Source organism: Haliotis cracherodii, unplaced genomic scaffold (assembly GCF_022045235.1).
Source record: "Haliotis cracherodii isolate W230 unplaced genomic scaffold, xgHalCrac1.p SCAF_11, whole genome shotgun sequence".
Taxonomy (NCBI): domain Eukaryota; kingdom Metazoa; phylum Mollusca; class Gastropoda; order Lepetellida; family Haliotidae; genus Haliotis; species Haliotis cracherodii.
The window spans coordinates 48,128,432-48,272,610 of NW_027266266.1; the positions used below are offsets into that span (position 1 = coordinate 48,128,432).

Below are 144,179 nucleotides of genomic sequence, written 5' to 3' on the forward strand. Positions count from 1 at the left end.
TTATATTAAAAACCGTAAAAAAACATCAAATACAATTTACGGTAAACTTAATAAAAAGTACTTTTAAGCGATCTGAGATATGTTGTGTTAAAAGAAAGACGTTTCTTAAAATTATTATTCCTAATAAAAAGACAAACAGTAAATAAAACTTATGACAGACGCCTTTATTTGTGGCACACACACAGACACACACACACACACACACACACACACACACACACACACACGTACCCCATTTCGCCCCACCTCACCTCACCTCACTATTTGCAGCCATCCGTCTGCTATATATATGTCTGGTATATTGCTAACTGGGGCCTAAATAACATTCTGTCACTCTCTCAAAGTAGTGTCCGCCGTTACTTGGCTGGACTACGCGAATCCATACCGTTTGCACATCGGTTTTTCGATTCATACCTCAATGAACCGAAAAAATACACAGTCAATCCTTAAATATTGGTTTTATCGCAGAGTTAATATAATGGCAGTTCCTCCTCCAGCACAGGTGGCACAGTCGTGTAAGGCGCCACAATTCACTGAGGACTGTTTGTAAGGCGTTCTTAAAACCTATGACCGTGGATTCGACCAACGTACACTGTCAAATCACAGTGTGAATTTGAACTGAAGGTGACAGCCGGCCATCTTCTCCTGGTAGAGCTGATCAAACCACTCATTCTGGGCCACAGTGAACCAGTTCTTCCAGTCGCCTACTCCGCCTGAAACAGACGCAAGTGCTCTTGTCATACTTACATGCAGACTTTTAAGCCATATGTTATAGCACTGTAATTACGTCTCGTGGTCGCTATCTAGAATGCTAGACAGGACAGGGGCCAGAAACCAATGAATCACCAATCACTCACTTGAAATATTCCCATTTCAGTCGCAAGTATTCCGATAATATCTTATTACAAAACCTTATGTCTTGCCTTGGAGAGTCCAACTTGTAGGCTAACAAAGAAAACTCATCAATACCTTTTCTAAAAACGCTGCTTCGATTATTTTCCCTATTCTTGTGGGTCCTCATGGCCGCCAGTGTTGTGTTGTCACAGACTTTAGACAGGAAGTCATCCGTTCTCTCTACACCCAGGAACTCACATATCCTCCTCATCTCCCGCATCTGATCCTGAAGTGACATCAAGTTCAATTCACTCCAACATCTTATCTTTAAACATACGACATTACAACAGGCTTACCACTTACCTCACCTCCTCTTGACTTGTTCATTAACTGTATCCATAACCTGCTAAAGGTATCTGCGTGTTGCTTCACCATACCTGCTTAATGTATCCACGTGTTCCCGCGCCATACCTGTTCAAAGTATCCACGTGTTGCCCGTCCATATGTGCTTAATGTATCCACGTGTTGCTCCACCATACCTGCTTAATGTATCCACGTGTTGCTCCACCATACCTGCTTAATGTATCCACGTGTTGCCCCACCATACCTGCTTAAGGTATCCATGTGTTGCCCCACCATACCTGCTTAATGTATCCACGTGTTGCCCCACCATACCTGCTTAAGGTATCCACGTGTTGCTCCACCATACCTGCTTAAGGTATCCACGTGTTGCCCCACCATACCTGCTTAATGTATCCACGTGTTGCCCCACCATACCTGCTTAAGGTATCCGCGTGTTGCTCCACCATACCTGCTTAATGTATCCACGTGTTGCCCCACCATACCTGCTTAAGGTATCCGCTTAGTGCCCCGCCATACCTGCTTAATGTATCCACGTGTTCCCGCGCCATACCTGTTCAAAGTATCCACGTGTTGCCCGTCCATATGTGCTTAATGTATCCACGTGTTGCCCCACCATACCTGCTTAAGGTATCCACGTGTTGCCCCACCATACCTGCTTAAGGTATCCACGTGTTGCCCCACCATACCTGCTTAAGGTATCCACGTGTTGCTCCACCATACCTGCTTAATGTATCCACGTGTTGCCCCACCATACCTGCTTAAGGTATCCACGTGTTGCTCCACCATACCTGCTTAAGGTATCCACGTGTTGCCCCACCATACCTGCTTAAGGTATCCACGTGTTGCCCCACCATACCTGCTTAAGGTATCCACGTGTTGCTCCACCATACCTGCTTAATGTATCCACGTGTTGCCCCACCATACCTGCTTAAGGTATCCACGTGTTGCCCCACCATACCTGCTTAATGTATCCACGTGTTGCTCCACCATACCTGCTTAATGTATCCACGTGTTGCTCCACCATACCTGCTTAATGTATCCACGTGTTGCCCCACCATACCTGCTTAATGTATCCACGTGTTGCCCCACCATACGTGCTTAATGTATCCACGTGCTGCCCCACCATACGTGCTTAATGTATCCACGTGCTGCCCCACCATACGTGCTTAATGTATCCACGTGTTGCCCCACCATACCTGCTTAAGGTATCCACGTGTTGCCCCACCATACCTGCTTAAGGTATCCACGTGTTGCCCCACCATACCTGCTTAAGGTATCCACGTGTTGCCCCACCATACCTGCTTAATGTATCCACGTGTTGCCCCACCATACCTGCTTAAGGTATCCACGTGTTGCTCCACCATACCTGCTTAAGGTATCCACGTGTTGCCCCACCATACCTGCTTAAGGTATCCACATGTTGCCCCACCATACCTGCTTAATGTATCCACGTGTTGCCCCACCATACCTTCTTAAGGTATCCACGTGTTGCTCCACCATACCTGCTTAATGTATCCACGTGTTGCCCCACCATACCTGCTTAAGGTATCCACGTGTTGCCCCACCATACCTGCTTAATGTATCCACGTGTTGCTCCACCATACCTGCTTAATGTATCCACGTGTTGCTCCACCATACCTGCTTAATGTATCCACGTGTTGCCCCACCATACCTGCTTAATGTATCCACGTGTTGCCCCACCATACCTGCTTAAGATATCCGCGTGTTGCTCCACCATACCTGCTTAATGTATCCACGTGTTGCCCCACCATACCTGCTTAAGGTATCCGCTTAGTGCCCCGCCATACCTGCTTAATGTATCCACGTGTTCCCGCGCCATACCTGTTCAAAGTATCCACGTGTTGCCCGTCCATATGTGCTTAATGTATCCACGTGCTGCCCCACCATACGTGCTTAATGTATCCACGTGCTGCCCCACCATACGTGCTTAATGTATCCACGTGCTGCCCCACCATACGTGCTTAATGTATCCACGTGTTGCCCCACCATACCTGCTTAATGTATCCACGTGTTGCCGCGCCATACGTGCTTAATGTATCCACGTGTTCCCGAGCCATACGTGCTTAATGTGTTCACTTGTTGCCCCGACATACCTGATTAATGTGTTCACTTGTTGCCCCGACATACCTACTTAATATGTTCACTTGTTGTCCCGACATACGTGCTTAATGTGTCCACTTGTTGTCCCGACATATGTGCTTAATGTGTCCATTCGTTGCCCCGACATATGTGCTTAATGTATCAACGGGATGACCCGCTGAACATTACACTCGCTACTCATGGTTAGAATCATTCCCCAGGAACATTTCCTTGTTGCAAGAGGCGACTAAATGGGTCGGACGGCCACGCTTGGTGGCTTGCGCGTCATCCACTCCAAAGGCTTTGTAAAACTGATTCGTATGGCGAAAACTCCATCATTTACAAGCCACCGTGTTATAGCTGGAATATTGCTGACTGCGGCGTTCAACAAGAACTGCAACAAAGTGTTGCCCCACCGCACCTGCTTCATGTCCTCGTAGAAGAGAGTCAACACGGGCAGATCAGGATTGGTCTTCTTCACTTGCTCCCAGTCAATAACATAGTCCATCCATGATCCATACAGAACTGTAACAGAAACAAACATTGAGGAAGAATGCTTAAAGAAGAATATAGGAAGAAGGATTATAGGAAGAATTGCCTTTGAATAGGACGAAATGTTATTACTCGAACGCCTTTGAGTGCGGCGTTAAACTGAACTGACTCATATCACTCTTCATGTTTATACCTACATATACGTACTCACAAAATGAAAGATTACAAGAATGATGATCACAGGAAGAAGGATTACAAGACCAAGCATTGAGATACTATGCTTGTTGTAAGAGGCGACTAACGGGATTGGGTGGTCAGGCTCGCTGACTTGGTTCATGCATGTCATCGTTTCTCAAATGCGTAGATTGATGCTCATGATGTCAATCACTGGGTTGTCTGGACAGACTCGATTATTTAGAGGCCGCCGTCATAAAGCTGGAATATTGCTCAGTGCGGGGTTAAGCAACAAACAAACAAACAAAGGATTACAGGAAAGAAGGATTATAAGAAGTATGATACTCACACTTTCCCTGAAACAAGGGTCGCAAAAAGTTTTTCCACTCCCCTTTGTATTTAGCAAATGGAACCGTTTTCAAGAAATTATAGAAGGAAACAGCTACGTCCTTTGGATTTCGTAGAACGGTAATGACTTTTATTTTCTTATTTAGAACATCTTCTGGCAGATGCTTCATCAGCAAATGGGAGTTGAGGATCCTGGGAGACTGTAGGTCGGCATACTTCTCCTCGTGCACATATTCCATGAAGGTCTGGGTCATCGTGACGTCATCTTCAATTATCTCCCCTGTGAGGAGTTCCCGTGTTATTTCAAACACCCAGTGGGTTCCTAGGAAGAAGGAGGAAGTAACGTGACAAACCTGCATAACCACGTACTGTTGGAATGGCGTGTGACAAGTGTCCTTTTTGAACCAACGGATTTGCATAATTTAAGAAATCAGCAAATTGTTTTGAATGAATGATGAATGATGCTATGAGTGAGAATTAGACTTTAATCATCACAACACTGCATGTTTTAGACTTCTAGATTTTTTTGGTTTTGTTATGGTTATTTTATTTCTTTTTGGAGTACACAAAGAATAGGTTCACAGAATATAGTTCACATTCAATCTTAACTACATACAAGTTACAAAGTATATCTTTGGATAATAAGAAACTATTCCAGTATCAGGATGGCAAGACATCGTTGTTGGAAATTTTGTAATGAGTCAGAATTTTGTTAATTTGAATATGTGCATTAACGTTTGTTTTTCTCGTTTACAAAAATTGCAAAGAGATGATTATCTATATCCCATTTTGAACAGCAACTCGTTTGTTGGTATAATTCTTTGAATAATACGGTATAGTAGGTGGGGGATTAACAGTAGAGGATCAACAGTAACAACAAATGCATACATGAGTGGGATAACATAGGTAGGTGTGACATCAACTAACTATGTTATCACTTAACTATGTTATCCCACTCATGTGTATATATATATATATATATATATATATATATATATATATATATATATATATATATATATATATACATATATATATATATATATATATATATATATATATATATATATATATATTGTACAATGTTCCTTATTCAGTCTTGCTTGACAACGGTATGAGGATCTATACCGAAACGCCGCTTGTTGCAGGATTAAAGAAGTTGTTATCCATAAAATTGTGTCTACCAGGGCAGATGTAACTTAGATGTTAGGGATATATTCTTACGTTCGAGATATTGTTTTATTGCTTGTATAAGATAATATTACAAAGAATGTCTTTTACAATCATATATCTGTTTCAGGTCTAAAAGATCTAGAAAATGCCCGCTCTCATCTATCATCGTTTATAAGATTAATACCTTTTCCCAAGTAATGTTTAAAACACACAGGTGCGTTCAGTATTCTTATATTCGTATTTTACCATAAACAATATAATTTTCCCTCCTTCATAGAATTTCCTTTTTTCCACATAGCTTCCTCATGCATACAGGACATATTTCCAGAATACATTGGTCCTATCATTAATAACCCTTTTTTCTGAAATGTAAAATTTGCAATTTTGCAGAAAATCAATTTGTGTTGGAGTGATATAATTAATCAAGAGTGGTAAGTGTGGATTTTGAATGAACAAACTTTAATATCAGGCACTCTTATACCCATAAGTTTGGGTGGGGAGTGCGGGATGGTCGTGGCGGGTTATATGTACCAAGAACAATGGGATAATTAACTATATCCTCTCTAACTTATATTCAATTTGAGATGTGAAATATGCTTACAAGAGCTACTTATTAAAAGATACACATCTTCCTACCAGATATACAGTGGTAGTGGGTTTCATGGTGTGTTATAATGTTACCTGATTTAGGAAACGCGCAGAACATGATGTCATCGTCGCGTATTTTTACAGAACGAACACCCTGGATGCCTGGTGCGTCGGGTAAGTTGGGCATAAGGAAGCCGTTGTCGTTTACCGAGGTGAGGGTGTCACCGCCGTCGTCTGGAGTATCCACTAAGTGTGTCTGAAGTGACAGAGAGGCTGCCGATGTGTAAAGCATACAATTGGAAATCTTAAGCACAGCTCCTTTCTTTTCATATATACCGAATTTAAGGGCGGACCATTTGATATTTAGGGGTGTAGGGTGTTGGGTGTGTGGGGCGGTGGCGGTTCCCAGGTTTGTTGGGTAGAGTCATGTAAAACATAATAACTGTGCAGATGTAGGTGTTTTTAAAACAGAACAATAAAAATAGCAGTATTATAAAGTTGGTTGGTTGGTTGGTTGGTGTGTTGTTTAACGCCGCACTCAGCAATATTCCATCTATATGACGGCGGTCTGTAAATAATCGAGTCTTGATCTGAAAATCCTGTGATTAATATCATGAGCATCGAGCCACGCAATTCGGATCGATGACATGCATCAACCAAGTCAGCGAGCCTGTCAACCCGATCCCGTTAGTCGCCTTTTACGACAAGCATGGGATGGTGAAGACCCATTCTAACCGGAATCTTCCCGGGTCCAGTATTATAAAACATTTTTATGTAAGAAAAGACCATGCGTAAGATCCGGCGGCGTATGGAGGAGTTAAAAGACATTTCGAGATAGCGCACGGGATTAAGGGTCCTCTCCGGAGGAGGTTTATGAATAGGGGGATACGCTGAATATTTGCTGTATACATTAAACAGAAAAAGGAGATAGAATTTCTGTGCACTTTGGAAACATATTGAAACAATTACGTTTTTTGGTTAAATGAAGTTTTATAGACACCTATTGAAAGTCGATGAGCTTTTGTTTTCAAAAGCGTTTTAAAAATAGTGACACTATTGAAAGTACAAGTATACGGTAAAATGCATTTCTCCTATCACAAAGATCAGTTTTTGCCTCAAGGTGGTCAGAATTAGGACACACTTACATCAGAAACACTTGAAGCCAGACCCATTAGGCTCCCTTTTTATAAGCAAAACACAGCCATTAGGAATGAATGTTTCAGACAGGTGCAAGAATTGTTGGAAGCCAATATCATTCAGCCACGTTCTTCTGAATAGCACTCTCCAGTTGTCATGGTTACAAAACGGGCTAGCTCTTACCGCTACCGTAGATTATAGACGCCTCAATACAGTTATCAACCTATAAATTTCCCTCTACCACGTTTGATGCTATATATAGTGAGTGAGTGAGTTTGGTTTTACGCCGCTTTTAGCAATATTCCAGCAATATCACGGCGGGGGACACCAGAAATGGGCTTCACACATTGTACCCATGTCAGGATTCGAACCCGGGTCCTCGGCGTGACGAGCGAACGCTTTAACCACTAGTCTACCCGACCGCCCCGATGCTATATATAGGCAGCCATGATCGCATTTGTAGTATCCTTGATTGTGCTAGTGGCTTTTGGCAAATACCACTCCATCCAGAAACAAAACACAAGTCGGCCTTCATTACACCTGACGGTGTTTTTTGAATTGGATAGCCTCCCTTTCGGCCTAAAAAAGGCTCCCATTGCATTTCAGTAAACCATTTCAGGCACTAAAGGAAATGAAATGGCGTTACATATTATAACATCATATATATTTTTCTAAAACGTTTTCAGAACATTTGTATCACCTCAAAGCAGTATTCCAAAAGATCAAAGAAGGACTCTAAAACGAAGCAAGTTCGCGACAAAACAAGTCACCTACTTAGGCCATATCTTCAGCAAAGATGGCATCCATGTTGATCCTTCAAAAGTAGATTCAGTCACACAGATTCCAACACCTCCCCCCCCCCCCCCCCCCACCCCCCACCCCCCTCCCCTCCTCCTTTTCAGGCATCGCATCAGCCTCTCTACAACCTCTCTGAAAAAAGATGCGTCTTTCGAATGGTCCAACAATTGCCAACAGGCAATCGAAAAGCTAAAGCAAGACCTTACAACCGCCCCCATCCTTGCATATCCCAACCAAAACAAACCCTTCATCCTCACAACTGATGCGTGACCGCCTCCGTGGTCTAGTGGTTGAGCGTCCGCCCGGAGAGTGGAAGGTCCGGAGTTCGATCCCCGGCCGCGTCATACCAAAAGACGTTAAAAGGTGGTACTTGTTGTTACCCTGTCTGGCGATCGGCATTAAGGGGCTAAAGCAAGGACTGGTCGGCTCGGAGTCAGAATACTGTGTCTGAGTCGGGTATTCATGTTAAACTGCGGCTTAGTATCTCAGTGGGCTAGCACTATAAATCGGCATCAGTCCGGACTAGTACAAGCAACCACACAAACACATCGCACATGCACGTCGCTTTATAAGTGCAATAATCTTGGACGCGACGTTAAACCAAATTTCACCTCACCTCACAACTGATGCATCTCAAACTGCTATAAGGTACATTTTAGGCCAACTTGATACTCATGGCATAATATGTAATGATGTTGTAATTTCATGTCTTTTGACAATACAAATATCTTCCTTGACATTGGCTGTTCTGTTTTTAGGAACAAACAATGTTGTTGGTAACGTTTCTTTTGCTCGTCAGTATAGGTTATTTCAATCAACTATTTTTATGTATATACATGTTTAAGTTGTTGTTGTTTTCCAAGTGAGGGTAAATGATGCTCAGTGGTCATTTGTCATCACAGTCAACAACCGTTTCAATCATATCAAAGTGGGACAAGCGGTGGCCATGACCTTGTCCGAGGATACAACACGGTGACCTGCATGATATGGCCTCTTGAAATGATCATTAATTAATAAAACATACATACATATTGTCTCTCATGGTGATGTCTTTATCTCAATGATAACGACTTTGTTCACGAAATACTCAGTATTAATGAAGATGGCCACATTGTGGTCGAGACTATTAATTGAGTCTGACTCATATTTTTTCAAGCACATGGAAGCCGAGTTTTTTATTTACATAAAAAATATGAGCTGTGTTTTCGTTAATCGAACCCGGGTCTTCGGCGTGACGAGCGAACCCTTTAACCACTAGGCTACCCCAACGATGCTATGGAAATATGGCGCAAGCGGTGCTGAACCTGTGAATGCGTCTGATGAGGAGAACTGCTTGTGCACGCCCATGATGTTTACCCGTATTTTGGCAGCAGATATGGTATCAAACAAGATGAATTTCCATTTAAGTCGCCTCCATCGACAAGCAACACTTGTAGCTATTGTTTTCTCATATTTCTCACATAAATGAAAACTGTGTGTGGCGTCAGCGTGTACATACAAATATGCTGATTCACCATCACCAAATTTGAGATCATACTGAAGAACTTACTTGAGACATGGTTGAATGCTTACACACAAATAGCTCTACAGCTTATCCACAAACAGAGGACAGTAGACAACGGTAGCCAGACATCCAGGTGACAAACACGGCCTTCGTTCAACAAAGCGACCTCAGCGCTACGATCGTAAGCCTATGTTATGGTATGGGCGTTACGATCACCTTTACGCTAAGGTTGTTTTGTTGACCTTGGCCCCGGTGGTGAGCGAGATAAGTTTTGAAGCGCCGCACAGATACCGGGGCAGCTTCAAGGCAGCAGTGAACCAGGTCACAGCAGTCGTGACAGGTAACACGCGACAGTGTCCACTTGGATTCGCATATAGGTTTGTTTGTTTTGTTGGCTGTTTTTTTACTGCATATTTCAGCGATATGACAGCAGCCTGCGTTTAATCGAGTGTCATATTAAGATGGAAACCATGCATGACCATGTATGGCGTCAGTCCACACGAAACTATGCTGATTCACGATAACACAGACGTATATTGAGGTCATGACGAACCTCCTTGAGACATGGTTTAATGTGTCAGTATATAGCTCTACAGCATATCCAGTAACACAGGCGAGTTGGCGATGGTATACATGCAGACACAGAGATCCGGTGGCCGTCAATAGTGGACGAAATAGACGTGGAAGTCCCCGAGGATCATGAATGTTTACTCGCTGTGCCAGGTTGACTTAGCTGTGTTATATTTGTGTGGTGTCCCAACGGTATACTGTTTCATAATTATGCATATTAAGGTCCAACTGAAGAACTTACTTGAGACATGGTTTAATGTGTCAGCATTTAGCTCTGCAGTATATTCAGTCACACAGGCGGGTGGCCAGATACAGGCCGGTGGCCAGACACAGACCGGTGGCTGTCAGCAGTGAATGAAGTGTGGGTGGAAGTCGCCCAGAATATGTATGTGATCCTCAGGTTTACCAAGCTGTGTTTAATCTGTGTGTGACCTTCACATTGCACAGCGGTTTCCAGCCGCGGAGGTTAAGGCCCCACCCTGACTATCAATATCCCCCAAGGTGGCGTTTTTTCAGTTTCGAACAATGACTGACAATGTAAAAACAACCGAGTGTCGGGAGAAGTTTTTTGCAAACCGTACGCAAAAAAGATCACCATTGACCGTCAAACTTCGTATCAACTTGAATGACAAACCCTGGATACCACAAATGGCTCCATATCTAGATATAAGTCGATACATTTTCTGTAATTTTATCATAAAAAAATCGAATCGATCGTGTTTGACGTCTGCATCAATCACAGTGGGCGGAGCTTATTTACCGTTGCGCTATAAATAGCAAAGCACATGGTCATGTGTACATGTGACACATTCAATGCATTTGTGGTCAAAGTGTATTGTTTTGTACAGTTTTAGAACAGCAGCAGATCAATAGTTTCGGTTACGATACATAACGATACACAAATACGAAATTGACAAGATTCTTTCAGTTCAATCAGAAATTTACAGATATGTGTTAAGTTTTGGTCATTTGGAGTCAACAGTTAGATTTATACCACATAATAATCAGATTAAATTTATAAAACTTAAATTATAGATTTTTCATCTTGTGTTTAGGAAGGGGCCTAATTTGAAGCACCAGAATTGCGCATATATTTCTTAGCTTGACTAGGCCTACAATATATGAATATGTCACGTGTATCAACATCACATTGCACATAAGTATAAATAAGTAAAGAAATATACTTGATGTTTTGACCTACATTAGGCCTATCTAGATAATATTGTACTTACGATAAAAGAAAACTCCAATACACATATTCCAAGACAACTTTAATTATGGATTTCCTTTCCTTTCACAGAATTTTCACACACAAAACTGAGTTTGATCATTAGATCCACACATGCCCCATGTTTTTTTTGTTTGGGGGATTTTGATACACTTCGCGCACATGTTTAAGATAAAATCTGTGATCCCTTTCCCGTTTTGTCCACACCAATCCTCCATCTGGTGCAACGTTTATTATCCGTTTCTTTAAGTCCGAGTATCTACGATCTCTCCCAACACATCGCCTATTTAGCTCAGTCCAGATGAATTGGAAGCACAGTTTTCGGGTTGATGAATTTCTGTAACATGGTGGCCGCACCATTCCCTGCGATTGCATAGTTGACAAAATTAGTGTGAACATACATATTCAGCTGATTCTATGTAGGGTTAATGCGAGGACAGCTGCTGAACCACCTTATAATCCTGACGATGATCCAAAATTTTGCCTGTTAATGAATCTAATATGATGAAGATTCATTTGACATGGAGTGTCTTGTGATACTGTGGTAAACACTTGTGGGAAACAGCTTCTTGCGTTGTACGGAGCCATGAGTATGTGATTATTCTTTATTACATATGGCTTATTTCGAAATGTTCCTGAGATTATCACCACGAACTGAATCTCATCATTTGCCCCTTGTATGAAGTTGGAAAACTATTGATTTTCGAAATTGGGATCCATAAGTATCGGGGAAAGAGCGACAAAGATATATCAATTCCGCGATACGAGATTCAAGTTTGACGTTTAATACCTACATTTCTAAAAACACTTTGAGTTTGATGATGGAAATATATTTGACCTCATTAAATGTTGATCTCCATGCTGCAGTGGTTCAAGTAACTGAATTGTTTAGACTTATTTGGTAACACATTGGTAATACGAGTTTATCTTGAGAGGAAGCCTGGACGTTTTGATGACGACTGTGATGCCATTCCGGATGTTTTGATGGTTAACAGCCACATCACCATCACATCCTACCGGGTACCCATTCATTGCTGGGTGAACAGAGACCCATTTCGAACAAAGTCACATTCCTAAGGGGACACCACATGTTCTACATGTGCCTCGGTGTGAGGCAAATATTCTCCATGGGAAACTTCTTGAAAGCCTTGTTGATGACGTGAATGGTGTTACCCTGTTCAAACAACTTTTGTGCAAGTGTCCAATGACTCTCCTTGAAATCTTAGTAAAATAGGATGCTCGACTGCATCTAAAAAATTGCGAAATGTAGATCAAAGTTTTGAGCTGCTGGACCATTGCTCGACACAAAGGGAAAGTCGACTATTGCAACGCTGACGTCATCCCTCCTGTCATGCAGACTTGGGAGGTTTTTTGGTTACTCTGAATTGTTATTCATATATGTAAATGTGAAACAGCCGTGGCTGAACATAAGTTAAACTTGCTGGTCAAAACGCCCTGTTTTTTGTTAGCCAATCTATTTCATTCCAATCCATCTGCAGAAAGAAATAGATCAGCAAGAAGGGGAGCCGACGGAATGTTCCCAAATTTCACATAGATGGTATCAATGAGGGAGTTCGGCATTTTACACATTGTTTTCTCAGTAAGCTTCAGATGAAATTTGACAATTTTCCTGAAGAAGGATACGACGAACTTAATGCTGACTGGTCTTTGAAAGGCATTTAGAAGTGATACATAAGGAAGAAATGTCAGCTTCTTTATTATGAGGAACACAACGTTTCGGAGTATATGCTGACTCATTCCTCCGGTGAATGCTCTGATGAAGGAGCAAGCATATACTCCGAAACGTTGCGTTCCTCATATATAAAGAAGTTGACATCCATATATTCTCTTCCTGACTATAATACTGATGTTATAATCATTAACCGTAGCATCTGCATGACCAAACAGAGACTATTGCCTGAAAATGTCCAATCTCATTAAAATCAGACCTTAGTTCTCGCTACCGCTAAACAAAGATCTGAAGACATCCCATTAGGGGTCACGTCAGAACGACCTTTCATCCGACCAATCAGAGCGTCGCTTACCAGATTATGAAAGTGACAGTCGGAATGTGATTTCTAATCATGCAATCTAGAAAACTTTAACATGGGGTATTCCAAACGATAGTTACGGGTTTAAAGACTGAATCCTCACAATCTAGACCATCTATTAGCCATTCCAGAATTTTTTTTGTTCAGGTTTCAAATTTGTAATCGAGAATTTTTCAAAATATGTTTCGAAGCGAAGTCGCCAATTGAAATTAATGCCGTAAAGCACGAAAAAGCTGCCTTCTGATTGGTCATTCCATTGGTCGGTCAAAGTTCGCGCAAGGTCGGTCTGACATGACCCGTAATGGGATGTCCTCAGACCTTTTTTTAGCGGTAGCCAGAACTAAGATCTGATTTTAATGAGATTGGAAAATGTCTGACCAACTGATTGTTTGTGGCGAACTAACGGCCTCTTGAATGACTAAGGAATGCAACACCCAGGGTAGCCTAAGTTATGGAGTCACTTTGGCAAACCCGTCCCCGATTGTATCCGTAAAGTCAGTAAAGAGACGAATGTATGGTGACGACCTATATGTGCGGAAATCCCATTTGGTGACAAATACCCCATAGATCAAGCAATGGCGTTTTTCCTTAAGGTTGTGGTATGTTGTGGTGTACGTTGCTGATAAAATCAAATGTTATGACATAATTGAATGTGGTTCTTTTCTGAGATTGCAAAAAATGAAGCAAATCTTTTGAGTTTTTTAGATTCCCCATATTATTTATTCCACTTGTCGCTGATACCTTCTTTGGCCGAAAACAGTGTTAGGGTTGATTGTTTAGGCTAGGTCGCTTTGAGCAATATTTCAGTTATATCACGGCGTGTCAGCCTCATGATGGCGGAAAGCCCGAAGTGATGCAGGTCTTAGAGTTGAATACTTTGATAAAAGCCACGAGATTGGTATATGCTGACAAACCCAGGAATATAATCAGGGCGAACCAGGATTCGAACCCACATCATAGGTGTCTGGAACTCATAAGAGACGCAGCTCTGCAATGCTAATTGTGGCGCCTTAGATCACTATGTCGGCCCAGCCAAGAGCATTCAACTAAACATTTTTTAAATGTAACTCGACCCTTATGAACTAATGTTAAATGTTTAAGGATGTTTATTGTGACAATATGATGTCACTTAAAGAATATATATACACGCACAAAAAAACTAACAAAAAACTGAAATGAGTCACAGTTGTTTTATGTGATAGGTGTATTTTCAGGGGACAGTTTTAGACACAGCTCTTGGTTTGTAGTAGGCCGTGACGGGGAGGTCACGATGGGACCCACAGTGTTGCCAGAAGTAGTCAGCTCGGGCCAGGCATTCGTTGCGCTCATGATCTGAAAAAATATACAAGATATTGCTGAACGCTGTTTGTGGGTAAACCATGTACAAGTAACAAGACCGCCTCCCTGGTCGACGTACGGTGTGTCTGTACGGAGAACGGAAGATCCGGGTTCGATCCTCGGCCGCGTCATACCAAAAGACGTGAAAAGATGGTACCTGTTGTTACCCTGCCTGGCGCTCGGCATTAAGGGGCTAAAACAAGAACTGGTCGGCTCGGAGTCAGTAAACTGTGTCTAAGTGTGATATTCAAGTTAACTGCTGCATGGTACCTCAGTGTGCTAGCACGATAAAATCGGCATTAGTCAAATTAGTAGTGTAACCAGCCCGACAATTCTTTTAGTAATGCTCGTCTGCGCATCCAATCGCCAAATGGCCACGATAGGGGTACGGGTCGCTATTAGGCTTGTTCGGGAATAACACGAGTTGGTCACGAATAAGCGTCACACGTGCTATACCTGTGCCAAGGTTGGTTGCTCCCCAGGCGTCGTAGAAGAAGCCAGTCAGTTTGTTGTCAGAGGGACAGGACGAGATCTTGATCCAACACCCGCCTCCAGCATGTCTTATACCTCCTATATGAAGTTGTATATGAATAAATTGCAAGTGATTGGCTAAAAAAGCAACCTGTTTTGCGTTGCCATGAAAAAAATAGGCCACGCCTGCTGACGGACTCTTGTTTCCTGATTGGCTGACAATATGATGGGAGGGGTTTGTCTTCCACTATTTGCTGAACGATGTCACTGGTTTCGTATTGTTGTCTACAGTGAGTCATTATTGTTATGGAAACTCGACATAAAACTCTCGAAAAAGACAATTAAATTGACCTTGCAAAGTTTTCTAAATAATTCTTTGATGGTCATCTAGATGTTGGGAGAACAGGGCGACATGACACGGTATGGACAACAACTTATTTACAGTTTTTAGGGCTCTTGTCGACACTTAATGAGTAAGTGTATGCGGGTTGATGATCTGTAAATAATATCAAAGCATTGTAAAAACTAGTTTGATCTGACCTGTGGGGCCATAGATACTTGTGTATGGGTGTGCAGGATCGGACCCACAGTACTCAAATTGTCCAGGGGCTCTGCCCAAACACTTTTCCTCCTCGGTCAGTGCCCCGTGGGTTTCCCCATAGCCGTCTACCTCCACCCTCCCTGGGCTGGGTGTCCCGTGTGTAGGACAGCCATAGTCAGCGAAGTAACAATGTTTTCCGGCCATGGTCATAGCGCCTAGTTATAAGATCAACAGAAACAGTGTTTTAAAGAATTTTTGACAACTATAGAGAAGTAGAAATGTTTCCCAGCCACGGTCATAGCAACTATATAAAAGATCAACAGAAAAGTGTCTTAAAGACTTTTTTACAACTATAGAGAAGTAGAAATGTTTCCCAGTCTTGGTCATAGCAACTATATAAAAGATCAACAGAAAAGTGTCTTAAAGACTTTTTACAAATATAGGGAAGTAGAAATGTTTCCCAGCCACGGTCATAGCAACTATATAAAAGATGAACAGAAAAGTGTCTTAAAGACTTGTTTACAACTATAGCGAAGTACCAATTTTTCCCAGCCACGGTCATAGGAACTATATAAAAGATCAACAGAAAAGTGTCTTAAAGACTTTTTTACAACTATAGCGAAGTACCAATGTTTCCCAGCCACGGTCATAGCAACTATATAAAAGATTAACAGAAAAGTGTCTTAAAGACTTTTTTACAACTAAAGCGAAGTACCAATGCTCTCCAGCCACGGTCATATCACCTAGATAAACAGAAACATTATCTTAGTGACTTAAATTATTTACAACTATCTTCCACTACATCTGCTTATTCATATCATGTGAAGTAAGAAGCGTATTTTCAATAAGAACTCAAACCTGTTGGTCCGAAGACTGCAGTGACAGTTTCCTTGTCGGGGGAGCCACAGTACCGCCACTCCTTTGCTGCCCGCTGCAGACAGTTCTCCTCCTTCACCCCAGCCTGCTCATGCTGCTCCCCCCACACGTCCCTCTGTGTGCCACTGATGGGGTGAAGTGGGCACCCGGAGATGATGAGCCAGCAACCTGTATCAGCATTAGAACAACAAAGCGCAGATTCAATAAACGAATTCAATGTCCCTCAATGATTCAAATAAAGTCAACCTTTTACCTTTTGATTGATTATCGAATGATAATGTTGACATTATCACTGAAAAGATTCACGGTATCAATTCGATGGCGATTTATCATTTGGTCTTTAGGAGTACCATGTTTTTGGATGTTTGGGTAGATGGTGTTAGGTCCGGAGCCATCTGAGAAGTATGGCGTCTGTGGTGTCTTCGTTGCTGGGGCGATGGTGCCTGCACATGCAGCAGGATGAGCTGGGGACTTGTGAGTTTGTCTGGCTGTGGTAAGATGACTAGATTTCAGATACCATTGTTACACCGCCACTCAAAATAATTGGTGCTTTTGCTAATACGTGTAAACTAGTTGCGGACAGACATACTTGTCTGTAAACTGTATGTGCATTTGGAACATTTTATTAGACTGCATGCCAAAGAATCAATTAGTTGTCGCTATGTGATTGAAGGAGTGAATTGGGTTTTGCAAAGAGGCAAATAACCACGCTCATTTCGTTTCGTGTAAACCCTGAGATAATAAGTGTGGTAATTTAAATAGACTGACGTTGCTGCATGTAGACAGGCCCAGTTGGACGACGTGGCCCCACGTGGTTCACGTCGATTGGCTGAGGGAAATTAATGGCGTTGGCCCACTCCTGCGCATGACATCTGACCCGGAAGTCATCATCATCAGGTGACCAGAAGTCCGTTGGTGATACAGACTGTGAAATGAGTTTTAAGAGCATTTCAGTTGGAAAGAACCATATTATTTGTATATAAATTTTATATGTTTAACGTATGTAACACACAAATATTTGTCGAGCAATGTGACAAAGAGACTTTAACAGTGTTTCGAAGAAAGTTGTAAATTTATTTTTTCAAATATTGTTTTAACACGACAGGCTGAAATAATCTGGATGCCACTACTTTAGGCTTGAGGTGGGACTTTCTATGAAGACCCTTGAAAAGGCAAAGACAAAAAAGACGAGTCTGGAATGAGTGGAAACACAGAAAGACCTCTGCTCAGTGAGTAACAGAGTTTAATGCCACTTTTAACAGCATTCCAGTAATATCACTGTGTGTCGAGGGACACTGGTGGCCCAGTCGTCTAAGGCGCCGCGATTCGCTTTGCAGAGTTGCGTCCCTTGGGCACGCCAGAAACCTATGATTGTGGGTTCGAATCCCGGTTCGCCCCGATTATGTTTCTAGGTTTGTCAGCACCATAACCGTGCTCGTGGGGTTTCACCGAAGTGGTAAACGTCTGAGACCTGCATCACTTCGGGCTTTCCTCCCACATTTAGTTGACACGCCGTGATATAACTGTAATACTGTTAAAAGCGACGTTAAACCTAACTCACTCACACACTGCGTGTCAGCTTAATGTGGGATAAACGCCGAAGTGATGCATGTCTCAGACGTTTACCACTGTGGTGGAAGCCACGATCACGGTATAGTGTTGACAAACCAAGAAACTTTATCGGGGCCAACAGGGATTCGAACCTACGATCACAGATAAGGTTTCTGGCGTGCCCAAGGGACGCAACTCTGCACACGAATTGTGGCGTCACAGACGACTCTGCCAACCGTGCCCCATTGTTACTTACTTCACTGACTAGATATTTATTTAGAATAACATGTGAGTGAGTCAGTCTGGTTTTACGCCGCTTTTAGCAATATTCCAGCAATATCACGGCGGGAGACACCAGAATGGGCTTCACACATTGTACCCATGCGGGGAATCGAACCCGGCGTGATGTACGAACGCTTAAACCACTAGGCTACCCCACCGCCCCAGATTAACATGTAGCTACCCTATGATTATTCGAAACATTGAAGTAGTCCTGTCTCTCCATGCTGCCACTGCTGTAGAATACACTGGGGATCCCGGGCAGGCTATAGAAGATGTTGCTGTAGATTTGGTTGCCTGGAAATACATACAGTACGATTAGCTAGCAGTTTCAATATGCATATCCTCTTGTACAGGTGACGGGTGTTTGGTCGTGCTGGAGTACCAAGGAACCACGTTTGTTTGTTTGTTGTTTAACGCCGCACTCAGCAATATGCCATCTATATGACGGCGGTCTGTAAATAATCGAATCTGGACCAGACAATCCAGTGATTGACATCATGAGCATCGATCCACGCAATTGGGATCAATGACATGCTTCAACCAAGTCAGCGAGCCTGACCAGCCGATCCCGTTAGTCGCCTCTTACGACAAGCATAGTCGCCTTTTACGGCAAGCATGGGTTGCTGAAGACCTATTCTACCCCGGATCTTCACGGGTCCGTATGTTTTTGAACACGTTGGAACGTTTGATGCGGAGCATACCTGCCGTCGTATACATTAATTGGTATTTACATTGGTTTCTTGTCTCACGCCGCACTCAGCAATATTTCAGATTTGTCCGACGTTTGACATCATGAGCATCGATCTACACAATTGGGATATATGTTGATGACATGCATCAACTAAGTGAACGAGCCTGACCACCCGATCCCTAATTAGTCGCCTCTTACGACAAGCATAGTCGCCTCTTACGACAAGCATGGGTTATTGAAGACTGATTCTAACCGGGATCTTCACGGGTCACATTAAAGATCGATTGTTTTTAGAAACAGATTTCATTGGTGCAAAAAGCAAATTATAAGGAGTCACGACACCAGGTGTTCGATGAAACACTTGCTAGAATAGAACTGTTCACTTTCATCCATAGACACCCTTCAAACTTTCTGTCCTCTTTGTACACCACACATTAAGATTAATGATCGCCACAAATATGACCAGCGAGTAGTACAAACATTTATGTGTTTGTTTTAAATTAAAAAAATGCTAAAATCTAAACCTTGAAAGCTCATGAGGCCCATCTTCATCAAAACTAAGTACCCGTGTACTCCCCTCATGGGAAAACATTATGCTTACTTGTTTATTGATTAACGCCACACTCAGCAATGTTCCAGCTGTACGAGGGCTGGTGAAAAAGTTCTAAGCCTAAAAAACAAAACCAACAATTGTGAAAGTATTTTTAATTCATTTTTCAACATAATCTCCCTGCTCTTCAATACACTTCTCATATCGATAGTGAAGCTTCTCAATTCCACAGGTTTTCTGAAGTTACCCTTAAAAACACATTCACGGCATCTTTGAGGTCATCGTTGTTGTCATAGCGCTGTGCACGAAGGTGTTCTATCAGTTTAGGAAGCAGGTGGAAATCACTTGGTGCCAGGTGTGGCGATTATGGAGTGTGAGGAAGCTCTTCGGACCCACATTGTCGCACAGCAGCCTTTGAAAATCGAGGGGTGTGGGAAGAGGCATTGTCATTAAGTAGTAGAACTCAAGCAGTCAGCATTCCTCAACGCTTTTCTTTGATATAATCTCTCAGGCGATGAGGCAAATCAGCATAGTAGGCATCGGTAATTTTGACTTTCCAAGTAATCAACAAGGATCACACCAGTTGCAGCCCATGGCCAGAACACAGTGGCTCTAACTTTCTTCACTGATCTTGAAGACTTGTATTTCTTTGGTGCCGGAGTAGTGGAATGGTGCCATTCCATGGATTGACGTTTTGACTCATGGTGGTTAACCCATCTTTCATCACCCATTACTTATATCTGTTTGAATTGACGAAATCCTCTTCGTTTTGCTCAAAATTGTCTCTGACAATGTCAGTTCTTTTTACCTTAAGATCAGAATGTAGAAACTTTGGCCGATATCTTATTCATCTGTAAATGTTCATGAATAATAGTTTCAATGGATCCATGTCTTAGATCTGTGTCATCCTCAAGTTCAGCAATGGTACTACATCTTTCTGACAGTATATTTTTTTCTATCTCCTTGATTGAATCTTCATTGACGGAGGTTGAAAACATAGAAATCATGGTTCAACCACTTGTTAAATGTTCATGTTGAATCTTCACGCATGGTGCTCATTTTATAAGAGATAATTGTAATGAAAATGGTATTCTAAATTTTGAAGATTTTTAAATATCAAAAGCTTTTAACCAATATTTGTAATGCTTGGAAAATTGTCATTACAAACAGATACTTATGTAAGTAAACATCAACAGAGTTTTTTCTGACATTCTCACAGATAAAAAGGGGTCCAGGATCTTTTATGACGAAATAACCAAGAGTGACATAAACATTAAAGTATCAGAATACTGGAATGGCATTTTCCACTTTCCTATTGATTGGAAATATGATTTTTTCATACTACAGAAAATGTACTAAGAACTGCAAGCTGCTGCTGGATTTTAAACATAGTTTTTTCAGAATAATCTACACAAAGAAAGAATTACTTGTGATGAACTTCGTTGATGATATTTGTACATTCTGTAAATGCTGTAGAGAAGATTATCACATATTTATTATGAATGTGAACACGTCAAGGACTTCCGGTCACAGGTTGAAATATATTTCAACACTAATCTTAATATTGAATTTACAAAATATACTGTCATGTTTGGTTGGTTGTATGGTTTGTTCTTTAACGCCGCACTCAGCAACATTCCAGCTATATGACGGCGGTCTGTAAAATAATATAGTCTGGACCAGACAATACAGTGATTGATATCATTTGCCCACACAATTGGGATCAATGACATGCATCAAACAAGTCAGGGAGCCTGACCACCCGATCCCGTTAGTCGCCTCTTACGACAAGAATAGTTGCCTTTTACGGCAAGCATGGGTTGCTGAAGACCTATTCTACCCCGGATCTTCACGGGTCACTTTCATGTTTGAATTATTACATATGATCATGTAGTTAACCACATTCTGGTATCAGCAAATCGATTCATTTATTTATCAAGTATTCATAAATAAATACCGTCCTTTGATGTATTCAAAGATCGAGTGATATTTGTTAAATTGAAAAATATATTACAAACAAAAACAATAGAATCCATGGTTATCATTATAGTGAGGGCGTGAGTTGGGTTTAACGCCGCTTTTAACAGTATTCCAGTTATATCACGGCGTGTCAGCTTAATGTGGGAGGAAAGCACGAAGTGATGCAGGTCTTGGACGTTTTCCAGTACGGTGAACCCCACGAGTACGGGTATGGTGCTGACAAAACTAGAAACATAATCGGGGCGAACCGGGATTCGAACCCACAAGCATAGGTTTCTGGCGTGCCAAAGGGACGCAACTCTGCACAGCGAATCGCGGTGCGTTAGACGACTGGGCCACCCGTGCCCTCTGTTATCGTTAGAAATGGAAGCAATTGACTTCTACTCTCTGTCCATAGTCATAAAGCGTTCATAAAATAATTTGTCCGTGTATAATCACTGTCTCCTTCAAACAGTGTAAAGAGGCCTTCCATTAATAGCTTTCTATTATGTCTTCTACCTCGACTGTAACTGAGTGAGTGAGTGAGTTTGGTTTTACGCCGCTTTTAGCAATATTCCAGCAATATCACGGCGGGGGACACCAGAAATGGGCTTCACACATTGTACCCATGTCGGGATACGAACCCGGGTCTTTGGCGTGACGAGCGAACGCTTTAACCACTGGGCTACCCGACCGCCCCTCGACTGTAAATGAACTTGGAAATGGAGTAAAATCTATTTAAAAAAACACATTTAAGAAAAAGCCTCACCAACCGATCTCGTTAGTTGCCTCTTACGACTAACATAGTCGCCAGTTACGGCAAGTCGGCTTATTATTTTAACGAGTACCGTATTCGACGTAATAAGCGCCCAGGGCGCTCTCCAAATTAGAAATAGGGGGCTCTTATTAGAATATTATTTTGGTGAAAAAAACAGAGTTGAAAGATAAATTTCGTGGTTTATGCTGACAGCCTGAAATGTTTATGTACGACAGATATATTTTTCCAGAATTTAATTGCCCATAATTAAGGGTGCATATAACACACGAGTGCGTATTATACGCGAGTTAATAAGTCTTGTGTACATTGATCAATCGGAAGGGGTGCTAATTGGGATTGTCCACTGACCAATATATTAGCAAATATCGCCGTGGGTGCTTATTACGTCGAATACGGTAATGATAATCCCACTTACCTGCTGGTTGGCCTGGGTTTGTCATATTCGCCAGTTTTGGATATCTACTCGTCCATAGTGGGTTGGTGTACGGCATTGCCTGGAATGTCGTGTCAATGTGAATAGTAAATAATCTAGGCTACATATCAATATAAATGTAATTATCTACGGGTAAACAGAAAAATGTGAAAACGAACTAAAATGATTCTTATTGCAACCAAACAAATTCTAAATTAAGAAATCCACCAGCTCTTCTTCAAAACATAGAATGGTGAAAGAGTGAATTATTGCACGTAATGCTCTATTATAAATGAACCGGAAATTATTGAATAAAGTTACTTCTGGTGTGTATTTTGCGATGGTGGGAATTGTAATGATGAGAATGTATACTATTAAACTTTTGATAGGAATAATCAGATGGTTCTATTTAATTATACACTTGATAACATTATAAGAGTTATTTTTGTGTATTATGGAAAGATGAAAATATCCTTATCAAAAGTGGAGTTGTATATTTTGTGAGCTGTAGATTATTTACTGTTAGTAGTGTTTACCTTCAGGTGCTGCATTATTTCGCCTCCGTTAGCATGATACAAGCCCCTACCGTCCACCTGTACACCGTCCCCTGTGGCATTGTAGAACACGTTGTAGCTGATAATGTTGTCACGGCCACCGCCGATGTTAGCATGGACCTCGTTCTGAGCATGTGTTTACTAATTGAAATCATTTACGGACAGTTATCAACAATTTGTGTACTGATGCTTCAGAAAAAATGAAATGTTATTTTTCTATTTATTTGTGAATTTCGTCAAATTTTAATAACCATGAACAAAACAACATGTTTGTATAGAAACCATCTCTTCCGTTTTTTATGAAAGTGTACCTTCACGAGTTCTAAGTGAACTTACTTCATAGAAGACGTTGTGCTCGATGGTGACGCTGGAGTATTGGTCGTCCAGCATGATGCCTCTGACCTGGGCACCGGGGACATTCCTCAATGTGTGGTGGATGTAGTTGTACCGGATGACGTTGCCTCTCTGATGATGGTTTGTGTTTATGAAAACAACATGCTTAGCATAATCATGGATGGTCTATAGCGAATTGCCTACCCTTTTCGCGAACACCAGGTGTCATCCCTGATTTTCCAGTGATAAATTCACAGAATTTTCATTACTATTTTGCTTTTGCTTCGCCGTTTCAGTATATAATCGAGACTGGTTATACTCTGGCGTTGGAGTTTACTCATGCTACAGCCGAAATCGAAAATAGACTCTGCCTATACTCACTGAGTGCCTAGTCCAACATGTTACCTTGTCAACCTCGAGTACCAGCCGTTCTGAGAGCCTAGTTCAACATGTTATCATATCAACCTTGAGTACAGTCATTCTGAGAGTATAGTCCAAAATGTTACCTTGTCAACCTTGAGTACAGTCATTCTGAGAGCCTTTTCCAACATGTTACCTTGTCAACCTTGAGTACCCGCCGTTCTGAGAGCCTAGTTCAACATGTTTTCATATCAACCTTGAGTACAGTCATTCTGAGAGCCTCATCCAACATGTTACCTTGTCAACCTTGAGTACAGTCAATCTGAGAGCCTAGTTCAACATGTTATCATATCAACCTCGAGTACAGTCATTCTGAGAGCCTAGTCCAATATGTTACCTTGTCAACCTTGAGTACAGTCATTATGAGAGCCTAGTCCAACATGTTACCTTGTCAACCTTGAGTACAGTCATTCTGAGTGCCTAGTCCAACATGTTACCTTGTCAACCTTGAGTACAGTCATTCTGAGTGCCTAGTCCAACATGTTACCTTGTCAACCTTGAGTACAGTCATTCTGAGTGCCTAGTCCAACATGTTACCTTGTCAACCTTGAGTACAGTCATTCTGAGAGCCTCATCCAACATGTTACCTTGTCAACCTTGAGTACAGTCATTCTGAGTGCCTAGTCCAACATGTTACCTTGTCAACCTTGAGTACAGTCATTCTGAGAGCCTCATCCAACATGTTACCTTGTCAACCTTGAGTACAGTCATTCTGAGTGCCTAGTCCAACATGTTACCTTGTCAACCTTGAGTACAGTCATTCTGAGAGCCTAGTCCAACATGTTACCTTGTCAACCTTGAGAACCAACCGTTCTGAGAGCCCAGTCCAACATGTTACCTTGTCAACCTTGAGAACCCGCCGTTCTGAGGGCCTAGTCCAACATGTTACCTTGTCAACCTTGAGAACCCGCCGTTCTGAGGGCCTAGTCCAAATGTTACCTTGTCAACCTTGAGAACAGTCATTCTGAGTGCCTAGACCAACAAGTGACATTGTCAACCCTAAGTACCACTCATTCTGAGAGCCAAGTTCAACATGTTACCTTGTCAACCATCGAATGCCAGCCATTCTGAGTGCCCAATTCGACTCTGTATAATATTACACAATCAAACATGCATTCTTCTATTTCTTTACATATTTTTATTGTTTTTTCCTTTTCAATACCTAATGTGTAATAAGGTTATTACGAATACCATGGTCCAGTCTCGCCCAGCGTGAAGAGCTCCACAGTCACTGGAGTTGGCACACAGGTGATGCACGTGGTTGTATTCCATCACGTGGTCGTTGCCCTGGAGACAGCAGAAATAGCTTTCTCATCAATTGACAGATTAATGATTCAATGGATCATATTGACCCGTTCAGTAATCCTGGGCATTATATACACATAGAAGCCCTGTCTTGGTCGTAGCTCAATGAATATAGGTCGTTTGAGACTTGTTTAGCCCGGTCGTTGTTTAATGACACACTCGGCAATATTCCAGCTATATGACATTGGTCTCTAAGTAAACATGTCTGGACCAGACAACCCGGTGATTGACATCATGAGCATCGATCTACACAATTGGCATAGGATGACACGCAACAACCATTTACGACAAGCATTGGTTGCTGAAGACAAATTCTTACACGGATCTTCACGTTTGTGCTTAATATGCCAAGGTGATAATTATTCTATTTGCAACGTCATTTATACTCCAACGAATGAATTGGCAAATACCCAGAAATATTTTGATGTAATTCTCTTTTGATATTTCTCGTAACAGAAATGAAACACGTGTTGCCCTTGTATTATCTCTAAACCAGTATTTGTTTTACCGCCCATTTGATGCCCGTGTACTGGCCGTCGTGGATGTGATTGTAGCGCATGGATATCCCCACCCCTCCAGGACTGATGGCGTTGTAACCAACGGCCCCTACACGTGCGTACTGCCAGATGTGGTTGTCTTCTATCAGGTTACCAGAAGGTGCCAGTGTTTTCCGGTCACCACCTGTTTGTTAAAACAGTACAGCCACAAGAACTACACAATTAATACCTCACTGTTGTTAGAGTATTAACCACATGATTATGCCCTATGCCGAAATGCCATATGTACTTGCATCTCTTAGGGTTCATTAAACCACAATAATAATGTATCATGAAAATTATGTAGATAAAAAAAGACATTTGAGAGAAAGCATTATCGTAACTTAACATATCAACGTTAACTTTGTTGAGATTAATCTTAACTAAGAATTTCAAAGTTTCTAAACTAATCTTAGTTATAAATATCAATCTTAACTTAGATCATTTTAAAACTGTATCCTATCGTAAACTTAAGATATTTTTTTTTTTAACAAAATTTGTTAGGATTAATTTCAGCTAGGATCGTTTTGAAGTTGTATCTCATCGGAATCCTGAGTCGTCTTATCTTTGAATGTATGTTGTTAAGAAAATATATTGATGTTATATCCTGGCCTCAAGATTTTTTCTCGCAGCACCCAAATGGTATTTCAGAGTCCATGGATATTAACCTACGGACTCTAAACATATAATATCTCCTTCAGTTTGTTTCACCATTGCTTTCCACAGTCCGGTTGCCACCTGCCTCACCTGCGATCGCGATTCCTCCACAGGTGTGATGTATCTCAGACATAGAGACCGTCACAGACCGACAGTCACCAGAGCAGTGGATTCCATAACCACCTGAAACACACGTCCTACTAGTGAGTGAGTGAGTGAGTGAGTATGGTTTTACGCCGCTTTTAGCAATATTCCAGCAATATCATGGCGGGGGACACCAGAAATGGGCTTCACACATTGTACCCATGTCGGGAATCGAACCCGGGTCTTCAGCGTGATGAGCGAACGCTTTAACCATTAGGCTACCCGACCGCCCCCACACGTCCTACTAAAGATATGTCATGTTTTTTGTGTGTTAGTTTTTACTTACAATTCAAATGTTTGAATTATTATCAAAGTCAATATATGTTTAACCTTCTCATCTGAGGTCAGACGCCAAACCTTCTGGTTGTCACGGTGATCGGGTGGTCAGGCCCACTGATTTGGTTGACGGCCGACGTATCTCAGTTGCGTTAATCGATGCTCATGATGTCAAGCAGTGGACTGTCTGAGCGTTAAACAACAAGCACACAAACAAACAAATACACTGCACATATGTGACTGCATATGTGATGCTGCTTAGATTTAGTTCTTGTATCGATTGATGATTTGTAAACATGGTAAATGTAAACGGATACCAGTGTTTTTAATCTCCATATTCTTCAAACCAATGTTGTGTCCGTTGTCCAGGTCAAATCCGTACCGCCGACAGGCTTCCAGCGAGAAACCTTCGAAGTGAAGATTGCTGACTCCATTATCTGTTCTGTAATAACATGATTGTTGGTTTGCAATACAACACATACAAATTCCTGAAAGATGTCGGAAGTTAATGCACATAAAAACAGAAAAGTACAATAAATTAGTTTAACATGATACAAGGTGTGTGCTGAAAGATGTAGATGTACGAGACAGGAAATTTGGATCAGATAGACCTTAACATTGCACATTTTAGATACCGAACACTACTTACGTGATGCAATCTGTCACCATTGAGGCATAAATGACATCCGAGTTTGACAGAGTACCGCTTGGAGTATTCGGCCAAACGTACAGAATAGCAGCTGATCTATCAATGTAGTATTCGCCCTAAAACAAGTTTTGAAGTAAACTGCTCAAAAGAAGTTTAGGACCACCCGATACATAAGTATTTCTTTTGTTATGCAATGATAGATTAACTATAGGGATATGGGAGAATCGACTGATCCGTTTATCCGTTTCAGTTTTCTCTCCCATACATGGACATAACAAATGCATTAGTGTGATATTATATCACATGTCTAAAATGTGGGGTGTCATGGTTTCTCGAGCTACGGATGCAAAGCAGTTATACATTAGTTTGATGCGACAGCACATAGCAAATACACCCGTGAAGTTGCGGTTTATAGTTGCTCTTCAGCAAACCATGTTTGTCGTAAGAGGCAACTAACGGGGTCTGGTGGTCAGGCTCGCTGACTTGGTTGATGCAAATCAAAGTATAACTCAATTGCGAAGATCGATGATGTCAATGATTGTCTGGTCCAGACTAGATTAGACTGTCGTCATGTGGCTGGAAATTTGGTGCGTTTGGTGTTAAACAACAAACAAATATAATGTATTTAATATGTGGGATGTTATGACTGCTCGAGCTATTCTACGCAATTATCCATGACCCGAATGCTTTGGTCATGGGATGACGTCCTCTTGTGAGATAGACTTGACACAGCTTTCTCGAAAATGGAAAGTAAAACTATTAATGGTATCGATAAAAAAAACAAAAAAAAACAAAACAATGTTTGCCAGGTATCCATCTGTTTTGCTCCAAAATACTTCTTATTTGAAGAGTAATTGATCTCCATTTATAAAACGTTACACATTTATATCAGACAAAAATCAGAGTTAAACCATTACAATGACGTCACGCTATTGTTCTTGCAGTTAACTCAGAGTCAGAAATTCACTAGCTATTCTGGACGTGCATTATAAACATATATAAGATAGCCACGCGATCAATCGCAAAGAACAATGAAGAACGAAGAGTGGTGTATTTCACGATAAAACATTGTTCTATCATGACGTCATTTCTGGAGATTTGAACATGCGCTCACAACTTGACGACGTTATATTTGAGAGGGTGCGTGTCTTGTAAGTTGTTCCCCATAGATGTAGCTGGACAGCGCAGATGAACGCAATGGCCGAACGATCGCACATAAAAAATGGTAGAGATATGAAAATCGGTATTGGGAGAAAAGGTACAGATAATTGACGTGAAACTTGTGAGAATATGCGGTAAAGACTAAATTTAATCCCCTGATCATAAATTGGACTTGTCCGACATTATCGTGGTCGGATTCTATTCAGGGTGTCATCATTATTTAAATACGGGTAAATATGTTTAAAGCGTGAACTTTTTATTAACATCCTTAAAGAGGTTCTACCTATTGTTGATATCTCATGTAAGAAATAAACCCCTGGTGGTCGTTGTTTATCTCACATTAAAACAGTGCAGGGAGAGAAAAACAAATACTTCCACTCGTCGTTTATTTCTTAAACAAAACTGACGCAAGTGTAGGTCATTATGCGAAATTCTTAAAAAATCCATTCATGATACAACAATAACATTGAAATCAGAGAAATCTCTCGATTCTGTTGTATGATATGATTTCTCCATTACGTACAGATCTGCTGACGTTGAGGTGTTAGACTTTGCCGTCATGTCGAATAATGCAATTAAATTAAGTTGTTGGTACAGGTTCTTATCAAGCCTTCTCAATGCTATCGAAATAGTTGAACCATTATTGCAATATTATCACCAATGCTTTTACAGTAGTTAAAAGACATCGGTAGTCACCCCCTAATATATACATTATTTGTCTGCCTGATGTATATGCCATTAGATGGAAATAAATAATATTGCGTGTCAGCGGAAAATGTTAATGGCATTCTCACCGGCTGATCCAGCTCTGACAGCATATTGAACACCCGGAAGTAGCCGCCCTGATGGGAGAAACCAGCAAGTGTGGCATCGTTGTAGTGCCCTGGAATTAGTATAGATACACATTCTTTTGTGAATCATCGCAGCTTGCTTTACATCGGTGACTGAGTTGGGTGTAACGGTGCATCGGGCAGTATTTCAGACATATTGTGATGTGGGAAGAACGACAGCAATGATACTGGTCTTAGGCGTTTATCTCTTTGCATAAACATACAACGTGTGGTGTTGGCCATCCAAGAATTAGGACTCATATGGGATTCTAAACCAGCCCACGATCGTAGCTTTCTGGAATGTATCAAAGATTTTAATTTGAACATAATTATGTAAATATTTATCGATAAGGTCACATGGCCATTTGCAGTGCATGCTAATTGCACGATGCGTAATTGTCAGCACCCACCAACTCGCAGCCCATATCGGTTCTTTGTTGCCAAGGTGATCTGATGTTTCTGTGCGTCAATATTAGCTATTTTGACTGCATCATCAGCCCAGCTAAAATACCTGAAAACAAACAGCGACATCAGACCCACCAACCATCAATATCTGGAGTCAAACATGTACATGTGTGTTGAGTGGAGTATTAGGACAATTGGAACACGCTGCAAAGGCTACGGTTTGTTGATGAACATGTTTACACGAGGGACGCTTTTGGCTTGCTTCCATGTTTGAGTGACATGTTGATATATTGATCCAAACGACACTGTACATAAAACAAATTACCTATTTCGCATGCCCAACCTACTGGTGATGGCAGCGCCTTTAGAATACAGTACCACAACGATCTGCGGACGATCTCTGCTGTCGGTCACATGTCTCAAAGACAAGAAAACAGTTTTTGTGAGAATCGGTCGGACGCGAACTCGTGACCTTTGGATTGTTTGCCCGACAGCTAACCGACTGAGCTACGTCTACATTGTATAACTTATACTATTTTTTTATTCTTTATTACTCTATGAGTCGTGACGCTTTAAAACATAATGTAGTTATTTTGCAGTAGAAGGCAAACGCAAAGACGTCTTACCCTTTACGCAAATTCCGACACCTGGCGTCATCTCTGATTTTCAGATCAGTTCATATAATTTTCACCGCTATTTTGGTTTGACGCCCAATGAAATCTGTTTGGGCAAAATGTAGAGATGGGTTATTCCCTTGCGTTGACCTTTCATATTTACAACTGTGTATACATTTAGTTTTTACACGACACGACACGTCATCACATCTACAACCTGGCTTCCATCGCCCCAGTTGTCCTGACACACTGACCAGTATCCAATGGCCCAAGGCTCCTTCTCATGTGTCCATCGCGCATCTTCAGTGGAGCCATGTGTGAAGGTGGTGCCGTGCTTTGCCTTCACAGACGTTATATCGATGTATCCCTGAAATAGCAACACGTTTAGCTACAAGACTACAACAATGCAATGAGTAAGTGGGTGAGTGAGTGAGTGAGTGAGTGAGTGAGTGAGTGAGTGAGTGAGTTGGACAAACGCCGCTTTGGACAACGCTCCATTTACAGCGAGTTCACGAGGACGGGGAACAACAGTGTAATTCACACATCGCACCTATGTGGGGAGTCGAACCCGGGTATTCGGCGTGACGAGCCAACGCTTCACCCACGGGGCTACTTCCGGCCCTGTTTGTACTCGAATATGCATCATTGCTTGGGTGTACATATTGATTGTAAAGATATGTGATAGCTTCTGTTACAACTCCCAGTATTAAGCAGTCATAGTACAATGAACCCTTCACAGACAGTTGATGTCCCCGATTATTCGAGTCTCAATGTTTGGTATTTCAACTCGGAAGTGTATTATTATTGATTCTGCTCAATAAAACGGAATAGTCAGATTAGTCATTTGTTTCTTTGTTGGTGAACGCCGCACTCAGTAATATTCCAGCTGTACGACGGTGGTCTGTAAATAATCGAGTCTGGACCAGACAATCCATTGATTGTCATCATGAGCAATCTACGCAATTGGGATACAATGACATGCATCAAACAAGTCAGCGAGCCTGACCACCTGATCCAGTAAGTCGCCTCTCACGACCCAATTTATCAGTTGCTATCTTCGCAATATATAGCTATGACACAAAATGTCATTTATAAAATATCATATCATCATAGAGTAACGCTTCAATCATTTTATAGCTACCTGTTTCTTTGGATCGCTTGTAATGGACACATAAGCAGCGAATACAGTTGATAGTATGTTGGCATTGGTTCAGTTGTTCATGTTAATTATTCAAAAGACAGCATGAGATTTCATAAACGTTCACGCTGGACCGAAGGATGACCACAGACATACCAATCCTCCAAGTCGTTCAGATGAAAGAAGAAAACGAAACCCTACCTCATTCGGGTACCTGGCCAGGTGTAACGGGTTTCCGTTGACAAACAGCTCCAGCCATGAAGTCTTGGTCGTGTAGAAGCCAAAGCGCGTGATGTTGCCATAGTCAGATATTCCAGCACTCGGGAGGTGAACTTGAACAACCTAGAAAAAGAATGATTTATCTATTAATGTCAATTAACACCCCCTCACGTCGCTTGATCATACGTATGTATATGCACGTGGATCACTGACATTGCACCACGTGGTGGAATTCCTCTACCTACAAAACCTGGCCGACAAGTCCAGTCAAGGAGACGGACCCAGATCGTCGACAGGGCCGGACGGATTGTACGGCTTGTCGTGGCGTCGTCTGACTTCCTGCTGGTATGTTAATGACAGAGCGGGTCTCCGCACCGGGAACATTGGCCAATCGGTCCCGGTTTCGTTCTGTCAGGTGATTATCAACCTGGACCGTTATTCGCCCATTTAAAAAACTTGACTACTGTCGTCTAAAACTTCACCATGAGTTTTGTCTTCCATCGCCCGACTGAGCTAACAACCGAGAGCAAATGCTTCCATTGGACACCTCTAAAGTTGCAGAGACGTGTAAAGTTTGACAGTTATTGAACAGTTGCGAAGCAATAGGGAATAATATGTCTTTTAAAATCAATTATATGTCCATTATCTACACATGGTCATTGCCTCTATGATATATGATGAAAACATAAATAATAAAAATTACAATAAGGAGTCCAGACATTGGTAGCCTAATAAGAGGTATCTAATATGCAGTGATAATTTCAAAACAGTAGGTTCTTACCTATTTACAAACCAAAACAGTAGGTTCTTACCTATTTACAAACCAACGCGTTCGCTACGACCCAAAGACAAAATGATAATCTCAACAACACAAGCTGTAACGACTTATAGAAAATACCAGCAGATCCTTCACACATGCAGTAGCCTCATTATGGAATGATCTACCCCTGGAAATAAAGCAATCCTCAAACGTTCACCTAAACTGTTTTTTGACTCTGAGTCTTCAAAAAAGCTTCCAGAACATACTTTACTGTATGAATGTTGGCACTATATAGGTGTGTATATTATAATGACTACCATTGGGTTTATCTTGTATAAGATTGGTTTTCCCTCTGCAGAATAACTTTTCGTTTCGTATTCACCAAACAATATATGTATTAAAGAAAAGTATACGACACACAGTTGTGTGTAGTGGTAAGCTTCTAGTCGTACCATGCCGCGGGCATTTTGTGGCAACATCTGAAGAACAGAGTTGTCCGTGACCTTGTGGAACATGGATGCTGGGATCCGCTGGCCTCCCGTCTGAAAGTTAAGGTCAAGTTCAAATTAGATGAAACTCAAACGAAAGGAAACTGACTCAATATTTCATTCATAGTTTCATTCGCGTCAAGAACTCTGATTTTATTGCTGTGTAGCCAGTCTCTTAGCATAACAACCATAATTTTCATAATTGGTGTCTCCCGTGAAGATTCCAGGTTAGAATAGGTCTTCAGAAACCCATGTTTATCTAAAGAGGCGATTAGCGGGATTGGATGGTCAGGCTCGCTGACATGGTTGATGCATGTCACCGTATCCCAATTGCGTAGATCGATGCTCATGATATCAATCACTGGATTGTGTGGTCCAGACTCGATTATATACAGACCGCCGCCATATAGTTGGAATATTGCTTAGTGCAGCGTTAAACAACAAACATAACTGATGTCAACATAACCATGTTCGCAATAATAACAGTATTCCAGTTATATCACGGCGTGTCATTCCAATGATACACAATGTGACCGTGTTTGAGTGAGTGAGTGAGTGAGTGAGTGAGTTTAATTTAACGTCACATGGGCAATATTTCAGCCATAATGTGACGAGAAGTTAATGTATTTTATCAATTAATAAAAGCCTGTCATCAATGGACAGTTAAATAACTAGAATATCACAGATAAATCGTTAAAACTAGTATGCAATCATAAAAAAAATATCACTATATGTCACAATACAATATAAAAATGAGCTATAGATCACCAGCAACCAAAGTTAGGCCACCCTACTAGGGATGACCGTGTTTGAACGATATCATGTAATCGATATATGTATGAGCTGAATTTAAACTTCATGACAAAAATCTCTCTAATTTCTAATTTTGCCAATCCGAACAGAAATTCCGATTCATATACATCAGGAAACAGATCAGCAAGAAGGGGAGCACAATTGGTGCGAATGGGAATGCCTATTTTTTGCATAAACGTATTGCCACCAAATTTCACATACAGTATTCGACGTAATAAGCGCCCAGGGCGCTCTCAAAATTAGAAATAGGGGGCTCTTATTAGAATATTATTTTGGTGGAAAAAAAGATAGTTGAAAGATAAATTTCGTGGTTAATGGTGACAGCCTGAAATGTTTATGTACGACAGATATGTTTTTCCAGAATTTAATTGCCCATAATTAAAGGTGCATATAACACACGAGTGTGCATATGCGCGAATAAATAAGTCTTGTGTACATTGATCAATCGGAAGGGGTGCTAATTAGGATTGTTTACTAGCCAATATATCAGCAAATATCGCCGTGGGTGCTTATTAGAGCGGGGCGCTTATTACGTCGAATACGGTATATGTAAACAATGGGAAAGACCAGCATTTCAAATATTGTTTTCTCAGTTAACTTCAGATGACGTTTGTATTCATGTTTGATATATTGTCCTGAAGAAGGATACGACCAACCCAACATAATGCCTATGCCTAAGTAATGCCTATCAAACAAGTAACCCAACATACTGACTATATATTAACATATTCTAATAATTAACCGTAAAATCCACATGACTAACATGAGACAGACTGTACATACAGGTGCTGTCGGAATACCAGACTGACTAACAGTAAAGATGAAAACATATATATACACTATAGGACAACAATAGACAGACAATGAAACAATGGCGTCGCCCTTGACATGGGGCTTATGGATGTGATTACAGACACGGCCAGGGGAAAATGGATTAAGGCTATAAATGTCATAATGTGAAATGCTGTGTTAGACAATGGTTCAACTGACCGCCGTTACGCATGGATTACATCATGTTAAAATAGTTCAGATTTCCTAAACGATACTGTACAAAAAGGGATGTTGTTCAGAAGCTACAATTCTTTAACATTGCGTTGTCCAGAGTGCAGTTAAGTCACTCTGTGACAATTGCCGCCCTCTCGAGAAAGACATGTCCTCATGTCGAGATAAGTCGCTATTCAAATGTTCAAATATAAACGTGAAATTGTCAGTTATCATAATATTAAAAATAATTATCCCGAATGCGAACGATCTGTTGCACTCTGGCCCGGTGTTCCTGCATGTAGGCCACGTGGGCATCATATGGGGATTCTTCATATGGTTTAGGCCCAGGTACACATTTTTCATTAGTGTCCAGGTATGCTATGGCGACACTGTCAAACTTAGCCACGGGGATCCACGTGTTTTTGTTGTTGGGTAGATTCTGCCATTTGATGAGAAATTCGGGTTTGTTGTTCTTGACTCGCCGCTTAAGAACTCTTTCTGTAATTCGGGTAGATCTGGGTTGGTTAGGTGGCGACTGTGTAGTTGTTTTAGTTTTCAGCACTGACGTTGCAGTTTCTATTTTAGTTGAGGTCTGAGAACCAACACTGGCAAACGAGACCGGGTTCGTCGTGGTCCCAGTGTTCACTGATGGGGACTTCTCAGATTGACATGACGCATCACTGTACGTAGGTGTTGCCTTCTTGTTGATACACTTGGCAACTGTACTGACACTATTTACGTTTTGGGTGCTCAGCGAGGGACATTCATCAGCATGGAGTTGGGCACACTTTCTCTTCATATAACTGTTATGGCGTTTCCTATATCTCGCTCCATTTTGGCCCGCGACTTCATGGTTGACGACTTTATTATGACATTACTCACTGTGGCTGCTGGCTGTTTCCTCCATTTTAGGTTCACTTGAAGGTTGTCGTTACTTTCTTGGATGGTCCATTCAAGATGAAGGTGCTGGAGATCCATGTTGATCAGGACGCAAGCGATTTCATGGGGTAGACACAGGACTTGGGTATTCATCCTCGATATATACACGTATGTAGATGGTAGGCAAGTGGAGAGGTTACGGGATCGGGAGTAAGCTCAAAAGTTACTCCAGCCGGATTCTAACACCAGTTGTCAACGCGCATGTGTTGACGGGGAAATAAGCTCAGATTGAAGACGAAGAATACGTTGAGTCCAAACTTTTTTTAGTCGGCAATAAAACAAAATACAATTAGAAATATGTCGAGATTCCAACTCAACAAGTACAAGTGAAGTCCAGCAAACAGGCGTATCCTACTCGCGGCTGTACATACAGGTGCTGTCGGAATACCAGACTGACTAACAGTAAAGATGAAAACATATATATACACTATAGGACAACAATAGACAGACAATGAAACAATGGCGTTGCCCTTGACATGGGGCTTATGGATGTGATTACAGACACGGCCAGGGGAAAATGGATTAAGGCTATAAATGTCATAATGTGAAATGCTGTGTTAGACAATGGTTCAACTGACCGCCGTTACGCATGGATTACATCATGTTAAAATAGTTCAGATTTCCTAAACGATACTGTACAAAAAGGGATGTTGTTCAGAAGCTACAATTCTTTAACATTGCGTTGTCCAGAGTGCAGTTAAGTCACTCTGTGACAATACAATGGAACAATTTCATCTGAACTCGTAGTGTCGTTTTAATGAGTCATGTTTAGACAATGATGTCAATCTTCCGGGACACTCTGAACCAAGGAAATAGTCATGTTTATATTAGACTGTCAGTCATGTTTAGACAATGGTGTCAATCTTCCGGGACACTCTGCACCAAGGAAATAGTCATGTTTATATTAGACTGTCAGTTATGTTTAGACAATGGTGTCAATCTTCCGGGACACTATCAACCAAAGAAATAGTCATGTTTTGATTTATCAAGTTTCTTTGTATTTGTCACCCCGATTTTCTTCTAGCACTGCCGATATCGAATCCAACACAGGATATGGCAGAACAGGTATTCTAGAAAGTGTTTAAAAGCTTAGCATTGTAAAACGTCATTTTAAATTATCTTAACCCCAAGTTGTCAATACGTTTGCAAGTCTCTATGGTTAAAATTTAGCAATTGGTAATTTCTGTATATTTTATCACCATTTCTACGTTACTAACGAAATAGTGATGACACAACATATTTATAGCAAGCGATGCGAACTTGAAGAAATAAACTAAAACACACTTGTATCATATGACCGATGTACACACAAACAAACATTAAATCATTACTTCATTCTAATAATGATAAACAATCAAACAATAGCTATAAGTACATGTTTTTCGAAATGTTTAAAAAGCAGTTATGATCGTGTTCAAAAGACATCCGAAGGCACCCCGCACTTAGGAAGCAGTCACTCAGAACACACACCAAGAGCTGAGCATGTGTGTGTTGATCAATTTCGCCCCTTAAATAGTGAGTGAGTGAGTCAAAATTTAACTTAACATGGGCGATGTTCCAACCATATCGTGACGAGAACAAGTTATGCATTTATAATATATACATTCAGATTAAATATCACAGATTATCACAGATTTTATTTGCCCTTAAAAAAAGTTGTAAGACTGACTTATAATTTTGCTTGAGTGAGTAAGTGAGGGATTATTTTATAACGCCGAATCAACAATCTTACAGCTATTCCCAGCGAAAACTGTTTACAGTCTCACCATATGTAAACAAAAGCAATATAATGAAATCACTAAAATCTCAGTTAATATTACATTCAAAGGCAAAAATCTGTTTAGATTAAGATATATTTTTTGTCGGCTTGAAACGTTTAGAAAAAGTATGAATATTTTGAATATAGCGTTGAATGATATGTTTAAAATCCACACTCAAGAAAACAGTAATTTGACTACTGCAGAGGAATCTATAATTTCACTTAAAGTATCACACCTCAACTGATGATTTTCATCTGTTAATTTCGCAAAGTGCTAAAAATGTGCATTCGTGGAACACAATCTTATGACCGATATGTATGACTTTGATAGCCCAGTTTTTGTATTGATATATCTGGCACCGCATCCGTTGTGTCCCTGGCGTTTAAGAGTAATATAATGAAATGAGTGTAACAGTTATAGGTCACGATGTCCTTGTGTTTATATGCACATCAATATATCCCTTGGCTGGTCACCGTACATCGAATCGAGTGAGCGAGGTAAGTTTAATTATGTTACGTTTTACAATATGGCACCATTGAATATTGTTAATCAAAATGTCACAACCATTCCCATAATCATAAGAATGCTTTATCATTTACGACAAAGTTCAAGAATCCATTATCTCTGTAGCATTCCAATTAATTATACCCTCGATTAACCTAACCCATCGCCATGTTAAAAATGTTCTCATCTCCTCTAATAAATGTCTTCTATCGTTATATTTTGAATTCCAAAACCCTCGACACACTCTTTTCCATTCTCTTAACAAATCTAAGTAGAGTCCATGGTAAGATTGAAATAATATATATTCATGTATTAATGAACCACTATCAAACAGTTATGATATCAGGTGTTCGCGAAAAGGTGAGTGTCCCACCGGTGGCACCCGTAACAAACACATGCAAAGGCAAGCCAATTATTCACATTACAAACACAAGTGAATATATGGAACAAGTCAGAATTGGCAATTGTATCAGACATATTTCTTGTCACTGATGCGTCATATTTGGTAATGTTCTTCACTTTCGAAAGCTTTACTAAGACCGTGTTTGTTATACCACTGATAAAACAAAGTTTGAGCAAGGGTTTGCATGACCCTCTTTGAAAATCTTCGTAGAAGGAGCATTTTCGATTGTACCTCAAAAGTCGTAAAATGTAGATACCAAAGCCTTCACATGACAACATAGTAGATCAGCGCACCTGTCAAGATGAGATGGATAGTGATGGAGGCAAAGAAACAAACTCTGTCTATTATATCACTGACGTCATGGAAGTAAGTAACATCAATCTCACTTAGGTTATCTTCGTGTTCTTTTGCTTCTCTCATGGTCTCCTGTCGGACCCTGTTTGCTCTGCTGGTACATTTGGCAAGGAATCTCGTCACTGTGTTAAAATCCTTCATTTGACTGACACGAATGATGACAATGCAGAAGATCACATAGAAGCCACTGAGATGGAGCTGGGCACACACATAAAGGGAGACAAGCGATGTGCTGGTGGAGGTCTGGGGTAGCATACCGCTAAGAAGTGATATAAACATTGTGAAGGAGAGGAACAGGGTGAGCGAGGTGGATAGCTTCTCTCCTGTTTCCGCCTTGACCAGGAACACGAGGGGGTTAAGTGTGGAGATGAGCAGCATAGGCAGTAGAAGATTCACCACGTAGTAGAGAGGTCGTCTCCTCACAATAATAGCAACGCTTTTATAATGTGCTTTGTAGATCTGAGTCAGTTCCGTTTCATTACGAGCAACAACCCCAGCCACATTCCATTCTCCATTTTCAGCCAAGACATTACCACGGGCAACAAACTGATACATATACAGTTCATCCACTTGATAGTTATCAGAGGAAAGAACCACCACGCATGTGTGTTGATCAAACGGGAAACGTGTTACATCCATGGCGCATGCCGTCTGTGGTTTCACTTGCACCTCAATATGTGCCATGCCTTGATTTGTTAATATGACTGGCTGAACATCGAATCCAAGATACGGAACATTCTCAAGGGAATCCTGGATGACAATATCTGGGGTCCATATCTTCGATCTCTCAAATCTTAAAGATGTTGGATTTCCTGAGGCATTCCATTGAATAATTTCATCTGTCCATTGAAATTTCAGAAATAAGTGTGTCTTGATAAGCCCTTGTATCACGTCAAGGGATAGTAATTGTATCAGATCAAATTCTACTGAAACACCCATAGTGTCAAACTGATTGCGGAGAGGCAGGATCCATGGGTTAGATTTCTTCAGAAGAGAAGTGTGCAGATCTAGAACATCGTCATAGATATCGGACGTCACTGATGGTAAATGTAACACCAACAAAGAAAAGGTATTTACCAAGTACATCTTTACAGGAAATCTGCCAACTTGATTGTGGCTAAATCAGATGGCTTTCCTCGGATAGTCCTTTCACGTAGCAGCATACATGCTCTTGTCACTCCTTTGCTCCTCTGAATTATATGACGCTCCTCTGAATTAACAGTCACGTGAGTTCCCAAGTGAACAAAGATACAGATGGCACTGCGTGCTACATTCTATAAGATATCCAGGGCCGTCAACACCATGTGTCCACAAATGCACATTATACAGTCAATATAGCAGACCAGCCAGCGTTTTGTCCTTTGTGGTTAATATTCAATATGCAAGGCTAGACGCTATCGGCAATGCTAACATGAGATTGTTTTCTTTAAGATCTCACTGCTCACTGTGTTGTCAGTTTGAAAATAATGTTAACAAAGCATTCACAGACAGTGCTAATGTGTGTCCACACCATCCCCTGTACATCAATGTGTTACTGTGACATAGCGTTGTTGCGAGGGTTCCGATTCGGACCCAGGCATATAAAACAAAACAAAATCGTATTGATGCTTGTAGTTCATCTTTCATGATCATATCTTTTAAGACGTAACACAAGCTTTCAGTAAAGACAAGATATCTTATGGATGACAACTTATTTATTCTATTATGATGAAACGTTTCGGTACAATGTGTGAAGCCTATTTTTGGTGTGAGTGAAGGAAACGTGAAGTAAGACAGCACAGTACAGACCTATACACATCTAATAAGGTAAACAAACACAAAACAAGGGTATGCATGAAAGTGATTAACAGCAACAGCAGATCCTTGTCAACTTCAAAACAACTTGAAATAAAGAAATAATTAAATTACTTTCACTTCCAGTTTGATTAAATCACGCACAGTTCCAAAAATACACATGCCCGGTTGGAAACGCTTGCTAATTTCTAATGCTTTAATATCTTTAATTTGAAATGAATGTATGCCTTTGAATGTAAGACAAAAAGACATGACATAGGCATGGTGACTCGATCATTACAAGGGAATTGCTTCGGACACCATTTTTGGCACAGATGCGTCAAACTTGAAAAATATCCACCACAAGTCTGCCATGAAACTTTGTAAAAGCCTTACTATGGCATTGTTGCAACACTGATAAAAAACCTTTGAGCATGAGTCGTATGATGTTAAAGTCATAGTGGAAAGAGCATGTTCGAACGTTGTGAAAGTTGTGAAATGTAGATACTATTTGAACCATTATGTTGAAATCGACCCGATTCATCATCAACAAAGCATTTTGGTTTTGATAACATGTATCATAGATATGATTGGGTATAGGACATGCAAAGGTAAAATGTCACTATCACTGTGGTTACATTGCCAATGGCAACATCGACGTGCATACATTCATCATGAATTCAGAGCTACATTCTATTACGTACACCTTGATAGGGAGTCTACGAAAAACATCATAGATAGACGATATGTTCACTATTGACACGGTATTGCCATCAAGCTTCAGTACAATGATATAACTTACAATTCGATTTACTGTTTTTCAGTCATGTATAATTGAAAAATACAATTATGTTCGTGTTCAAAAGACATGCAAACAAACATTTAAAAGCCAGTCTCCCAGAACACACATCATGACCACGAGCTGAGCACGTGTGCACTGATCAGTTTTGCCGCTTACATAGTGAGTGAGTGAGTTAAAATGTAAGGTCACATTGGCAATATTTCAGCCATATCGTGACGAGAAAAAGTTATACATTTCATAATAAATAGCATTAGGCTGAATATAAGTTTTATATGGACAGTACAATAACTGGATAAACATTTACAAGAATAAACAATCATTTAACAACTCAATATAAACATGGGCTATAGATCGTCAGCAACCAAAGTTAGGACACCAAATTGGGGACCGTGAGGACCTACAATACCTCTGCTATCTGCATGGCACCCCAGCAGGATTTACAAACCATCCCTTTAGTCGCTGACGATAGCTTGTACGTTTAGACAAATATGAAAACTATACTTCGTCTAAATGATACACTGAACGGCAAAAGAAACGTCGCCATGGATAGATGTATGAGAGACCATATTTGTCCAAACACTGTAAACATACTTTGAGACATATTAAAAATATGAAACTTCGCAAAACTGATCATCAAGGTTAAAATTAAAGTGTCAAATGTTCTTAAAGAGAAACACAACACTAGTCTCTGAGAAAATGGCATCACAAGTCAGTATCTCGTTTGTCCGCCATGTGCATTAATTACTGCTGTGCAACGTCGATATATGGAATGGATGAGGCGGTTGATGAAGGCCACAGGCACTTGAGCCCACACTCTGAGGAACGCCTGATGCAGTTCAGCTGCAGTTGTTGGTCTTGTTCGGACGTCATTCAGCCTTCTTTGAATTTCGTCCCATAGATGGGATTTAAATCGGGACTGAGGGCAGACCACTGCGTGGTTCTGACACCATTCTGCTGGAGGAAGTCTCTTGTTGCTCTCGCAGTGTGGGAACGGGCGTTATCATGCTGAAACTCGTGGTTGCGGCGACGTGCCAAATGAGGTATGGCGTGTTGTCTCAAGACTTGATCAGTGTACCGACCTGCAGTATTGCCTCTCCCTGGACCGATGTTCTGGAAGACCACAGAGCCGACCCTCTGTGCAAGACCAATTCCACCCCACATCATGATGCTCGGACCCCCCCCCCCCCCCCCCCCCACGACTCTGTCACAACACAAGCATCCGAGTATGGTTTACCCACGGCGTCGCCAGACTCTCTCTCGCTGCCATCTGCTGTTGAGATACAGTGACGTCTCTCGTCTGAGAAAAGGACTCTTCTCCACTGCTGGTGGCGTCAATGCTGGTGATGTGTTGCCCACTGAACGGTCCCGGCGATGACTTGGTGTCAGAATGACCCTTGGTCTTCCGCTACGTGGTCGGCCATCTGTAGTGTTGGTGGTCTGATACCGTTGCTGGAGCATGTATATGGTCGTTACATGGACTTGAAAGGCAATCTTGGCACATGGTAGCAATTCAATAACGAATGAATGTTATCCGAGCTGGGTGGATTTTTATAGGGCAAAAAATGGGGGAACGCATGTGCATTTCAATTTGCACGGAACTCACGTGCATCGGGTTACCATTGCCGTTGCCGAGATGTGTTTGGGCGATCGGTTTTATTGTCATCTTCTTTGTTTTTTTATCATCAAATTTCATTTTTCCGGACAAGGTAATGTTAAATTTTAGAAACTTTGACAAAAATTACCCAGATATTTAAATGACAACTTTTCATGCAATGTTACGTGGGGTGACGTTTCTTTTGCGGTTCAGTATATAAAGGAAATAACATTCAATGTAACGTTAACCCATCACTCAATCACTGACTCACTCATACACTCACTCTATATGATTAGCAATGTTATAAGTAATGTGCTCATCATTGTTTGAACCAATTGTATCTACCGATTGTGAAGTCATATTTGATATTCCGAATTCGTATGATATGAGTTCAAATGAAGCATGAGAAAATTTTAAACATCAACATAGTGATCATACAAAATTCAGAATACAAAAAACAAACAAAATTAAATTTAGCTATCTAAATTCAGAATATGGCTGAAGAAATAACTATAAAAATATCCCTAATACGTTATTACCTCAAGATGCAATCCAGTGTTGTATGACAATGCTTACTGTTTTCTCCTTGAATTCGTAAAATTATAATGAAGCCGGTCAAAGCACTGGTCAAGATGGTAAAGATGAGGGAGGAAATGAAGAAACAGATTCTGTCCATTTCCTCACTTAGACATTTCAAATAAGTACCAATATCTCTGTCAGCTACATCGTTCACTTCTTGTGCTTCCTCTTTTGTAAGGAGTTGGAATCTTTTTGTACCAACTGTACCTCCAATTTTCGCCATATAGCGTGTCACCGAGTTATGTCCTTTCATATGGCTGACACGTTGGTTGATAACACAGCAGATGACATATAGGCCACTCAGATGGAGCTGGACACATACGTAAAGGGAGATAAGCGAGGTGCTCGCGGAGGTTTGCGGAAGCATACCACTAATTAGTGTAACAAAAACTGTAAAGGACAAGAAAAGGGTGACTGATATGGACAGTTTCTCGCCTGATTCCGCCTTGACAAGGAACACGAATGGGTTGAGGGTGGAGATGATCAAGATGGGCAGGACAAGATTCACCACGTAATACAGCGACTGTCTCTTCAGACTGATAGAAACGCTGAACCAGTGAATATTAAAGAAACGAGTCAGCTCAGTTTCATTTTGCCCCTTTATTTGTACCACTTCCCACTCTGAACTTTCAAGAATTGAAAAGTCATTTGCGTGGAAATGGGATATAAATAACTCATTTAGCAAATAGTTATCCGAGCCAATTACAAGTCTGCATTCATGCTGATCAAATGGGAAGGCAGTAATTATCATCTTGCAAGTTGTCTGTGCTTTCACTTCAACGTCCAACCGCGCCATCCCATGGTTAGATATGACAACGGGCTGTTCATCAGAGCCGAGGTACGGAACATTGTCATGGGAGTCCTGGATTACAATATTTGGCGTCCATATCGTCTTCCGCTCAAATCTCAAATATGTAGTATTCCAGTACTCCATGGGATTCCATTGAATCATTTCATCAACCCAGACGAATGTCATCCAAAGTTTCGTTGTGAGAATTTCTTGCACCACATCCAACGTGTCTATATTGATCAATTGGAAACTGACATTAACATACGTGGGGCCAGATTGGTTGTGGAGTGGTAGTATCCAAGGGTTGTAGCGTCGTAGGAGAGACGCGTGAAGGTCTCCAACATCCCCATATATGTCAGGCTTCACTGATGGAGACAGCAACATCAGCAAGGTGAAGGTGGTCGGGAACAACACCATGGCTTGCTTGTAGGACTGTTCTGTGAGTTACTCGAGGACGCGAAGCAGTACATTATCTAGACATGATGAAGCAATTACCAAATCCATTGTGAAGGTTGACAATGCCATCAGCAGTACAGCACATCGTGGGTAGGGACGTTTATATGCCATTATCTGTAAATGTAGTTAATGGAACATGAGAAGTTATCTGTAAATGTAGTTAATGGAACGTGGAAGTTAGACGCCAAGGTAAATGAGACCACTGAATGTTTGTTAAGTAACGTGGTGATACATTTATTTATCCATTAAGGTGTCAAACCTCCAATGGACACCTGATTTTAGAATATCTAGGAATATCTAGTTTAAGGTCAAAGAGGTGATCTGTCATGTTTACGACCATGAAGACATTTCCCAATGGAAGATCTGATCATTTTGCTTGTACGTGTTAACCTTTGTTTCATCAATGTTCCTGCTGTTTAGGGTGCACGGGTGGCCCAGTCGTCTGAGACACCGCAATTTGTTATGCAGAGTTTCGTCCCTAGGGCATGCCAGAAACCTAATAGGGTAGGTTCGAATCCCGGTTCGCTCCTTTTATGTTTCTAGGTTTGTCAGCATCATACCCGTGCAAGCGGTAAATGTCTGAGACTTCTGGCTTTCCATCCACATTAAGCTGACATGCAGTGATATAACTGGAATACTGTTCAAAGCGGCGTTGAAGCCCAACTCACTTACACTTATCAATCGGTATCGTCTTTCAATACACCTGTGTTATGTGGCAGTATATATTGTAACTTTATTCTGATGATTGTTAGAAGCTGCAAATCAAAGTCACACTCTAAAAAATGTGTTTAGATCATAAACACAAACCTAAACACCTTCCTTGTCCCACAGTTCTGAGAGTGTTTCTGTGAGTGTGAGTGTGAGTGTGAGTGTGTGTGTGTGTGTTTCTGTGTCAGCTTCTTGAATGATAGAAATTTTATTGGTCATACAGCAACAACACACCACGTACACACACATCTTCGGTGGGATAGGAACCTGCAACCTACTTGATTTGTCAAATTTCCTAGTCACCATTAACCGAGCTTAGTTAAGTTGTACATGCTTATGTTAATATTGAACCAAGTTCGTTGTAAGTCAAATTAAGTGTAAGTAAACAATCGTACAATCTTTGAATATGAAAATATTATTTTCTTGTCGAGAATAAAGTCCCGAGATACCATTTATACGTTGACAACAGGAAACATCCCACTGCGATAAAAGGTTTACTCGTCTAACTTTTGTCTCTCTCGCCACAACACATTTTCGGTTGGCTTGGAAACACCATAAACATAGACATGATAAAACAATTCGCGATATTGATTATTTCCGTGTTTCTGTGTATCTACTACTGAGGTGATCGTGAACCTTTCAGTGACAGTGAAAGCAGAAATTCATACGTTAACAATTGAAACCTTCCGATAGATCAGTTTAAAAGCCCCGACTTGTGCATATTGATTTAGCAAAATCTGAGGAATTGTCTATATTTGTTGATGACACGGTTTTGACATATCGATTGATCTCAGCTATAAAACGTCAACATCAGAGAAGAACTAGTCTCGATTACTAATCGAAACAGATTACATTGGACGGGAAACAAACGAACACCTAACTTCAAGTTGTTAATACACTATATGTATATTGCGGGGACAGTAAGTCATTGTGTCACAAGCCTTGAACCCTAAAGTGAGTGAGTGAGTTGGGTTTAACGCCGCTTTTAACAGTATTACAATATCGCGACGTGTTACTTTAATGTGGGAGGAAAGCCCGAAGTGATGCAGGTCTCAGACGTTTACCACTTCGGTGAAACCCACGAGCACGGGTATGGTGCTGAAAAAAACTAGAAACATAATCGGGGTGAACCGGGATTCGAACCCACAATCATAGGTTTCAGGCGCGCCCAAGGGACGCAACTCTGCACAGCGAATCGCGGGTCCTTAGACGACTGGGCCACCCGTGCCCCCTGAAAAATGAGAATGACATGGTAGGAAAGTGAACAAGTGAGTGACTACAAGTACGTTCTGTCAATGAACGGGGAAGTGGAGTAGCCCTAGAAATATGCTGAAACATGTTTGGACCTTGGTGATCACACATGAGTTGTCAGTATTATGAGTTGCAACCTTTAATGGACTCTTAGTGACATTAAGTATCGGGAACAAAGGTAGCCACATGGTCTTCGGTGCCGCCAAAATAATGTTGTAGCATACACCAATTAAATCCCTAACCTGTTCACCCATGACCAGTTCAAAATGAAATCAAGACACATTCCATGGCCAGTCGTCACCCCTTGATTCTAGGATCAAAAGGTTAAAGGCATGCGGTATAAAAGAGGCAGGGTGTGTGTCCTCCCAGTATGGCACCAACTGTCTTAAAGCTAAGAGCAGAGCAACATTCAAATACATTTAATGAAATATTTCGAATACTGTCTAATATTTCAAGATGATAATTGTTAGGACCATGCACAAGGGTGATAGGAATACATACTGTGAAAAACATCGGTACAGGATAGTCAAATAAGTCTGCATTTAGAAAAGAAATATAAACTTTGTGATTCAAATTTGAATTTCCCTCCTGTCAGTCAGACAGCCAGAGGGCGGTGAGTATCCATAGCAAGTTGTCTGGATGGAAGGGAGAATCTCATTCATGGTTTCACGTGATTACATTCTCCCATCAGCTGGGAGTGAAACTGACCCCCCATGCACTGACCTCCCGCTCTGTGATGATAGCATGGCACACTTTGGGGGACCCTTCATTCTATATAGACAGTTGTGCAAGATATATTTGTTATTGGTATTAGGTCATCTTTCAGTAAATTTAATGTAAATATTTCCTTTAACCCCCACGTTCAACCACTGATGATTCTAGACACACTCTAATTACCATTTTTGGTTGTTTTGCCATGTATCTCCTCCCCTACCACTAAAAAGTGGACTCTGGCCAGGCCTTTGTCTTAGTCACTGACTTCATTATCAATTTGTTTTCAATTGACTACTGACTTTCGACAACAAATCTCTTGTTTCTGAATTATCTAAGTGATAAAAGTGATCTTCTACTATGGCGGGTCCAAGTGGGCGATCAGCGCGCTTCACTATTGAAGTACCTGGTAATGATGATGTGAAGAGAGGCATTCTTTAAAAGATTAAACAGGTGAAGATACATTTGCGGGCAGAAACTAACATACCTGCCAATAATGCTGCCGTCCTCGATCGTGTCTTGACGTACTACCTCCAAAACCATTGCCTGACTGTCCCAGAAGATCCACCCGTGACACACCTCAGAGCAGGAGCTGGGGACACTGATGACATCATATCCGAGTCATCCATGAAAATGTGCCTAGATGTAGCAGAGAAGTAAACTGTCTCTGAAGCAGACCAACTACAAAGGACATGCTGTAACGATGAAAGTGCGGTGTTCTAGGTCACACCAGTACCGTTTAGCATCGTCACCATATCTTCCCAACAACAAATTCCTAGTTAATGAGAAGCTTGGACATGCATTTTACAGCAGTGGTCTCATACCTGTCCAGTATAAAAGATTTTGTTCAGCTGCCGGTATTGGAAGTCTCTCACAAAGATATATATATAGGAAGGATCAACTGAATTCTTACAAGAACATTGTTCAATCTTAGTTTGAATATTCCTGTGACACAGCCTTATTGGAAGAAGTAGCTGGATATGAACATTTAGATGGTATTAACATTATGTCCGATGCCCGACATGGTTGGCGGAAGAATGCCAAGGATAGCAGCGTTGTTGCTATTGGAGATGCTAGTCACAAAGTATTAGTGTGTGAGCATGTCACCAAACAACATGATCCAGTATCTCAAAGACATGAACGCATTGGGACTGAAAGAATTTGCAACTTTTTGAAAGAAAAGGATGTCCCAATAAATGTGCACACCAATGACCGGAACTTGTCAATTAATAAACAAAACCAGAATGACTTATGGCATGGTGTGAAATCAGTTACCAAATTGTTGACTGCTGTATCCACTGGGCCTCGCTACAAACATGGGAGCACATGGCATGAACATCTGTCAGACAAAGTCAAACCAATTACCACTCATTTTCATTTTGCAATTCGGAATTGTAAATGGTGACAGTGCCAAACTGAGGTCTTCACTATCAAATATCGTGGAACATTACAAGAACAATCATTCCGATTGTGATGCATCTTCCAGATGTAAACTGGATCAAAATTATGAACCATCACGGATTGTCTTGACAAGCGAAAAAGCTGTGGCTTTATTGACGAGAGTTATTGAAAATTCGGTTGTCTACAAATATCCGGATGATTTCATTTTGGCAAAAGATACCTTTTATGTTGAAAGTTTTAATAATGTGATGAATGTCTTCCAAGACAAAAGATTATCATTTTCTGACACTATCTACAATATGCGCTCTCAGTTAGCTGTGTGTCATTGGAATGAAAATGTTGACTGGGACTTTACCTCACAATGGCATGCCAGTAACTCTGGGGCACCAAGATCTCGAACCAGGCAGAAGAAGAATTATAAATCTGTCACCTATCACTACCGAGGAAATATTTGGAGCCGTTATGTGGGAAATTTGTTCTAATTGTCAGACTTTAATTATTGCCGTCCTTATGGCAGCTGTCTATTGTAATTTATTGTCAGTTGGACTCTGTGGAGAATTGTTTTAAAATGCATTCATAGTTCTACAACTATTGACGATGGGAGAAGCATCGGAACACCAGTCCCTGACATTGATGGTAACCCCTTTACAGAGAGAGACTATTTACCATCTGTTTCACGACCATGACTGGGATATCATAGAGGTGCCCAGTGTCGTGGCTGTGCCATCAGCTACTGATATATCAACAACACCAGATGATGATCATGATGATGAGCAAGAATTCATTGTGCAGCACAGAGTGGAAGAGGAAGAGTGTCCACATTGTTTATGTAAACCTTGCATTACCAACCCATTGAACAAGCAAATGTGGTGGGAGGATGGCACAATGCCGGTACATGTCCAAATTTCATTTCTAAGGAAGGGGCATTCTAGACGATTTTGGACAATGTTGATGCATAGAGGTGTGTGGAAGGATACCCGTTACCTAGACAGAAAAAGACTGGCATTGGAGAGGCAAGCTAACCGCCAACATTATGTATGGAGTGGAACCAGACACAAGCGTGATTTGATGCCACATTGTGTAATAATGTTAGTTCGCACTTGGTTACCTAACCAACATGATCAACCATATATGGGACATTTGTGGGAATGATATCTTAACGCGCAGTGGTGTTTCCCAGAAAGTTTCAGACAGACATTTGAATATTTATGTTTAATGTGCATTTATTTTCTGATATGGAATACAAGCTAAATGATTCAATGATGTGAGGAATTATTTTTTTAATCCTCATTACATGAAAAGTCAAGATATTTAAATTTATCACATTTCTTTTGATAACAGAACAGAGGAAATGTATGTATAGTGTATATGGAAGAAGAGATATTTTGTATATTGACGTTAGATATTGAGTACATGTACATGAAATTAACTGACCTTTTCAACAGTTAAATTAATAAAATAGGATATTAAATATTTAAATGTTTCTTTGTATGGTACCATATACTATATCCATACATCCATTTGTTAGTGTTTTATGTATTATATGGTCTGAGGTATTTCACATTTTGTATTTCATGTAATAAGTGTATGTAGTCTCTAATGTGTTGTATTAAATATATAAAAGATGATATGTTGTAGAGATTTGTGTTAGCCTTATCATTTTTACTGAAAACATTAATGCTGTATTCTTTCAATGGGATTTTAGTCTCAAGTTCACATTTCAAAATTTACTATGAACCACTTGTGTTTACTTTTGTAGTAAATTCCATGCTTCACCTTTGCCCCTGTCTGTCTCCAATAACCGTTATAGTCCTGTCTGTCACAGGCAGATAAGATCTTCCCAGCAGAGAAGTAGCCAATCAGATGCTTATTGGAAACCCATGGGTTTTTTCCATATTTGGATCCCGGCCTTTAAACATTTAACTGAATGACGCAGTTGGATGTTGGGTAATTGGAGTTTTCAACGATCGTGGCTAAAGGGAAGCAACTCCGCATTGCAAATTGCGGCGCCTTAGACGACTAGGCCCCCGTTCCCCTCTGTGGGAACATGTTTTTTTTTTTTTTTATGATAGTTCTTTAAGTCTGGACAGCATGTTCAGACCATTGATATTCTGTTCCATAAATATTTTGTTCCAAAAAATGCTAGAAAAAAGTACTTTGTCATCAGGTTTTACAAAAAAAGTAAATCGTTCACTGGAGAAACTGACAAATACTTCGTAATATCTTGAGGGTCAATAAAAAGTGTTTGGTTCTTCCTTTTGAGAAAAGGGGCGAATTTTTGGAACATTGATTGAAACATTAATGTATGTCACACAAATATCCCAGGCCCAGACCAGAATATTGAATAGCCTGTCCCAAACATGTAGGTATCAGTAGTAAGCTAACATTGATGTATCCGCATGTTTCCCTTTAATGGTATTATTATAGGCTTGTCAGCACCTGGGTTTCTCCAAAGTTGTAAGCGCATTGGACCTGCATCACTTCTGGTTTTCCTCCCACACGCCTTGATATAACTGGAATACTGTTCACAGCGGCGTTAAACCAAACTTGCTCACTCACTAACACTATCCGCTCCATTTTATACCAACTGGGTTGTCATGTACGTAAATTACTGTTCGAGACGGGGTTTTCATATATCTCGATTACTCAAGACTGTGGTAATGTTAAAATATGTTTTAATATGTTTAGCAGAGATGTGAGGACGTAGAGTTTCTTAATTTGCATGATCATATTTCAAGACCTTCCTTTTTGAATTTGTGTAGTGGTTATAAGTCCTAGAAGTTGAAAATATGTAACTGAATTATTTAATTGTAAGGATTTATGCTATTATTTTGCATGTTTCGTTGGTCATCTCATAAGTTGAAAATACAACATAAACGATTGAAGTTGCAAGTTGATCCGAAAATGTTATTATGCACGCATTGTCATGAAAATTTCCTCCTTGTTTGTCCGCATCATAAAGCAAGCAGAGAAAATATCATCTTGTCTCAAGAAGAGTGTGTTCTATATCTAAAAAGGACTTCACACATATAAATATTGCGAAGTGTTTTTAGATGACATGTGTCCACAAATTTGTGTTTATGGCGTATTGCTGCGTATACAAGCGTACTGGAAATGCTTTGTATGTGCAGTACTTTGGGCCACGAGGCCTGTAATACAAATAAACTTGTCATTTGTTGTAAACAGATATGCCTGAAAGCATGAGGTGAAATTCAAACGTATTCATTCAATTGACGGAGTTTTGCATGAAATGAACTGTCCTTGGCACTGAGAACGTGCTGTCTCACGGTAATTTTTCCTTAAAATAGAATGGAAGAATTGAGAATAAATGATGACATCCACAGCAAAAAAAATGCAGTTTCCGGTATCCGGATACCTGCCGGATACCACCGGACACTTACCCAAAACGCGTCCGGGTATCCGGTGGCAGATACCAAGCCGGATACCAGATCCGTGGTATCCGGCATGGACACCTCACCTGAAAGTATGCCACCTGGAATCCGGGTATCCGGCAGCGGATACCTCAATCTGGGTGTCCAAGGATCCGGCACCGGATACCAAGGATCCGGCACCGGATACCTCATTCTGAGTTTCCAAAAACATGTCACAATTTGGGGGTGCATTTTGTTCAATTAAGTGTGAAACACCTAAATATATATTGGAAACTAGCCATGAAAATTGAACATTGCTGAAGGAATCCGGCAGGTATCCGGATGCAATCCTGGTAAATGATGTTAGCCTGGGCATATCAGATAGCTGTAGTAACATTCTGTGTCATTTTAGTTGTAAATATCCCCTTAAAGTTGAGATCTATGGGCATGTACTTTTGGAGAAGACAATTTTTTCAATCTTTTTAGATGTTAAGCTGTTTAATGAACAAACATCAGTTCTAATACGTGTATGATGATATCCTTAAATTTCATGTTCAGACTTCCAGATTGTTCTGAGTGAAAGTATAAACTCATCGACTGTGTGCTCACTTGGGCCTTTGGTCCCAGTGAGATGATAATGTGATTATTTGTAAAGGTACAAGTACTTGTTATGAGCATACCAGCTTCATTTAAGTTTGAAACACAATATGCCTCACTCTGAGGGTGACATGTACCAGATTTCATCACACTACAGAGAGCTGTTCCTCAGTTACTGTGAACATTTTTACTGAAAGACATTGAAAGCTAATCTGACCTTCAATATCAGTTGCGACTATTTCAAAAACAATTGTAAATTGCTTCATTCAGTATAACATTGACAAACATATGACAATGATATACAACTATATGAGTAAGAGTTATTTAGACTTCTGCAGGAAAAGGCACATTAGAGAACAAGAGTCATCAGAAAGATGACATAACCCCCCGGCAGATGTCTGTAAAGTAACCACTAGTAAGTGTATGACCTGTTGCCAACTTCTATCCCTGCCCTAAGGAAGAGTTTGGCCATTAACAATTTTTTTGTCTGGCTATGACATTGACCTTTGACATAGCAGATCAATGTGTTATTCCAAAGATGTCCAAGCAATGCATGGTTTCATCCGATAACTGTGGCTATCAAACTGAGGCAAAATATTGGAAAATCCCCATTTACACACCTGGCTAAAGAAACATAAACAACAAACAAATTATCAATTTCTTTTATTTATATGCCTATATCACACACTGAACATTGTTCACATGATGGTTCCTGATGCAGTATGCAATTTCCTCCTATTCTTCAATACTCATAACAGAGTGGGATAACTGTTCGCTTGAAAGCATAAGCAGACCATGCTCACCAGTTCAGAGTTACTTGCCCTCAAATATCCTTTCCCTTCTATATTGCCATGGAAAAACAGGAACCAGGATGAGGGGAGGCCAGATCGGCTCTATCCCTGTTGCATTGTGTTAGTAGAATTGTGAACATTCTAATTGGTGTTTGGGTCCACATTTATAGACAAGTAGTCGCAAACATCATTCCTTTCAAGTGATTACCACATGGCCAAAGACAATAATTTCTTCAACGTCCTTGAAGGGTCCCACTCCGACTTGGCATTGGTTGGTCTTCTCGCATTAGCCAGACCAGCCTTTGTGAGTGTGTCCCAGTGTCAACTGGGATATAACTTCTTGGTAGGCCCCCATTGAAATAACAGGATTCTCCTCATCACTGTCTGCCTATCACTTCTGATATCTGGAAGGGTCCTTCCAGACTGTCAACCAGTCATCCGGGTATCTCAAGCTGGACTTCAGTTTCTGCAAAATTATGTATAAAGATTGTAGCAATAGAAAAGAATTGTTGCAACATGTACTTACAGATAAAAGGCAGCAAATTCACTTAATTTATCATCTTTGAGTTTTGTTATATACCAAACATTTGAGATATATATTGTTCCATGCTGATGAGTTGAAACAATCATTAACTGACATCTCTTAAAAATGCTTCCCATACAAGCCAAAGTAATAGATGAGGTAGCAAGTGGGCTCATTGATCGCTCGTAATCGTACCCAATAACGTGGGATGTTGTCCATAACAGTCATCATCGGTGCGTCTGGATCGAGCTCATAACATTACTCACTGGTTTGCCTAGTTGAGATTTGAGATTTGATTATTTATAATCCTTGTCATTTAGCTGAACTATTGTTGGATGTGGTGTTAAATGAGTGAAATGGGAAGAGAGCCCGAAGTGATGCAGGTCTTACATGTTTACCACTTTGATGAAACCCACAAGCAAGTGTATGATGCTACCTTTGATTCAAACCCACGACCATTGGTTTCTGTCAAGCCCAAGAGATGCAACTATGCACAGCAAGTTGTGGTGCCTTTGATAATTAGGCCATCCATGCCAACAGGTGATAAAGAACAAGCAAACTGAAAAAATATTTGCAGAATAGCTACATGAACATGATGAACCAAACAGAATAATTTCAAATATTTACCACTCACTGCTACTCTTCTCTTGTTCCTCATTGCTTCCCTTTTTCCATTGATGCTGTGCAGATGACTGACTCATTCATTCATCCAGACATTCTGCAAAAATAAGTAGCATTCACATTACAGAAATATCCAAACTGTACATGCTGTACATTGAATTCAATTGAAAAGGCCCCAGTTGAGTTTCCAACTTAGAACTGTCCTTATTAAAATATTTCATCCCAAACATTCAGAGATAAAACATAATCCCATATTTAACAACTGTCAAACAATTATTGGGTCATTCAACATACACTTTACATAGGGAATCACTTGTTGCAAAAAAGATCCTCGCCAAGGTCAGAGTCATTCCATGAAATATTGAATTATTTAGTTATGAAGCTTATACAAAACAAGGACATAACAGTGTAATTATAAAAATATGTTAAGCGTAAAAAAAGTAAAGTCTTTGGTGGCCATTATTGTAAATTATAGTCTGTATTAGCATCCCACAAAAGTTTAGAGTTAATAATCGTTCCTAGATCTTTGTACATTTCTTCATTATCTATAAAAAGCGGATCTAATTTGGATCATCTTGTTTTGACCACAAATCCATTACGCCCCTTATGCAAATCCTTGTCGTCATAACAAACAGTTGACCATAATACTAAAAAAAGGACCCTTGGCGTTTACGGTAAAGTATGTAGAGCAGGAAAATATCAAAATCAATCCGTTCCATAAGATCTCTGCACGGAAATCATAAGGTCACGAAGCCCTGCTACGTACCTGGCATCCGCATTTGCTGCCAATCGCCTTTCCAAATACTGTTGACTTCCGCGTTGTGGATGGCTCAGAGGAACTTCGGCCGGCATTTCCGTGGTGGAGGTGAATGAGAACAATGTATCGATACACGAGGTAAGCTTATCGTAATCAAGCATGACTGTGTATATCGATACACGAGGTTTGTTTACGTCCATGTTCTAAAATGGCGCCCTGGACCGCAGGGGAATATGGGTAAATTGGCTTGTTCCGGGTTAACACAAAGCTGGGCCCCCGTCTCTAATATCACAATATTGTTTGGCGCAAGTTGGCGATGCGCATAGGGAGCCCAGAACCAGTTTAACACGACATAAGCTGGTTCCCGGCTCTCTATGCGCGTCGTCAACTTGCGCCAAGTTATATTAGAGACGAGGCCCAGCTTATACACTGAACACGATCGGTCATTTTGTCAAAATTGGCCAAATATTGAGATTGCAGCTGAGGTAATGCTGGCAGCTGAAGTGACACATTAAGGTAAGGAATATGTGAATATTACAATGATCACGTATTAAAGTAATTTACCACATGTAAGCCTGTCACATGTGACACATTAACTTTCATAGCCAACATGTAAGTAAATGTATCAGGATATAATTATATTTTTATATAACAAGTAGCCTGTCTATCATATGTTAGTATTTGCTTATGTATATAATGAAGAAATATGTTTACTTTAACTGGATAATTTGTATGCTAATGTGACTCACTGTCTTATTTCATATACTCCCTTTACTCTGTAAGATGATTAATAGCCTCAACATATTTTTCCAGATGTGAAGAATCAAGAACAGCTTTAATGACAGGGAAGTTTTGCATCAGAGATCATCGTGAAGTGGAAGATAAGACATTTTAAGGGTATGAACATTTTCACTTGAACTAGCTGAACAATAACCATGATGACAACTTTATCATGGGGGAATTTTGGGTGGTGGGGTAGCCTAGTGGTTGAAGCGTTCACTCTTCGTGCTGAAGACCCATGCAGGTTTGATTCCTGCCACATAGCTGCGATATTGCTGAGTGTGGCGTTAAACATCAAACAAAGCTAACAGCCGCATACATACTCACATTGGGATTCCAGGTTGAAGTTAGTCCCTATCAACATGATCAACCTATGCTAGTTGTAAGAGATAACTTAATGGATTGGCTGATCAGGCTCGCTGACTTGGTTGATCCATGTCATTGTATCCCAATTGTGTGGATGGATGCTCATGATGTCAATCACTGGATAGTCTGGTCCAGACTTGATTATTTACAGACCGCCGTCATTTAGCTGGAATATGGCTGAGTGCAGAGTTAAACAACAAACACCAACATGATTCTACAACCTGCTCTTGTGGATACCATTTTGAGGATCCTACACATAACTTCTTTTCGGGTCTTAACTATTGCAATATGTTCTACTACATGTGTTTTAAACATATATTTTTTTCATTGGCTTATCTAAATGATGCTCAAATACAAAATAATTAATAATATAATACTAATTCTATACTATTGCAAACTATCAGTTATTAGATAATGAAGGAGAAGTCCATATTGATTAAATCTACCAGATTCTGAGATAAATGCACGTATTGATTGATTTATTTCAATGTTTTCCTGTACATAATTTTCAACAATTCCATATAAAGCTTTCTTATATCCACGCTGTATAATAATAATACCTATTATTTCTAATAATAGCATAATTTGGACACACAAATAAGTAATGAATGGTATTTTTATAACAGGTGCCACACATGCGGGATAGGTCATTTCACATGAATCATTTTTATGTGAATCTAAATCACTAATATCCATGCTGTATAATAATACTACCTATTATTTCTAAAAATAGCATAATTTGTCATACACATATAAGTAATGAATGGTATTTTTATAACAGGTGCCACACATGTGGGATAGGTCATTTCACATGAATCATTTTTATGTGAATTTAAATCACTAATATCCATGCTGTATAATAATACTACCTATTATTTCTAATAATAGCATAATTTGTCATACACATATAAGTAATGAATGGTATTTTTATAACAGGTGCCACACATGTGGGATAGGTCATTTCACATGAATCATTTTTATGTGAATTTAAATCACTACAAGCTGATCTGAGTCCTGAAAGGATATGCCTTCGATTCTGTGAAAATGGAAATGCTTAAACATCTCCCAATATTAACCATGCTATTACAGAATCTGTTCACTTGTTTGTGTATGTAAAATATTTTTGAACCATTACATCCATCTAATGATTGTTTGTATGTGTGATGTGCCAGTAGAGGTATATATGTACAAGCATGTGCATACGCGTATAAAAAATATGTATGTTTGGCTAGGTACCAGTATATGAATTAGTTGTTTTGTGCGACTTGTATATTAGCATCATCATAGTTTCAACAGACAGTTTATGTATATCAAATGTTAAATGTCTTTGAAGGGAGAATTGCATATCAAAACTGACATTATTTTATTACTTATGAGTAGAACTTTTTAAGTATCTGGCAAGATACATTTCCTTGGTCCACAGAAACATGTTACTAGTAAACTGTAAACTGACTTGTCAGTATGGTTGGAAACTAACTAAGCTGTCACTACTCAATTAAGTAATTAACAGATAATTGCAGTGATAATACCCACCTGACACTAATTGCCCTGTTAATCCCTAATCCACCATGAGTTGACATTGAGTTCATCTTGCTAATGAGCTGTTGTGAGCGTAACAAGATGATAAACATCAAAGGTGGGGCAGGCTTTGATCAAGTGTTCTGTAGAAGAGATTATGTCATTTGTGTAATGTTTATTTAGGATTAGCTACATCCCTTGATCCTACCAAGACCATACTTGAGATTATCAGACAGTTTGTCTGGATACAACCTGATGTCTCAACTGTATTGGATTCTGCCTTGTAGCAAACTATGTGTGTGACAAGGACTTTGACCACTCTGTGCAGATGCATAACAATGCACTTGGGGTATGATTCAATTGGGGTATGATTCAATCATGTCACACAAGTCAAAGATGGGTTCCACTGTATTTAGAAACAGACGATAGATGCAATACTGTGTAACTTTATAACGATCAAACGAGTATTCAAATAGGAATACACATATTTTTACAATGACCCTTGAAAAGTTCCAAAACCAAATAGAACTACTGAAATAATGATCAGTTGTATAGTGACTTGATATTTGGTGAAAATATCTGTTTTATGAAATCCTAATGTTACTTACTTTTGTATTTGAGATGATATTTGTATTTGGTAGCCTAGTGGGTAATGCGTTCTCCGAAGCACTGGGTTCTGTTCCCCACATGGGTACTGTGTGAAAAGCCCATTTCTGGTGTCCCCGCAGATATATGGCTGGAATATTGCTAAAAGTTGTGTGGAACTATACTAATTTGCACACTCATTATATAATATTTTGAGATCACTTACATGACTTGTGTGATTGAAAGTTTTGATAATTATGAATACCGTATTCGACAGAATAAGCGCCCAGGGCGCTCTCAAAATTTTGTGCTTTATGCTGGCAGCCTGAAATGTTAATGTACGACAAATATATTTTTCCAGAATGAAATTCCCCATACTTAAGGGTGCATATCACACACGAATGTGTATGATATGCAAATAAATAAGCGTTGTATACATTGATCAATTGGAAAGGGTGCTAATTGGGATTGTTAACTAGCCAATATATTAGCAAATATTCCCGTGGGCGCTTATTAGAGCGAGGCACTTATTACATCAAATACGGTAGTTCTGTTTTTATGTATAAGAACCTATTTTATGCAATTTGCATTGCCTTGTTTACCCTTCCTTATGTTTTGATGTAATGCAAACATTTGAGAAAAATTCAGGTGAGCCTGCCTTATGGCACTACAGGAATTGTTTTCAGAAGATCAATTACAATTTTGTATTTTCTGTAAAATTTACTGTTTGCTATGGCTTTTTTACATTGGTTAACATGGTTTGGTTAACAGTTGCTTGATAAACTGTCATTACCTTACTCATTGAGAAACCAACTTTTTACCCTTGGTCAATATATGTGTGTTTCTTATATTTTTAATAACAAGATTTTAAAGATGTTATAAATTGTTTCAGGCACCTGGATTTCACAATGACACCAGATCAGACAAGTCATACAAAGGACTCTCAGGGTGATGAATAATCCTCCCCAGAACAACTAGCAGGTTCACCTCAGAAAGTGATGATTCTGAATGAATAATGCCACATCAGTGTGATTCTGTAGGTTGTTTTATTACGACATTAATCAAGTCTAAAGGAATTAATACCACAGCAGTGAGACTATGTTTATGTGGTGTACACTGACGCTGACTATACAAATCTGAATGACTTTTGTGGTTTACTGCACAAACATAATTGACTTCAGATATTCTTCTCCCTTGAAATTCTTCTGAGATTTGACCGATTTGTTTATTTAGAAAATGGCATTGAAGCATCTGTTTCTGTTTTTGAATGTTCTTGCAAACACCTTTGGTTACTGAACCAATGAAATGTCATAAAATCAATAAATATGATTTGTTATCTTAACAACTTTTTTTGTTTTGCTTCTTTAAAGAAATATGATATTGATCATTCATAACATAGGTGCTAACATATATCAAATATACTAATGCCCTGAATGTTTTCCTACAATTAATACAGCTCACTGAATGAAGTTTTTAGTTCCATGTCAGTAGAAAAATTACATTGATATTTTTATGTACCGGTACTTTATTAGGTGTTTTCTGTGGATGCACCCATTTGGGTTAATGATATTCTGTTTCAAACTTCAATGAAACTCGTCTGTCAAGATGTAACAAGTACTGATACAGTTCCAAAATAATCTTTTAATCTCACCAGGAACAAAGGCCCAAGTGAGCACATAGCCAATGACTTTCATTTGTTTTGTCAGAGTGAATATGGTGTTATGTCACTTTATGAGCAAAATTCCAACAATATAATGATGGGTGACACCAAGCAATGTACCGATGTGGTGAATCGAGCGCTTCAACCACGAGAAGCTAGAACAAACTGGGAATATGAAGATGAAATGTAAGGATACCATCATACCAGGACTGAATGCTTTTCATTTAATACGCTGAACATCTAAAATGAAATATATATGAATTTGAAAAATGTTTTCACCAAAAGTACCTGCCCATAGATCTCAACTTTAAGGGGATATTTACAACCAAAATAACACAGAATATTACTACAGCTGTCTGCTATGCCCAGGCTAACATTATTTACTAGGAGAAAGACATCTCGAAAAATTGCATCCGGATACCTGCCGGATACCTTCAGCATTGTTCAATTTTCATGGTTAGTTTCCAATATATTTTTAGGTGTTTCACACTTAATTGAACAAAATGCACCCCCCAAATTGTGACATGTTTTGGGAAACTCAGAATGAGGTATCCGGTGCCGGATCCCTGGACAACCAGATTGAGGTATCCGGTGAGGTATCCGGTGCCGGATACCCGGATTCCAGGTGACATACTTTCAGGTGAGGTGTCCATGCCGGATACCACGGATCTGGTATCCGGCAAGGTTTCTGCCACCGGATACCCGGACGCGTTTTGGGTAAGTGTCCGGTGGTATCCGGCAGGTATCCGGATACCGGAAACTGCATTTTTTTGCTGTGATCAGAGCTGCTAGCATTCCAAGATTTATTCAGGTGCAGTGTGTAATAAACATTTCAATTCAATTAATCACATAATCATATCTAATAATCATAAATTATATCATTACAAATAATTGTCATAACATCGTGGTTTCTTATGACATAACTACTCAGAATATAAATCAATAAGCATTTCGCTTCAATCTTATAACAGCTGAAATAATGCAACATTAATGGTAGACGTATTGTAAATGTATTACGGTAATGCAGTTTCGCGCATTACCGCAGTTCTTCTAATACAAGTGTTATTTAGCTACCTTATCCAGAGCTCGCATACGAGCATTGTGCATTCAACTATTAACATCAAGTTACAGGTATTTCATTTCCTATCAAGAATAAAGCTGACTGACTATTAACTAAGTCCAGCATTACTGCTAGCAGTGAATCAACACATATTGACGACATGACATATTTTTGTACTTGTACTAGATTTCTTATTTATCAAACAGTTATCAAGATGTTGATCAGGAATAATTAATTTCATATTTTATTGATCGAAATTACTACAACCTACATAAGTGATTACAACCTTTATAAGTGATACCTATAGTGGCATAGTGCGCATGGAAAACATTCCTAATCATCATTGAAGATTCAAAATACATTAAACAATAACTTAAGAATGAACCAACACATGTGGTTGAAAATATACTATGTTCAAGAAATCTAAGACAATAATCATGAAATACATTCAACATATTTGTAAACAACAATTAAAACAATCTGAGACAATAATCATAATACACATTCAACATGAATGAAAACAACCATTGAAACAACGCATGAAACGCATGTCTTACCTTAAAATAGAATGGAAGAATTGAGAATAAATGATGACATCAGAGTTGCTAGCGTTCCAAGATTTATTCAGGTGCAGTGTGACTTGGTACTTACTTACTTACTTATATTGGAGATTTAACGTGCGCTTTCCGACTGCAAGCGTATGTCGCACACGGGCCCGGCCAGGCCATTTAATGTGTTTCCAAAAAGGGGAAAAGTGAGTTTGTGCAACCCAGGAGGGGGCTTTAGGGGTTACTTATATAGTAATTTTGAAATTTTGAGATTTGGAAAGAATGCCAAGAGTGGGTGGGGGACGAACTAAGGGAGCTGTGTGTGTTGGGTGGTTATCAAATAAGGTAGTTTTGGTTTTAATATTTTATTTGGGGTTTAAATGCGACTAATTAGTCCTGTTTTTATTAGGTATATGCCTAAGGCTTTGAATTTTTCTAATTTATTTTGTGGATTTAGGATTGATTCTAGTGTAAGTCCGGTTTTAAGATTTAGGGTGGTCTGTAGTGTTGTTCGGTGTGTTTGGTAGTGTGTGCAGTGAATGAGTACGTGTTCTGGTGTTTCTTGTTGTTTGCAATGTGGGCAGTTTCCTGTTGTGTGTAGTTTAGCTATTTTACGGTGATTATTTAGTTTGGTGTGGCCTGTTTGTAGTTTGGTAATTATTCTGTCGATTTTTTTGGATGGGTGTAGTATTTTGGGTTTATTTAGGGTTTTTTTGAGTACTTTCCTGATTTGGCTATTTGAGTTTTGGTATATATTTTGCCATTTTTTTGTTAATTTATTGTTTAGTGACATTTTTGATTTCTGATTTTGAGCTGGGTAAGTTTAAGCTTATTTCTGGGAGTTTAAGGGATAATTTTGCTGCTTTATCTGCCTTTTCATTTCCAAAGATTCCTACGTGGGCGGGGATCCAAATGAACTCTATTTGTTTACCTACCTTAGTTAAGTTGTTTGAGCTATTGAGTATTTGATTTATTAGTTTGGGGCGGTTTTTAGTGTTTTTATTTTTGAGGGCTTGTAGTCCACTGAGAGAGTCGGTTAGGATGAGGATTTTTTGGTGTTTTTTAGATTGCTGATTGTGTAGTGCTGAGGCCATGCCCATTAGTTCGGCCGTGAATATGGATTGGTTGTTTGGGAGTCGATAAGATTGTGTGTCTTTGGTTGGTTGTGCGATGTGGACTCCGAAACCTGTGTGTTTTGAGATCGGATCTGAGGATCCGTCTGTGTATATGTGACACCAATTTGGCCAATTTTCATGTATGTATGCTAGTGTGGTGGTTTTAGCGATGTTAGGATCGGTCTGTTTATTTAGTGTATCGGCTAGTGTTGTGTCTATTTTTGGTATTTTAAGTTTTGGAGTGAAGATATTGGATGATTTATTGTTTTGTTTAAGATTATTTATTTTGTGTTCGTTTAGGTAATTGGTTATTCTTTGGGAAATTGGAGTAAGTAGTGGATGTTTCCGGGCTAGGGCTTGGTTTCTAGGGCTAATATTTTGTTTTATTAAGTTTTCGATTAGTGGGTTTGATTGGGACGCGGCCCAGAAGTTTAGGGTCAGTTGTTCCCTACGTAGTTTAAGTGGCATTTCTCCTGTTAAGGCCTGGAGTGAGGTGGAAGAGGTGCCATGTTGAGTTCGTGTGATTAGTTTTAGGGCCTGATACTGGATTGAGTCTAGTTTTTTAATGAGAGAGTTGTTTAAGGTGTCGTAAATGGCACTGCCATAGTCTAGTTTGGACCTAATTAGTGATATATAGAGTGAGAGGAGGGTGTTTTTAGAGGCCCTCCAGTTGGAGCCGGTTAGGCATCTTAACGTGTTTAGGTCTTTGCTGCATCTGGTTACAAGGTTTTTAATGTGAGCATCCCAGGTGAGATGTTCATCGAAGATTAATCCTAAGAATTTGGTTTGTTTTTGGAATTTGATTGGTTTGTTGTGTATTTGGAGGTTTAGGGTGGCGGGTTGCATATTTTTGTGTTTAAATACTATTCCTGTGGTTTTTTCTGAGTTTAGGGAGAAGCCCCATTTGTCAGCCCATTTTTGTATTTTATTTAGAGATTTTTGTAGTAAGTTTTGGGCCATTTTAATGCTTTTAGTGCGGATCCAGAGGGCTCCATCATCCGCGAATTTTGATGTGTTTACTTTGGGGGATAGTCCCTCGAATAAATCGTTAATCATAATATTGAAGAGTGTTGGGCTTAGGATGCTGCCCTGGGGAGTGCCATTTTCTAGGGGACATTGGTCCGATAGCGTTTGGTCTATGCCCACGGTGATTTTGCGGTTTGTTAGGAAACTTTGGATGTAGTTAATTATTTGACCTTTAAGTCCTATTTTTTGTAGTTTTTGTATTAGCCCGTTATGCCAAACCATGTCGAATGCTTTGGAGAAGTCTAGAAAGATGCCTGTAGTATATTGTTTGTTAAGTTGGCCTGTTTTAATGTCCTGCTCTAGTCGGACGAGGTTATCTAAGGTTGAGCGTCCAGGAGTGAAACCGCTTTGGTCTGGATTTATTATGTTGTTTTGTTCTAAGTAGTGTTGTAACCTGTTTTTGGCCATTGATTCCATTACTTTGCATAAGTTAGAAGTTAGGGAGATTGGTCTGTATGAATTAGCCTGGTCAGCTGGTTTATTGGGTTTGGGGATTGGTATGACCAGGGCTTGTTTCCAAGGTGATGGGACCTGTCCGTTTAGATATATGAGGTTATAGAGTTTCAGAAGAGTTTGGAGTAGTTTGGGTGGTAGTTGTTTAATTATCTGGTATGAAGTAAGGTCTAAGCCTGGGGCTGTGCCCTTTTTCCTATTTTGTAGGACGTGGAGTAGTTCTTCCATTGTGAAATGGAGATTAATTTCTAGGTTATTATCTTTTGGCTCTTTGGTAAATTTGCTTTCTGCTTTTAGTTGTTCCTGGAATTTTTGGTTGAAGTTGCTATTGCTACTGACGGCCGAGAAGTGATTTGCTAGGTTATTAGCTTTTTCAGTGGGGTTTGTTGAATTGTTTACGTTGGGAGTTCTTTTATGACGTTTAATGCCCCTAATGGCGTGGATTTTGCGCCAAACTGTTCTGGCGTCTGTATGATGGTTAATTTCTTCGCAAAAATGTTTCCAGTCTCTTGTTTTAGCTGTTTTAACTAAGCTTTGTACTTTGTGATTTAGTTCATGTGCTATCTTTAGGTGTTTGAAGTCACGTTTGGCTTTATTGAATGCGGATTTGCGTTTACGCCTAGTTTGTTCTATCTCCTCGTTCCACCAAGGAACCGAGGGTTTGCCTATGCTGGTTGTTTTGAAAGGAATGGAGTTTTTAGCTGCGTTTATTATATAGTCAGTGAGGTTTTTACAGTAGATTTCGGGGTCGTTACTTTCTAGGTCAGCTAGGTTAGCCTGGTTGCAAATGTCCTGAAATTTGTCCCAGTCGGCTTTGTTGTAGTGGAATTTAGGTTCCTGGTTTGGGGCTGGTGATGGGATGTTTACGTCTCCTATAGTTATATTTATGGGGAAGTGGTCACTACCTAGTGGTACCCCGTGTACTTCCCATTGAATACTTTGGGCTAAATCTGGGGTGCATATGGTTAAGTCGATAGCCGACATTTTGTGGTGTATTTTGTCGTATCTAGTAGGTTGGTTGTTATTTAGTAGTATTAGGTCATTTTGTTCTATCCATTCTGAGATGAGTTTTCCGTGTTTATCTATTTTATCTTCTATACCCCAGGTAGGGTGGTGGGCATTAAAGTCTCCTAGGAAGATTGTAGATTTATTGCCTATTTGGAGGAGGGTGTTTAAATCCTCAGGTTTGACCTGTTTTTCTACCCAGTGGTATATATTTATGATATTAATTTTTTGGTTGTTATTTGTTATTTGGATACCGTTTGCTTCTAGGTTCGGTGTGTTTATTTTTAGTTCTTTGTAGCTTAAATCTTCCCTGACGTATATGATTAGGCCGCCTCCGGCTCTACCTGGGTTTGTTTTGGCTCGGTCAGTTCTTATTGAGTTATAGTTTGGTAGGGTGAATTTAGATCTGGTAGAGAATTTAGTTTCCTGTATACAGACTATGTGTGGACCTTTGTCTCGTTTGAATTTAGCTTTTAATTCCTGGCCGTGGGAGGCTAATCCGTTGGCGTTCCACTGAAATATATTTAGTCCTTCCATTTTGGGGGATGAGAGGTTATTAGTTTGTTTTGAGTTTTAGGTTTTGTTTAATTGGTAGCTTCCCTAAGTTGGGAGAGAAATAACTCAAAGGAGAGAGTTGTGAGTTTTAGTTTTTGTGCTACTGAGTGAAAAGCTTTAGTACTAGCATTTGGTGAGTTTTGCTTATGCATGTAGGCTAGGAGTAGTGTGAGGTTATTAAGAGTTTTAGTGCTGGTTAATTGAGGATTTTTGCGCCTGAAGTTTCGGTTGGTTTTAGGGGCTGAGAAAGTGATTTCATTTATTTCCTCGGTGGAAGAATACTCGTCTTCGTCGGTTAGGTTGGTTTTTATTGTTTGAGTTTTCATTGGGGAGGCCTGTGGAGGTGTTTGTGGTGTGGGGTGTTGAGTTTGTGCTTGCGTGTTGGGTGTAGCTGTGGTTTCCTCAGTGTTTGAGGTTTTTTGTTGTGGTTGCTTGTGGGGAAGTGTTGTTGCCTTGTGGGCTGTAGAGTGTCTGGCTGAGGGTCGTTGTGTGTCTGTGGTTTTGCTGTTTGCTTTGCATGCGGGTGTTGATGTTATGGGGGAGTTGGTAGGTGGCTGTGTGAGGTGATGTGTGGAAGCGGTGGGTGCGGTTTCTATGTGGTTGCCCCAGATTGAATCCGAGAGTTTGTGTGTGGTGTTTGAGTGTGGTGTGAGGAGGAGAGGTTTGGATGTAGGTGGTGCATATTTTCTTGTTTGCATTTTGGCCGAATCTATGTTTATGTGTTTGTTGGCCTGTTGTGTTAGGGCATGTCTGTGTGGACACTGGTTTGAGAGTGATGTATGTTTTATGCATTTGCAATGGATGCACCAGGGAGAGCATGTACCTGGGCAATCGGTTTGGGCGCATTTTTTACATTTAGTTTTTTTGAATGTACATTGGGTGGCCGTGTGGTTATATCTGAGGCAGTTAGAACATTGTTTGACCTGTTTGATGTATGGTTTAACTTCTAGTTTAGTGTGGGCACCGAAAGAGATGTGATTAGGGGCTTCAGGAAATTTAGCAGTTTTTTTTAAGTTTACAATAACGATTGATGTAGGGACCGTTTTGCCGTTTCTGTTTGTTGTTATCCTGCGGGTGCTTGTTATTTGGGGTTGAGGGTATTGATTTGTGTTTGCTTCTTGGGTGTAGAGTTCTAGGTCTTCGGCTGTTTCTCTAGGGTTTACTCTTATTATCCCTCGGGTGAATTGCTGCCAATTTGGAATTTGTTTTGTTACGGTTACGTGAAAAATTTGTACTATTTTTTTAGCTGCATTGAATGAATCTTGATTTGGGAATATTATTTGGTAACCTTTATTTGCTTTTTTGATGTTGCTGTAATGGATTTTTTCGCGTTTAAACCATAAACCTATCCTGTCTGCTGAGAGTTGTTTAGTTAGGATTGATGCTGAGCCTGCGGCGAAGAAGTATAGTGCGAAGGTGGTGATGAATGAAGCCGGGGTGGGTGTGGGAGAAGGTGGTGGGGTGGGTGTGGGAGAAGGTGGTGGAGTGGATGAGTCGAACTTACGTTTTTTGGGGTTTGTGTATTGTGGAGGCGAGTTGGCTGGTTTGGTGGGGGTGGTATGTTCCATGTCTGAGCCATACTCGTCCGGAACAATGTTTTCGACTTGGTAGTCAACCTTCACCTACTTATACAGTGGAGGGACGCATAGCAAACTCTGATTGGTTTAGTTTTGAAAACATTGTTTTAATTTATTGCCACCATTACTTCCTTTGTTATTTCATGTGTTGTTTCGGGTTGATAAAATATTCTCATAGATTACCTAACTAATGTCTACCTATCGTGGATAAGGTAATACGAAAACAAAGGCTGGCGTTAAGTTGAGCCATCGGCATTTTAGACTGACCGCCGACTTGTCAAGGGGATTACCGTTATTGGTCAGCGTGTCAATCTGGAATTGACATGCAGCCGGTGACTGTAATGTGAACGGACATCTATTGTCTAAATTATGTCTCGCGGCATGCTTTTACAACCTAAGAGATGTCCGAGATTTGACTGCAAAGATACGTGAGTTAATTTTATAAATTTTGAATATTATTTTTATATTTTAATATGAATTATTAAGCAAGTTTGTGCACTATAACAGCACCACACCCTTTGTATGTACTTTGTTTCTCCCGAAGTCTATTTCTCTCTAGTAAATGTTTAAAATCAGATCTTTGTTTTGAAACCTAAACTAGATCCTTGCTGCTGATTGTTAAATGTATAATTCTTAATACATAGTTTCTCTCTGAATCTGAATGTATGAACAAATGCAAACAAACGACCAAATAGGTTGAAGATGTGTACGTGAACATGTTCTTAATTTCACATCAGGGTCTGGTTGTATGGGCTCTAAACTAAACAAACACACAGTAATTACAGATCTGGACCATTTTTTGTTGTCATCTATTCATGAAAAGATATGCTTTTAAGGGACTGACCTCAGTTGACGTTCAGTTTTAATATGTGCAAATCTGGAGACAGGTTAACGTTCCTTTGCTACGTGGTTACACGAGGAGAATGTGTCCCCAGCATTCCACTGCCAGTCATAAGAGGTGTCTAATTTTGGCAACATTGAGCTCCTGTGTCGGTGGAGGAAGGCATTCTGGTGTTTGAGGGCACTGGAGCTCAAACCGTGTTCCTTTACCCAACACACTACTTTCAGCCTGGCTTCACCGAGACAGCTGGTAGAATGGGCCCGGTTCTGTCAACTGACTAGTCATGTCAGGCCCACATCTATGAACTCCATCTTCCTGCGTCATTCATGAACATGACAAAAAGAATATTTCTCAATGCTTCAAGACATACACATTTGTTTACACAATTCCATTCCCATTATTTGCTAGAAGAAATGTTGTTTGTTAACTGCGAAGTGTTTAGGCACACTTTTTTTACTTATTGAACTGTATCGGTGGCCTAGTGGCAGATCGTCTGCCCAGAGAGTGGAAGGTCCTGGGTTCGATCACCTGGCCGCGTCATACCAATGTTTGAATAATATAGGAGAAAAAATCAGAATGGCACAGTATGAGAGTGAATAAGTGAGTGATTACAATGACGTATTGTCAAGGGGAAATTGAAGGGGGCACTGAAGTAACCTAGTAAACACACTGGAACTAGTTTGGACCTGGATATCCCTGTGGGAACACAGGGTGTCCCCAGGACCCCACTGCTGGTCGTATTTTATGAATTGGTAGTGCTAGATAGTAACATAGATAATAAGTGGCTGTACCCTCGAGGGGGGTTAACATATAATAAAATCATTGTTTTCCTAAGACGTTCCCTCCCACAGTCCCGAGTATGGTGGTCTTACTTTGGGTTTTTGGCGATCTATAGCCCATTTTGCTGTTTTGTTGTTGAATAAAAAATTCTTGTTTCAAATGTTCACAACTAGTGTTAAAATCAAATCTGTGATTATACTGTCCATCGATGACAGTTTTTTTTCAATCTATATATGTCTGTTATCAATTTAGAAGTTTTCGTCACGATATGGCTGAAATATTGCCAATGTTACGTTAAATATTAACTCATTCACTCACATGGATCTGGGTAAATCACACATGTGTTGTCAGTATGATGATTTACAACCTTCAATAGCCTTTTCGTAGTGTCTTTAGTGGACATTATACATCACATAAGGTGGCCAAATGGTCGAAGGTGTCGCCAGCTGCCACGATCATGGATTCGAATTTCAGATCCGGCCTTTATCTTTCAGTTACTTATATCATCTCCCTGGTTAGCACTGCAGTCGTTCTTCTCTCCAACAACTATGCTGACAAATCATAATAAAACGTATATACTATTCAAAGCAGTGTTGAACATATTGATTGAATATGTAATGGTTGATGTTAAACCGTTTATTAACGAAGAAAAAACATCCCAGAATTTTAATTATACATTATACATATACCCATGCAACAGAAATTAAAATGCTGCAGCACACACCACTGTAGACAGAAGTATATCCCTAAGCAGTTCACCAATGACCAGTACAAAATGAAATCACGACGATTTCCATGGCCGATCATCACATGCTTCAGGGAAATGGTTCATTTAATGGTATTGTATGATTGCCATATATATATAATATCACCATCCCCTAACGAGCCCTAGTCATCAGCCACCCTGGGGCGGTGGGGTAGTCTAGTGGTTAACGCGTTCGCTCGTCACGCCGAAGGCCCGGGTTCGATTCCCCACATGGTTATGATGTGTGAAGCTAATGTCTGGTGTCCACCGGCGTGATATTGCTAAAAGCGACATAAGACGATACTTACTGCTAACCCTAACAAAGAAATCAATCATCATTTATTCTCCAACAGCGTCCAACAGATAACATTGGAAACTGTGGGTGTGGGGTAGCACGTTGGTGCATTGTGGCGGGGTTCTTGTGGGCTACCTGTGTAACAAATCAACTTACTTCAAAACTCCGGGGTTGTTTGTCCTTTCAGTTGAAACCATGTCTTTCCCAAATTTTCAGAGGTGGAATAGTGAAAATAGCTCACGTTGAGCTTTCCTCATATTTATGTATACCAGTGCAGGGCATCTGTAGTTGCCATGGCATATCCTTTCGTATAATAAACTATCAGCTTTGTAGCCAACCTGCATACGTTGGCCAATCTCTTTTCTTGTTGTTTTTCAAGGCGCGGGCATCCTCTGTATGGTAGCCCATGCCCTACCTTTTACATATTGTCTAATGATATCATCCTCACCCAAAGAACCATAGCCAACTGCAACTTTGACAAAGAAACCAATAATCCAGTAAATCAATGTCCTATTACCTTCACTTGCCTTACAAAAGGTTCAACAGTTACTAGATCAGCAACCACCTCATGAAAACGGCCAACATAGATGTGACAGTTCACCGAAGAACATCCTACAGATCAAAGGAAAAGTTCGTCCGCTTGTCCGCCCCAAAACCTAAGGTACTGACAAACAACAGCGTCCACAATTTTTCATGACAATCAACAGTAATCACTGTGGAAGAAAGTAACTTCAAGGAACCATACAAATTCAAAGAAACAAGCCATCAACTAACAAGCTTGGGTTTACAGTTTTCTGGGAAAATAAATAGTTTTATTCAAATGCAATGCCACGTCTATACGTCTTCAGCCTTTCTCTTGCACTGACGTTAAATTGTAACCTTACTCGTTCAACCTTTCTCCGTAAGAGCATGTCATAGCTGTGTCATGCCTGTCCACACATGACACAACCGACTACAGTCTGTTTAGCTCAAAATGAAAAAGATGGATTGCAAAAATAAAAATCAACATCTATCATATGTGAATACTGTACACGGCAACGAATACGCTGTACCCAACAATATCTGGTTTATGTTAATTTTAATCCCACCACTGGAAAGAGTTGTTCAAGAAACTATCGTGTTGTTATGTGTACAAGCTGACATTTTTGGAGGAACAGCGCAAACACACACGTGCTACACAACGGACCAGGGAATGACAGCGGGGTCGTCTCATGATAATCACAATCTGACTCGCTCATGTCACAGCCCTCGTCGAATTGTTTGTGTTACTGTTGCTTGCTGAAGTCCATCACGTGAGCATTATCTTGACTATCGCGTTGAGGACTTCGGAAACGCAATGTTGCTATGTCTCCACTGTTATCCGACATAGGGATTCATTTACTAGCCTTTCAACATCCTGCAATTTAAACGTTGTTCAATCGTTCAACGTCTCCTTTGACGATACCCCATTTGAACTCTATTGTGTTCAGATCGCAGTGGTAAGGGGGAAGTAGTAGGACGCCGTGACTTTGATCTTTGTTGTAACTGTCAACAATATTGGGCTCAGGTTTGTTAGATAAGATGATTTCATATTTTATAGCCATGGAAGGAAAGGTTATTCATCCATTGCAGCCTCGTCACAATGTCTCCTTTAAGGCTATTAGACGCCGCCTTGCTGTCTAGATTTTGCATACTGTGACATGGTTTTTTAGTCCAAGATAATAAGGGACTTGGCCGGCAAAGCAGTGACCAAGTTATCGTTCACCCATTCCAGAAATACCTTGCCGTTCATTTCTGTGTATTAGTCCTCGAAAAGTAGTCCAGAGAAAACCCTGACTAGCACAGCCAGCATGGAGAACGATAAGTCTTTCCTATTTTCCCATTGGTAAAGTTCTCCAAGACTCCTTGTAGTTCCAACTGGCTACCCAATGACTGCTGGGTGTGCCATAGGCATTTACCCACGTCTCATCTAGGGAAACAGATGATATCCTATTCTTCACGTTTCTGTTTGATGGTTCGAAGATAATGATTTCGGAGACGAAAGATGTCAGAGCCCTATTTTCACCACTTATCCATTTGTATCTGTATTCAAATGTATGCAAAAGTTGCTCTTGCCTGTATTTTGTAACATTTAAATCATGTTCAGTCCCTCCGTTCAAGATGTCAAATTGTACACATAACAACATGATAGTCTCTCAAACAACTTTTTCAAGTATCATAAACACCGCTAAAATGTTGCTCCTCAGACGATTCGACCACCAGTGACTCTCATGGTCCTCAAGTTATCAAGAAGGTATTTTATAAAGCTGTAGATTGGCTGTACAATGGGCATCAGTTTTTATGATCTGATCACTGAAGGCTGTCTTCTTTTTATCCTGTCATATATTAGAGATAATTGTATCTGTAATTTACAGGTAAACTAATCATGTTACATAAAAACAATGCACACGCTGGGTCGACTGTTGACATTCTGGTGGAGCCTGGGATATTTAAAGACAATCTGTCCAGGAAATGCCTTGAAAGACATACTTTTTCCTCAGGTTTTACAAAACAAAGAAATTGCCCACTTGAAATGCTTGACGTTCTGAAAAGTAGTATATATCATGTTGTGGGTCCATGGAAAAAGTTTGTATTTCTTTCAAACAAGAATCCCAGGTCCGTACCAGAATAATAAAGATGGTCGGCCCCAAACCGATAGGTATTAAGCTACCATTGACCTAACCTTAAGTTTCTCGCAATTTGTATTATTTCTATCAGCTGCATTTGCTATTTACTTTATTATTCTCCAGTCGTCATAGTAAACATAGCGAAAAAGTTCCCCAACAGTCGTGTTCCAGGTTTTGATGTCTGTGGCGTTGTGCTTCTTCCTGTGGAATCTTATCCAAAGATGACAAGCATAGTTGTTGCTTCTCCAGTCATAGAGTTGTCCTTCCTTGTAAAGGAAGTCAAGTTCATTCCAACTAGGGTGGTGTAGTGATCTCGTCTCTGTATGAATGAGGTTAGGGTATTTGATTTCCAGTTTGCCCGGGACTACCACAGCATGGTGTCCCCATACGTTGTCTTTATATGTTGTAAATTCTCTGTGCCATAAGATCATAAACTCTGTCCATGGCTTTGCTACCAATACTCCATTACAAAGAAGATGTTTTCCCTCATTTCCCATCGTAATGTCATACTTAAGGAGAGGATCGAAGGACTTGACAACTATCACATCCAGATCAAGATATATTCCGCCATACTCCAATAAGATCTCTAACCTCATGACTGTACTCACATGCTCAATGATTTCTACTTTTCTGCCTCGAATGGTCGTCGGTTTGGGTCTGTAGATAAGATGCATACTTGGGATTTGGGCCCGAATGTCCTTCCAGTACTGATTTTCAGGTTCTTTGTCCATCCAGAAAAAGATCCTGTCTGGTTTGATAAATTTGTTAGCAGACATAACTGAAAGCATGTGATGAAACTCAAACTTATTCCTTCCATTGACGGAGTACTGAATGAAATGAACCGTCCTTGGCACCACGTCATGTGTATGTACTATGTTTCTCCCGAAGTCGATTTCTCTTTCTAGTAACTGGTTAAAATCAGATCTTTGTTTCGAAACGTAGAAAAGATCCGTGCTACTGACTTTACATATATTATTCTCAATACATAGTTTCTCTCTGAATTTGAATATGATAGGTAAGAATGAACAAATGCCATAAACGACTAATAAAATTGTAAATGTCCTCCTGTAAATGATCTTCATTTTCTTGGTTTTACGTCAGGAGCTGGTTGTGTGGGTTGTATGCTGAAACATGAAACGTAATTTTAGAACAGGACTGACAATTATAACAGCAAACATGTTTAGAACCCTTTCCTTATTCATAGGAAATCTCTGTCCAAAACAGAATCGATTTTACGATTTCGACTATATCATGAACATTTGTTTATGAATCACTATTAAATCATGATGATACCAGCTGTTCGCGAACAGGTGAGCGTATCCTGCCCCACTGGTGGCACCCGTTACTAACATATGCAAAGACAAGTCCATTGTTAACCTGAGAAAAACCACGGGAACATACGGTACAAGTCAAAACAGGCAATTGCATCAGACATCATGCAAGGCAAGTACATTGTTAACGTGAAAAAACAACAACATGGGAACATATGGTACAAGTCAAAACAGGCAATTGCATCAGACATCATGCAAGGCAAGTACATTGTTAACCTGAAAAAAAAACCACGGGAACATACGGTACAAGTCAAAACAGGCAATTGCATCAGACATCATTTTTGTCCCTGACGCCTCAAATTGGGAAATGCCTTCCACATGTCTACCATGAAACCTTTTGAAGCTTAACTTAGGCCTAGAATGTTACATACATAACTATAAACTGGTTAGTCATCGGTCTGTGGTACATTACTGATATATTGCCGTCCTTCGTCGACAGGTTTGTATAATATATACATTACTCTGATCACAATATGGCTGGAGTATTGCCAGTTCAATATTGACTCACTGTTCCTTCAGAGGCCGATGTGGCTGGGTGGTTGTTTGGTTCCTGACGGGGATGTAATGTTGTCACTGTGTTTGCTTGGGTTCCATATATAACTGATTTCATGTCTTGGTTAGCAACAGATACCGTATATGCATATGATCATTGCCTATGGTTGCTAAATGTACTTGTGTATTTCCATCATGGTTAACAGTTAACGTCTAGATAAATACTATTTCACATAAGCAATTCAAATACAATTCCAAATCAGTTTCTCTGCCTGATGTGTAATGTGCGACTGGTAAGCTGAATCTTATTTCAACAGGAGGTGGTGCATGTTCTTGTAGAACCACAAGCAGCTCCTCTAACTTGTGCAAGAAAGACCACCATAAAATGTCCTTCTCAAGATCCAACAATTGCAAAGTCTCATGATTGTACAAGTAAAGTTGCAATATTAACTGCTAATAAACGATACAACCATGTTTCATAACAACCTCAAAATGAATTTGATCTTTGTTAGACATAGAACCAACAGTACAATAGATGTTGAAGGAGTCGTAAAGATGCAAATATAAAGTTTAATAGCTGCAGATGTAACCATACCCCCACTAACCATGAAATAGCCAAAACGAACATATTTCTTTAACGTTTTGCTTTACCTATAGAATCTCTGCACTTGTACACAGCAGGCTTAATTCATGGACATTGTGTGAATGTCGGGTGATATCGGTAGGGCAGGCTCTACTTACCCTTTTCGCGAACACCTGGTGTCATCACTGATTTTCCATTCCATTCATATAATTGCCCCTGTGTTTTGGCCCTTTACACCAAATGGATAATCAAGAAAATCGCTGGATTCGACTGTTGTGCACAACGCCATATGGATGTCATGCATAACCTTGACTTTTTCTCGAATATCTCAAACTACCACATTCAATGTCTGACTGAGACTAAACCATGTGAGCTAGACAGTATTGATGTACCGGGAGTCTGTGTTCATCCGATCAACTGCAAGGACAGTGTAACTAGTTGATCATCATGGGGTATCATAATTGATGTTAAGAGACTATCCTCATCAACGATGTGACTGACTATTATTCCAAGGAATATTCTCGAATATCTCAAACTATCACATTCAATGTCTGACTGAGACTAAACCATGTGAGCTAGACAGTATTGATGTACCAGGAGTCTGTGTTCATCCGATCAACTGCAAGGACAGTGTAACTAGTTGATCATCATGGGGTATCATAATTGATTTTAAGAGACTATCCTCATCAACGATGTGACTGACTATTATTCCAAGGATGAATGACATCGAAGACAAGGCTGAAGTTACCTATGGATATATAATCGGAAGTGTCTAAAACCTCTCTGACGATATTGCTCCAGACGTCTTCTCCCGTGACAATGTCCTGATTGACGAAGCTTTCATCTACTCTGATGTTCAACATTGCTAGAAAAAGACTATCAACATTATCAGGCAATCTGTGGACGCATCTGCTTTCTGTTATAGACACAAACCGCATGACATATGTATATATGTAACAGAAGACATTGGAAGTGACAAAGGTATCGGCAAACAAGAATGCCAGTGTCGTAGATAATTGTTTAGAAACAGTCGACATGCTAACTTAGTTCGTGACTTTGGTGGAATAATGTCATATATCCAGTGTGCTCTGTCGTTCCAGTTAATATATGACGGACGCATGTGCTATACAGATGAAGATGACAACAACCATAACAAAAAAATTGTAGGTTTCCAAGAAACTACTATGTATTTCCCACATTACATAAATTCAATGTCTTGATGTCAAGTGATAAATGTAATAGCATAAGAAATTTGGCTATGTACATATATAAGTCTATGCAATTAAGGACAAAACTGCTGATGTAAATTTCAACTACAAGAATGGCTGCTTTACAACTGCTGTGACAGGGGCCGATGGCCTACGTGATCTTGTTGAATAAACATAATATAAGCCTACTTTGTAGGATCCGGTGATAAAATGGTTCTCATTCGTTCAACTGATCAGTCGTCTTGCCAATGAATAACAGAAACACGTCTTGGGGCTACGATGGAAGAATTCGTTATAGAATTACAAGAATTGAACTGTGGTTAGAAACAGGGTGCCTTCGTGCCTGCCATTTCATTATATTTGGTTATGAGTGCGTTTATCAAACTTACTTCCCGCTCTATTTGTATGAGAGATGTTCGGTATTATCCTACGTATCCGCCTTCCTTCATTTCACAAATGGCGAGTAAGCAATATCGCCATATCGCAATATTGCTACTTTGCCCAAACGCCATTTCGCTGTATCGGGTTACCATATCGCAATGTCTTCTCATGTTATCGCTATATCGTATCACGATATCGTATTGTCGTGTCGTGCTATCGCTTTGTCGTCACCATATAAATGGTCGTTCCTTTAGTCCCAAAGGGCAAAAACTCTCCTTTTGAAATGATAAAAGCGAAGGTCCATCCTGTCGCTTCCGGTCTGGTTCTCGGATCAAGCCGCGCTGTGACAACCAGTAATATGTAGAGACGGAGCCAAGCTAAAGCGTTGCACCTTCATGAAAAACGGTCGTTTACAACCGAATATTGTTAACTAGCACATATTTTTTAGTGATTATTAGTTGAGGATATTGACACTTATTGAATCTTCAGTTAAAAGTCGATTTGTCACGATGGAAGATAGCGGGGAAATCGCCATAAAAAGCAGTATATTGCCACGGTATTTTCTACGTCAGATCGATGAAAGAATGAAAACGTATTTTATTTATCAGCCTTTGTGTTATTTCCCATGATAATTCAAAGCATTCAACTATTCAAACCTTAACAAATAGTTTCATACTACCATGGACTTCAACAATATAATAAGATTGGCGATACGCCTTACATTTGCACACAAACCTCTTTGGCAGGTCTTTACCATTGAGTATGAATCCGTGCCTTTACAAATAATTGAAGAAGAAAAAACGTTCAGAATAAAACAACTGATTTCAAATGTTACCTTTATATCAAAACTTCCTCTTAAATCTGATTTATTATTTTTTATTCTTACATTATGTTTTAGAAATATGCTAAATGAAAATCTAACATGCACCTATCACGCAATCAGTTGCTCAGTTGATATATACATACCAGTCATCATACTTTTTCTGCCCCTTATAAAACGTGTCCCACCATTAAGTGCTTTGAGTCATGACAGGTGTTAACTTATTGAAGTATAATTTCTTACAGAATTATGATACTCATGCTCTAAAAGTAGTAGTAGTAGTATAACAGAGATTTGTCCTATCAAACAACAAAATGTGACCACCCCACAAGATATGTATGATACATAAATAGATGTAAATCATAGTTATATCTTCCTGTTTTAGTAACATAACTTTTCTAATTACACTCTTCAAAAACAGAAATGCACAGGTAGATTTTTAGTTAATTTCTTCTACCATATCAAGTCGATAAATATAATTTGATATCATAGATACAAATATGAAATTTTGCAGCTCGATAGTAACATGTTGTCGTTGTACAAAGGCATTGGGAACTGTTCATTGTCATGTCACATAAGGGCACAAGGTTGCGCTGTAATCAGTATCTCGTGTGGTCGCCCCGGGCAGCAATCACGGCTCTACATCTCTAAACTGACTGGATACGTATACGCATTCTGCGCCATTCTGCTTGTAACGCTTTGGCCAGTTGTGAGTGTGTCTGCGGCTTGTTCTGACGTTGACGTAAACGTCGATCGAGTTCATCCCAGAGGTGTTCGATTGGGTCGATTCATGTAACAGTAGCGATTTGCTGTCAAATTTCCTTGAACCACAACCAAGTCAGATCACGTGGTGTGGGCTAAGACCCTCACAATCAAATTCCAAGGCAAGAGTCGCCGTCGATGGATCTGTTGCAAAACAGGGACGATAACTGGTCTTCTGCCTCGCGAAGATCGTTCCACTCATATATCATTCCATGCATGTTTATGTTGCTACATCTTAATGCTAATGTTCCCAAGGGGGCGGTCGGGTAGCCTAGTGGTTAAAGCGTTCGCTCGTCACCCCGAAGACCCGGGTTCGATTCCCGACATGGGTACAATGTGTGAAGCCCATTTCTGGTGTCCCCCGCCGTGATATTGCTTCAATATTGCTAAAAGCGGCGTAAAACCATACTCACTCATGTTCCCAAGTATTATAAAACACTTTTATGTTCCTCCTTCCTAATCTAACGTTATAACATTTCAGGTCATTACCATCATCTAATACACAAGAGATGATACCAAGGCATATTTGATTCCGTTTTATGGTCTATGCAGTCTTAAAATTGATTCTAATTGTCTTTAAATCTTTTATCTAGTGCATATTTTCACAAACAGGGCCGTTAGTTGATATAAGGAATGTAATGTGCTGTTGCTGTATTTTCATTAAATAAGCGGACTGAAAACGACATGCGTTAGTCTGTTAACGAACTTTTTACACTTAATATTTTGAATATGCCGTTAATACGCCAGTTGTGACAGGGATGATGGTATGGTAACTGTAGCAGACAGATTGACAGACGTTGTTACGTGCGACACAAGATTATGAGTACGGCATTGGCCTTGTCGTTTGTTACTATACGTTGAGGATTTCTGTGGCCAGTGGCGGACGTAATTCAAACTCCTTCCACACTGACACCAACAACATCAAAGATATTTGTGTACCGATTACATAACTCTTACTGACAGGGTGGGATGGTAGTTCACGCGAGACGGACGATATCGCCTCAAAGCATATTTTTAATGAATGACCCATTAAACGATGATACACATCAGGATCGCGGAGAAAATACAAGATTCGTTCTCGTTCAATATATCAAGGCACCAATTCATCTTTCATAAACTTTTTGTGTCGTTGTGCTTGATATTTCCACATATTAACGAAAATACAATGTATGTAATACCTATCAAACAAATACATGTATCCACAAACCAAATATATATTATATTCAGGCTAGGTATTTGCCCACAGCAATAACTGTTTATTCACACGTACATGTAGGCTGTTTTTTTCTGAACTGTTCCCATTTTTCATACCAAAAGTGGCAATGCATTAAGAAGTTGCTTTTGTGTCAAAATATTCACTCAAGTTTTCCCCAATCGCCTTTAAACATAATTCCCATTGGCCGGTTCGACACCGCATATAATTAAACAATTATTTCGAGATTTCGTTAGAATGTGAGATATTCACCCAGACGTTATGTGATGAAATTAAAATACGCGTACGTGTACCTGTATGTTCAATGCCTAGTGTCGCTTAATTTTTCAGTGTGTTTCATTATGATCGTTACAACGAGACATAAAATGGGAAATGAAAAAGAAAATAACTAAACTTTAATGTTGTGGAAAATAACGCCAATGAATTGGAGTAGACGCGCATGAATTCATATGATAAACTATCCAAACGTTTTAAGAGTTTAGGCCGGGTTCATTAAAGATCGTTACAATATGTACAAAAGGTGAAATTTGTAAAACTTCTATAAAGGAAACATCCAACCAAAGGCCCTTTTTAAATAGTAATGTAATGATATATAAAGTATATTTCACATGATACAATATACTTTGCACACAATTAGTTAATGTTCTAAAGGGACTGACGAAAACATGGGCGAAATATTTTAATAACGCCCAAATGAGTTGAATAAAGTAAAAATGAGTCGAATCATGTGTCATGCTTGTAGATATGGGTTAAATTACATAACATGAAACTTCTAAGGACATATATTTGTGAAGCATAATCACGAGTTTTGAGCAAAGGAAGTACCCTCGGCTATGGGCGAAATATTTCAGTAACGCTATGAAATAGTTGAATTAAGTTAAAATGAGTTAAATTATATGACATGAAATTTGTAAGAACACCTTTAAGTATTTTCGACCCTAAAACACGAGTTTTGAGCAAAGGAAAATATTCTCCCCCATTGGCCAAACCTTTTTCTCGCCAATGGGCGAAATATTTCAATATCGCTCTAAAATCGTTGAATTAGGATGAAATGTGTTACATTTCGTGTTATGATACTTGAAAAAAGCACATTTATGTGTTTGCGAAACATAAACAAGAGTTTTGAGTAAATGAAAATATTCTCGCCCTACCCATGGGCAGGTACATGGGACACACTTCGCCAATGGGCAGGCCCATGGACGACATAGTGTAAATATTGAGTTTTTGAACAGTAGTTTTTTCATTTTTTCTTTCTTGGTATGTTCCCATGAAAACAGCATGATGATTTTTTTAAATACCCTTGACCGAGACCTGGCAAAGACTGTAGATTGAGTGAGTATGGTTTTACGCCGCTTTTAGCAATATTCCAGCAATATCACGGCGGGGGACACCAGAAATGGGCTTCACACATTGTACCCATGTCGGGAATCGAACCCGGGTCTTCGGCGTGACGAGCGAACGCTTTAACCACTAGGCTACCCGACCGCCCCAAAGACTGTAGAGTTTCTGGACTATTTGGTTTCCAGAATTAAAACAGGACGTGTTATATACATACATATTACAATACATATATACATTAATACAGAACAAAAACAAGTGGTCAACAGTTAGGTGCGGTTGATGTAAAGGTGTTCAATTATTAAGAAAAGCTATTTAACTATTTAATACTTAATACGTATCTTAAAATATGAATTAGTTCTTAAGTAATTATGTAAGAGCAAATCCACCACGTAGGATGTACATTTTAGTAATTTTAAATTACAGTTTTTTATTATACATTGTGTATTTGACATGAGAGGGATAGTGACACACATATATAAACATGCTGTATTTTATAATAATGATTTTACAATTTTGAAGGCTTTAAACCTGTTGCATTAAATATATATAGGATTTGATGTTGTCATATTGTGAATAAATTTATTTAATATTCACTTAATGGCTTTGTTGTGTACTAGTCTTGTAAGTAAATGTTATTTCTTCCAAATGTTCTATTTCGAACACATATAAAGTCAGTGCTCATGATTGCCATATCTATTGCACGAATGAATGAAAATATCATCATTAATAAATTTACCTGAGCTCACTGTGTGTTCAGAAGACAATCGCTGTAAAGCATTCTGCACGGCTTCGTTCACATTCGCCCTCAAATGTACGATAGAAACATCTGCGATTCTGTGTGTTATTAAAATTCCTCCAATTAATTAATCACATTGAGTTACTCGCCTTTTCTCCAGCTGCTCACACTCTCCACAGATGCCAGCTGCATTGGTTAACTGGGTTCTGGATACACTGACACTGAGGCGAGTGGACGTGTTGGTCGGAGCTCCGCATGTTACTCCGAACTCGTGACTATATTGTCAAATTAGTAACATAAAGTGGCCGTACCAACCAACCTACTGTTCCTGGTAAACACCTAATAGAATTAGCGCAGGAAAATATCTACATTTATTTTAATTTGTCTGAAGACCAAGTGACGACCAAGGTTAAAACGGACAAGCGTGACTGGACGTGGACCCCCTATCTCCCCACCTCAAACAAGAAAATGATACACAGTATGTACTGGTGATATCGCGAGTGCGTATTCACAGACTTTAACATTCCACCGTTAAAATAGTGAAGGTTTTGAGTTTATATTTGATATCGTCACACCACGTGCTTTGAAGTTTGCCTGATACGACGTGAAGCACGTGCAAGGCGGGGACATTTGTTGACAGTGCGGATTTGCCTCCTACGGTCGTTGACGCGTCATCTAAATGAGTGGTCGCAAGCATAAGAAACACCCCAAAAAGCGGAAATCATCAAATCAACAAGAGTACACTGCGACAAGACCACGTACTGGCAAACACCCAGACAGCCCTACAGATACAAGCGAATACAATACAAGCGTTAGTGATATAGACATGGCTTCTACTAAACCGAATACCCCCGCTAAAACGCCAAACGGACCTTATGCATCGGATTATTGCCTCATTCTTGTATCGCAACGACAATACCTTGTTAAAGACTCTGCAAAGGCTCTAAAAGGCCCAACATATGGCATCAATGACCAATACCCACCAGAAGTACTAGAGGTTCGTCGACAGCTTATGCCTCTCTACCGTAAGGCCAAAGAAGATAAAAACAATAGAGTGTATCTCGCTCGTGATAGATTGTTTGTCAACAATGAACGCGTGCTCCCATCCACCCAACCTCGTGAAGCACGGACCAGTCAGAAACCGGTATAGGGATGTCAATTGCAACCGGGCCTTGGAAAGTTGGGAAACTTACGTAATAACCATGTCGACATAACTGACACTGAAATACTGTGCTTTAGATGTTGGTGGCCTGTTACCAAAATTGAAGTACCCAGAATTCGTTCAAATGATCAATAGTAACCATATTATTGGTGTTTGTGAGACAGAACTTGACAATTATGACTTAATAGACTTACCTGGATATAGTGTGTATTACGATAATAGAAAACAGTCAACTAAAGCTAAATCTAAAGCGTTTATTATTAGTGATCTAATAAGAAAACATATACATGTATTACCTGCTACCTGCCTGCGAATATGTTTTTTGGTGTAGTGTATCAAAAGAACTTATGAAAACTGACAGTGTCTTTATTCTTGGCTGTGTCTATCTACCACCCGAGAACTCCCCATTCGCACAAGAAGATATGTGGGCTGAATTGACAAGAGAAGTTGTCTATCAACGATCATGTTCTGAACTGATAACTTTAACAGGCGACTTTAATGCTCGAACGGCCGAACTTGTTGACTATGTTGAAGTTGATGACTTCCTCAGCGAATATTTTGGTCTTGATGGTGTATATGAGAGAGATCTTAGTGTACTAGATGTTTTCAAAACTGGAAGCATAAGCCCTAAACGGGTTAATAAAGATAAACACACAAATAATTTTGGTTACAAATTAATTGAATTATGTAAAAGTTTTAATATGTTAATTTGCAATGGAAGATTTGGACAAAATAAGCATACTTGAAACGTTACCTGTAAAAAACGCAAGCACAGTGGATTATTTTATATGTTCAAAGGATGTGTTTAATGTTATTGACTTTGAAGTGATGGACTTTTGTAATTTATATTATATGTACACTGTGGTCTCTCTATATATTTTAACGTTGCCGTCACTGAAGACATGCCTTGCAGGAAGCCTAGTAAAAGAAAATGGAATCCTGAGAAGAAAATAGATTTTATAAATAATATTGATGTAACCCAAGTTGACACTATTTTATACGAGATGAACCATAGACGTGATTAGGAAAAACGTTCATCAACGATATTGTAGTAAGACTAGCAGAAGTGTTCCGTTTTTCGTCATTACATATATCAGGTAATCTTTACAGACCTATTAATTATATACCTAAAACTGGGGATAAACCATGGTTTGGAAGAATTTGTAAAACGGCTCGAAAGAATTATCATTTGGCAAGACGAATGCATGGTAGACATAAGTCGGAGCAAAATAGGAAATCGTTACTGATGGCCAGCAAAGAATATAAGAAGGTTATGAATAAGTATGTCAAACTGTACCGTTTTAATAAGCAGAAAACGATGCAAAATATGCGCACAAAGTCCAGTAAAGATTATTGGAAGTTACTGAATAAATTTAAGAAAAAAACGAAACCAGGGGGAATTGATCTTGACTCTTTCTTTACGTTTTTTAAAAACATTAGTACATCTCCAGAAATGGACTCTGATATAGAACTGCAAGTTGACGGAAACGATGACCATATCCTTAACCAGGAAATAACAATAGCAGAAATTACGAAGGCAGTTTCGAATCTTAAGAAAAATAAATCGCCGGGAAGAGATGAAATCCTAAATGAATATTTGAAATATACTATTGATTTGTTTATCCAAGTGTATAATAAATCATTTAATATTATATTTGATACAGGCATAGTACCAGAAGAATGGCTCCTTGGAGCAAATATACAACCTAGTCTTAGCCAAACAACTGTATTACGGCAATAAAAAGGAAGGTAGCTAGAACAACACTTTGACAAATAAGGACCCGGTTCGTCGACTGCCAACTACGTCGGCTGCGACCAATTAACACCTGCATCAATTAACTCCACACTCTCATGAAAGGGGAAATAAACACCGGGAGCTTATCCCTAAAATGAATCTAGATTAACTAGCAAAACTCAGTATTACAAACCCTAGTAACTACGGATTTAGTTCCGTACAACCAGACTAAGTCAGAATCTAGACCGACAAAGGCCCGAACCCACTCACTGACGAAACCTGAGTTTCGACCGTGACCACTCCAGTAGCGAGACAATCGTGAAGGATTTTACGAAGTGTGGAGGGTGAATATACGAGATCTAGAAAGTCTATACATATCCCGCGTGCGGACCTAGGAGAGAACATCCTCTCCTAGACCGTCGGGTAACACAACTGACGGGGGAAAAAAGCTAACCTGTGTTTGTAAACAGAAATACCGTTTGTCACAAACTGTAAAGAACTATACTGCAGTCACTGTACACTGTATACAAATGCTAAAGGCTACATCAATCAATTTTCACGGCCGAATTAATTGGGATGGCCACAGCTCTAACCCCCAATTATAAAACACCAAAACAACCCGATCCTTACTGACTCACCTAATGGATTCCAAGATATTAAAAACAAAAACACAAAACTCTACCTAAATTAAGTCAAATGAAACCCAAAAGCTCCAATAAACTCCGCAATCTAGGTAGAGAAATATAATCCGTATGGATCCCTGCCCACGTCGGAGTGTTTGGTGACGAACACGCCGACAATGTAGCCAAGGCATCACTAATCGATATCTCAAAACCGAGATTTAAAGTATCACAAAGAGTAAATCCTACCAAAGTGGCAAAACTAATATTAGAAAAATCAAACTGTAAACTAAAACAGGTTCTCTAAAAACCACTCAAAATACCATCAATCACCTACACAAAATCAGAAAACACCAAACAGGTAAATGTCCTCACTGTAACCTAATATATAGAAACACCTGAACACGCACTATTACACTGCACACACCAACATCAACACAAAACAACCCTCAAATCCAAAATAAACTGTAACAACCAAATCTCTTTGGCAACACTTCTAAACCCACTAAACGACCTGCAAAACTTCAAGGCATTGGGCATTTTCCTAATTAAAACAGGCCTACAAGGCCGATCTAATAAACTACAAAATCATCATATGACCATGCTAAAACCCTAAAACAGAATAATTTTTTTTTTGAATATATAAAAAATCCAAAGTAACACACAACCACACCAACTACCTTAGATCCCCGAACTATAGCACGGCATTCTTCCATATTCCAAACTGCCCCAAAATGAAATAAGCAGCCCTAATTCCCCCCAGGTTGCTCTTCCTTTTCGGACATACCCTCCTCGGCAAAACCACTAATTGGCCAACTCTCACCCTCTCTCACTGTACACTGCCATGGGACACTCGGCTAATTTATCTGTCAAAACATGTCTTCATTCATAACTTTTGCATCGCTCATTAGTTGATTAATATAAGCATGAACGCAAAATTGAAATGAAAAACATACAAACTAAACCCCATAGTTATCATCCAAAGTTTATTCAATACCCCCCACCTAATAAAGTGTAAGTACGTGTTAAGAACTTTGAGTGGCTCTACTGTCAAAACGTTTATATGTCCATGACGTCATTGTATAACTATGTTGCTACTCAATTTAGCGTCATAAATCAGCCTTGTCAGGCCCATGCCACATCACCAGGTTGCCAAGTAAATTCGACACCTTGAAATCACAGCAATGGAATAAATGAGATCGGAGTCAGAACGACTTCCCGGATCTAATCATGCCTTTAGCTTGACTGCAGTTACAAATGTAACACTTCTACTATCTTTTTTTCGTTATAAGGCGATACATAGGTGACACAATCATGTCACATGTTTTCTGAATGCACTAATCCAGGCCCTCCTATCTTTAAAAGTGATATTTCCTATCCTTTGGAAATTGAAATATATAAACATGCTAGACATATTAACGATGGCACTAACCAAATAAGCTGACCTCGCCTGATGAATAGTGGACGTGACGCCAGTACACGTCTCTCTGAATGTATCCGACACCCGGTGTCTGGTTGAGGAGGATCTGGCTTGGTATTAGTGATTACAGATCCGGATATAGTGACGTTGTCGCTGGCTGGGCTGGTGTCCCACACCAGGGTCGGACCTGTGTTGACACAAACATTTTGATGGAATATAATGATATGATTTTCATATATGCCTCAAAAGGTAAACGTTTGCTTCACATTTTAGCTCAACATGTATCTCACTAAAGTAATGACTTTACCTGTAAATGAGATAATCATTTGTAACTAACCAAATATACATTTACGCAAAAAGAAATGTATAGCCACTACGTAGAGTAAGTTACATAATTGGAGACGAGGCCTATAACCCAAGTAGCAGCCAATGCAACACATGGCAACAAGCAGTTCTTTAAGCACCCAGTTGGACACAGCAACAATCATCGACAGCATCAATTCTAAAATACAATAGCACTTTTTCTGAATATATTTAAGAATCTGATTTCTTTCACATATTCTTTAAGCCATGATCATCCTTTCTATATACATAGTCATAGGTATGATAGGTGTTCGCGAAAGATGCGAGTATCCTGTCCCACTGGTGTCAGGACACAAACATAAGGAAATGCAAGTCAATTGCATATTAACTGTTTAAGGCTCGAATTCGAGTTTTTAGATCTGTGACAAGCCAACGGTAGCTCATACACTGACATGACTGAAAACATTACTCATAATTCAGCACTCAGTGTGCGCATGCGTCCAATGGTGCATTGCGTTCTGTATGTGTACCGTTCTTAAACGACTCACTTGTAACCTGTTCTTCATTTCCAGAAATTCTCTTGTCCACGTCAGCCACTGAAAGTAAATAACACCCGTATATGTTACCACAAACAAATATTATAGCTAAGAAAATGGATTACATTATCATTAAACCGCCCGCATGTTATCATAAATCAGCGGGCCACTGTAACTTGATAATGCCCTCATATTGCTCGACGACGGGCCCGTTGTTAGGTGACGTCATCTGGTTTGCTCTATGACGTTTCAATATTTGTAAGTTGGTCAGTGACATTTGTGTTGATGGCAGTAAATGTTTCAAAACCGATATTGTTGTTTCGTTTAATTTGATACCAAATTCCATCCATTTTAGCTTTAATAACGGTAATGCTCTTTTTCAGGGCATTATCATTACAGACATCCTCGGTCTTTTCAACTGCCTTCCTTTGTCAGTTAAAATAGCATTACCCTTACAGTATCGACAGGCGACTAGATATCTGATCAACTACTATGAAACCAAACCTGATCACCTTCATCAAAAACGCATTAGAAAAGTTATGAAAAGACCTGTATACACAACATTTCAATCTCTGCATTTATCGACAGTTTCAGTGAGTGAGTATGGGTTTACGCCGCTTTAGCAATATTCCAGCAATATCACGATGGGGGACACCAGAAATGGGCTTAACACATTGTACCCATGTCGGGAATCGAACCCGGGTTTTCGGCGTGACGAGCGAACGCTTCAACCACTAGGCTACCCGACCGCCCCCAGTTTCAGTGAGAAATTATAGAGTAACATTCTCCCATTACATGTGTGATCTATGTACAGACGACTAAATAAACAATTTGTTTCTCATTAAGAAACAAAATTCTTTTAAAATGTCTTTTGTCATACAGGCATTATTTTTCACATTCAAGAAGTTTTTTCGTATGGCCATTTACAAAAGTGACCCAATAATGCATCTCAAACCAACCTTCAGGTACCTCTGCAGGATCCAGAGTGATGGTGTGAGATAGCTCGGTCTCTGTGTTGGGGAGAATGTGACAGACCTGACCAATCCTGTCGACTTGATGGAAGTTATTAGGTGGTTAAAGTTGGTAGGGACAAACCTGACACCTGCTCTGAAGAACCCAACTTCCTTTGGGGACTCCTCCAACAAGGTGTTCAAGGAGCCAGCAGAAGACAACATCAGTTGTAGATCCTCTATCTGGTCAGCTTTCTTCCTCATCTGTTTTGTATATTCAGTGGAAGACTTCAGTTCAGTCAGCAATGTCCGGGTTGACTCCTGGGCCTCTTCTGTTAGTTTACGTGATTTTGTGGATTTCTCCTCAACATCTGCCAACAGAATGGCTTTTCTTGCCTGTATGTTAACAAACAGGTTGCCAAAAGACTGATTGATTTCCTGCTTAGCAGCTTCTGTTGATACTATGATGGCTTTTAACGTTTTCGTCAGTTCCGTTTCTGTTTCTAGTTTATTTGTCTTCACTTCGAGCCTGGCCAAAGTGTCATCAGTAGACTGTGCCTTGTCCTGGTTTGCTTCAGCTACAGATACAACGTTGTGTCCCTCCCCTTTATCGTGATCTAGCACAGTGCAAGACACGCATATAATCTTGTCACAAGTCTTGCAGTAGAATTGCTGTGGTTGTTGATGCTGACTACACTGATGCAAACAGGTCTGACAGGTCGACCTTTCAGCTCCTCAAAGGTAACTGTCGTGTGATGTCTAGATAACCTGTGTCGGTCATGTGATGGTTTATACTCTGTGCACATGAACACACAGCAGTTATCACATCTGGCCACAGCCTGGTTGTTGTCCGGACAATCTCTACATAGCAAGCGGGGACCTTTGTGGATCTTCAGATCGTCAAGGGTTTTCAGAATGAGAGGCTCGCTTGGAAGGGACTCGACTCCATTAGGAAGTTGATGATTGTGGCGACTGATTGGACAAAGCAACGTCTTGTCTGTTTCCTTGTAGATCTTCTGGAGACAGTCATGACATACACACTGTAAACAGCAAGGGATTCGGCGGGGGAGATGGGAGGCCTCATCAAACTGTTCATTGCAGATAGGGTACTTGGTCAGGTAGTTCTTGATGGCTGACAAAGCGATTAATTCAAAAAATTGTTACCTGTGAATAACGGAATGAGGAATAAATCAGTTAGACAGTTTTACGTGTACAATTTTTAATAGTGTGGTTTCTCAAGTTGAAAGCTTTTTTACATGTCAATAAGCTTAACACGTTGCTGTACGTGTGCGATATGGAGAAGAGTTATTGCTTTTACCCCCAAGTCATGGGCTGTCACAAGAATGCAAATATGCTTGACATATGAGGTTAATGCCACTTTTAACATACTTGTATCTCAGTTCTATTTCACACCATGTTCGCTAAATGTTGGAGAAAAGTATGAAGGGGCGTATGCTGCAGATATTTACAACTTTGGAAAAACCAACATGGATCTAGTGTTCACAAACCAAGAAAAATAAGGGAGAATATGCGAGAAACAACAATCACATGCAGTGTACTGTAACATTTGAAGTTTGTTTTTTTTTTTTTTGTATGATGTTTTGACTATCGCAGACTAAGTAACATTTGGTTGACATAAAAATATATAAAGAGTGTGAGTATAAAATGAATAAATATAATGATCAAAAGAGTTGTACTTTTACTTGAATAAACAAAATGCATCACCCAAGGTCTGGTGTCGTTTGGTAACTTCCACTGATTCACCCATCTGAACTAGACATAAAAGAGACCAGTGAGACCGCCTCATTTGTTTTATAGATAAAGATTCAAAGTGACAAAACACTCTCTACAAGACTGTATGATAAGAGTTGTGACTTCAACTTTCCAATTGTCAACTTTCCCTTCCCTACAGCCTTTTGTACCTACATTTCACAACCTTTGTGGTACAAACGGGCATGCTCTTTCCACCATGATTTCAAAGAGCGTCATACGACACTTACTCAGTAGTTGTTTGATCAAGGTTATAACATTCAAGGCCTCAGTAAAGCCTTCAAAATGTTTTAATGTTGACATGTGGAGGACATTTCCAAAGTTGCAGCATCCGTGACAAAAATAATGTCTGATGAAATTCCATATTTTGACTTGTACCATGTGGGTTTTTTTTAGGTGAACAATGTAATTGCTATTGCATGTATTTGTGACATATGGAACCGGCGGGGCGTGATACGCTCATCACCTGGTATCCTCACTAGTTGATAATGATTCATAAACACAGGCTAAAAATAAAGTGAGAATCGAAAAATGGGTTATGTCTCTTTTGTTCACTTAATATTTTTTTAATCTGCCTCTAGTGGTTCTATCTTAAACTATATTTTACTTAAAACGCAGTTTCCTTTCCTTTGTGATAATATTCAAACGATGTAACTATTGCATTACTGAGGTTATTAGCTGAAGAGCAACCAGGTTACGAATAAAACGTTCAGAAATCTATACAGATAATTTGAGCGCGGGGAAAAAAAGGAATTTGAGCTAAAGGCAGAATATTAAGAAACTCGTGATACCTTCTGTTTATGGAAGATATTAATCTATTTGGCAACACGAATTTCAGGTCATGAAAACTGACAGTCACACACTGTAATTGTTTGATGTTTATGATATTATGCTGATCATGAGAAGGTTGTCAGAATAAGCAAACTAGTATTGTAACCTTTCATTTGACGTTAAAGGACAGTGAAGTTAACAATTATTTACAGTTAATTAATATCAATGAGATTCGGTTTTCACATGTAAGGGTTTTTGTTTATTTCATTGCCGCCACTTTTAACTATTAATAAATCAGTTGATGAATGTTTCTTGATAGAAGTGATTCTTATATCGAAGATCGATCCTGTCGGTAAACATAGCTGAGAGTTCGTCTCCTCCTATTCACAGCTAAGTGATGACGAGTTCACTCACTCTTTCTGTGCAATCTGCCACTAGCAAACTCTCCCAGCCAGAGCTATCCCATCTCGGTGGCCTTGTAAACGTGAGATAGCAGAGCTCTAACCTCATCCATATGTTTACATGTGTTAAAGTGGTGTTCTTTACAACGTATATCTGAATCATACTATATTGTATGACGTTACTTCCCATCGTAGTTCCATACCTTTGTGTGTGTTTGTGTTTCTCTCTCTCTGTGTGTATGTGTGTTTGTGTTTCTCTCTCTCTGTGTGTGTATGTGTGTTTGTGTTTCTGTGTGTGTTTCTTTGTGTATGTGTTTGTGTTTCTGTGTGCGTGTGTTTGTGTAACTGTGAGGGAGTTTGTGTTTCTGTATGTGTGTGTTTGTGTTACTGTGAGTGTGTTTGTGTTACTGTGTGTGTTTGTTTGTGTTTCTGTGTGTGTGTGTGTGTGTTTGTTTGTGTTTCTGTGTGTGTATATGTGTGTGTTTGTGTTTCTGTGTGTGTCTGTGCGTTTGTGTCTGTGTGTGTGTGTGTGAGAGAGAGAGAGAGAGAGAGAGAGAGAGAGAGAGAGAGAGAGAGAGAGAGAGAGAGAGTAAAGGGCATATCGTAGTACTCAGAAACTTTAATTGTCAGCTTCTTGAATGATAGAAATGTTATTGGTCATACAGCAACAACACATTACGTACACACACATCTTCTGCGGGATATAATTTGTCAAATTTCCTAGTCACCATTAACAGAGCTTAGTTAAGTTGTACATGCTTATGTTAATATTGAACCAAGTTCGTTGTAAGTCAAATTAAGTGTAAGTAAACAATCTACAATCTTTGAATATGAAAATATTATTTTCTTGTCGAGAATAAAGTCCCGAGATATCATTTATACGTCGACAACAGGAAACATCCCACTGCGATAAAAGGTTTACTCGTCTAACTTTTGTCTCTCTCACCACAACACATTTTCAGTTGACTTGGAAACATCATAAACATGGACATGACAAAGCAATTCGATATTGGTTGTTTCGTGTGTATCTACTAGTGAGGTGATCGCGAACCTTTCAGTGACAGTGAAAGCAGTAATTCATACGTTAACAGCTGAAACCTTCCGATAGATCAGTTTAAAAGCCCCGACTTGTGCATATTGATTTAGCAAAATCTGAGGAAATGTTTATATTTGTTGATGGCACGGTTTTGACATAGCGATTGATCTCACTTATAAAACATCAATATCAGAGAATACTAACCGAAACAGATTTCATTGGACTCGAAACAAACGAACACCCAACTTCAAGTTGTTAATACACTATCTGTGCATTGCGGGAACAGTGACAGTCATTGTGTCACAAGCCTTGAACCCCAAAGTGAGTGAGTGAGTTGGGTTTAACGCCGCTTTTAACAGTATAAAACAGTTATATCCCGGCGTGTCACCCTAATGTGGGAGGAAAGCCCGAAGAGATGCAGGTCTCAGACGTTTACCACTTCGGTGAAACCCACGAGCACAGGTATGGTGCTGAAAAAACCTAGAAACATAATCGGGGCGAACCGGGATTCGAACCCACAATCATAGGTTTCAGGCGCGCCCAAGGGACGCAACTCTGCACAGCGAATCGAGGCTCCTTAGACGACTGGGCCACCCGTGTCCCATGAAAAATCAGAATGACATACAATGTAGTAGGAAAGTGAACATGTGAGTGACTACAAGTACGTTCTGTCAATTGAACGGGGAAGTGGAGTTTCCCTATAAATATGCTGAAACATGTTTGGACCTTGGTAGATCACACATGGGGTGTCAGTATTATAATTTGCAATCTTTAAGGGACTCTTAGTGACATTAAATATCGGGAACAACGGTAGTCACATGGACTTCGGTGCCGCCATAATAATGTTGTAAGTAAGGATAAGAATTTATAGATGAACAACTTCTTTATTACAATTAAGAGCGACGTTTCGGTGTAGGTTCTAACACCGTTATCAAGCAAGTGATTTACAAAGTGTAGTAAGCAGGTATATATACAAGTAGGAGGCAATGTTTATACAGTAGAGTAGATATTGTTATAATGGAGTAGAGAAGCCTGTTATGTATACACAAGGGCAGTGATGACAATCATCGGTGAAGTCAGTGCCATAAACAAAGGATGAAGCCAGTAAAGTTAAACAACGGGATTATGGCCGATTGGCCGTCTTTGATGAGTTGATGGTACGCCGGGGGTATGTAATATCCTTGGTCACGGTTGATTGAGGGCTTCTTGAAGTCTTTGAGGTCGGTGGCGAGGGTTGTGACTCTCTCCCACTGGATGCTGTGGCTTGGGTTCTCACGGATGTGGTCTGATAGAGCTGATTTAGAGTCATCTTTGGAGACTGAGCTTTGATGTTCTTTAATTCGGGTTTTGAGGGGCCTAGATGTTTCTTCTATGTAAGCTTGTCCACAATTGCATGGAATGCCAAAAGCCAACAAAGGATACCAAATTATTTTCCCTAACCAAGAATCCTTGGCAGCCAATAAAATAACTCAAATATTCCACGTTACCATAATCAAACAAAAAACAAACTGGCAGCAATACACACAAGGCGTAAATTAGAGTCAATCCAAGAGAAAAAACTGAACTTTACTCCCTAGAAGCAAACATCAACCAAGACCTAAACCCTCAACCTCAAGTCACAAGTACCCGCAGAATCACCTCAACTAGAAATGGAAAAAACGGTCTCAACCTCAATTGTTATCATCAACTTAAAAAACCCGCTAGATTTCCCGAAGCCCCTAAAGACATATCTGTCGCAGCCCACACTAACTTAGAAGTCAAACCCTATATGAAAAGGTCAAACAATGTTCCAACTGCCTCAATTATGATCACACAGCCTCCCAATCCACATTTCAAAAAACTAAATGTAAAAAATGCGCACAAACAGACTGCACAGGCACATGCTCACCCTGGTGCATCTACTGCGAATCCATCAAACACACTTCACTTTCAAACCAATGCCCACACAGACACACCCTCACCCAGCAGGCCAACAAACACATTAACATAGAAACGGCCAAAATCCAAACACGAAAATTTGCATCACCCGCATCAAAACCACTTCTCCCTACACCGCACCCAAACACCATCCCTCAAACAAATACCACACCCATAACCGCAAGCTCTGTCTGGGGCGACGACATAGAAACCGCACCCACCTCACACACACATGCAGCCACACAACCATCCACCAACTCTCCTATACCTCACATAGCCACAACATCAACACCCGCATGCAAAATAAACCACAAAACGACCACCACAACACGACCCTCATCCAAACACTCTACAGCCCACAAGGCAACAACATTACCCCACAAGCAAGTAAAAAAACTCACCAACACTAAATCCACAGCTACGCCCACCCCGCAAGCCCAAACACAACCCTCCACACCGCAAGCCACCCCTATGGAAACCCAAACAGCTAAATCTAACTTAACTGATGAAGAAGAGTACTCCACAACAGAAGAAACAATCGAAGCTACTCCAACTAAAGCAAATGAAACTACCTTCTCAGGCCCTAAAAGAAAGAAAAAAAACTTAACCACAAAACCCCCCAAGTAACCAACATCAAAAACATAAACAGTCTCACTTTACTCCTAGCTTACATGCATAGTCAAAACTCATCAAACGCTAGCATGAAATCCTTCCACAAAGTAGCATTCAATCTAAACTTACCCAATCTCCCCTTCTTCCTCTTTAACCTCCACCTAAAAGAAGTCACCAAGTAAAATAAAACTAAAACCAAAATTACAAAACACCCGACCCCAATAATGGAAGGACTAAATATTTTTCAGTGGAACGCCAACGGACTCACCTCCCATGAACTAAAAGCTAAATTTATACGAGATAAAGGCCCACATATTGCTTGTATTCAGGAAACTAAATTCTCCAAAAAATCCCAATTCACACTACCGAACTACCGAACTCAGATAGAACAGATAGAGCTAAACCAAAAACAGGTAGAGCCGCAGGAGGACTGATCATAAATATCAGGGAAGATATAAACTACGACGAAATAAAGATAGACTCGCCAAACCTGGAAGCTAACGGAATTCAAATCACATTAAATAACAAAAAGATAAACATCATTAATATATACCACAGGGTAGAACAAAAAGTCCAACCCTGGGATCTAAATAAGCTACTCCAAATAAGCAACAAATACACTATATTCCTAGGAGACTTTAACGCTCACCATCCTACCTGGAGTATAAATGATAAAATAGATAACCATGGCAAACTTATATCCTAATGGATAGAAACAAACAAACGACCTAGTACTCCTAAATAACAAACAACCCACGAGGTACGATACGATTAACCAAAAAATGTCGGCTATCGACCTACCTATATGCACCGCAGATCTAGCCCAAAGTACTCAATGGGAAGTACACGATGTTCCACTAGGTAGTGATCACTTCCCCATAAACAAAACCAAACGTACCAATACAAACAGAAATTCAAGAACCAAAATTCCGTTATAAGCTAACTGGGACCAATTTCAAGTGATCTGCAATCAGGCTAATTTAAACGAATTAGAAAATAATGATCCAGAAATCTACTGTAAAAACCTAACAGATCACATAATAAAAGCAGCCAAAACCTCCATCCATTTTAAAACAACTAAACAGGCAAACCAATGTCCCCTAGAAAATGGCACTCCCCAGGGCAGTATCCTCATCCCCACAGTCTTCAATATAATGATAAATGATCTATTCGAGGGCCTATCCCCTAAAATAAACACCTAAATTCGCGGATGATGGAGCACTCTGGATCCGCGCAAAAAGCATTAAAATGGCCCAAAACCTACTCCAAAAATCTCTAAACAAAATACAGCAATGGGCTGACAAATGGGGCTTCTCCCTTAACTCGGAAAAAAAACACAGGTATAGTATTTAAACACAAAAACATGAAACCCGCCTCCCCAAAACTCCAGCTAAACAACAAACCAATCCAATTCCTAAAACAAACCAAATTCTTAGGACTAATTTTCGATGAACATCTCTCCTGGGACGTAGCAAGGAACTAAACGTAGCAAAGATCTAAATACGCTAGGATGCCTGAGTGGCTCAAACTGGGGGGCCTCCAAAGACACCCTCCTCTCACTCTATATATCACTAATTAGATCTAAAATAGACTACGGATGTGCCATATACGACACCCTAAACCAATCCCTAAGCAAAAAACTAGACTCAATCCAATATCAGGCTCTAAAACTAATAACACGCACTCAACATGGCACCTCCTACACTTCACTCCAGGTCTTAACAGGAGAAATGCCACTAAATCTACGTAGGGAACAATTAACCCTAAATTTCTGGGCCGCGTCTCAATCCAACCCCCTAATCCAAAACCTAATAAACAAAAATATCATCCCCAAAAACCAAGCCCTAGCTCGAAAACACCCTCTACTTACTCCAATATCCCAAAGAATAACCAATTACTTAAATGAACACCAAATAAACTATCTTAAACAAAACTGTAAAAAATCAAATATTTTCACCCCAAAACTTAAAACACTCAAAATAGACATAGCACAAGCTAGCACAATAAATAAACAAACCGACCCAAACATAGCAAAAACCACCACACAAGCATACATACACGAAAATTGGCCAAATTGGTGTCACATTTACACAGACGGATCCTCAAATCCGATCTCCAAACACACAGGTTTCGGAGTCCATATCACACAACCAACTAAAGCCACACAATCCTATCGACTACCAAACAATCAATCAATATTCACGGCCGAACTAATGGGCATGGCCTCAGCCCTTCATAATTAACAATCTAATTCCTAATACTTACTGAATCGCTCAGTGGACTACAAGCCCTCCAAAAAAAAACCACCCAAAACCGCCCTGAACTAATAAATCAAATACTTAAAAGCTCAAACGATTTAACTAAGGCAGGCAAACAAATAGTATTCATTTGGATCCCCGCCCACGTAGGATTATACGGCAATGAAAACGCCGATAAAGCAGCTAAACTATCCCTTAAAATCCCAGTAATAAGCCTAAACCTACGCATCTCCAAATCAGAAATTAAAAGTGTCAACAAACAAAAAATCACCAAAAAATGGCATTACCTATATCTAAACTCAAATAGCCAAATCAAAAAGGTTCTAAAAAAAACCCTAACCAAACCAAAAATTCTACATCCGTCCCAAAAAATCGACAGAGTAATCACTAAACTCCAATTAGGACATACCAACCTAAATAATCACCTCAAAATAATAAGAAAACACGCAACAAGAACCTGCCCACATTGCAAACAACAAGAAACCCCAGAACACGCACTCATACACTGCACCCACTACCTAACACACCGAACTACACTACAAACCATCCTAAATCTAAATAAGGCTCTTACTCTAGAAGCAATCCTACACCCACAAAATAAAATAGAAAAATTCAAAGCCTTAGGCGTATACTTAATCAAAACAGGACTAATAAATCGCATTTAAAACCCCAATAAACTACCAAAACCAAACCACATAATCAAACTAACAAACTTCCATACACAGCTCCCTTAGTTCGCCCCCCAAACCCTCTTGGCATTTTTTTCTAAATCTCAAAATTTCCAAAATTCTATATAAGCAGCCACTAAAACACCCCTACTGGATTTCCAAACAACTTTTCCCCCTTTTCTCAAACGCATTAAATGGCTTGGCCGGGCGCGTGTGCGAAATACGCTGCAGTCGGAAAGCGCACGTAAAAGCTCCAAAATAAGTAAGTAAGTAAGTGCATGGAATGTGGTTCACTGCTCCTGATGGCTCTAGCTTGTGGCTGGATGGTGGTTTCCCTGTGGCTTTAATTATGTTCTGAATAGTATGACTTCTTATGAAAACTACATCAATGTTGGCCTGTTTCTTTAAGAGTGTCTGGATTTTGTGGCTAACTATTCCAAAGTAGGGGAGGCTGATCACAACGGGTGCAGACTGAGATTTCTTGGTGATGTTCTTTATGGTCTGTTGTACTAGTTGCTCAGGATAGCGGTTATGCTGTGTATACTTGCTTACTTACACTCTGTAAATCACTTGCTTGATAACGGTGTTAGAACCTACACCGAAACGTCGCTCTTAATTGTAATAAAGAAGTTGTTCATCTATAATTTCTTATCCTTACTTAGTACTCCACCTTCTAAATGCCTATCAAAGAAAATAATATTGTAGCATACACCAATTGAATCCCTAACCTGTTCACCAATGACCAGTTCAAAATGAAATCATGACAAATTCCATGGTCAGTCCATTGATTTTAGGATCAAAAGGTTAAACATTTAACTGAATGACGCAGTTGGATGTTGGGTAATTGGAGTTTTCAACGATCATGGCCAAAGGGAAGCAACTGAGCATTGCAAATTGCGGCGCCTTAGACGACTAGGCCCCCGTTCCCCTCTGTGGGAACATGGTTTTTTAATAATTTTTTTAGACATATTCCAAAGTAGTAACATGCCTAAAAGTCTGGACAGCATGTTCAGACCATTGATATTCTGTTCCATAAATATTAAGTTCCAAAAAATGCCAGAAAGAAGTACTTTTTCATCAGGTTTTACAAAAAAAGTAAATCGTTCACTGGAGATACTGACAAAGACTTCGTAATATCTTGTGGGTCAATAGAAAGTGTTTGGTTTTTCCTTTTTTAGAAAAGGGGTGAATTTTTTTCATAGTGTCTTTAGTGGACATTATACATCACATAAGGTGGCCAAATGGTCGAAGGTGTTGCCAGCTGCCACGATCATGGATTCGAATCTCAGATCCGGCCTTTATCTTTCATTTACGTATATCATCTCCCTGGTTAGCACTGCAGTCGTTCTTCTCTCCAACAACTATGCTGACAAATCATAATAAAACGTATATACTATTCAAAGCAGTGTTGAACATAATGATTGAATACGTTATGGTTGATGTTAAACCGTTTATTTAATAAGAAAAAACATCCCAGAAATTTAATTATAAATTATACATATAACCATGCAACAGAAATTAAAATGCTGCAGCATACACCACTGTAGACAGAACTAAATCCCTAAGCAGTTCACAAATTACCAGTACAAAATGAAATCACGACGATTTCCATGGCCAATCATCACATGCTTCAGGGAAATGGTTCAAAGAAACTTAAGTTCATTTAATGTCATTGTATGATTGCCATATATATATCAGCAGCAATTGTCAGCATCAATAAAGCTATTCATTGTGAATGATTGTTTTCAAAAATATTAATTCATTGGTTAATAAACAAAGAACATAAAAGGAAAAGCGTTTCCACATGAACACAATGTTTGAATATATTTTGTGCAATATGCAAAAGCAATACATATCCAGATGCTCAGGTCAGAAAGGAAGATACCATATTTACCATCACCAAAAAGACCTGGACTCCCCAATCCGACTGAATCATCAACATCAAATGATCAACCAAACCAATTACCCTTCCTAGACATAGAACCTTACAACAGTGATGGAAACATCCCCACAGTCCAGTATATTCACCACATGTCCCAGAAATTTAATTATACATTATACATATACCCATGCAACAGAAATTAAAATGCTGCAGCATACACCACTGTAGACAGAACTAAATCCCTAAGCAGTTCACAAATTACCAGTACAAAATGAAATCACGACGATTTCCATGGCCAATCATCACGTTTCAGGGAAATGGTTCAAAGAAACTTAAGTTCAATTAATGGCATTATATGATTGCCATATATATATCTATCTATATCTATCTATCTATCTATCTATCTATCTATCTATCTATCTATCTATCTATCTATCTATCTATCTATCTATCTATCTATCTATCTATCTATCTATCTATCTATCTATCTATCTATCTATATCTATATATATATAATATCACCATCCCCTAACGAGCCCTAGTCATCAGCCACCCTGGTCCGGTGGGGTAGCCTACGGGTTAAAGCGTTCGCCCGTCACGCCGAAGGCCCGAGTTCGATTTCCCACATGGTTACGATGTGTGAAGCCAATGTCTGGTGTCCACCGGCGTGATATTGCTAAAATCGACATAAAACGATACTTACTGCTAACCCTAACAAAGAAATCAATCATCATTTATTCTCAAACAGCGTCCCACAGATAACATTGGAAACTGTGGGTGTGGGGTAGCACGTTGGTGCATTGTGGCGGGGTTCTTGTGGGCTACCTGTGTAACAAATCAACTTACTTCAAAACTCCGGGGTTGTTTGCCCTTTCAGTGGAAACCATGTCTTTCCCAAATTTTCAGAGGTGGAATAGTGAAAATAGCTCACGTTGAGCTTTCCTCATATTTATGTATACCAGTGCAGGGCAGCTGTAGTTGCCATGGCATATCCTTTCGTATAATAAACTATCAGCTTTGTAGCCCACAAGCACCTGCATACGTTGGCCAATCTCTATACTTGTTGTTTTTCAAAGCGCGGGCATCCTCTGTATGGTAGCCCATCCCCTACCTTTTATATATTGTCTAATGATATCACCCTCACCCAAAGAGCCATAGCCAACTGCAACTTTGACAAAGAAACCAATAATCCAGTAAATCAATGTCCCATTACCTTCACTTATCTTAGATAGCAGCCTTACAAAAGGTTCAACAGTTACTAGATCAGCAACCACCTTATGAAAACGGCCAACATAGATGTGACACTCACGTGTGACAGTTCACCGAAGAACATCCTACAGATCAAAGGAAAAGTTCGTCCGCTTGTCCGCCCCAAAACCTAAGGTACTGACAAACAACAGCGTCCACAATTTTTCATGAAAACCAAGAGTAATCACTGGGGAAGAAAGTAACCATACAAACCATACAAATTCAAAGAAACTAGCCATCAACTAACAAGCGTGGGTTTACAGTTTTCTGGGAAAATAAATAGTTTTATTCAAATGCAATGCCACGTCTATACGTCTTCAGCCTTTCTCTTGCACTGACGTTAAATTGTAACCTTACTCGTTCAACCTTTCTCCGTAAGAGCATGTCATAGCTGTGTCATGCCTGTCCACACATGACACAACCGACAACAGTCTGTTTAGCTCAAAATGAAAAAAGATGGATTGCAAAAATAAAAATCAACATCTATCATATGTGAATACTGTACACGGCAACGAATACGCTGTACCCAACAATATCTGGTTTATGTTAATTATAATCCCACCACTGGAAAGAGTTGTTCAAGAAACTATCGTGTTGTTATGTGTACAAGCTGACATTTTTGGAGGAACAGCGCAAACACACACGTGCTACACAACGGACCAGGGAATGACAGCGGGGTCGTCTCATGATAATCACAATCTGACTCGCTCATGTCACAGCCCTCGTCGAATTGTTTGTGTTACTGTTGCTTGCTGAAGTCCATCATGTGACCATTATCTTGACGTTGAGGACTTCGGAAACACAATGTTGCTACGTCGCCACTGTTATCCAAAATAGGGATTCATTTACTAGCTTTTCAACATCCTGCAATTTAAACTTAAACGTTGTTCAATCGTTCAACGTCTCCTTTGACGATACCCCATTTGAACTCTATTGTGTTCAGATCGCAGTGGTAAGGGGGAAGTAGTAGGACGCCGTGACTTTGATCTTTGTTGTAACTGTCAACAATATTGGGCTCAGGTTTGTTAGATAAGATGATTTCATATTTTATAGCCATGGAAGGAAAGGTTATTCATCCATTGCAGCCTCGTCACAATGTCTCCTTTAAGGCTATTAAACGCCGCCTTGCTGTCTAGATTTTGCATACTTTGACATGGTTTTTTAGTCCATGATAATAAGGGACTTGGCCGGCAAAGCAGTGACCAAGTTATCGTTCACCCATTCCAGAAATACCTTGCCGTTCATTTCCGTGTATTAGTCGTCGAAAAGTCGTCCAGAGAAAACCCTGACTAGCACAGCCAGCATGGAGAACGATAAGTCTTTCCTATTTTCCCATTGGTAAAGTTCTCCAAGACTCCTTGTAGTTCCAACTGGCTACCCAATGACTGCTGGCTGTGCCATAGGCATTTACCCACGTCTCGTCTAGGAAAACAGATGATATCCTATTCTTCACGTTTCTGTTTGATGGTTCGAAGATAATGATTTCGGAAACGAAGGATGTCAGAGCCCTATTTTCACCACTTATCCATTTGTATCTGTATTCAAATGTATGCATAAGTTGCCCTTGCCTGTATTTTGTAACATTTAAATCATGTTCAGTCCCTCCGTTCAAGATGTCAAATTGTACACATAACAACATGATAGTCTCTCAAACAACGTTTTCAAGTATCATAAACACCGCTTAAATGTTGCTCCTCAGACGATTCGACCACCAGTGACTCTCATGGTCCCCAAGTTATCAAGAAGGTATTTTATAAAGCTGTAGATTGGCTGTACAATGGGCATCAGTTTTTATGATCTGATCACTGAAGGCTGTCTTCTTTTTATCCTGTCATATATTAGAGATAATTATATCTGTAATTTACAGGTAAACTAATCATGTTACATAAAAACAATGCACACGCTGGGTCGACTGTTGATATTCTGGTGGAGCCTGGGATATTTAAAGACAATCTGTCCAGGAAATGCCTTGAAAGACATACTCTTTCCTCAGGTTTTACAAAACAAAGAAATTGCCCACTTGAAATGCTTGACGTTCTGAAAAGTAGTATATATCATGTTGTGGGTCCATGGAAAAAGCTTGTATTTCTTTCAAACAAGAATCCCAGGTCCGTACCAGAATAATAAAGATGGTCGGCTTCAAACCGATAGGTATTAAGCTAACATTGACCTAACCGTAAGTTTCTCGCAATTTGTATTATTTCTATCAGCTGCATTTGATATTTACTTTATTATTCTCCAGTCGTCATAGTAAACATAGCGAAAAAGTTCCCCAACAGTCGTGTTCCAGGTTTTGATGTCTGTGGCGTTGTGCTTCTTCCCATGGAATCTTATCCAAAGATGACAAGCATAGTTGTTGCTTCTCCAGTCATAGAGTTGTCCTTCCTTGTAAAGGAAGTCAAGTTCATTCCAACTAGGGTGGTGTAGTGATCTCGGCTCTGTATGAATGAGGTTAGGGTATTTGATTTCCATTTTGCCCGGGACTACCACAGCATGGTGTCCCCATACGTTGTCTTCATATGTTGTAAATTCTCTGTGCCATAAGATCAGAAACTCTGTCCATGGCTTTGCTACCAATACTCCATTACAAAGAAGATGTTTTCCCTCATTTCCCATCGTAATGTCATACTTAAGGAGAGGATCGAAGGACTTGACAACTATCACATCCAGATCAAGATATATTCCGCCATACTCCAATAGGATCTCTAACCTCATGACATCACTCACATGCTCAATGATTTCTACTTTTCTGCCTCGAATGGTCGTCGGTTTGGGTCTGTAGATAAGATGCATACTTGGGATTTGGGCCCGAATGTCCTTCCAGTACTGACTTTCAGGTTCTTTGTCCATCCAGAAAAAGATCCTGTCTGGTTTGATAAATTTGTTAGCAGACATAACTGAAAGCATGTGATGAAACTCAAACTTATTCCTTCCATTGACGGAGTACTGAATGAAATGAACCGTCCTTGGCACCACGTCATGTGTATGTACTATGTTTCTCCCGAAGTCGATTTTTCTGTCTAGTAACTGGTTAAAATCAGATCTTTGTTTCGAAACGTAGAAAAGATCCTTGCTACTGACTTTACATATATTATTCTCAATACATAGTTTCTTTCTGAATTTGAATATGATAGGTACGAATGAACAAATGCCATAAACGACTAATAAAATTGTAAAAGTCCTCCTGTAAATGATCTTCATTTTCTTGGTTTTACGTCAGGAGCTGGTTGTGTGGGTTGTATGCTGAAACATGAAACGTAATTTTAGAACAAGACCGACAATTATAACAGCAAACATGTTTAGAAGCCTTTCCTTATTCATAGGAAATCTCTGCCCAAAACAGAATCGATTTTACGATTTCGACTATATCATGAACATTTGTTTATGAATCACTATTAAATCATGATGATACTAGCTGTTCGCGAACAGGTGAGCATATACTGCCCCACTGGTGGCACCCGTTACTAACACATGCAAAGGCAAGTACATTGTTAACCTGAGAAAAACCACGGGAACATACGGTACAAGTCAAAACAGGCAATTGCATCAGACATCATGCAAGGCAAGTACATTGTTAATCTGAAAGAAAAACCACGGGAACATATGGTACAAGTCAAAACAGGCAATTGCATCAGACATCATGCAAGGCAAGTACATTGTTAACCTGAAAAAAACAAAAACAGGTGAAGATACGGTACAAGTCAAAACAGGCAGTTGCATCAGACATCATTTTTGTCCCTGACGCCTCAAATTGGGAAATGCCTTCCACATGTCTACCATGAAACCTTTTGATGCTTAACTTAGGCCTAGAATGTTACATATATAACTATAAACTGGTTAGTCATCGGTCTGTGGTACATTACTGATATATTGCCGTCCTTCGTCGACAGGTTTGTATGATATATACATTACTCTGTATTGCCAGTTCAATATTGACTCACTGTTCCTTCAGAGGTCGATGTGGCTGGGTGGTTGTTTGGTTCCTGACGGGGATGTTATGTTGTCACTGTGTTTGCTTGGGTTCCATATATAACTGATTTCATGTCTTGTTTAGCAACAGATACCGTATATGCATATGATCATTGCCTATGGTTGCTAAATGTACTTGTGTATTTCCATCATGGTTAACAGTTAACGTCTAGATAAATACTATTTCACATAAGCAATTCAAATACAATTCTAAATCAGTTTCTCTGCCTGATGTGCAATGTGCGACTGGTAAGCTGAATCTTATTTCAACAGGAGGTGGTGCATGTTCTTGTAGAACCACAAGCAGCTCCTCTAACTTGTGCAAGAAAGACCACCATAAAATGTCCTTCTCAAGATCCAACAATTGCAAAGTCTCATGATTGTACAAATAAAGTTGCAATATTAACTGCTAATAAAGGATACAACCATGTTTCATAACAACCTCAAAATGAATTTGATCTTTGTTAGACATAGAACCAACAGTACAATAGATGTTGAAGGAGACGTAAAGATGCAAATATAAAGTTTAATAGCTGCAGATGTAACCATACCCCCACTGACCATGAAATAGCCAAAACGAACATATTTCTTAAACGTTTTGCTTTACCTTTATAGAATCTCTGCACTTGTACACAGCAGGCGTAATTCATGGAAATTGTGTGAATGTCGGGTGATATCGGTAGGACAGGCTCTACTTACCCTTTTCGCGAACACCTGGCGTCATCACTGATTTTCCATTCCATTCATATAATTGCCCCTGTGTTTTGGCCCTTTACACCAAATGGATAATCAAGAAAATCGCTGGATTCGACTGTTGTGCACAACGCCATATGGATGTCATGCATAACCTTGACTTTTTCTCGAATATCTCAAACTATCACATTCAATGTCTGACTGAGACTAAACCATGTGAGCTAGACAGTATTGATGTACCAGGAGTCTGTGTTCATCCGATCAACTGCAAGGACAGTGTAACCAGTTGATCATCATGGGGTATCATAATTGACTGACTATTATTCCAAGGATCAATGACATCGAAGACATGGCTGAAGTTTCCTATGGATATATAATCGGAAGTGTCTAAAACCTCTCTGACGATATTGGTCCAGACGACTTCTCCCGTGACAATGTCCTGATTGACGAAGCTTTCATCTACTCTGATGTTCAACATTGCAAGAAAAAGACTATCAACATTATCAGGCAATCTATGGACGCATCTGCTTACTGTTATAGACACAAACCGCATGACATATGTATATATGTAACAGAAGACATTGGAAGTGACAAAGGTATCGGCAAACAAGAATGCCAGTGTCGTAGATAATTGTTTAGAAACAGTCGACATGCTAACTTAGTTCGTGACTTTGGTGGAATAATGTCATATATCCAGTGTGCTCTGTCGTTCCAGTTAATATATGACAGACACATGTGCTATACAGATGAAGATGACAACAACCATAACAAAAAAATTGTAGGTTTCCAAGAAACTACTATGTATTTCCCAAATTACATAAATTCAATGTCTTGATGTCAAGTGATAAATGTAATAGCATAAGAAATTTGGCTATTTACATTTATAAGTCTATGCAATTAAGGACAAAACTGCTGATGTAAATTTCAACTACAAGAATGGCTGCTGTACAACTGCTGTGACATGGGCCGATGGCATACGTGATCTTGCTGAATAAACATAATATAAGCCTACTTTGTAGGATCCGGTGATTAAATGGTTCTAATTCGTTCAATTGATCAGTCGTCTTGCCAATGAATAACAAAAACACGTCTTGGGGCTACGATGGAAGAATTCGTTATAGAATTACAACAATTGAGCTACGGTTAGGAACAGGGTGCCTTCGTGCCTGCCATTTCAGTATATTGGGTTATGAGTGCGTTTATCAAACTTACTTCCCGCTCTGTTTGTATGAGATGTTCGGTATTATCCTACGTATCCGCTTTCCTTCATTTCACAAATGGCGAGTAAGCAATATCGCAATGTCGCCATATCGCAATATTGCTATTTTGCCCAAACGCCATTTCGCTGTATCGCGTTACCATATCGCAATGTCTTCTCATGTTATCGCTATATCATATCACGATATCGTATTGTCGTGTCGTGCTATCGCTATGTCGTCACCATATAAATGGTCGTTTTTTTAGTCCCAAAGGGCAAAAACTCTCCTTTTGAAATCATAAAAGCGATGGCCCATCCTGTCGCTTCCGGTCTGGTTCTCGGATCAAGCCGCGCTGCGACAACCAGTAATATGTAGAGACGGAGCCAAGCTAAAGCGTTGCACCTTCATAAAAAACGGTCGTTTACAACCGAATATTGTTAACTAGCACATATCTTTTAGTGATTATTAGTTGAGGATATTAACACTTATTGAATCTTCAGTTAAAAGTCGATTTGTCACGATGGAAGATAGCGGGGAAATCGCCATGAAAAGCAGTATATTGCCACGGTATTTTCTACGTCAGATCGATGAAAGAATGAAAACGTATTTTATTTATCAGCCTTTGTGTTATTTCCCATGACAATTCAAAGCATTCAACTATTCAAACCTTAACAAATAGTTTCATACTACCATGGACTTCAACAATATAATAAAATTGGAGATACGCCTTGCATTTGCACACAAACATCTTAGGCAGGCCTTTACCATTGAGTATGAATCCGTGCCTTTACAAATAATTGAAGAAGAAAAAACGTTCAGAATAAAACAACTGATTTCAAATGTTACTTTTATATCAAAACTTCCTCTTACAGCTGATTTATTATTTTTTATTCTTACATTATGTTTTAGAAATATGCTAAATGAAAATCCAACATGCACCTATCACGCAATCAGTTGATATATACATACCAGTCATGATACTTTATCTGCCCCTTATAAAAACGTGTCCCACCATTAAGTGCTTTGAGTCATGACAGGTGTTAACTTATTGAAGTATAATTTCTTACAGAATTATGATACTCATGCTCTAAAAGTAGTAGTAGTAGTATAACAGAGATTTGTCCTATCAAACAACAAAATGTGACCACCCCACAAGATATGTATGATACATAAATAGATGTAAATCATAGTTATATCTTCCTGTTTTAGTAACATAACTTTTATAATTACACTCTTCAAAAACAGAAATGCACAGGTAGATTTTTAGTTAATTTCTTCTACCTTATCAAGTCGATATATATAATTTGATATCACAGATACAAAAATGAAATTTTGCAGCTTGATAGTAACATGTTGTCGTTGTACAAAGGCATTGGGAACTGTTCATTGTCATGTCACATAAGGGCACAAGGTTGCGCTATAATCAGTATCTCGTGTGGTCGCCCCGGGCAGCAATCACGGCTCTACATCTCTAAACTGACTGGATACGTATACGCATTCTGGTCCAATCTGCTTCTAACGCTTTGGCCAGTTGTGAGTGTGTCTGCGGCTTGTTCTGACGTTGACGTAAACGTCGATCGAGTTCATCCCAGAGGTGTTCGATTGGGTCGATTCATGTAACAGTAGCAATTTGCTGTCAAATTTCCTTGAACCACAACCAAGTCAGATCACGTGGTGTAGGATAAGACCCTCACAATCAAATTCCAAGGCAAGAGTCGCCGTCGATGGATCTGTTGCAAAACAGGGACGATAACTGGTCTTCTGCCTCGCGAAGATCGTTCCACTCTGGTCCGATATCCTCCTCAAACCAGGGATGCGTCCTTCAGTCTCCGTAGCTGTGGCATTGCGATGACCAAGTTGGAGCAGTCGAATGTAGCGATTCTGTGCAGGGGTGGTAACTCTTGGTCGGCCGGTTCTCGAGAGGTCTGCAGTGAAATTGAACTGTGTGTATCGGCCCCAAAGGCGGCAAATGGTGCTGTTTCGGACGTTGAAGTGGGGTGCAACAAAAGACTGCAACTCCCCTCTTTGGATACGTTCAATGGCGATGTTCCGATCGGCAGCACTGAGTCTCGGCATTTTGGAACTTGAAACATGCTGGCAATTGAATGACAAATTATTGGCTCATGCTTGCCTTTTTGTAGCCACTACCACGAGTTACGAATGCCATAACTTGCACGTGCATTTTCTTTACTGTTTTCATCCATGACATGTTTGAACAAGTGTGAGAACAATGCCGTTTGAGACATTGCAAATGGACAATGAATGCCGTTTGTCGAATATCATGCCATCAAAATTTTCCAATAACATATATCCAATTAAGATACCGGATGATTTTGTGTAGTCGGGTTCGGTGAACTACGTACTACCTGCACGTTTCTTTTTTGAAGAGTGTATGTTGACAGGTTATTTCCTTTACAACCCATACACTATCCTTCTGTAGCTATATGTCCTGCTTTTCATTCAATAGTACTTCAATACACTTGTAGTATTAAGTCTGTTTGTTCGAAATTATTCTCATATTGCAAATAGGATTTTAGAAAGTTTATACTAAATAAATCCGATGATGACATCAATGCAAAACCCCACATTCATTTCATGTAGATAAATGCATTTATTTATGTTATTTGTATTTTCATATAACAGATTATACTTCTACGTGTTTCAGTTATTGTCTGTAATCAGGCAATTTGTATACTGACTGAACATTCCAGTCAAAATGTATATTGACTGATTCACTGAGGCAATGTATATATTGGATTAAAATTTTCAGTCAGTATGCAAATTGCCTGAAAAATGAGACCGGATTGAGACAGAAGAATGAGACTGAATTGAATCAGAATCCTTGATTTAATCTCCTCATTTCAATCAGGATCTATGTTGATATTACGAAGGTCAAATTAACTTATGTGAGTAAATAAATGTTTCCACAATGAATTGAGTGGTTCTTCAAGAACGAATACTGGAGCCTTTTTTATGTTACATATGTATATTAACATAACATGCAGGTTCATACAATCATAATTATAGAGATTATAAATTAGTATGGATATATTGTTTTAATTCATAAGATGAAAAGTTTCAGTTGGTATCCATCATTTCTAGCATGCCAAAAGGACGCAACTCTGTGCAGCCAATTGCGGCACCTTAGGTGACCGTATCAACTTAATTCAACTATTTTACGGCGTTATGAAATATTTCACCCTGGAATATTTTCCCTTGCCAAACAGTTTTAGTTTTGCAAATACATAAATGTGTGTGTAGAAGTATGACACATGATTCAACTCACTTTTACTTAAAATAATTCGCCCATGTTTTCGTCAGTCCCTTTAGAGCATTAACTAATTGTGTGCAAAATATATTGTATCATGTGAAATATACTTTATATCATACCATTACATTACTATTTAAAAAGGGCCTTTAGTTGAATGTTTCCTTTATAGAGGATTTACAAATTTCACCTTTTGTACATATTGTAACGATCTTTAATGAACCCGGCCTAAACTCTTAAAACGTTTGGATAGTTTATCATACGAATTCATGCGCGTCTACTCCAATTCATTGGCGTTATTTTCCACAACATTAAAGTTTAGTTATTTTCTTTTTCATTTCCGTTTTTATGTCTCGTTGTTACATGACATTGGGCAATTAACGGACACTTGGTATGCAATATATATACACGTGCACGTGCGCGTATTTAAATGGAAAAAACGAGTCGTCTTTCATTGCATAACGTCTGGCTGAAGATCAGTCAAAGGTGTATAAAAACTGAAAATCATATTGGTCGGAGACCCAGCAAATTACCAAGTTTTATTAATTACTATATTTTTTACAATGCACATATACTGAGAGGCATTAGAAACGCATACTCAATTGAAAGATATATATTAACATATGAGGTCCGTTTACATTTTACCTTGTTGACACTGTCTATTGTTGGTTATTACTGTAAACATGTCATATGGGTTGCAAACAAAAACTGTTTCTGGAAACGAAGCCAATCACCAAAACGCAACACACCACTGGGAATGCTGCTATCGATGCACATTTTGTGAAAGGCAAGATGCACGTGCAAACCTCAAAGGTAGCCCCTATGACATTTTGCCCCAACTTGCCTACACAATGCCAGCCAGATCAGCGTAACGAAGCAATGGGGATGTTAAATGCTGGTCGTACCCAAGAACACGTAGCTGCTCATTTCCATTGCCATCAAACGACAACATCGAGATTACATGAGCGGTTGAGAACCACAGGCAGCGTAAGGGACCGTCCTCGACCAGGTGCACCACCTGTGACGTCACAGAGACAAGATCGTCAAATCGTTAACAGCAACCTCAGAAATCGCTTCACGTCTGCCAGGTCAACGGCAAATGCACACCAGTGACTGTACAGTGTGTCGTCTTCTTGCTGCCAGGAATTTGAGGTGTCGAAGACCCTACCGTGGACAAATCTTGACTCATGCACACAGGCTAGCACGGCAGCGATGGGTAGCTGGTGGAGGTAATCTCGGTGGTAGAGATTGGAGACAAGTTGTTAATTCTGATGAATCACGTTTCACAGTCAGCTACCCTGATGGACGTTTACGTGTATACCGACGCCAACATGAACGATTTTCACAACCATGTGTTATTGAACGTGATCGGTTTGGAGGTGGAGGTGTTATGGTTTGGGGAGCAATCAATGCAAATGTCCGCTAGGATCTTGTTGTTATTCAGGGGAACCTTAATGCCAGACGTTACATCGACAACGTTCTACAGCCTGTTCTGCTGCCATTACTGACTCAACGTGGTTTAAGTCGCCATGTCTTTCAACATGACAATGCAAGACCTCACACTGCCAGGATGACAAATGCCTTCTTGCAGAACAACGTTAATGTTTTGGACTGGCCTTCAAGGTCTCCCGATTTGAACCCTATAGAACATTTGTGGGATGAACTTGGCCGCCGTGTCCGACGTCAACAAAATCCTCCACAGATGGTTCCACAACTGACTCAAGGTCTTCTGCATCATTGGAGACGTATTCCTCGGGCTGCAATTCGTCGACTGTCTCTCTCAAAGCCTCGCCGGCTTCAAGCGTGCATTGCTGCACAAGGAGGACACACTCGTTATTGACACCACTCGCCTTTGACGTCATTTTCATAGACATTAATTCTTTGTCACACAGTAACTGTACTCTTTAATTAGTCATTTGTATTGATTGTCATTTGTATATTTCATTTCAGTAAAAAAATATTGACACTTAAATTTGAGTACGCGTTATTTGTGCCTCTCAGTTTTGGGCATTGCTTTTGCAAGTTGTTTAGTGCAATAATGTTTTATTAAACACTATTTCAATTTGTTTTCACCATTTTCCCTATATCATTTCATGCATGTTTATGTTGCTACATCTTAATGCTCATGTTCCCAAGGGGGCGGTCGGGTAGCCTAGTGGTTAAAGCGTTCGCTCGTCACCCCGAAGACCCGGGTTCGATTCCCGACATGGGTACAATGTGTGAAGCCCATTTCTGGTGTCCCCCGCCGTGATATTGCTGGAATATTGCTAAAAGCGGCGTAAAACCATACTCACTCACTCATGTTCCCAAGTATTATAAAACACTTTTATGTTCCTCCTTCCTAATCTAACGTTATAACATTTCAGGTCATTACCATCATCTAATACACAAGAGATGATACCAAGGCATATTTGATTCCGTTTTATGGTCTATGCAGTCTTAAAATTGATTCTATTTGTCTTTAAATCTATTATCTAGTGCATATTTTCACAAACAGGGCCGTTAGTTGATATAAGGAATGTAATGTGCTGTTGCTGTATTTTCATTAAATAAGCGGACTGAAAACGACATGCGTTAGTCTGTTAACGAACTTTTTACACTTAATATTTTGAATATGCGGTTAATACGCCAGTTGTGACAGGGATGATGGTATGGTAACTGTAGCAGACAGATTGACAGACGTTGTTACGTGCGACACAAGATTATGAGTACGGCATTGGCCTTGTCGTTTGTTACTATACGTTGAGGATTTCTGTGGCCAGTGGCGGACGTAATTCAAACTCCTTCCACACTGACACCACATCAAAGATATTTGTGTACCGATTACATAACTCTTACTGACAGGGTGGGATGGTAGTTCACGCGAGACGGACGATATCGCCTCAAAGCATATTTTTAATGAATGACCCATTAAACGATGATACACATCTGGATCGCGAAGAAAATACAAGATTCGTTCTCGTTCAATATATCAAGGCACCAATTCATCTTTCATAAACTTTTTGTGTCGTTGTGCTTGATATTTCCACATATTAACGAAACTATGTAATACCTATCAAACAAATACATGTATCCACAAAACAAATATATATTATATTCAGGCTAGGTATTTGCCCACAGCAATAACTGTTTATTCACACGTACATGTAGGCTGTTTTTTTTCTGAACTGTTCCCATTTTTCATACCAAAAGTGGCAATGCATTAAGAAGTTGCTTTCGTGTCAAAATATTCACTCAAGTTTTCCCCAATCGCCTTTAAACATAATTCCCATTGGTCGGTTCGACACCGCATATAATTAAACAATTATTTCGAGATTTCGTTAGAATGTGAGATATTCACCCAGACGTTATGTGATGAAATTAAAATACGCGTACGTGTACCTGTATGTTCAATGCCTAGTGTCGCTTAATTTTTCAGTGTGTTTCATTATGATCGTTACAACGAGACATAAAATGGGAAATGAAAAAGAAAATAACTAAACTTTAATGTTGTGGAAAATAACGCCAATGAATTGGAGTAGACGCGCATGAATTCATATGATAAACTATCCAAACGTTTTAAGAGTTTAGGCCGGGTTCATTAAAGATCGTTACAATATGTACAAAAGGTGAAATTTGTAAAACTTCTATAAAGGAAACATCCAACCAAAGGCCCTTTTTAAATAGTAATGTAATGATATATAAAGTATATTTCACATGATACAATATACTTTGCACACAATTAGTTAATGTTCTAAAGGGACTGACGAAAACATGGGCGAAATATTTTAATAACGCCCAAATTAGTTGAATATAAAAAATGAGTCGAATCATGTGTCATGCTTGTAGATATGGGTTAAATTACATAACATGAAACTTCTAAGAACATATATTTGTGAAGCATAATCACGAGTTTTGAGCAAAGGAAAATACCCTTGGCTATGGGCGAAATATTTCAGTAACGCTATGAAATAGTTGAATTAAGTTAAAATGAGTTAAATTATATGACATGAAATTTGTAAGAACACCTTTAAGTATTTTCGACCCTAAAACACGAGTTTTGAGCAAAGGAAAATATTCTCCCCCATTGGCCATACTTTTTCTCGCCAATGGGCGAAATATTTCAATATCGCTCTAAAATCGTTGAATTAGGATGAAATGTGTTACATTTCGTGTTATGATACTTGAAAAAAAGCACATTTATGTGTTTGCGAAACATAAACAAGAGTTTTGAGTAAATGAAAATATTCTCGCCCTATCCATGGGCAGGTACATGGGACACACTTCGCCAATGGGCAGGCCCATGGACGACATAGTGTAAATATTGAGTTTTTGAACAGTAGTTTTTTTCATTTTTTCTTCCTTGGTATGGTCCATGAAAACAGCATGATGATTTTTTTAAATACCCTTGACCGAGACCTGGCAAAGACTGTAGAGTGAGTGAGTATGGTTTTACGCCGCTTTTAGCAATATTCCAGCAATATCACGGCGGGGGACACCGAAAATGGGCTTCACACATTGTACCCATGTCGGGAATCGAACCCGGGTCTTCGGCGTGACGAGCGAACGCTTTAACCACTAGGCTACCCGACCGCCCCAAAGACTGTAGAGTTTCTGGACTATTGGGTTTCCAGAATTAAAACAGGACGTGTTATATACATACATATTACAATACATATATACATTAATACAGAACAAAAACAAGTGGTCAACAGTTAAGTGCGGTTGATGTAAAGGTGTTCAATTATTCAGAAAAGCTATTTAACTATTTAATACTTAATACGTATCTTAAAATATGAATTAGTTCTTAAGTAATTATGTAAGAGCAAATCCACCACGTAGGATGTACATTTTAGTAATTTTAAATTACAGTTTTTTATTATACATTGTGTATTTGACATGAGAGGGATAGTGACACACATATATAAACATGCTGTATTTTATAATAATGATTTTACAATTTTGAAGGCTTTAAACCTGTTGCATTAAATATATATAGGATTTGATGTTGTGATATTGTGAATAAATTTATTTAATATTCACTTAATGGCTTTGTTGTGTACTAGTCTTGTAAGTAAATGTTATTTCTTCCAAATGTTCTATTTCGAACACATATAAAGTCAGTGCTCATGATTGCCATATCTATTGCACGAATGAATGAAAATATCATCATTAATAAATTTACCTGAGCTCACTGTGTGTTCAGAAGACAATCGCTGTAAGGCATTCTGCACGGCTTCGTTCACATTCACCATCAAATGTACGATAGAAACATCTGCGATTCTGTGTGTTATTAAAATTCCTCCAATTAATTAATCACTTTGAGTTACTCGCCTTTTCTCCAGCTGCTCACACTCTCCACAGATGCCAGCTGCCTTGGTTAACTGGGTTCTGGATACACTGACACTGAGGCGAGTGGACGTGTTGGTCGGAGCTCCGCATGTTACTCCGAACTCGTGACTATATTGTCAAATTAGTAACATAAAGTGGCCGTACCAACCAACCTACTGTTTCTGGTAAACACCTAATAGAATTAGCGCAGGAAAATATCTACATTTATTCTAATTTGTCTGAAGACCAAGTGACGACCAAGGTGAAAACGGACAAGCGTGACTGGACGTGGACCCTCTATCTCCCCACCTCAAACAAGAAAGTGATACACAGTATGTACTGGTGATATCGCGAGTGTGTATTCACAGACTTTAACATTCCACCGTTAAAATAGTGAAGGTTTTGAGTTTATATTTGATATCGTCACACCACGTGCTTTGAAGTTTGCCTGATACGACGTGAAGCACGTGCAAGGCGGGGACATTTGTTGACAGTGCGGATTTGCCTCCTACGGTCGTTGACGCGTCATCTAAATGAGTGGTCGCAAGCATAAGAAACACCCCAAAAAGCGGAAATCATCAATTCAACAAGAGTACACTGCGACAAGACCACGTACTGGCAAACACCCAGACAGCCCTACAAATACAAGCGAATACAATACAAGCGTTAGTGATATAGACATGGCTTCTACTAAACCGAATACCCCCGCTAAAAACGCCAAACGGACCTTATGCATCGGATTATTGCCTCATTCTTGTATCGCAACGACAAATACCTTGTTAAAGACTCTGCAAAGGCTCTAAAAGGCCCAACATATGGCATCAATGACCAATACCCACCAGAAGTACTAGAGGTTCGTCGACAGCTTATGCCTCTCTACCGTAAGGCCAAAGAAGATAAAAACAATAGAGTGTATCTCGCACGTGATAGATTGTTTGTCAACAATGAACGCGTGCTCCCATCCACCCAACCTCGTGAAGCACGGACCAGTCAGAAACCGGTATAGGGATGTCAATTGCAACCGGGCCTTGAAAAGTTGGAAAACTTACGTAATAACCATGTCGACATAACTGACACCCCGAAATACTGTGCTTTAGATGTTGGTGGCCTGTTACCAAAATTGAATTACCCAGAATTCGTTCAAATGATCAATAGTAACCAGATTATTGGTGTTTGTGAGACAGAACTTGACAATCATGACTTAATAGACTTACCTGGATATAGTGTGTATTACAATAATAGAAAACAGTCAACTAAAGCTAAATCTAAAGCGTTTATTATTAGTGATCTAATAAGAAAACATATACATGTATTACCTGCTACCTGCCTGCGAATATGTATTTTGGTGTAGTGTATCGAAAGAACTTATGAAAACTGACAGTGACTTAATTCTTGGCTGTGTCTATCTACCACCCGAGAACTCTCCATTCGCACAAGAAGATATCTGGGCTGAATTGACAAGAGAAGTTGTCTATCAACGATCATGTTCTGAACTGATAACTTTAACAGGCGACTTTAATGCTCGAACGGCCGAACTTGTTGACTATGTTGAAGTTGATGTCTTCCTCAGCGAATATTTTGGTCTTGATGGTGTGTATATAAGAGAGATCTTAGTGTACTAGATGTTTTCAAAACTGGAAGCATAAGCCCTAAACGGGTTAATAAAGATAAACACACAAATAATTTTGGTTACAAATTTCGTCATTACAAATATCAGATAATCTTTACAGACCTATTAATTATATACCTAAAACTGGGGATAAACCATGGTTTGGAAGAATTTGTAAAACGGCTCGAAAGAATTATCATTTGGCAAGACGAATGCATGGTAGACATAAGTCGGAGCAAATTAGGAAATCGTTACTGATGGCCAGCAAAGAATATAAGAAGGTTATGAATAAGTATGTCAAACTGTACCGTTTTAATATGCAGAAAACGATGCAAAATATGCGCACAAAGTCCAGTAAAGATTATTGGAAGTTACTGAATAAATTTAAGAAAAAAACGAAACCAGGGGGAATTGATCTTGACTCTTTCTTTACGTTTTTTAAAAACATTAGTACATCTCCAGAAATGGACTCTGATATAGAACTGCAAGAATTTGCAAGGAAATAACAATAGCAGAAATTACGAAGGCAGTTTCGAATCTTAAGAAAAATAAATCGCCGGGAAGAGATGAAATCCTAAATGAATATTTGAAATATACTATTGATTTATTTATCCAAGTGTATAATAAATTATTTGATATTATATTTGATACAGGCATAGTACCAGAAGAATGGCTCCTCGGAGCAAATATACAACCTAGTCTTAGCCAAACAACTGTATTACGGCAATAAAAAGGAAGGTAGCTAGAACAACACTTTGACAAATAAGGACCCGGTTCGTCGACTGCCAACTACGTCGGCTGCGACCAATTAACACCTGCATCAATTAACTCCACACTCTCATGAAAGGGGAAATAAACACCGGGAGCTTATCCCTAAAATGAATCTAGATTAACTAGCAAAACTCAGTATTACAAACCCTAGTAACTACGGATTTAGTTCCGTACAACCAGACTAAGTCAGAATCTAGACCGACAAAGGCCCGAACCCACTCACTGACGAAACCTGAGTTTCGACCGTGACCACTACAGTAGCGAAACAATCGTGAAGGATTTAACGAAGTCTGGAGGGTGAATATACGAGATCTAGAAAGTCTATACATATCCCGCGTGCGGACCTAGGAGAGAACAACTGACGGGGGCAAAAAGCTAACCTGTGTTTGTAAACAGAAATACCGTTTGTCACAAACTGTAAAGAACTATACTGCAGTCACTGTACACTGTATACAAATGCTATAGGCTATATCAATCAATTTTCACGGCCGAATTAATTGGGATGGCCACAGCTCTAACCCCCAATTATTAAACACCATAACAACCCGATCCACTCTGACTCACCTAATGGATTCCAAGATATTAAAAACAAAAACACAAAACTCTACCTAAATTAAGTCAAATGAAACCCAAAAGCTCCAATAAACTCCGCAATCTAGGTAGAGAAATATAATCCGTATGGATCCCTGCCCACGTCGGAGTGTTTGGTGACGAACACGCCGACAAAGTAGCCAAGGCATCACTAATCGATATCTCAAAACCGAGATTTAAAGTATCACAAAGAGTAAATCCTACCAAAGTGGCAAAACTAATATTAGAAAAATCAAACTGTAAACTAAAACAGGTTCTCTAAAAGCCACTCAAAATACCATCAATCCCAAAAAATCGACAGGGCAATAAGCAAATTACAGACAGGACACACTAAACTAAACTCTCACCTACACAAAATCAGAAAACACCAAACAGGTAAATGTCCTCACTGTAACCTAATATATAGAAACACCTGAACACGCACTATTACACTGCACACACCAACATCAACACAAAACAACCCTCAAATCCCAAATAAACTGTAACAACCAAATCTCTCTGGCAACACTTCTAAACCCACTAAACGACCTACAAAACTTCAAGGCATTGGGCATTTTCCTAATTAAAACAGGCCTACTAGGCCGATCTAATAAACTACAAAATCATCATATGACCATGATAAAACCCTAAAACAGAATAATTTTTTTTTGAGTATATAAAAAATCCAAAGTAAGTTACAACCACACCAACTCCCTTAGATCCCCCAACTATAGCACGGCATTCTTCAAAATTCCAAAATTGCCCCAAAATGAAATAAGCAGCCCTAATTCCCCCCAGGTTGCTCTTCCTTTTCGGACATACCCTCCTCGGCAAAACCACTAATTGGCCAACTCTCTCCCTCTCTCAATGTACACTGCCATGAGACACTCGGCTAATTTATCTGTCAAAACAAGTCTTCATTCATAACTTTTGCATCGCTCATTAGTTGATTGATATAAGCATGAACGCAAAATTGAAATGAAAAACATACAAACTAAACCCCATAGTTATCATCCAACGGTAAAGTTTATTCAATACCCCCCACCCAATAAAGTGTAAGTACGTTTTAAGAACTTTGAGTGGCTCTACTGTCAAAACGTTTATATGTCCATGATGTCATTGTATAACTATGTTGCTACTCAATTTAGCGTCATAAATCAGCCTTGTCAGGCCCATGCCACATCACCAGGTTGCCAAGTAAATTCGACACCTTGAAATCACAGCAATGGAATAAATGAGATCCGAGTCAGAACGACTTCCCGGATCTAATCATGCCTTTAGCTTGACTGCAGTTACAAATGTAACACTTCTACTATCTTTTTTTCGTTATAAGGCGATACATAGGTGACACAATCATGTCACGTGTTTTCTGAATGCACTAATCCAGGCCCTCCTATCTTTAAAAGTGATATTTCCTATCCTTTGGAAATTGAAATATAGAAACATGCTAGACATATTAACGATGGCACTTACCAAATAAGCTGACCTCGCCTGATGAATAGTGGACGTGACGCCAGTACACGTCTCTCTGAATGTATGCGACACCCGGTGTCTGGTTGAGGAGGATCTGGCTTGGTATTAGTGATTACAGATCCGGATATAGTGACGTTGTCGCTGGCTGGGCTGGTGTCCCACACCAGGGTCGGACCTGTGTTGACACAAACATTTTGATGGAATATAATGATATGATTTTCATATATGCCTCAAAAGGTAAACGTTTGCTTCACATTTTAGCTCAACATGTATCTCACTAAAGTAATGACTTTACCTGTAAATGAGATAATCATTTGTAACTAACCAAATATACATTTACGCAAAAAGAAATGTATAGCCACTACGTAGAGTAAGTTACATAATTGGAGACGAGGCCTATAACCCAAGTAACAGCCAATGCAACACATGGCAACAAGCAGTTCTTTAAGCACCCAGTTGGACACAGCAACAATCATCGACAGCATCAATTCTAAAATACAATAGCACTTTTTCTGAATATATTTAAGAATCTGATTTCTTTCACATATTCTTTAAGCCATGATCATCCTTTCTATATACATAGTCATAGGTATGATAGGTGTTCGCGAAAGATGCGAGTATCCTGTCCCACTGGTGTCAGGACACAAACATAAGGAAATGCAAGTCAATTGCATATTAACTGTTTAAGGCTCGAATTCGAGTTTCTAGATCTGTGACAAGCCAACGGTAGCTCATACACTGACATGACTGAAAACATTACTCATAATTCAGCACTCAGTGTGCGCATGCGTCCAGTGGTGCATTGCGTTCTGTATGTGTACCGTTCTTAAACGACTCACTTGTAACCTGTTCTTCATTTCCAGAAATTCTCTTGTCCACGTCAGCCACTGAAAGTAAATAACACCCGTATATGTTACCACAAACAAATATTATAGCTAAGAAAATGGATTACATTATCATTAAACCGCCCGCATGTTATCATAAATCAGCGGGCCACTGTAACTTGATAATGCCCTCATATTGCTCGACGACGGGCCCGTTGTTAGGTGACGTCATCTGGTTTGCTCTATGACGTTTCAATATTTGTAAGTTGGTCAGTGACATTTGTGTTGATGGCAGTAAATGTTTCAAAACCGATAATTTTGTTTCGTTTAATTTGATACCAAATTCCATCCATTTTAGCTTTAATAACGGTAATGCTCTTTTTCAGGGCATTATCATTACAGAAATCCTCGGTCTTTTCAACTGCCTTCCTTTGTCAGTTAAAATAGCGTTACCCTTACAGTATCGACAGGCGACTACATATCTGATCAACTACTATGAAACCAAACCTGATCACCTTCATCAAAAACGCATTAGAAAAGTTATGAAAAGACCTGTATACACAACATTTCAATCTCTGCATTTATCGACAGTTTCAGTGAGTGAGTATGGGTTTACGCCGCTTTAGCAATATTCCAGCAATATCACGATGGGGGACACCAGAAATGGGCTTAACACATTGTACCCATGTCGGGAATCGAACCCGGGTTTTCGGCGTGACGAGCGAACGCTTTAACCACTAGGCTACCCGACTGCCCCCAGTTTCAGTGAGAAATTATAGAGTAACATTCTCCCATTACATGTGTGATCTATGTACAGACGACTAAATAAACAATTTGTTTCTCATTAAGAAACAAAATTCTTTTAAAATGTCTTTTGTCATACAGGCATTATTTTTCACATTCAAGAAGTTTTTTCATATGGCCATTTACAAAAGTGACCCAATAATGCATCTCAAACCTACCTTCAGGTACCTCTGCAGGATCCAGAGTGATGGTGTGAGATAGCTAGGTCTCTGTGTTGGGGAGAATGTGACAGACCTGACCAATCCTGTCGACTTGATGGAAGTTATTAGGTGGTTAAAGTTGGTAGGGACAAAACTGACACCTGCTCTGAAGAACCCAACTTCCTTTGGTGACTCCTCCAACAAGGTGTTCAAGGAGCCAGCAGAAGACAACATCAGTTGTAGATCCTCTATCTGGTCAGCTTTCTTCCTCATCTGTTTTGTATATTCAGTGGAAGATTTCAGTTCAGTCAGCAATGTCCGGGTTGACTCCTGGGCCTCTTCTGTTAGTTTACGTGATTTTGTGGATTTCTCCTCAACATCTGCCAACAGAATGGCTTTTCTTGCCTGTATGTTAACAAACAGGTTGCCAAAAGACTGATTGATTTCCTGCTTTGCAGCTTCTGTTGATACTATGATGGCTTTTAACGTTTTCGTCAGTTCCGTTTCTGTTTCTAGTTTATTTGTCTTCACTTCGAGCCTGGCCAAAGTGTCATCAGTAGACTGTGCCTTGTCCTGGTTTGCTTCAGCTACAGATACAACGTTGTGTCCCTCCCCTTTATCGTTATCTAGCACAGTGCAAGACACGCATATAATCTTGTCACAAGTCTTGCAGTAGAATTGCTGTGGTTGTTGATGCTGACTACACTGATGCAAACAGGTCTGACAGGTCGACCTTTCAGCTCCTCAAAGGTAACTGTCGTGTGATGTCTAGATAACCTGTGTCGGTCATGTGATGGTTTACACTCTGTGCACATGAACACACAGCAGTTATCACATCTGGCCACAGCCTGGTTGTTGTCCGGACAATCTCTACATAGCAAGCGGGGACCTTTGTGGATCTTCAGATCGTCAAGGGTTTTCAGAATGAGAGGCTCGCTTGGAAGGGACTCGACTCCATTAGGAAGTTGATGATTGTGGCGACTGATTGGACAAAGCAACGTCTTGTCTGTTTCCTTGTAGATCTTCTGGAGACAGTCATGACATACACACTGTAAACAGCAAGGGATTCGGCGGGGGAGATGGGAGGCCTCATCAAACTGTTCATTGCAGATAGGGTACTTGGTCAGGTAGTTCTTGATGGCTGACAAAGCGATTAATTCAAAAAATTGTTACCTGTGAATAACGGAATGAGGAATAAATCAGTTAGACAGTTTTACGTGTACAATTTTTAATAGTGTGGTTTCTCAAGTTGAAAGCTTTTTTACATGTCAATAAGCTTAACACGTTGCTGTACGTGTGCGATATGGAGAAGAGTTATTGCTTTTACCCCCAAGTCATGGGCTGTCACAAGAATGCAAATATGCTTGACATATGAGGTTAATGCCACTTTTAACATACTTGTATCTCAGTTCTATTTCACACCATGTTCGCTAAATGTTGGAGAAAAGTATGAAGGGGCGTATGCTGCAGATATTTACAACTTTGGAAAAACCAACATGGATCTAGTGTTCACAAACCAAGAAAAATAAGGGAGAATATGCGAGAAACAACAATCACATGCAGTGTACTGTAACATTTGAAGTTTTTTTTTTTTTTTTTTGTATGATGTTTTGACTATCGCAGACTAAGTAACATTTGGTTGACATAAAAATATATAAAGAGTGTGAGTATAAAATGAATAAATATAATGATCAAAAGAGTTGTACTTTTACTTGAATAAACAAAATGCATCACCCAAGGTCTGGTGTCGTTTGGTAACTTCCACTGATTCACCCATCTGAACTAGACATAAAAGAGACCAGTGAGACCGCTTCATTTGTTTTATAGATAAAGATTCAAAGTGACAAAACACTCTCTACAAGACTGTATGACAAGAGTTGTGACTTCAACTTTCCAATTGTCTACTTTCCCTTCCCTACAGCCTTTTGTACCTACATTTCACAACCTTTGTGGTACAAACGGGCATGCTCTTTCCACCATGATTTCAAAGAGCGTCATACGACACTTACTCAGTAGTTGTTTGATCAAGGTTATAACATTCAAGGCCTCAGTAAAGCCTTCAAAATGTTTTAATGTTGACATGTGGAGGACATTTCCAAAGTTGCAGCATCCGTGACAAAAATAATGTCTGATGAAATTCCATATTTTGACTTGTACCATGTGGGTTTTTTTTAGGTGAACAATGTAATTGCTATTGCATGTATTTGTGACATATGGAACCGGCGGGGCGTGATACGCTCATCACCTGGTATCCTCACTAGTTGATAATGATTCATAAACACAGGCTAAAAATAAAGTGAGAATCGAAAAATGGGTTATGTCTCTTTTGTTCACTTAATATTTTTTTAATCTGCCTCTAGTGGTTCTATCTTAAACTATATTTTACTTAAAACGCAGTTTCCTTTCCTTTGTGATAATATTCAAACGATGTAACTATTGCATTACTGAGGTTATTAGCTGAAGAGCAACCAGGTTACGAATAAAACGTTCAGAAATCTATACAGATAATTTGAGCGCGGGGAAAAAAAGGAATTTGAGCTAAAGGCAGAATATTAAGAAACTCGTGATACCTTCTGTTTATGGAAGATATTAATCTATTTGGCAACACGAATTTCAGGTCATGAAAACTGACAGTCACACACTGTAATTGTTTGATGTTTATGATATTATGCTGATCATGAGAAGGTTGTCAGAATAAGCAAACTAGTATTGTAACCTTTCATTTGACGTTAAAGGACAGTGAAGTTAACAATTATTTACAGTTAATTAATATCAATGAGATTCGGTTTTCACATGTAAGGGTTTTGTTTATTTCATTGCCGCCACTTTTAACTATTAATAAATCAGTTGATGAATGTTTCTTGATAGAAGTGATTCTTATATCGAAGATCGATCCCGTCGGTAAACATAGCTGAGAGTTCGTCTCCTCCTACTCACAGCTAAGTGATGACGAGTTCACTCACTCTTTCTGTGCAATCTGCCACTAGCAAACTCTCCCAGCCAGAGCTATCCCATCTCGGTGGCCTTGTAAACGTGAGATAGCAGAGCTCTAACCTCATCCATATGTTTACATGTGTTAAAGTGGTGTTCTTTACAACGTATATCTGAATCATACTATATTGTATGACGTTACTTCCCATCGTAGTTCCATACCTTTGTGTGTGTGTGTTTGTGTTTCTCTCTGTGTGTGTGTGTGTATGTGTGTTTGTGTTTCTCTCTCTCTGTGTGTGTATGTGTGTTTGTGTTTCTGTGTGTGTTTCTTTGTGTATGTGTTTGTGTTTCTGTGTGCGTGTGTTTGTGTAACTGTGAGGGAGTTTGTGTTTCTGTATGTGTGTGTTTGTGTTACTGTGAGTGTGTTTGTGTTACTGTGTGTGTTTGTTTGTGTTTCTGTGTGTGTGTGTGTGTCTTTGTTTGTGTTTGTGTGTGTTTGCGTTTCTGTGTGTGTCTGTGCGTTTGTGTCTGTGTGTGTGTGAGAGAGAGAGAGAGAGAGAGAGAGAGAGAGAGAGAGAGAGAGAGAGAGAGAGAGATAAGGGCATATCGTAGTACTCAGAAACTTTAATTGTCAGCTTCTTGAATGATAGAAATGTTATTGGTCATACAACAACAACACATTACGTACACACACATCTTCTGCGGGATATAATTTGTCAAATTTCCTAGTCACCATTAATCGAGCTTAGTTAAGTTGTACATGCTTATGTTAATATTGAACCAAGTTCGTTGTAAGTCAAATTAAGTGTAAGTAAACAATCTACAATCTTTGAATATGAAAATATTATTTTCTTGTCCAGAATAAAGTCCCGAGATATCATTTATACGTCGACAACAGGAAACATCCCACTGCGATAAAAGGTTTACTCGTCTAACTTTTGTCTCTCTCACCACAACACATTTTCAGTTGACTTGGAAACATCATAAACATGGACATGACAAAGCAATTCGATATTGGTTGTTTCGTGTGTATCTACTAGTGAGGTGATCGCGAACCTTTCAGTGACAGTGAAAGCAGTAATTCATACGTTAACAGCTGAAACCTTCCGATAGATCAGTTTAAAAGCCCCGACTTGTGCATATTGATTTAGCAAAATCTGAGGAATTGTTTATATTTGTTGATGGCACGGTTTTGACATAGCGATTGATCTCACTTACAAAACATCAATATTAGAGAATACTAACTGAAACAGATTTCATTGGACTCGAAACAAACGAACACCCAACTTCAAGTTGTTAATACACTATCTGTGCATTGCGGGAACAGTAACAGTCATTGTGTCACAAGCCTTGAACCCCAAAGTGAGAGAGTGAGTTGGGTTTAACGCCGCTTTTAACAGTATAAAACAGTTATATCCCGACGTGTCACCTTAATGTGGGAGGAAAGCCCGAAGAGATGCAGGTCTCAGACGTTTACCACTTCGGTGAAACTCACGAGCACAGGTATGGTGCTGAAAAAAACTAGAAACATAATCGGGGCGAACCGGGATTCGAACCCACAATCATAGGTTTCAGGCGCGCCCAAGGGACGCAACTCTGCACAGCGAATCGAGGCTCCTTAGACGACTGGGCCACCCGTGTCAAATGAAAAATCAGAATGACATACAATGTAGTAGGAAAGTGAACAAGTGAGTGACTACAAGTACGTTCTGTCAATTGAACGGGGAAGTGGAGTTTCCCTATAAATATGCTGAAACATGTTTGGACCTTGGTAGATCACACATGGGGTGTCAGTATTATAATTTGCAATCTTTAAGGGACTCTTAGTGACATTAAATATCGGGAACAACGGTAGTCACATGGACTTCGGTGCCGCCATAATAATGTTGTAAGTAAGGATAAGAATTTATAGATGAACAACTTCTTTATTACAATTAAGAGCGACGTTTCGGTGTAGGTTCTAACACCGTTATCAAGCAAGTGATTTACAAAGTACTTACTTACTTACTTACTTTGGAGATTTAACGTGCGCTTTCCGACTGATGCGTATTTCGCACACGGGCCCGGCCAGGCCATTTAATGTGTTTCCGAAAGGGGCGAGGGTGGTCTGTGCAACCCAAGAGGGGGCTTTAGGGGTTGCTTATATAGAATTTGGGAATTTTGAGATTTGGAATAGATGCCGATGGGGTTGGGGAGGAGAACTAAGGGAGCTGGGTATGGTGGATGATTGTTTGTTTATGTGATTTTGATTTGGTAGGTTATTATGGTTTTATATGCGTTTTATTAGTTCCGTTTTTATTAAGAATACGCCTAAGGCCTTGAAGTTTTCTAGTTTATTTTGTGGGTTTAGTATTGCTTCTAGAGTGAGAGCCTTGTTTAGATTGAGGGTGGTTTGTAATGCGGTTCGATGTGTTAGGTAGTGTGTGCAGTGGATGAGTGCGTGTTCTGGGGTTTCTGGTTGTTTGCAGTGTGGGCAGTTACCTGTAGTGTGTTTTTTAAATTTTTTTAGGTGGTTATTTAGGTTGGTGTGTCCTGTTTGGAGTTTAGTGATTACTCTGTCGATTTTTTTTGATGGATGGAGAATTTTTGGTTTGGTTAGTGGTTTGCTGAGCACTCTTTTGATTTGGCTATTTGAGTTTAGATATAGGTTATGCCATTTTTTTGTGATTTTTTGTTTGTTTACACTTTTAATTTCTGATTTTGAGATGGGTAAGTTTAAGCTTATTTCTGGGATTTTGAGGGATAGTTTGGCTGCTTTATCGGCGTTTTCATTACCGTATAATCCTACGTGGGCGGGTATCCACAAGAAGGTTATTTGTTTGCCTGCTTTTGTTAGGTCGTTGGAACTTTTAAGTATTTGATTTATTAATTTAGGTCGGTTTTTGGTATTTTTGTTTTGGAGGGCTTGTAGTCCACTTAGGGAGTCAGTAAGTATTAGGATTTTTTGGTTGTTTTTGGATTCTTGATTGTGGAGGGCTGAGGCCATGCCCATTAGTTCGGCCGTGATTATTGATTGGTTATTTGGGAGTCGGAAGGATTGTGTGGTTTTAGTTGGTTGTGTGGTATGGACTCCGAAACCCGTGTGTTTGGAGGTCGGATCTGAGGATCCGTCCGTGTAAATGTGACACCAATTTGGCCAATTTTTGTGTATATATGCTAGTGTGGTAGTTTTAGCTATGTTTGCGTCGGTTTGTTTATTTATTTGGCTAGCTAGTGTTGTGTCTATTTTGGGTATTTTAAGTTTAGGGGTGAAGATATTTGATTGTTTGCAGTTTTGTTTAAGATTTTTAATTTGGTGTTCATTTAGGTAGTTTGTTATTCTTTGGGATATTGGGGTAAGTAAGGGGTGTTTACGAGCTAGAGCTTGGTTTTTAGGGCTGATGTTTTGGTTTATTAAGTTTTGGATGAGAGGGTTTGATTGGGACGCGGCCCAGAAATTTAAGCTTAGCTGTTCCCTGCGTAGACTTAGTGGCATTTCTCCTGTTAAGGCCTGAAGTGAGGTGTAGGAGGTGCCATGTTGGGTGCGTGTAATGAGTTTGAGAGCCTGATATTGTATTGAGTCAAGTTTTTTAGATAGAGAGTTGTTTAGGGTGTTGTATATGGCGCAGCCGTAGTCTAGTTTTGATCTAATTAGGGATATGTAGAGAGAGAGGAGAGTATCTTTGGAGGCTCCCCAGTTAGAGCCAGTTAGGCATCTTAGGGTGTTTAGGTCTTTACTGCATTTAGTTGTTAGGTTTTGGATGTGAGCATCCCAGGTGAGATGTTCATCGAAAATAAGTCCTAAGAATTTGGTTTGTTTTTGAAATTTGATTGTTTGATTGTTTAGCTGGAGGATTGGGGAGGCATGTTTTTATGTTTGAATACTATTCCTGTTGTTTTTTCTGAGTTAAGGGAGAAGCCCCATTTGTCAGCCCATTGTTGTATTTTATTAAGAGATTTTTGGAGTAGATTTTTGGCCATTTTCATGCTTTTTGTGCGGATCCAGATGGCTCCATCATCCGCGAATTTTGATGTGTTTACTTTAGGGGATAGACCCTCGAATAGATCGTTTATCATTATATTGAAGAGGGTGGGGCTGAGGATACTGCCATGTGGAGTGCCATTTTCTAGGGGACATTGGTCCGATAGAGTTTGGTCTATACACACGGTTATTTTACGATTGTTTAGGAAGTCCTGGATGTAGTTTATTATCTGACCTTTGAGTCCTATTTTTTTAAGTTTTTGTATTAGCCCATCGTGCCATACCATGTCGAAAGCTTTAGAGAAGTCTAAGAAGATGCCTGTGGTATATTGTTTATTTAGTTGTCCTGTCTTAATATCTTGTTCTAGTCGGGCGAGGTTATCTAGGGTTGAGCGGCCAGGAGTGAAACCGCTTTGATCTGGGTTTATGGTGTTATTTTGGGTTAAGTAATGTTGTAATCTATTTTTAGCCATTGATTCCATTACTTTACATGAGTTTGAAGTTAGGGATATTGGTCTATATGAGTTAGCTTGATTAGCTGGTTTATTAGGTTTAGGGATTGGTATGACTAGGGCCTGTTTCCAGGGAGTAGGAACCTGTCCGTTTAGGTAGATGAGATTGTATAGTTTGAGTAGTGCCTGGAGCAGTTTTAGGGGGAGTTTTTTAATTATTTGGTAAGAGGTTAGGTCTAATCCTGGGGCTGTGCCCTTTTTCCTGTTTTGGATTACGTAGAGGAGCTCCTCCATTGTGTAGGGTTGATTTATTTCTAGATTGTTATTGTTTGGTTCTTTTGTGGGTTTGTTTTCTGTTTTAAGTTTATCTTGGAATTTTTGGCTGAAGTTGCTGTTACTGCTAACGGCCGAAAAGTGGTTGGCGAGATTATTTGCTTTTTGGGCGGGGTTGGTTGAGTTGTTAATGTTAGGGTTTTTTTTATGTCGTTTTATGCCTCTAATGGCGTGGATTTTGCGCCAGACCGTTCTGGCATCTGTACGGTTATTTATACCTTCGCAGAATTTTTTCCAGTCTCTACTTTTGGCTATTTGGACTAGTTTTTGAACCTGGTGGTTTAGTTCGTGGGCTATGTTTAAATATTTGTAGTCGCGTTTTGCTTTATTGAAGGCTGATTTACGTTTTCGTCTAGTCTGTTCTATTTCCTCATTCCACCATGGTACCGTCGGTTTGCCTGTCTTAGATGTTTTGAAGGGGATGGAGGTTTTGGCTGCGTTTATTATATAGTCTGTTAGGTTTTTACAATAGGTTTCTGGATCATTATTTTCTATTTTGTTTAAGTTAGCTTCGTTGCAGATATCTTGGAATTGGTCCCAGTTAGCTTTGTTGTAATGGAATTTTGGTTCTTGGTTTTCTGTTTGGATTGGTACGTTTGTATTTCCTATGGTTATGTTTATGGGGAAGTGGTCGCTACCTAGCGGGACGTCGTGCACTTCCCATTGAGTGCTTTGGGCTAGATCTGCGGTGCATATGGTTAGGTCGATAGCCGACATTTTTTGGTTTATCTTATCGTACCTCGTGGGTTGGTTGCTATTAAGGAGGACTAGGTCGTTTGTTTCTATCCATTCGGAGATTAATTTGCCATGATTATCTATTTTATCATCTATGCTCCATGTAGGATGGTGAGCGTTAAAGTCTCCTAGGAATATAGTAGATTTATCGCTTATTTTGAGTAGTTTGTTTAGATCCTCAGGTTGGACTTTTTGTTCCGCCCAGTGGTAAATATTTATGATGTTTATGTTTCGGTTATTTAATGTGATTTTAATGCCGTGGCTTCTAGGTTTGGCGTGTCTATTTTTATTTCTTCGTAATTTATATCTTCCCTGATAAATATGATTAGTCCTCCTGCGGCTCTTCTTGTTTTCGGTTTAGCTCTGTCAGTTCTAACTGAGTTGTAGTTAGGTAGTGTGAATTTCGATTTTTTTGAGAATTTGGTTTCCTGTATACAAGCAATGTGAGGGCCTTTATTTAGTTTAAATTTAGTTTTTAGTTCATGGCCGTGGGAGGTGAGTCCGTTGGCGTTCCACTGAAAAATATTTAGTCCTTCCATTATTGGTTTCGGGTGATTGGTGATTTAGTTTTTAGTTTTTATTTTATTCGGTGAGTTCTTTTAGATGGAGGTTAAAGAGGAAGAAGGGAAGATCGGTTAATTTTAGATTGAAAGCTACTTTGTGGAAGGATTCCATACTAGCTTTTGGTGAGTTTTGACTATGCATATATGCTAGGAGTAAGGTGAGGTTATTTAGGTTTGGGGTGTTGGCTGGTTGGGAAGTTTGGTTTGTTTTAGTTGGAGTAGTGTCTATTGTTTCCTCAGTAGTGGAGAAATCTTCGTCATGGGTTGGATTAGGTTTAGCTGGTTGAGTGTCCATGGGGGAGGCATGTGATGTGGAGGGTTGTGAAGGTGTTGGCGGGATGGGTGTAGCTGATGTTTTCTTAGTGTTTGTGTTTTGTTGTTGTGCTTGCTTGTGGGAGAGCGTTGTTGCCATATGGGCTGTAGGGTGCTTGGATGAGGGCCGTGTTGTGGTGGTCATTTTGAGGTTTGTTTTGCATGCGGGGGTTGATGTTTTGGGAGGGTTCGTGGTTGGTTGAGTGGCTGCTTGTGTGTGTGAGGTGGGTGCGGTTTCTCGGTAGGGGTCCCAGACAGAGCTGTCGGTTATGGGTGTGGTGTTTGTTTGTGGGATGGTGTTTGGGTGTGGTGTAGGGAGGAGTGGTTTAGATGCAGGTGTAGCAAATTTTCGTGTTTGGATTTTAGCCGTTTCTATGTTTATGTGTTTGTTGGCCTGCTGGGTGAGTGTGTGTCTGTGTGGGCATTGGTTTGAAAGTGAGGTGTGTTGGGTGGATTTGCAGTGGATGCACCAGGGTGTGCATGTGCCTGGGCAGTCTGTTTGTGCGCATTTTTTACATTTAGTTTTAGGGTAGGTGCATTGGGAAGCAGCGTGGTTGTATTTGAGGCACTTTGAACATTGCTTAACCTGCTTTATATAGGGTTTGACTTCTAAGTTGGTGTGGGCTCCGAAGGATATGTGTTTGGGGGCTTCAGGGAATTTAGCGGTTTTTTTAAAGTTGATTATGACAATGGAGGTTGGGACCGTTTTTCCGTTTCTAGTTGAGGTTATTCTGCGCGTGCTGGTGATTAGGGGTTGAGGGTTTTGGTCTTGGTTTATGTTAGCTTCTAGAGAGTATAATTGTAAGTCCTCAGTTGTTTCCCTTGGGTTAACCCTAATTACGCCTCGTGTATATTGTTGCCAATTAGGTGTTTGTTTGATTACCGTGACGTGGAATATTTGAGTTATTTTATTTGCTGCGTTGTAAGATTCTCGGTTAGGAAAGATTATCTGGTATCCTTTGTTGGCTTTTTTAATATTGTTGTAATTTATTTTTTGTCTTTTGAACCAAAGTCCTATTTTGTCTGCCGAAAGTTCTAGTGAGAGAGTGGTGCCTGAGCCTGCTGAGAAGAAGTAGAGGGCGAAGGTGGTGAGGAAGGCGGCCGGGGAGGGTGTTGGCGATGGAGGTGGAGTGGATGTGTCGAGTTTGCGTTTTTTGGTGTTTTGTGGTGGCGAGTTAGCTGGTTTGGTTGGGGTGGTGTATGTCGTGTTTTCGCCATACTCGGTCGGGACGATGTTTTCGAGTGACCTCCCAGAAGTGTTGTGCGCTTCCGCAGGCGTGGGTGAGTAAGGAGCTGGAATGTCTGCGAGTGTGGCGTTGCGGGTGTCAGTCATATTGTTTGGGTGTTGTGTTGGAGAGCGTGTGTTGTGGTGAGTGGTGGTGGAGTGTTTTGGGGAGGTGAGTTGGTTTGTTGTTTTTACTTGGTGATTTGTGTTTAGGAGGCGGAGGAGGTTGCGGTGGTTATTTGTTGTTGGTTTTAGTAGGAGGGTTTGGGAAATGGATTATTTATTGAAGATTAAGTTTGATTCTGGAAGGCTGGGATAAGGTGAGACAAGTGGAAAGCGGGGATTAAGAGATATTTAGTCGAAGGAGTGGAGGTATGTGAGTGGTGGGCGTGGGTGGTGAGTAGGAAAGAGCGAGTGTTGTGTTTAGGAGAAGGGGGGATTAGGTGTTTTTTGTTTTTAGGAGCTGGGTGAAAGGGTGTGTTTGAGTGGTGGGCGTGGGTGTGAGTAGAAATGAGTGCGATTTACAAAGTGTAGGAAGCAGGTATATATACAAGTAGGAGGCAATGTTTATACAGTAGAGTAGATATTGTTATACTGGAGTAGAGAAGCCTGTTATGTATACACAAGGGCAGTGATGACAATCATCGGTGAAGTCAGTGCCATAAAAAAAGGATGAAGCCAGTAAAGTTAAACAACGGGATTATGGCCGATTGGCCGTCTTTGATGAGTTGATGGTACGCCGGGGGTATGTAATATCCTTGGTCACGGTTGATTGAGGGCGGTGGCGAGGGTTGTGACTCTCTCCCACTGGATGCTGTGGCTTGGGTTCTCACGGATGTGGTCTGATAGAGCTGATTTAGAGTCATCTTTGGAGACTGAGCTTTGATGTTCTTTAATTCGGGTTTTGAGGGGCCTAGATGTTTCTCCTATGTAAGCTTGTCCACAATTGCATGGAATGCCAAAAGCCAACAAAGGATACCAAATTATTTTCCCTAACCAAGAATCCTTCATGGCAGCCAATAAAATAACTCAAATATTCCACGTTACCATAATCAAACAAAAACCAAACTGGCAGCAATACACACAAGGCGTAAATTAGAGTCAATCCAAGAGAAAAAACTGAACTTTACTCCCTAGAAGCAAACATCAACCAAGACCTAAACCCTCAACCTCAAGTCACAAGTACCCGCAGAATCACCTCAACTAGAAATGGAAAAAACGGTCTCAACCTCAATTGTTATCATCAACTTAAAAAACCCGCTAGATTTCCAGAAGCCCCTAAAGACATATCTGTCGCAGTCCACACTAACTTAGAAGTCAAACCCTATATAAAAAGGTCAAACAATGTTCCAACTGCCTCAATTATGATCACACAGCCTCCCAATCCACATTTCAAAAAACTAAATGTAACAAATGCGCACAAACAGACTGCACAGGCACATGCTCACCCTGGTGCATCTACTGCGAATCCATCAAACACACTTCACTTTCAAACCAATGCCCACACAGACACACCCTCACCCAGCAGGCCAACAAACACATTAACATAGAAACGGCCAAAATCCAAACACGAAAATTTGCATCACCCGCATCAAAACCACTTCTCCCTACACCGCACCCAAACACCATCCCTCAAACAAATACCACACCCATAACCGCAAGCTCTGTCTGGGGCGACGACATAGAAACCGCACCCACCTCACACACACATGCAGCCACACAACAACCCACCAACTCTCCCACACCTCACATAGCCACAACATCAACACCCGCATGCAAAATAAACCACAAAACGACCACCACAACACGACCCTCATCCAAACACTCTACAGCCCACAAGGCAACAACATTACCCCACAAGCAAGTAAAAAAACTCACAAACACTAAATCCACAGCTACGCCCACCCCGCAAGCCCAAACACAACCCCCCACACCGCAAGCCACCCCTATGGAAACCCAAACAGCTAAATCTAACTTAACTGATGAAGAAGAGTACTCCACAACAGAAGAAACAATCGAAGCTACTCCAACTAAAGCAAATGAAACTACTTTCTCAGACCCTAAAAGAAAGAAAAAAACTTAACCGCAAAACCCCCCAAGTAACCACCATCAAAAACATAAACAGTCTCACTTTACTCCTAGCTTACATGCATAGTCAAAACTCACCAAAGGCTAGCATGAAATCCTTCCACAAAGTAGCATTCAATCTAAACTTACCCAATCTCCCCTTCTTCCTCTTTAACCTCCACCTAAAAGAAGTCACCAAGTAAAATAAAACTAAAACCAAAATTACAAAACACCCGACCCCAATAATGGAAGGACTAAATATTTTTCAGTGGAACGCCAACGGACTCACCTCCCATGAACTAAAAGCTAAATTTATACGAGATAAAGGCCCACATATTGCTTGTATTCAGGAAACTAAATTCTCCAAAAAATCCCAATTCACACTACCGAACTACCGAACTCAGATAGAACAGATAGAGCTAAACCAAAAACAGGTAGAGCCGCAGGAGGACTGATCATATATATCAGGGAAGATATAAACTACGACGAAATAAAGATAGACTCGCCAAACCTGGAAGCTAACGGAATTCAAATCACATTAAATAACAAAAAGATAAACATCATTAATATATACCACTGGGTAGAACAAAAAGTCCAACCCTAGGATCTAAATAAGCTACTCCAAATAAGCAACAAATCCACTGTATTCCTAGGAAACTTTAACGCTCACCATCCTACCTGGAGTATAAATGATAAAATAGATAATCATGGCAAACTTATATCCTAATGGATAGAAACAAACAAACGACCTAGTACTCCTAAATAACAAACAACCCACGAGGTACGATACGATTAACCAAAAAATGTCGGCTATCGACCTACCTAAATGCACCGCAGATCTAGCCCAAAGTACTCAATGGGAAGTACACGATGTCCCACAGATCACATAATAAAAGCAGCCAAAACCTCCATCCATCTTAAAACAACTAAACAGGCAAACTAATGTCCCCTAGAAAATGGCACTCCCCAGGGCAGTATCCTCATCCCCACAGTCTTCAATATAATGATAAATGATCTATTCGAGGGCCTATCCCCTAAAATAAACACCTAAATTCGCGGATGATGGAGCACTCTGGATCCGCACAAAAAGCATTAAAATGGCCCAAAACCTACTCCAAAAATCTCTAAACAAAATACAGCAATGGGCTGACAAATGGGGCTTCTCCCTTAACTCGGAAAAAAACACAGGTATAGTATTTAAACACAAAAACATGAAACCCGCCTCCACAAAACTCCAGCTAAACAACAAACCAATTCAATTCCTAAAACAAACCAAATTCTTAGGACTAATTTTCGATAAACATCTCTCCTGGGACGCTCACATAAATAATCTAATAACTAAACGTAGCAAAGATCTAAATACGCTAGGATGCCTGAGTGGCTCAAACTGGGGGGCCTCCAAAGACACCCTCCTCTCACTCTATATATCACTAATTAGATCTAAAATAGACTACGGATGTGCCATATACGACACCCTAAACCAATCCCTAAGCAAAAAACTAGACTCAATCCAATATCAGGCTCTAAAACTAATAACACGCACTCAACATGGCACCTCCTACACTTCACTCCAGGTCTTAACAGGAGAAATGCCACTAAATCTACGTAGGGAACAATTAACCCTAAATTTCTGGGCCGGGTCTCAATCCAACCCCCTAATCCAAAACCTAATAAACAAAAATATCATCCCCAAAAACCAAGCCCTAGCTCGAAAACACCCTCTACTTACTCCAATATCCCAAAGAATAACCAATTACTTAAATGAACACCAAATAAACTATCTTAAACAAAACTGTAAAAAATCAAATGTCTTCCCCCCAAAACTTAAAACACTCAAAATAGACATAACACAAGCTAGCACAATAAATAAACAAACCGACGCAAACATAGCAAAAACCACCTCACAAGCATACATACACGAAAATTGGCCAAATTGGTGTCACATTTACACGGACGGATCCTCAAATCCGATCTCCAAACACACAGGTTTCGGAGTCCATATCACACAACCAACTAAAACCACACAATCCTATCGACTACCAAACAATCAATCAATATTCACGGCCGAACTAATGGGCATGGCCTCAGCCCTTCATAATTAACAATCTAATTCCTAATACTTACTGACTCCCTCAGTGGACTACAAGCCCTCCAAAAAAAAACCACCCAAAACCGCCCTGAACTAATAAATCAAATACTAAAAAGCTCAAACGATTTAACTAAGGCAGGCAAACAAATAGTATTCATTTGGATCCCCGCCCACGTAGGATTATACGGCAATGAAAACGCCGATAAAGCAGCTAAACTATCCCTTAAAATCCCAGTAATAAGCCTAAACCTACGCATCTCCAAATCAGAAATTAAAAGTGTCAACAAACAAAAAATCACCAAAAAATGCCATTACCTATATCTAAACTCAAATAGCCAAATCAAAAAGGTTCTAAAAAAACCCCTAACCAAACCAAAAATTCTACATCCGTCCCAAAAAATCGACAGAGTAATCACTAAACTCCAAACAGGACATACCAACCTAAATAATCACCTCAAAATAATAAGAAAACACGCAACAAGAACCTGCCCACATTGCAAACAACAAGAAACCCCAGAACACGCACTCATACACTGCACCCACTACCTAACACACCGAACTACACTACAAACCATCCTATATCTAAATAAGGCTCTTACTCTAGATGCAATCCTACACCCACAAAATAAAATAGAAAAATTCAAAGCCTTAGGCGTATACTTAATCAAAACAGGACTAATAAATCGCATTTAAAACCCCAATAAACTACCAAAACCAAACCACATAATCAAACTAACAAACTTCCATACACAGCTCCCTAAGTTCGCCCCCCAAACCCTCTTGGCATTTTTTTCTAAATCTCAAAATTTCCAAAATTCTATATAAACAGCCACTAAAACACCCCTACTGGATTGCCAAACAACTTTTCCCCCTTTTCTGAAACGCATTAAATGGCTTGGCCGGGCGCGTGTGCGAAATACGCTGCAGTCGGAAAGCGCACGTAAAATCTCCAAAATAAGTAAGTAAGAAAGTGCATGGAATGTGGTACACTGCTCCTGATGGCTCTAGCTTGTGGCTGGATGGTGGTTTCCCTGTGGTTTTAATTGTGTTCTGAATAGTATGACTTCTTATGAAAACTACATCAATGTTGGCCTGTTTCTTTAAGAGTGTCTGGATTTTGTGGCTAACTATTCCAAAGTAGGGGAGGCTGATCACAACGGGTGCAGACTGAGATTTCTTGGTGATGTTCTTTATCGTCTGTTGTACTAGTTGCTCAGGATAGCGGTTATGCTGTGTATACTTGCTTACTTACACTCTGTAAATCACTTGCTTGATAACGGTGTTAGAACCTACACCGAAACGTCGCTCTTAATTGTAATAAAGAAGTTGTTCATCTATAATTTCTTATCCTTACTTAGTACTCCACCTTCTAAGAAAATAATGTTGTAGCATACACCAATTGAATCCCTAACCTGTTCACCAATGACCAGTTCAAAATGAAATCATGACAAATTCAATGGTCAGTCCATTGATTCTAGGATCAAAAGGTTAAACATTTAACTGAATGACGCAGTTGGATGTTGGGTAATTGGAGTTTTCAACGATCATGGCCAAAGGGAAGCAACTGAGCATTGCAAATTACGGCGCCTTAGACGACTAGGCCCCCGTTCCCCTCTGTGGGAACATGTTTTTTTAATATTTTTTTTAGACATATTCCAAAGTAGTAACATGCCTAAAAGTCTGGACAGCATGTTCAGACCATTGATATTCTGTTCCATAAATATTAAGTTCCAAAAAATGCTAGAAAGAAGTACTTTTTCATCAGGTTTTACAAAAAAAGTAAATCGTTCACTGGAGATACCGACAAAGACTTCGTAATGGTCGAAGGTGTTGCCAGCTGCCACGATCATGGATTCGAATCTCAGATCCGGCCTTTATCTTTCAGTTACGTATACCATCTCCCTGGTTAGCACTGCAGTCGTTCTTCTCTCCAACAACTAGGCTGACAAATCATAATAAAACGTATATACTATTCAAAGCAGTGTTGAACATAATGATTGAATACGTTATGGTTGATGTTAAACCGTTTATTTAATAAGAAAAAACATCCCAGAAATTTAATTATAAATTATACATATAACCATGCAACATAAATTAAAATGCTGCAGCATACACCACTGTAGACAGAACTAAATCCCTAAGCAGTTCACAAATTACCAGTACAAAATGAAATCACGACGATTTCCATGGCCAATCATCACATGTTTCAGGGAAATGGTTCAAAGAAACTTAAGTTCATTTAATGGCATTGTATGATTGCCATATATATATCAGCAGCAATTGTCAGCATCAATAAAGCTATTCATTGTGAATGATTGTTTTCAAAAATATTAATTCATTGGTCAATAAACAAAGAACATAAAAGGAAAAGCGTTTCCACATGAACACAATGTTTGAATATATTTTGTGCAATATGCAAAAGCAATACATATCCAGATGCTCAGGTCAGAAAGGAAGATACCATATTTACCATCACCAAAAAGACCTGGACTCCCCAATCCGACTGAATCATCAACATCAAATGATCAACCAAACCAATTACCCTTCCTAGACATAGAACCTTACAACAGTGATGGAAACATCCCCACAGTCCAGTATATTCACCACATGTCCCAGAAATTTAATTATACATTATACATATACCCATGCAACAGAAATTAAAATGCTGCAGCATACACCACTGTAGACAGAACTAAATCCCTAAGCAGTTCACAAATTACCAGTACAAAATGAAATCACGACGATTTCCATGGCCAATCATCACATGTTTCAGGGAAATGGTTCAAAGAAACTTAAGTTCAATTAATGGCATTATATGATTGCCATATATATATATATATATATCACCATCCCCTAACGAGCCCTAGTCATCAGCCACCGTGGTCCGGTGGGGTAGCCTACGGGTTAAAGCGTTCGCCCGTCACGCCGAAGGCCCGAGTTCGATTTCCCACATGGTTACGGTGTGTGAAGCCAATGTCTGGTGTCCGCCGGCGTGATATTGCTAAAAGCGACATAAAACGATACTTACTGCTAACCCTAACAAAGAAATCAACCATCATTTATTCTCAAACATCGTCCCACAGATAACATTGGAAACTGTGGGTGTGGGGTAGCACGTTGGTGCATTGTGGCGGGGTTCTTGTGGGCTACCTGTGTAACAAATCAACTTACTTCAAAACTCCGGGGTTGTTTGCCCTTTCAGTGGAAACCATGTCTTTCCCAAATTTTCAGAGGTGGAATAGTGAAAATAGCTCACGTTGAGCTTTCCTCATATTTATGTATACCAGTGCAGGGCAGCTGTAGTTGCCATGGCATATCCTTTCGTATAATAAACTATCAGCTTTGTAGCCCACAAGCACCTGCATACGTTGGCCAATCTCTATACTTGTTGTTTTTCAAAGCGCGGGCATCCTCTGTATGGTAGCCCATCCCCTACCTTTTATATATTGTCTAATGATATCACCCTCACCCAAAGAGCCATAGCCAACTGCAACTTTGACAAAGAAACCAATAATCCAGTAAATCAATGTCCCATTACCTTCACTTATCTTAGATAGCAGCCTTACAAAAGGTTCAACAGTTACTAGATCAGCAACCACCTTATGAAAACGGCCAACATAGATGTGACACTCACGTGTGACAGTTCACCAAAGAACATCCCACAGATCAAAGGAAAAGTTCGTCCGCTTGTCCGCCCCAAAACCTAAGGTACTGACAAACAACAGCGTCCACAATTTTTCATGAAAACCAAGAGTAATCACTGGGGAAGAAAGTAACCATACAAACCATACAAATTCAAAGAAACTAGCCATCAACTAACAAGCGTGGGTTTACAGTTTTCTGGGAAAATAAATAGTTTTATCCAAATGCAATGCCACGTCTATACGTCTTCAGCCTTTCTCTTGCACTGACGTTAAATTGTAACCTTACTCGTTCAACCTTTCTCCGTAAGAGCATGTCATAGCTGTGTCATGCCTGTCCACACATGACACAACCGACTACAGTCTGTTTAGCTCAAAATGAAAAGATGGATTGCAAAAATAAAAATCAACATCTATCATATGTGAATACTGTACACGGCAACGAATACGCTGTACCCAACAATATCTGGTTTATGTTAATTTTAATCCCACCACTGGAAAGAGTTGTTCAAGAAACTATCGTGTTGTTATGTGTACAAGCTGACATTTTTGGAGGAACAGCGCAAACACACACGTGCTACACAACGGACCAGGGAATGACAGCGGGGTCGTCTCATGATAATCACAATCTGACTCGCTCATGTCACAGCCCTCGTCGAATTGTTTGTGTTACTGTTGCTTGCTGAAGTCCATCACGTGAGCATTATCTTGACTATCGCGTTGAGGACTTCGGAAACGCAATGTTGCGATGTCTCCACTGTTATCCGACATAGGGATTCATTTACTAGCTTTTCAACATCCTGCAATTTAAACGTTGTTCAATCATTCAACGTCTCCTTTGACGATACCCCATTTGAACTCTATTGTGTTCAGATCGCAGTGGTAAGGGGGAAGTAGTAGGACGCCGTGACTTTGATCTTTGTTGTAACTGTCAACAATATTGGGCTCAGGTTTGTTAGATAAGATGATTTCATATTTTATAGCCATGGAAGGAAAGGTTATTCATCCATTGCAGCCTCGTCACAATGTCTCCTTTAAGGCTATTAAACGCCGCCTTGCTTTCTAGATTTTGCATACTGTGACATGGTTTTTTAGTCCATGATAATAAGGGACTTGGCCGGCAAAGCAGTGACCAAGTTATCGTTCACCCATTCCAGAAATACCTTGCCGTTCATTTCCGTGTATTAGTCGTCGAAAAGTCGTCCAGAGAAAACCCTGACTAGCACAGCCAGCATGGAGAACGATAAGTCTTTCCTATTTTCCCATTGGTAAAGTTCTCCAAGACTCCTTGTAGTTCCAACTGGCTACCCAATGACTGCTGGCTGTGCCATAGGCATTTACCCACGTCTCATCTAGGAAAACAGATGATATCCTATTCTTCACGTTTCTGTTTGATGGTTCGAAGATAATGATTTCGGAAACGAAGGATGTCAGAGCCCTATTTTCACCACTTATCCATTTGTATCTGTATTCAAATGTATGCATAAGTTGCCCTTGCCTGTATTTTGTAACATTTAAATCATGTTCAGTCCCTCCGTTCAAGATGTCAAATTGTACACATAACAACATGATAGTCTCTCAAACAACGTTTTCAAGTATCATAAACACCGCTTAAATGTTGCTCCTCAGACGATTCGACCACCAGTGACTCTCATGGTCCCCAAGTTATCAAGAAGGTATTTTATAAAGCTGTAGATTGGCTGTACAATGGGCATCAGTTTTTATGATCTGATCACTGAAGGCTGTCTTCTTTTTATCCTGTCATATATTAGAGATAATTATATCTGTAATTTACAGGTAAACTAATCATGTTACATAAAACAATGCACACGCTGGGTCGACTGTTGATATTCTGGTGGAGCCTGGGATATTTAAAGACAATCTGTCCAGGAAATGCCTTGAAAGACATACTCTTTCCTCAGGTTTTACAAAACAAAGAAATTGCCCACTTGAAATGCTTGACGTTCTGAAAAGTAGTATATATCATGTTGTGGGTCCATGGAAAAAGCTTGTATTTCTTTCAAACAAGAATCCCAGGTCCGTACCAGAATAATAAAGATGGTCGGCCCCAAACCGATAGGTATTAAGCTAACATTGACCTAACCGTAAGTTTCTCGCAATTTGTATTATTTCTATCAGCTGCATTTGCTATTTACGTTATTATTCTCCAGTCGTCATAGTAAACATAGCGAAAAAGTTCCCCAACAGTCGTGTTCCAGGTTTTGATGTCTGTGGCGTTGTGCTTCTTCCCATGGAATCTTATCCAAAGATGACAAGCATAGTTGTTGCTTCTCCAGTCATAGAGTTGTCCTTCCTTGTAAAGGAAGTCAAGTTCATTCCAACTAGGGTGGTGTAGTGATCTCGTCTCTGTATGAATGAGGTTAGGGTATTTGATTTCCAGTTTGCCCGGGACTACCACAGCATGGTGTCCCCATACGTTGTCTTCATATGTTGTAAATTCTCTGTGCCATAAGATCATAAACTCTGTCCATGGCTTTGCTACCAATACTCCATTACAAAGAAGATGTTTTCCCTCATTTCCCATCGTAATGTCATACTTAAGGAGAGGATCGAAGGACTTGACAACTATCACATCCAGATCAAGATATATTCCGCCATACTCCAATAGGATCTCTAACCTCATGACATCACTCACATGCTCAATGATTTCTACTTTTCTGCCTCGAATGGTCGTCGGTTTGGGTCGGTAGATAAGATGCATACTTGGGATTTGGGCCCGAATGTCCTTCCAGTACTGACTTTCAGGTTCTTTGTCCATCCAGAAAAAGATCCTGTCTGGTTTGATAAATTTGTTAGCAGACATAACTGAAAGCATGTGATGAAACTCAAACTTATTCCTTCCATTGACGGAGTACTGAATGAAATGAACCGTCCTTGGCACCACGTCATGTGTATGTACTATGTTTCTCCCGAAGTCGATTTTTCTGTCTAGTAACTGGTTAAAATCAGATCTTTGTTTCGAAACGTAGAAAAGATCCTTGCTACTGACTTTACATATATTATTCTCAATACATAGTTTCTTTCTGAATTTGAATATGATAGGTACGAATGAACAAATGCCATAAACGACTAATAAAATTGTAAATGTCCTCCTGTAAATGATCTTCATTTTCTTGGTTTTACGTCAGGAGCTGGTTGTGTGGGTTGTATGCTGAAACATGAAACGTAATTTTAGAACAGGACCGACAATTATAACAGCAAACATGTTTAGAAGCCTTTCCTTATTCATAGGAAATCTCTGCTCAAAACAGAATCGATTTTACGATTTCGACTATATCATGAACATTTGTTTATGAATCACTATTAAATCATGATGATACCAGCTGTTCGCGAACAGGTGAGCGTATCCTGCCCCACTGGTGGCACCCGTTACTAACACATGCAAAGGCAAGTCCATTGTTAACCTGAGAAAAACACAGGTGAAGATACGGTACAAGTCAAAACAGGCAGTTGCATCAGACATCATGCAAAGGCAAGTACATTGTTAACCTGAGAAAAACCACGGGAACATACGGTACAAGTCAAAACAGGCAATTGCATCAGACATCATGCAAGGCAAGTACATTGTTAATCTGAAAGAAAAACCACGGGAACATATGGTACAAGTCAAAATAGGCAATTGCATCAAACATCATGCAAGGCAAGTACATTGTTAACCTGAAAAAAAAAAACCACGGTAACATACGGTACAAGTCAGGCAACAGGCAGTTGCATCAGACATCATTTTTG

General features: G+C 39.7%; 3 protein-coding genes, 2 long non-coding RNA genes and 2 pseudogenes across 8 annotated transcripts; 1 reads left to right on the forward strand and 6 right to left on the reverse strand.

Moving 5' to 3' along the window:
• Positions 1–235: 235 nt before the first annotated feature.
• LOC139455914 (sulfotransferase 1A1-like) lies at positions 236–10,439 on the reverse strand. Of its 3 annotated transcripts, none has more exons than XM_071237466.1 (6): positions 10,323–10,439; positions 6,166–6,328; positions 4,313–4,633; positions 3,719–3,822; positions 970–1,120; positions 236–713 (listed from the first exon to the last, which is right to left on the reverse strand). In XM_071237466.1, exons 1-6 carry the CDS (start codon positions 10,329–10,331, stop codon positions 601–603), a joined length of 861 nt encoding a protein of 286 aa, XP_071093567.1. In that variant the 5' UTR covers positions 10,332–10,439; the 3' UTR covers positions 236–600. The 3 variants fall into 3 exon arrangements, with proteins under 3 accessions (XP_071093567.1, XP_071093566.1, XP_071093565.1); XM_071237465.1 differs by lacking the exon at positions 10,323–10,439 and adding an exon at positions 9,557–9,710; XM_071237464.1 differs by lacking the exon at positions 10,323–10,439 and having other exon boundaries at positions 6,166–6,364.
• A 4,097-nt stretch (positions 10,440–14,536) lies between these two features.
• LOC139455916 (uncharacterized) lies at positions 14,537–33,328 on the reverse strand. Of its 2 annotated transcripts, XM_071237467.1 has the most exons (20): positions 33,263–33,328; positions 32,033–32,173; positions 30,948–31,060; positions 30,085–30,185; positions 29,639–29,727; positions 27,684–27,799; positions 27,352–27,476; positions 26,705–26,797; positions 25,930–26,102; positions 25,308–25,403; positions 23,700–23,828; positions 23,346–23,489; positions 22,813–22,891; positions 18,601–18,713; positions 17,355–17,511; positions 16,937–17,074; positions 16,569–16,754; positions 15,710–15,925; positions 15,155–15,268; positions 14,537–14,692 (listed from the first exon to the last, which is right to left on the reverse strand). In XM_071237467.1, the coding sequence occupies exons 1-20, from the start codon at positions 33,323–33,325 to the stop codon at positions 14,571–14,573; spliced, it is 2,508 nt and encodes an 835-aa protein (XP_071093568.1). In that variant the 5' UTR covers positions 33,326–33,328; the 3' UTR covers positions 14,537–14,570. The 2 variants fall into 2 exon arrangements, with proteins under 2 accessions (XP_071093568.1, XP_071093569.1); XM_071237468.1 differs by lacking the exon at positions 25,308–25,403.
• A 5,637-nt stretch (positions 33,329–38,965) lies between these two features.
• On the reverse strand, positions 38,966–39,739 carry LOC139455149 (neuronal acetylcholine receptor subunit alpha-7-like). The gene has a single exon (XM_071236704.1). It carries the CDS (start codon positions 39,737–39,739, stop codon positions 38,966–38,968), a length of 774 nt encoding a protein of 257 aa, XP_071092805.1.
• Positions 39,740–53,672: 13,933 nt separating this feature from the next.
• Positions 53,673–55,981, reverse strand: LOC139455917 (uncharacterized). The gene is made up of 3 exons (XR_011652505.1): positions 55,790–55,981; positions 55,030–55,120; positions 53,673–54,345 (listed from the first exon to the last, which is right to left on the reverse strand). It is a non-coding gene; the product is annotated as an uncharacterized lncRNA (long non-coding RNA).
• Positions 55,982–56,192: 211 nt separating this feature from the next.
• LOC139455918 (uncharacterized) lies at positions 56,193–60,916 on the forward strand. The gene is made up of 3 exons (XR_011652506.1): positions 56,193–56,296; positions 56,594–56,677; positions 59,922–60,916. It is a non-coding gene; the product is annotated as an uncharacterized lncRNA (long non-coding RNA).
• Positions 60,917–86,537: 25,621 nt separating this feature from the next.
• LOC139455150 (E3 ubiquitin-protein ligase TRIM56-like) lies at positions 86,538–109,427 on the reverse strand (annotated as a pseudogene).
• A 10,291-nt stretch (positions 109,428–119,718) lies between these two features.
• The window catches only part of LOC139455151 (tripartite motif-containing protein 42-like), a 28,650-nt pseudogene continuing 4,189 nt past the window's right edge, over positions 119,719–144,179 (reverse strand).

What these genes read in the sequence shown, in the direction of transcription:
- LOC139455914 (XM_071237464.1), bottom strand. Translation starts at nt 6,364, where the DNA reads ATGCTTTACACATCGGCAGCCTCTCTGTCACTTCAGACACACTTAGTG. An exon ending in ACCCTTGTTTCAGGGAAAGT is followed by an intron (nt 3,823 to 4,312) that starts GTGAGTATCATA and finishes TTTCTGTTACAG; the next exon opens with TTCTGTATGGATCATGGATG. An exon ending in TCTACGAGGACATGAAGCAG is followed by an intron (nt 1,121 to 3,718) that starts GTGCGGTGGGGC and finishes ATGTCACTTCAG; the next exon opens with GATCAGATGCGGGAGATGAG.
- LOC139455916 (XM_071237467.1), bottom strand. Translation starts at nt 33,325, where the DNA reads ATGTTCCACAAGGTCACGGACAACTCTGTTCTTCAGATGTTGCCACAA. An exon ending in GCCTGTCTACATGCAGCAAC is followed by an intron (nt 17,075 to 17,354) that starts GTCAGTCTATTT and finishes ATCTTACCACAG; the next exon opens with CCAGACAAACTCACAAGTCC. An exon ending in AGCAACCAACCTTGGCACAG is followed by an intron (nt 14,693 to 15,154) that starts GTATAGCACGTG and finishes ATATTTTTTCAG; the next exon opens with ATCATGAGCGCAACGAATGC.
- LOC139455149 (XM_071236704.1), bottom strand. Translation starts at nt 39,739, where the DNA reads ATGGCACATATTGAGGTGCAAGTGAAACCACAGACGGCATGCGCCATG.